At 34.8% G+C, this 133,635-nt stretch overlaps 13 protein-coding genes across 20 annotated transcripts; 4 read left to right on the forward strand and 9 right to left on the reverse strand.

Annotated features, from left to right (window-relative positions):
* The first annotated feature begins 1,604 nt into the window (after positions 1 to 1,604).
* Positions 1,605 to 6,487, forward strand: LOC104888515 (calcium-dependent protein kinase 24). Its single transcript, XM_010673523.4, has 8 exons — positions 1,605 to 2,156; positions 2,265 to 2,388; positions 2,867 to 3,010; positions 3,421 to 3,573; positions 3,837 to 3,952; positions 5,319 to 5,486; positions 5,723 to 5,962; positions 6,128 to 6,487. The coding sequence occupies exons 1-8, from the start codon at positions 1,605 to 1,607 to the stop codon at positions 6,266 to 6,268; spliced, it is 1,638 nt and encodes a 545-aa protein (XP_010671825.1). The 3' UTR covers positions 6,269 to 6,487.
* Positions 6,488 to 7,397: 910 nt separating this feature from the next.
* On the reverse strand, positions 7,398 to 7,981 carry LOC125495464 (uncharacterized mitochondrial protein AtMg00810-like). Its single transcript, XM_048640189.1, has 2 exons — positions 7,723 to 7,981; positions 7,398 to 7,678 (listed from the first exon to the last, which is right to left on the reverse strand). Exons 1-2 carry the CDS (start codon positions 7,979 to 7,981, stop codon positions 7,398 to 7,400), a joined length of 540 nt encoding a protein of 179 aa, XP_048496146.1.
* A 21,474-nt stretch (positions 7,982 to 29,455) lies between these two features.
* On the forward strand, positions 29,456 to 34,553 carry LOC104888516 (hypothetical protein). 2 transcript variants are annotated; one of them, XM_010673525.4, is made up of 8 exons: positions 29,456 to 29,831; positions 30,308 to 30,470; positions 30,630 to 30,692; positions 31,391 to 31,457; positions 31,595 to 31,695; positions 32,065 to 32,109; positions 33,007 to 33,483; positions 34,037 to 34,553. In XM_010673525.4, the coding sequence occupies exons 2-8, from the start codon at positions 30,336 to 30,338 to the stop codon at positions 34,205 to 34,207; spliced, it is 1,059 nt and encodes a 352-aa protein (XP_010671827.1). In that variant the 5' UTR covers positions 29,456 to 29,831; positions 30,308 to 30,335; the 3' UTR covers positions 34,208 to 34,553. The 2 variants fall into 2 exon arrangements, with proteins under 2 accessions (XP_010671827.1, XP_010671826.1); XM_010673524.3 differs by having other exon boundaries at positions 29,457 to 29,753.
* An 829-nt stretch (positions 34,554 to 35,382) lies between these two features.
* On the reverse strand, positions 35,383 to 89,393 carry LOC104888517 (gamma-secretase subunit APH1-like). Of its 2 annotated transcripts, XM_057393548.1 has the most exons (7): positions 89,381 to 89,393; positions 45,498 to 45,679; positions 41,855 to 42,010; positions 38,136 to 38,221; positions 36,894 to 37,019; positions 36,223 to 36,350; positions 35,383 to 35,956 (listed from the first exon to the last, which is right to left on the reverse strand). In XM_057393548.1, the coding sequence occupies exons 2-7, from the start codon at positions 45,608 to 45,610 to the stop codon at positions 35,813 to 35,815; spliced, it is 753 nt and encodes a 250-aa protein (XP_057249531.1). In that variant the 5' UTR covers positions 45,611 to 45,679; positions 89,381 to 89,393; the 3' UTR covers positions 35,383 to 35,812. The 2 variants fall into 2 exon arrangements, with proteins under 2 accessions (XP_057249531.1, XP_010671828.1); XM_010673526.4 differs by lacking the exon at positions 89,381 to 89,393 and having other exon boundaries at positions 45,498 to 45,823.
* Positions 48,196 to 56,875, reverse strand: LOC104888518 (N6-adenosine-methyltransferase non-catalytic subunit MTB). Its single transcript, XM_010673527.4, has 7 exons — positions 56,599 to 56,875; positions 53,615 to 56,284; positions 52,438 to 52,521; positions 51,896 to 52,000; positions 51,710 to 51,818; positions 50,273 to 50,424; positions 48,196 to 49,202 (listed from the first exon to the last, which is right to left on the reverse strand). The coding sequence occupies exons 2-7, from the start codon at positions 56,273 to 56,275 to the stop codon at positions 48,780 to 48,782; spliced, it is 3,534 nt and encodes a 1,177-aa protein (XP_010671829.2). The 5' UTR covers positions 56,276 to 56,284; positions 56,599 to 56,875; the 3' UTR covers positions 48,196 to 48,779.
* On the reverse strand, positions 61,004 to 64,083 carry LOC104887176 (uncharacterized). Its single transcript, XM_048640987.2, has 2 exons — positions 63,852 to 64,083; positions 61,004 to 61,983 (listed from the first exon to the last, which is right to left on the reverse strand). Exons 1-2 carry the CDS (start codon positions 64,009 to 64,011, stop codon positions 61,004 to 61,006), a joined length of 1,140 nt encoding a protein of 379 aa, XP_048496944.2. The 5' UTR covers positions 64,012 to 64,083.
* LOC104888519 (fanconi-associated nuclease 1 homolog) lies at positions 66,737 to 75,546 on the reverse strand. 4 transcript variants are annotated; one of them, XM_010673528.4, is made up of 15 exons: positions 75,115 to 75,546; positions 73,435 to 73,964; positions 73,242 to 73,346; positions 72,586 to 72,850; positions 72,421 to 72,483; positions 71,597 to 71,671; positions 71,373 to 71,488; positions 70,492 to 70,562; positions 70,319 to 70,406; positions 70,088 to 70,228; positions 69,790 to 70,016; positions 69,165 to 69,486; positions 68,822 to 69,055; positions 67,152 to 68,350; positions 66,737 to 67,065 (listed from the first exon to the last, which is right to left on the reverse strand). In XM_010673528.4, exons 1-14 carry the CDS (start codon positions 75,395 to 75,397, stop codon positions 67,907 to 67,909), a joined length of 2,964 nt encoding a protein of 987 aa, XP_010671830.2. In that variant the 5' UTR covers positions 75,398 to 75,546; the 3' UTR covers positions 66,737 to 67,065; positions 67,152 to 67,906. The 4 variants fall into 4 exon arrangements, with proteins under 4 accessions (XP_010671830.2, XP_010671832.2, XP_010671834.2 ...); XM_010673530.4 differs by having other exon boundaries at positions 69,165 to 69,438; positions 75,115 to 75,544; XM_010673532.4 differs by having other exon boundaries at positions 73,435 to 73,948; positions 75,115 to 75,258.
* LOC104888520 (sec-independent protein translocase protein TATB, chloroplastic) lies at positions 76,596 to 82,884 on the reverse strand. Its single transcript, XM_010673533.4, has 8 exons — positions 82,498 to 82,884; positions 82,254 to 82,375; positions 79,176 to 79,235; positions 78,927 to 79,089; positions 77,498 to 77,626; positions 77,360 to 77,425; positions 77,137 to 77,202; positions 76,596 to 77,019 (listed from the first exon to the last, which is right to left on the reverse strand). The coding sequence occupies exons 1-8, from the start codon at positions 82,733 to 82,735 to the stop codon at positions 76,958 to 76,960; spliced, it is 906 nt and encodes a 301-aa protein (XP_010671835.2). The 5' UTR covers positions 82,736 to 82,884; the 3' UTR covers positions 76,596 to 76,957.
* An 872-nt stretch (positions 89,394 to 90,265) lies between the features above and the next one.
* LOC104888521 (hypothetical protein) lies at positions 90,266 to 94,382 on the forward strand. Its single transcript, XM_010673534.3, has 2 exons — positions 90,266 to 90,729; positions 92,761 to 94,382. Exons 1-2 carry the CDS (start codon positions 90,634 to 90,636, stop codon positions 93,961 to 93,963), a joined length of 1,299 nt encoding a protein of 432 aa, XP_010671836.2. The 5' UTR covers positions 90,266 to 90,633; the 3' UTR covers positions 93,964 to 94,382.
* A 10,317-nt stretch (positions 94,383 to 104,699) lies between these two features.
* On the forward strand, positions 104,700 to 108,184 carry LOC104888523 (silicon efflux transporter LSI2). 3 transcript variants are annotated; one of them, XM_010673539.4, is made up of 4 exons: positions 104,700 to 104,840; positions 105,519 to 106,746; positions 106,903 to 107,092; positions 107,774 to 108,184. In XM_010673539.4, the coding sequence occupies exons 2-4, from the start codon at positions 105,598 to 105,600 to the stop codon at positions 108,037 to 108,039; spliced, it is 1,605 nt and encodes a 534-aa protein (XP_010671841.2). In that variant the 5' UTR covers positions 104,700 to 104,840; positions 105,519 to 105,597; the 3' UTR covers positions 108,040 to 108,184. The 3 variants fall into 3 exon arrangements, with proteins under 3 accessions (XP_010671841.2, XP_010671840.2, XP_048496945.1); XM_010673538.4 differs by lacking the exon at positions 104,700 to 104,840 and adding an exon at positions 104,852 to 104,982; XM_048640988.2 differs by lacking the exon at positions 104,700 to 104,840 and adding an exon at positions 104,989 to 105,409.
* On the reverse strand, positions 108,102 to 113,132 carry LOC104888522 (short-chain dehydrogenase TIC 32, chloroplastic). Its single transcript, XM_010673535.4, has 8 exons — positions 112,813 to 113,132; positions 111,777 to 112,008; positions 111,074 to 111,153; positions 110,681 to 110,834; positions 110,227 to 110,305; positions 109,527 to 109,611; positions 108,651 to 108,697; positions 108,102 to 108,511 (listed from the first exon to the last, which is right to left on the reverse strand). The coding sequence occupies exons 1-8, from the start codon at positions 112,916 to 112,918 to the stop codon at positions 108,353 to 108,355; spliced, it is 942 nt and encodes a 313-aa protein (XP_010671837.2). The 5' UTR covers positions 112,919 to 113,132; the 3' UTR covers positions 108,102 to 108,352.
* Positions 113,133 to 114,671: 1,539 nt separating this feature from the next.
* Positions 114,672 to 119,174, reverse strand: LOC104888525 (short-chain dehydrogenase TIC 32, chloroplastic). The gene is made up of 8 exons (XM_010673540.4): positions 118,925 to 119,174; positions 117,470 to 117,701; positions 117,116 to 117,195; positions 116,664 to 116,817; positions 116,312 to 116,390; positions 115,954 to 116,038; positions 115,755 to 115,801; positions 114,672 to 115,160 (listed from the first exon to the last, which is right to left on the reverse strand). The coding sequence occupies exons 1-8, from the start codon at positions 119,028 to 119,030 to the stop codon at positions 114,999 to 115,001; spliced, it is 945 nt and encodes a 314-aa protein (XP_010671842.2). The 5' UTR covers positions 119,031 to 119,174; the 3' UTR covers positions 114,672 to 114,998.
* Positions 119,175 to 125,559: 6,385 nt separating this feature from the next.
* Positions 125,560 to 131,803, reverse strand: LOC104888526 (ruBisCO large subunit-binding protein subunit beta, chloroplastic). Its single transcript, XM_010673541.3, has 15 exons — positions 131,649 to 131,803; positions 130,746 to 131,000; positions 130,534 to 130,659; positions 130,290 to 130,427; positions 130,103 to 130,198; positions 129,775 to 130,017; positions 129,439 to 129,673; positions 129,148 to 129,317; positions 128,960 to 129,037; positions 128,768 to 128,839; positions 128,535 to 128,639; positions 127,757 to 127,849; positions 126,912 to 127,004; positions 125,862 to 125,985; positions 125,560 to 125,778 (listed from the first exon to the last, which is right to left on the reverse strand). The coding sequence occupies exons 2-15, from the start codon at positions 130,977 to 130,979 to the stop codon at positions 125,765 to 125,767; spliced, it is 1,821 nt and encodes a 606-aa protein (XP_010671843.2). The 5' UTR covers positions 130,980 to 131,000; positions 131,649 to 131,803; the 3' UTR covers positions 125,560 to 125,764.
* Between the last annotated feature and the right edge of the window lie 1,832 nt (positions 131,804 to 133,635).

Here is a 133,635-nt window from a genome sequence, read left to right on the forward strand (position 1 = left end):
CAAGGTGATATATTCATCTTTCCTTTGGTATAAATTTAATAAGAATACATGTTTTCTCTTTTATTTGTTTTCTAGATAGACTTTACCTCGAGAGTTTTAAGTAATTACTCATGGATTTAACTGGATCGATATGAAGCGTAATTCTATTTGATCATGTAGTGTTAGGTTAAATAATAGTCCTCTGAGATAACACAGGCCACAAACTCGTTATTAGACTATGTTAAACGTGACTTTGCACAAATATTGAGAAATATAATTAATGAGACGGAATTATGCACTGATGGCATGTTAATATGTCGTCTTCAACTTTAAAAAAAAATGTATTTAGTAAACCCTAATTAGTCTATATCAGTTATTTAATAAAAATAAGTTTTGAAAAATAGCAATTTCAAATAGCAAATAGACTTGTAAATATGGAAAAAAAAAATAGTAAATCTCTATTTAATCAATAAAAATATTGACCTAAAAGATAGAGAAATACAATCTTTATTTTTTATTTGCAACACTTTTTTATTTTGGATGTTTTTAATTTGTTGCAAGATACCTTCTTTGGTATATGGATTAGTTCACTCTTTCTCTCCTTTCATGGACACCTTTTACATTTCTCTTGTATCTCTTCTAAATTATACGGATCTCCTAAAATACCATGCATCGCGATATATACAATTAAAAACGAAAGATATCATTTTGGTAGAAATGATTTTATTAACGAAAGGAAACATTACAAATTACAATCGGTCAAATAGAAATGGACAAATAATATTGTGGAATTAAAGGTGAATAAAAGAAAGTCAAAACCAAAAAAAAAAAAGAAAAAAATAAATAAAGAACTTACAAATCCAAGTACTATATATAAAGTTGAGTCAGTCCATTTACAAAAACAATCCATTAATAAGGTCATGGAATTCTGTAGAGACTACCAAAAAAATCATCAAATTTTGCTCCAATCTCACCCCCTATGAAGTACAGTAGTTAGCTAACAGATCAATATACTCCCTCCGTTTTAAAATATAAGACACACACGATGTTGGAGATAGCAACCTTTGATCGTTAATTACTCTAAGTTTATATTGATAGAAAAAAAATTTAAAAAAAAATTTACTATAGTATTTTTCAAGACGAATTCAATGGTATATATTTTTATAATTTTATTTATCATATTGTGAGAGATATTTATGATCAAAATATATTTTTATAAATTGTAAATGCCTTATATTTTGAAACAGAAAAAGTAACTAAGAAAAACAACTAGTATTACTCAAGTATTACCTATTGGCAAAACTAGGTAAACAGAAAAACTCTTCAAAGAACACTTAACCACTAACATAAAAATTTTCCTAATTGCACAAAATATTCTAAATCCAAACAAATAACCCCCCTAGAAAAAAGGGAGGCTTCTAGATGTCACCAATCATATCTCTTCCCCCCTTTTTTCTTTTTTCCTTCCAAAATTACACCATCCCAAATTTTCCTCAATTTCCTCTTCCTCTCCCTTTCCCCCCTTACACCAAAACACCCCCCTCCCAATGTCCCTTCCACATTAACACAAAACAAAAGGCCTCCTACAAAAAAATAGAGCCAAAAAAAAATCAACCTTCCCTACAATGGGAGGTTGCATGTCAACAATACCCCCAAATGTAGCACGAAACCTAAGAAAAAAAGGTGGGAAGAATGGCATGAACCGATCCTTATCCCTACCTGCTGATGAGGAGCATAGCAGCACGGTGGGGAGGAAATCGAGGTCGTCAACCTACCATTCGCGTTCAATCACCGTGTTGGTGGATCCAACCGTGAGGGACAATATAAAGCAAAAGTACAAGTTTGGAAAGGAGTTGGGAAGGGGGGAATTTGGTGTTACGTACCAATGCATGGAGCTTGAAACTGGGGAGAATTATGCATGCAAGACGATATCAAAGAGCAAACTTAGGACAGATATCGACATTGATGATGTTAGAAGGGAGGTTGAGATCATGAGACATTTGCCTAAACACTCTAATATTGTTACATTTAAAGAAGCTTATGAAGATAAGGATGCAGTTTATTTGGTCATGGAGTTATGTGAAGGTGGTGAACTTTTTGATAGGATTGTTTCTAGGGGACATTATTCTGAGAGAGCTGCTGCTCAAGTTGTTAAGACAATTTTGCAAGTTGTTAAGGTAATTAATCATATTATTGTTTTTGTCTAAGATTAATATTGATTTTTGATGAATTATCTAAATTCTAAATAATGTTTGTTTTCATCATGTTTACATGCATACATGTAGGTATGTCATGAACATGGAGTCATACATCGCGATCTCAAGCCTGAAAACTTCTTGTTTTCAAACAAAAATGAGAGTGCTTCCCTTAAAGCTATTGATTTTGGGCTCTCTATATTTTTCGAGCCAGGTATTTTTATAAGCTACTGGCCTAAAACAATATAGCACATGGAAGGTTTAAGATTAATTATCTACTAATAATTAATTCAACGCAAAATTGGCCTCAACCTCCTGAACTATATCTCGTGTGCACCCAACACCACCAACTATGGGGTTGATCGGAGTGCATTCCGTACCATAAATGAATTTGGAAGCCTAATATGTTACCGAAGATGATGGGTTTTTATGGTACAGACTGCACCCCACCCCGTAGTTGGTGGTACATACTGCACCCCACCTCTTAGTTGGTGGTACAGAATGCACCAAACCCCGACTCATAGTTGGTGGTGTTTAGGCTTTTAGTCATATTTGGTGGTGTTGAGTGTACTCAAGCTATAATTCATGATGTTGAGGCCAATTTATAGTTGGAAATTTTTTCCATTTTCCTTAATTTCGTTCTTTAATTTCTATTAATTAATGACTAAGCTAAAAGCGTGTATGGGTGTTAGGTCAGCGGTTTAGCGAAATAGTGGGAAGTCCATATTACATGGCCCCTGAAGTACTAAGAAGAGATTATGGACCTGAGATTGATGTTTGGAGTGCCGGTGTTATCCTTTACATCTTACTTTGTGGAGTCCCTCCTTTTTGGGCAGGTAATTAGTTCTATTAGACTTGTTGTAAGATGTAGAAACTCCACATAAATAGATTCATTCTCCATCTTCAATACTACAATTTGTAGATGGTGCACACATCCGTATGACAAGAAAGGTGCGCACATGTACATGGCTAACAAGTCAAATGTACATGAATGATAAGTCAAATGACACATGTACATGACTAACAAGTCAAATGAACATATGTACATCTCTATTAGTATATGTTGACTGGTATTGGTCTTTATGTTCATAACCTAGTGTTTGATGTTCATCGTGCGCACCTTCCCCACCATACAGATGTTTGCACCTACTAATTTGCACCAATACTAGCTAAATGACATTAATGGTTAATAAAATGAAGAAAACCATAGATTTGTGATAATTTGGTTCAGCTATTTGACATACAGAGACTGAAGAAGGAATAGCACAAGCAATAGTAAAAGGAGTAATAGATTTCGAACGAGATCCATGGCCAAGAGTATCTCCTCAAGCAAAGGATCTTGTAAAACATATGCTTCATCAAAATCCTTACAACCGTTTATCTGTTGAGGAAGTTCTAGGTAAAAGTCCTCCTGTCTCTTGTATTACATTATTAGAACAACCTTTTGATTAAATAACTTAATATCATATATATAAGTCATATTTTTTTTTTACTCTGTTTGTTCGGATTTAGTTGTCACATTACTAGTTCAAATTACAGTGTTGATATATGTGATCAATTTCGAATGGAGGGATCAAAATTGTAGGATTGTATCCACTTAATAACTTCATTTACTTATTAAGTGTTATGATGTATGGTTGTATTTCATGTTCTGCAATGAAGAGCACCCTTGGATGAAAAACGCCAACAACAATGCCGATATTCCATTAGGCCAAAATGTGAGGACGAGAATCAAGCAATTCTCTTTGATGAACAAATTCAAGAAGAAAGTCCTTAGAGTAAGTTTCTATAGACCTAGTTTGTACTAGTTCTGGTTTATCTCACTATGCTTAATTCTTATGAAAATCTATGTTAATAATGAGCAATATGTTAAAGAGGTACGGAGGTTTAGAAAGAGGCTCGATAAATCGCTAATAGTTAGATGTATCTAACACAAGTTTTCATGTATTAAATATTATTTTTGTATATTATAAATATTGTTTGTGTTCAGTATAACAAATAAGGGGAAAACAATACAAACAATATTTGACACATACACAAACAATATTTGTTACACATACAAAAACTTATGTCTAACACATATACCTGTTAGAGATTTATTATACTATCATTTAGAAAATAGAAAACATATACTTCTTCCTTGTTTTTCTTTTTTTATTCGTTTTGACTTTTGACATTATTCACCTACATGATTTTAACTATCTCTTACAATTTATACTGAAGGAAATATATAGACATGTGGCTCTTGTTAGATTCGTCTCAATGTATACTATCCAAATATCAACATTATGTAATTCTTTCTTCTTAATAGTTAATTATCGACAAGTGTGTGCCTAAAGGAAATGGGTTAACTAAAACAATTTAGGAAGAGACTTTACTAGATGATCGAACAGATAGATAAGCTAAGAAGAACTTCCATATGTGTAGGGGTGAAAATTCGATGTGTGGTTATTTGGATTAGGGCCTAATCCAATCCAATCCGATCCGAATAAAATTTGGATATCAATTTTTCAATCCGAATCCAAACCAATTAGTGTTTGGATCGGATCCAATCCAATCCGAATTGTCATACTCTAGATTGGATCCGATCCGAAAATTCGATTTTTAAAAAACTCTAGTGTTTCGATTAAATGAATTAAGCGCAACAACAACTTAGTAGATTTAGGAAATGAGGAATTAAGTGCACTTAGTGTTTTAGGGGAAGGGTTGAAGTGCTATGTGTATTGGATTATGGAGTAGGTTTTTTTTATAAAAAAAATCAGTTAAGCACTTAAGCCCAATTCAGATACATAATACAAGGCATATTACTATTTGATTATATTAGGTTTTTGGATCCGATCACCCTCAATCCAATCCGATCCAAAAATCCATTTTTAAAAAAAATCTCAATCCGAACACAATCCAAATCCCATCCGAATTACTAATTCTGATATGATTGGATTGGATTTTGGATTTTATCCGAATAACTTTCACCCCTACATATGTGGCTACATTGAATGGTTGATTAAACCAACCATCGTATGGATGGTTGATTACTTGATTTTAATAGATGGATGTGGCTAATAATTTCAATATAAATGAGTTATTTTTGATTTATGTGCATTAAATATATTCTTTTATAAGTATTATTATTCTTAATTGTAGGTTGTAGCAGACACTTTACCAGATGAACAGATAGATAAGCTAAGAAGAACTTTCCATATGATGGACACTGATAAGAATGGAAGCTTGTGCTTTGAAGAGCTCAAACAAGGCCTTCTTAAGCTTGGGCATGCCCTTCCTGATTCAGATGTTCAAATGATCCTAGATGCTGTAAGATTTACATCCAAGACATTATATATACAATATGTTCTTTTCAGTCAAAAATTACCTATTAGTTCGGAAATCTATAAATAAAAACACATCTTTAATTATAACGATGGAATTCTATAACCATAGAATTATAGTAAAAATAACATGTTAATTTATTATATTTATTATCATTTGTTACAACTCGTCAAATGAACCATCAACTCATCAAGGCTTATTGTTTATTCTCTAATTTGTAGGCGGACTTGGATGGGAATGGAACCTTAGACTGTGGAGAATTCCTTGCACTTTCAATCCACCTTCAAAAAATGGGTGATGATGAACATCTTCGACGTGCTTTCAAGTTCTTTGACAAAGACCAAAGTGGGTACATTGAGTTTGAGGAGTTAAAGGAGGAGTTGTTTTTAGACGATGTTCTTGATGGCACCAAAAGTGAACAAGTCATACGTGATATTCTTTTTGATGCAGACTTAGATAAGGTAATTAATAGAAAATCAATTATACTCCTAACCCTTCTTACTTATAATGCATGTACGCCTTCTGATTATAGTATAACAGTTACACCTAAGAATTCGTGTTATATCATAGAAGTTTTTGACGAAAATATCATAATATGCATGTAATATTGTGTTTGAAAAATGCAGGATGGTCGGATAGATTTCAACGAGTTCAAGGCAATGATGCACACTGGGATGGACTGGAAGATGTCTTCTCGTCAGTATTCAAAGGCCATGCTTAACAAGTTGAGCTTCAAGTTATTTAACCATTCTGGGCAATTAAAATGACGCTTCTTAGTTCTTTTCTTCTTTTGAGGATTTGTATCTTATATTTTGGGCTGCTCTTCTACCAAACAAGTTCATAAAAAAGAGGAAATAAAATTATTTAGTCGTAGGAAATTAGAGATGATAATAATCATACATATACATGAATTCAGCAAATATTCATCTAATCAACGTACCGTACCGCCACCAAAAGGAAACAAAACAAAACAAAAAAAAGGACAAACAAATCTTCTTGCTTGGCTGAATTTAAAATATATGAGGTACAAAAAGAAAAGGGATTGATGTTAAGATTTGGAATATTGGAGAACTCTCAATGTTCTTATTAATATATATATAATCTAATACCAGACATCTTATCAAATTAGATATCCTAACAATTTTACAGATCTCCATTATATAAGCCAAGGGGGAGTTATGGTGTCCCCCAACAATAAAATGTCTTTTATATCCTTAGCTAAATATATATACTTAATTGGATATTCAGATTTTGTACAATTATATTCTTTCCTAACTTAAAGATGGGTCAAATTTTTCAATAATAAACTAAATAAGCATTAACAAAGTAACTTGACATAATGAGAAAAATGGTTACTCAATAACAAAATTACAAATTTAATTTGATTACAAAACTTTACATCTAAATGTTTATCTCAATTTCTAAAAACTTTATAGATTACAGTAGTTTGTATAACAATAATTATAGATCACACTTTCATAATTATATTTTGATGAAATTTATTAAGAATAGACCTAAATAATCGACGCACGCATCGCGTGCATAGAAGACTAGTAGGAATATAATACAAGACTCCTAATAAACATAATACTCCAATACTCTACCTCAAGTTGGAGCATGAAGATCACAAATGCCTAACTTGCGTAGTAGAAAACCAAATTGGCGTTGTCCCAAAGCTTTGGTCAGGATATCTGCTAATTGATGTCTAGTAGAAATATAGGAGGTAGATAAGTGACCAGAAGTCAATTCATTGCGAACAAAATGACAATCTACCTCAATATGCTTCGTACGATCATGAAAAAGGGGATTCTTTGAAATAATAGTAGAATGACTATCTGAATACAAACACATAGGCTTAGGATACAAAATACTAAGAGAAGGCAACAAATACTTCAACTACTTTAGCTCACAAGTAGTAACAGCCATAGCCCTATACCCAGCCTCTGCAGATGAACGAGCTACGGTAGGTTGTTTCTTAGTCTTCCAGCAAGAGACAAGAAAACGACCCAAAAACACCAAATAACCTGTAACAGAACGCCGAGTCAACGAACAAGCAGCCCAATCATTGTCACAAAATGCAGTAAGTTGCATATTACCCAAAGGGCACAACACAATACCCCGGCCAGGGATTCCTCTTAGATAACGCAAAACACGAAGAGCAGCATCTAATGACAAAACTGTGGTGCAATAAGAAATTGAGACAGAGTATGAACAACATAACTTAACTCAGGACGAGTAACAGACAGATAGACCAGGCGACCAACTAGGCGCCTATATCTGTCAGGATGCGGATATGGCGACCCATCGGCGGAAGCGAAGCGATGATTCTGCTCCATAGGCATGTCAATGGGTTGACAACCTAATATGCCAGCTTCTGTTAATACATCCAATGCATGTTTGCGTTGTGACAAAAAAATATTTTCCTTGCTCCTAGCAACCTCAATGCCTAAGAAATCTTTCAATATACACAAATCCTTCATATGAAAACAAGAACTCAAATATTCCTTAAACCGAACAATAACATCACGGTTCGAGAACAGACTGTGCAATTCACGATTTGGGATGGTCCATGGGCTCAAAAATCTTAGCCCACACTTGTCTGTTATCGATTTTCACATTTCAGGGAGCGTTTCGTGGGCTTGGCGGGCTAGCGATTCGATATGAGAAACTTTTAAATGTTTTTTTTTTAAATTTTTGAATCATTGAAATTATTCATCATTGTTACATAAAATCTTTAAAATTAATTAAATAATATATATAATTATTAATATTATTGAATAATTTCATTATTTTTGAATTTGATTGAATTATAATATATGCAATTTGATTATACAATTTTATTAAAATATATATAATTTGGTTGAATAATTACTTGGGTTGGACTAATCCGGTTCATGGTCGGACTGGGCCGGTTTCATGGACACGACTGGATGATTTTAGTTTCGGGTTTTCATGGGTTAAAAAAATGCAGCCCACGATCCACCCACCAATTTCACGGTTCGAGGCGAGCTGGACTGGGCTTTTTGCGGGCTCAACCTACACGGCCCACAAAGTGGGCTGAGCTGGATTTACCCGTACTGTTGGCCATCTCTACATGTATAATATGTTCATGGTACACCTAGGGGTAGTTCTGTAATAATTTTTCCAAATGATTTATTTCTCTCTCTTCTTTCCTACTCGTCTTTTTCATTGTTGCTCTTACCTACTCATGTTCATTCCTAACAATTTATTTATCTATCTTCTTTCCTCTTTTTCTTCATTGTTTCTCTTCCTTCCAGAGTTCCAATTTGTTCTCTCATCCGTTGTTTTTCTCACCTCTAAATTTCTCTCTCTTCCATTGTTTTTCACTGTCGAATTTCTCTCTCCTCCATTGTTTTTCAATTTCAAATTTTTCTGCTACAGTGTTTCTCTCTCAACTCCAAATTTCTCATACATTGTTTTTCTCTCCTCCATATTTGCAACCTTCATTGAAATTAATGACTGACAAAGACAACATTTTGGTGTTTCGAATTTCATCAATGAAACAGAATGAATTTCATATTTGAGAGTCAACATTAGAGTTTTCAAAGATTTTCAAGAGCGAAATAAATAATTGATGATGAAAAAGATGATTTGAGAATCAATACTAGTTTTAGATTTCTCTTACTTCTGTTATTTCTTTTACCTCAAAATTTCTCTCTGCTCCGTTATTTATAGCCTCCAAACTTTTCTCTCCTTAGCTTCATGGTTTATCTCTCATTGTAGCTAATCAAATTGATGAATTGGGAAATATGTTTTGAGAAAGTTGAGTTTCATTAATGGCAAAACCAAATATCTATGTTTTAGAGTTCATATCCATGATCCATGGACCATGATGGATTTAGTTTCACATTTATTATCAATTTTGCAGTTTCAAAATAATTAAATACTTATACTCATTTGAGAAAATGAATGAAAAGGTTTGCTCATTTGGACAAAAGTGTGTGCTCATGTTTTCTCAAGTATTTGCTCATTTGAGCTAATGAGCAGAAGTGATTAGAAATGAGTAGTTGATTATTTGGTGAATTTAAATGAGTAATGAACACAAAAAAATAGTTAGTCTTAGGTATACCATGAGCGTGGTACACCTTGATTTACTATAAATTTTCTTGTATTTTTGTGGCTATTCTAAAATAGCTTTATATATGAGTAAAGGAAAGTTGAGATAAAACTATAAATACATCTGTCTTTCGTGGACCCGGTTCATGTTAGTGTGTACCGCGCCAAAAGCACATATCATGTCTTAACAATCCTCATTATTATTCAAATATTCACTATATCATGCCGAAACTCACTATATCATTTAAAAAAATAAAAACTACATCATTTCTAATTAATTATTAACCTGGTGCACACTAAGTTAGTGTGCACCTGGGTCTATTTAAGTTTTTTTAAGGTATAAAATTGTGTTGTCATAGATTGTTACTAGCTTTTTATGCACGCTATGCGTGTAGCGATATTTTGAGAATAACTATTACTTAGTAGTAAAATAAACCAAAAATGAAAGTTTTTATCTAATTTTACCTCCAGTTTGTGAATAAGAAAGATTGAAATACTTATAGGTATTATTTAAAAACACATTAATCAATAACTATAAGTAATGAAATTGCATCATTAGCTAATGTTTTTTGTCAAAGCTCTAAACAATCCCATGAACCATGCTAAAAAGAGACATAAATAATTCAATTATGTTTCTCTCTCTTCAATTCTTAGCTACTATCGCAAATTCCAAACCCATCTCTCAATTTCACGCAATTCTTTTTCCCTTTCTATTTAACTGAAACAATATACTGCCTCCGTTTCCTAAGATCTTCCTTGTTATTGTTCCTACAGATGCCAAGGAGGATCTACGGGTGTGGAGTGTGGGGTGGGTAAAGTTGGAGAGAGAAAGGGGTTAAGATAAATAAACAAATAAAAAGGGGTTAAAGTAGGAGAAAGAAAGGGAGTAAAATTGAATTAATAATGTAATGGTAGATCATATGATAGGGACATGAGAGAATAAAAAGGGGGAAAAAATTCCAAATAAGGAATAAAGTAAAAGAGGGAAGATCTTTTGGAAACGCACTTAAACGAAAAGAGAGAAGATCTTTAGGAAACCGAGGGAGTAGTTGTCACTTGTTCTCTCCTTTTTATCATTTTCCTCAAATTCCACTAAATCAAACCACACTCAATTTCTCCTGATTCTTAGCTAAACCTCTCAATCTCCGCTTCTATGGACTTCGAAGAGAAGCATTGAGTTTTCTTAGTGAGTTCTCGTAGCTCAGCTCCTAAGTCGCGGAGTTCACTCTCCTGAGACCTTTGCGGTCATGTCGATGCTCTTCATGTCGTTGATAAGGTATTTTTGAATATCGAGTTGATGGGCTGAAATTCGATTATGGCAAAAAAATTGATTTTAATATCGAGTTGATGGGATGAAATTCGATTATGGCAAAGAAGTTAATAAGCATTGAATCCCTCCGTTTCCTAAAGATCTTCCCTCTTTTCGTTTAAGTGTGTTTCCAAAAGATCTTCCCTCTTTTACTTTATTCCTTATTTGAAAATATTTTTCCCTTTTCTACCCTCTCATGTCCCTATCATATGGTCCACCATTACATTACTAATTCAATTTACTCCCTTTCTCTCTCCTACTTTGATCCCTTTTTATTTGTTTATTTATCTTAACCCCTTTCTCTCTCCTACTTTACCCACCCCCACCCTACACCCCACACAAATGGATCCTCCTTGGTATTTGTAGGAACAGTAACAAGGAAGATCTTTAGGAACTGGAGGTAGTATGAGCATAACTTCTCCATTTTTAGTCGTTTAGGACCCGTTCGTTATCGTTTTTTGTTTTCAGTTTTCAGTTTTTTTTTTGAAAACTGGAAACCAAAATAAGTGGTTTTCACTTTTCAGTTGCCAGTTATCAAAATCATCATGTTCCCAGTAAATTTGACTAATTTTTTATTCATTATAGGACATATATCATATGACTATAAAAATCAAAAAATAGAAAACCACAATAATACCGAACGTGCCCTTAGTTGTCATTAGTTATGTTATTGAAATGGTAGAAAAGTTAATACTTTTTATTATATGAGGTTAAGTAGAAATATATACTCGCTACTATATGTGATTAGACCTAGTTAATCATGTATTTGTTTTGCTTCTATATCTCTCTTTACATCCCCAAAAAAATATGTGATTGGACTTTATTAGCTTTGACAACACTAATTACTCCATAATTTATACCATTTCCATCTTTTCGTCTTTTAATAGACTTGTATTTCTAATATCGGTGCACTATTTCAAGTAAGGAAAATCCTCCAAATTTTTTTTAATATATAAAAAAAATAGTTATTTGAAATTTTGTTTGATTCATCTCATTACGTACATTACGAAAAACGATCTTTTATATTTTTTAACAATATATAATTAAAAATACTAATGATAGAAAATATACATTGAAAAACGTAAAAAGGATAAATAAAAAGTCTATTAGAAGGACATTTTCCCTATTAGAAACAGAGTATAATTAAAGCGCACTTACACCAATTAAATGAATTAATGCATAGCACCGAAATATAGGAAATAAAGATACACCAAAGAAATTGTAATAAAAAATAGTAATATATTATCAACAAATCATGGCCTTCACGTTTTGTTTTTTCTTTTGTGTAACATCTGCTTCCTAGATCATGGACTCCATGTTTTAATGCCCAACGGATGTTATCATGTTATGAGGCATATCAAGCTATCAACTTCCTTTTTCTTAAATACAAGATTTATTTCAGTTCAGTTCAACTCTGAACAATACTTTTACTCTCACATATTATTATATATCACTATTTATTATGTTATTTTTGTGGTTTCGTCTCTGCTTTCCATTATTATCGAGAATAAAGGATTAATAATGGGTTATTGTGGCTATTCAAGCGAAAGAGGGGAGACTCAATGTTTTAGTTGTTCTACTTTTGACTTTCACAATAATTTTTGGTTCGAGCTAAATTCGGGATGTATTATATTAAAGAAAATATTTTTTATAGATTAAATTTAAATGTTATAATCCACAAAATTCATATTTAATTCAAATTATTACAAAAAATTACTCCATATAATATAATTTGTGAGAAGATTATCAAAGAATTTTTAGTTAAATAGCTCTTCTGTAACAGAATTTCTTCTAATAGTCGCGAAATTTTTTAATGAGAGCGTGACACATGTATTTTAGTTTGAACAAATGTCATCTGTGTAATGTGTTATTGTATATGTCCCATTACAGAATTCGAACTATCAAATATTTGTACCTTTTCTTAATTGACAATTGAGGATATTAATAGCTAAAATTATGTGTTACTAATGTAAAAATTAGATTGAAATAAGAAGCATGATTAAAACAAATGGAGATAAGGATGGGCTAAAATCTTCCGTTTAGAAATAGTTGCACCATTTGCATAGTGTTTAATATTTACATTTTAGCCTTTGATTATCTTTGGTACCTTATATTTTAGGAAAAATATTTTCAAATGAGATGTTGTTAGATTCGTTTCAATGTATACTTTTTTTAATATTAAATTTTTATAATTTTTATTCATTGATAATTGAAGATATTAATGTTTGAAACCATGCATCGGCAAGCGTGAAAACATGAAACAGTGCAACTATTTCTAAACGGAGGAAGTATAAAACAGAGATATGATAAGGCATGGGGAGAGGGCGGCAGGGGTTAATTAAGTAACCTACATATACATGTATGATGTATATGGTGCTCTGAAGACAAACTAAAAATTTTGTTATTTAGATAATGACACTCATTAAGATATTAAGTAAGATCATTCTATCATCTTTAGTTTAATGTAAATACTAATTTAAGTTGACATAAAGTAGTAAAAAGATTACAATCCCTCTTTCTTTTGAAAATAATGTTTGTCCTTTCCCACTAACAAATTATCATATGTCTCCTGGATATTGTCCAACATTGCTGAAAGTTCTCATTGTTGACCTACTCAATATTCTGGAAATTGTTCTTTTTTGATTTGTTTATGGAAGCTGTTCCTTTTGGACTTTAATGGTAAAAGTGACACATACTATACTTTGATCATTTCTAAACTTTATATTATCAGATTATTAACAAGTCAATTAACTTTATTTCCTCAGAAACTGGAATTTTAGTGTATATAATCATAATGTAACTCTTGCTCAAACTTGAGTGTCCCTTCATTGTGGCTCCAAAAAAATGAAATTGTTTACCTACCACTTAAAACATCTAAAACCCACCCAAAAAAAAGTTTGAAAATTCATGAAATTATACTGTTTTTGAGCTGATGTAGCTCTATTTCACCTTATACTTGTTGATCATCCAGTATCATATATATCATTCAAAAAATATATATCCTATGATGCACTGATCATACAAAAATAAAATTTTGGTAGAAATGTTTATGTTTGAGTAAGGAAAAATCGCGAGTTTGATCGATGGTGGACTTGAAGGGATGCTAGTGCTACTGCTAGATGCTGTTGCTTGGTGATGGTATGTGTTGTTAGAAAACAAAAAATCAGGTTGTTTCTTTGTAGAAGTTGTTCTTTGTTTGTTTGTTTGAAAATTCCTTTCCTGTGAAGTTTCAATTCTGTTATTTCTGTTATTTAGTCAGCACAATCAGAAAAATTCCAAAAATAGTTTAGTTATGGTAGTTATTGAAAGAGCAGGGTCATTCTCTTCCTCAACTTCGTCGAGGAAGGAGAAGGAAAGTGGGAGTAATGAAGTCCTTAAGAAGAAACTGCTTCGAAAAATGAGCTCATCATCTTCCCCTTGTACTCCTTCTAAGAAGGAGAAACAAAGTGGAAGTTGTTTGAAGGACAATCATGAAGTTCTTAAAGGGAAGAAGCTAGCTGAAAGAGCAGACTCAATTTCTTCCCCTAGTTCACCTTGTATAAGAAAGGGAAAACAAAAGATGATGAGTACACAAAAAGATGTGAATAATGAGGTTCGTAAAGAGAGACCTGTTCGAAAGGCTAGCTCGTTGTCTTCTCCTTGTAATTCTTTTACAAAGAAGAGCAAGAGTAGTACAAGTTCTGAGAGAAACCAAAAGAGCAATACTATGATGAAGTCAAGAGTGAAGGAGTTAGCTCCTATTTGCAAAAAGCGAAAGGAAATTCTGAATTCGATAAAAGTAGAAGAGGATATTGATGTTTATCTAGATAAACAAATTGAGCAGGAAGGGAAGGAGAACGCGGATGATTGTTTGTGGTTGTCATCAGGAAGCATGTCTCCTCAAGAGTTTGGTCTCTTCATGAGCGCGCTTGATCCATGTCTTGATGAATGGGTGCTTTCTTTTCTTCCTAGATCATCAAGAACACCCAATGGAAAAACTACTAGTGCATCTGTATGTGAGGCGAAAAAATCAGAGGAAGCAGAGGAAGAGGAAGTTGTGCATGAGGTGAATGGATCCTCTCTTGAACGTTCTCAAAGCATTGAGTCTTCTTCATGTTCTTCTTCGATTGCTCTAAGCACCCACACAGATTCTTCCACTTTTTGGAATATGGATAGGACCGGTGTGTGGGTGTCTTTGATCAATGATGTCAATCAGACTGGGGAAGATTCCGAGTTCATTTCAAATGTGGAGTCACAATTAAAGGATTTGGAGTCAAACTTCCATGAGATTGATTGGGATTCTTATTCTTCTGATGTTGGAGTTTCTTCTTCTGCTAAATCAACACAAGAGAGTGCTTCTCAGAGTGAATGGTCTTCTGATCTTCTTTCTGACTCCATGGATTGGGAACTTGATTCTGATGATCCCATATTTTGGCCTTTAGGGGTGGATTGTGACTGGGATCATCAAGATTTGGATTCCTTTTCTGTTTCACCTCGTAAAGGCGTGTATAAGATAAGGTTAAATTCAAGAGAAGATGGTTGTGTTACTCCTGATTCTATCAGATTCCGGCTTCATGGTAGAAATGGGAAGCGAATCCTTTTCATGTCCGGTTTAAGTGCATCAAAGATCATCGAGTTTAAGAAGGGATGTCGAAAAAATGCTGCTGCTACTACTGCTGCTGCTGCTGCTACTACTGCAAGAGGGAAAAGGTTGTCGAAGATTGGTAAACGAGCTAGCCGTTATAAGAGAAGGGTGCCACCGATACTAGAGAATGATCTTGAAGGCATATCACCAAAAGAAACACCAAAAGAATCTTTAAAGACATGTAACAATTCTTTTGACATTGATCTGTCAGAATGTACTGATCATTGGGGTGATGAAATGGAGTCTGATGGTCCATTAGTTTGGCCTACTGATCAAAATACAGATTGGAATCTCACATGGGATTCTTTCGACATTTCACCTCGAAGAAACACACAAGTTACTACTAATCTCAGCTCTCCAAAGGGCGGATTTACAGTCTCAAGTTCTGTAAGACTGAAATTTCGTCCTAAAAACTTGAAATCCAAGGCAGTTTGTAACACAAAATCTGGTTTAGGCACATCAAAGAGTTCGAGTTCCATGTTCAAATCAAATAATGTTCTGTTTAAGCATGGAAGACAAGGGAAAAAGAACAAGGATTTGCCTTTAAAAGATGGTAAATCTATAAAAGAGTTCATAAGATTGGTATCTCTTATTGGTATGAACAAGATGTTTCCTGGGAATGAACAAACTTCAGAAGATCAACTCCCAATAGAGACATTATTAGGCCTTACCGAGTTCGATGGCCATGAAGGTGTTGATATGGAGTTTGAGGATGAGGATTTATCACTTGAGTAATGCAGCATGATTCATGCATGATGAGAGCTTGAAAATGCCTTGTTTTCACAGATAGCCAATGGAGTTTTGCAAAGCTCATGATCAATGGCTAGAGTTCTTGCTACCATATTTACAAATGTAATGTTGTTTGTTAATTGTTGCTTCAGTTCAACATATAGTAAGTGGATCAGAAAATGAAGAAAAAAAAAGAGTGACATTTTCAGATACCTATGTGCTAATTTTGATGTTGTATATCTTGAACTAAGTATTAATAAAATTTGGAAAATAGAAAAAGAAAAAAAAAGGTATTGATTGAGAAAACGAGCTTGTTTTGGATTTATTAAATGTCTTGCATGCTAAATTAAATAGTTGTGTGTGCCTTGGGCCATGAGCTATGGGGTTTTGCCTATAATTAGCTAGATCCTTTACTAATGGATTCAATATTTTTGTCCAAATGAGTTGATGTAAGTTTTCGTATGTGCCTAAGTATGTGCCTTGTATGTATTTGACTAGGTAAGGTACTTCCGTACCTGTATCAATGGCTAGATGCACAAGGACTCTTAAGTTTAATGGTATGACTTTTTATCTCTCACATAGGAGATCAAGGTTCAAATTTTGGTGGAAGCAAAAATTCAATATTGTTGGGGGGAGGGGGTTTGGGACTTATTGAGCCTCTGAGTGAGTAGCCTCTGCGAGAGCAGTCCAGAGGAATTTCGTTTTACCACGGGTTTTTGAAAGAGCTATATAGTATAGATCGAAATCTGATCTCCATAAAGCTCATATTAGTTATAAACAATTTTTTTTGTTCATATCATCAAACACAAGTAATATAATATAATAGAAAACATATACTTCATCAATCTATAAATGTTGTATACTGAAATAAAAAATATTAGGAAAATTTGCTCATGTACTTCTGAGTTTTGATATAATTCTCATATTACCCCTCACATTTAGAGAATTTCTCAAATACCCCTTAACTTTGACATTGAGCTCAGAATACATTAATATTGACGGAGTTCCAACCACGTTAGGTTTCTTTCTCTCTCTCGCTCCTCCCATCGTCTTTCATTGATGACTATCTAACGATGTCAAGGCTTCATCGATAGAAAGGTATTTTGAACATAAAGTCAAAGTTGAGGGTACCTAAGAAATTCTCCAAATGTGAGCGTCAATTTGTAAACTACAACAAAACTCAAGATATCCGAGGAAATTATCCAAATGTGAGTGTCAATTTGAGAATTACATCAAAACTCGAGGTATCTGAGGAAATTCTCCAAATATTATTGTGTTAGTAAAACTAATAACCAAATTATATATTGTTTTACTATACTACTTTTTAAAATCAATATTACTACTTCTATATTAATACTAGTTTTTTTTTTTTGTCCAGACGATGCCTCAGGTCGGTTACAATAAACAAATATGTTATTATTTTAAATTTCATATAATTTATTTTGCTACTTCTCGTGTTTTTTGTCTACTAAGAAATTGAAAATTTTACGTCACGACGTGATAAGTAAAAAAAATGAAAGTTTTAATTTGAGTTTGAAAACAATACCTTAAAAGGAATTGTGGTAAGAGAATATGACATCAGTATTCTCTTGTAAGTTACGTAATAAGAGTGTTAGAGATGTATATACTTGTTTAAGTCTTTTTAGCTTTTGAGTTAATTATAATTATTACAAGATTTCATCATATTTTATTTGAAGCATTAAACAACAAAGTGATAATGTAATGATGGTTAAACTCTTATTTTTCATTTCAAATGTCACGTGTTCAATATCTTGCACATACACATTTTTTTAAAAAAGTGAGAAGTACACATAGACATAAAACATTTACATTAGAAATTTGATGAGAGTGCCACGTAGCACATAGGCTTTCTTTCGCATGCCTTTTAATATATTTATATAGATACCACCAAAATTGATCCTATATGATTATATGAATTAGGCATTTTCCCAATTCCACTTATAATTAAAATAATTCATAGGTGAAACATGTTTACAATAATTTATTGTGTTATTGTGAACCCAAAATGGATATATCACACAAAAACTGAATATATATATATATATATAGGGTTGGGTTCTAGTGAGAACCCTCTTATGGTGAGAACCGTGAGAACTACTTAAAATGAGCAAAAACCTCCTAAAATGAGCAAAAAAAAAGTAACAAATGAGCAGAAACATAAAATGAGTAGAAAACATTAAGTTATCAAAAACGTAAAATGTACAATAATGTAAAAGAAGAAAAACATAAAATGAGCATAAAAAAGTTCAGTGAGAAAAAAAAAGTAAAATGAGCAAAACGTAAAATGAGAAAAAACATTGATAAATGAGCACAAAATTGTTAAATGAGCAAAATCATAAAATAAGTGAAATAAAAAATGAGCAAAAATGTTATGAAATGATCAAAATCTTCGTAAAATAAGGAAAAATGAGTGGTTCTCACGGTTCTCACCGTAAGGGTGGTTCTCATATGAACTTAAACATATATATATATATATATATATATATATATATATATATTATATATATATAATATATATATATATATATATATATATAATATATATATATATATATATATATATATATATATATATATATCATAAACTGATTATACAAAAGGTGATTATATCATATAAAAACTTACTATATTAAATATATACTGACTATACCATAAGATACTCGGTGCACAATAAATTATTGTAAAAGGAGTTCATTTGAATTTGTTTAAATAATTCAAACAAACTGATCATACTTTTCTTAACATTTTTTGCCACGTAAGGAAATAATGTGTATTCCCATTGGTGGGATTCTATAAAGTAGATAGTATTAGTCCGCAATTAGTATTAATAAGTTATGATACTTTTGATCCACCAAAGTCCAACCTACCCACCCCAGCTCGCAAGTGGTCATGACAAACTAGCAGGCAGGAAATCTCATCCCCAATCAAGCTTGTTTGACGGAGGTGGTGAGAAACTCATCTTGTGAGTTGTAATTTTGAAGTTACAAGTTTGAATTACTCTTTATTTGTGCTTGAGAGTAGAAATTCTTTTATATCCTCCAACTTTCAAGCGTTAACTTGTGTAATTGGGTTGGCTGACCTACGAGAGGTGTTGGTCTAGTAAGATCCTTTTTCTTACCAAGGGGTTTCCGGTATTGCTCCATTATACTCCATGTGCTTTTTTTATTTGTTACATTGTTGTTTTGGGAAATAATGAACCACTAATTTTGATCGATTATTTTAATTTTTTTTAAGTAAAAATATAGTCATATGTTGTCTTATTAGATCCGTCTCGATGTGTAGATTCATAATATCAAATTTATATGATTTTTACTTAAACGAAATAAGAGATATTAAAGATTATTTAACATTTTAAAAACTACACAACAACAATGTAGCAAATAAAAAAAATAAAAAAAAAAAGCAAAGGGAATATATTCCGTGAATAAGTTACAACCTTATAAAAAATGATTAAATACGGATTCAAATTATTTAATAAATAATAATTCCATCATCCTTTAATAATTACAACTAGTTTTTAGGGCCAGAGTCTCATACTATGCCCCGGATAATTATATCTTTCGTTTATTAATATTTTACTATAAAGTAATAACATCAAGTATCACTTAAGTTTAGTGGTTAAGTCATTAGTATATATGTTTGTGATCACGGATCAAATCTCATATAACGCGCTTTCTATTTTTTTAGTGTATGTGAATTACATGGAACAAAATACTCTAAGGGAAGGCGGCATGTGACATCATTCCTTGTTTATGATCACCTTTTAATATATTTGTGTAGATAGATGTCTTGACCAGTACATAATTTTAATAATTAATATTTTATTGTATCCATCTTATGAACTATAATTAATTATATATTATTTTCTTTTTTAATTGATAATTATCCATGTGACATAATGATGTATTGATGTGCACGCTTTATGACTCTATGTCTATGACGATTCATGAATATTATTTTGTATTTTGTTGATTCACTGTTTCTTAAGGGTGCGTTCTCTTCAATTTATTGGCCCTAAACTTATCTGAATTTATCTAAATTGAACTTATTGAACCTGAATTGAACTTATTGGAACTTATTAAACCTGACTGGACCTGATTCAACTTATTGGACCTGATTGAACCTGATCGGAACTTATTGGACCTGATTGGAACTTATTGACCTTATTGAAACTTATTAGACCTTATTGGCCCTGATTGAAACTTATTAAACCTTATTGGACCTGATTGAAACTTATTTAGACCTTATTAGACATAAAAATTGACCATTAATAACATAAATATAACCCCTAACGTAAATACTACTCCTCAAAATTTATTATGAAGTAATAATTATTAATATTCGTCCTTTAAAAAAATTATTATTATTAATTATCTCTTATGATAATTAATTTAACAAAAAAAATTTACTATTTATATATTTGCCCATATATAACTTTCACCACTAATATATCTAATAGTCATGTTTTGATTTTATAAAGCACTAGTAGAAAATCAAAAGTTGATTAACATTTATTGCTAACAAGTTAAAATTGGCACATATGAAGAATTATCACTCCACTTTCATTTACTTGAAGGTAGTAGAATGCACGAACTCCTTATTTAAAGACGAAATGTAAAATATTGTAATTATAATGATTATTATTGCTAATCTTAATTACTTGACCATGATTATAATATTATTTAATAATAATATAATCAACTCATAATAGTAATATGAATAATCAAATAATAGACAATAATACAAGTATAATACCATACATTGTGGTACTTTAATAAACAAATTCTAATAGTAACATAATCAGCTAGTAGTAATATGAATAATAAAATACTCCCTCCGTTTCCTAAAGATCTTCCCTCTTTCCGTTTAAGGGTGTTTCCAAAAGATCTTCCCACTTTTGTTTTATTCCTTATTTGGCAAAACAAATTTCCCTATTTACCCTCTCATGTCACTATCATATGGTCCACCATTATATTATTAATTCAATTTTACTCCCTTTCTCTCTCCTACTTTAACCCCTTTTATTTGTTTATTATCTTAACCCCTTTCTCTCTCCTACTTTACTCACACCATGCCCCACACAACTTGATTTTCCTTGGTATATGTAGGAACAGTAAGTGGGAAGATCTTTAGGAAACGGAGGGAGTAATAGACAATAACACAAATATTCAATAAAATAATAGACATTAATACAAGTATAATACTATATAATCATTGTGGTACTTTAATTAAAATTATAATAATAACATAATCAGCTAATAGTGATATGAAATTATGAATAATAAAATAATGATCAATAATACAAATGCTTATTGAACATTGACTATTTGGACCTTATTGGACCTGATTAGACCTGATTGGAACTTATTGGACCTTATTAGACCTGATTGGAACTTATTGCACCTGATTGGAACTTATTAGACCTTATTAGACCTGATTGGAACTTATTGGACCTTATTGCAACTTATCTGAACTTATTGGACCTGAAACTTAATTTTTTAAGTTGAGGAGAACACATCCTAAATTAGTAGTGTTGATCAGTGGTTTTTCATGAGTTGACATTGAAATTTTAATTTTTAGTTTTAATATTTTAAATTGGTAAAGTATACATGTGCTTCCTTTTTTTTATTTGTAAATAAAATTATTGTATGTAGATTCAATTATTTAACAATGTGTTCTTATACTAAATAATCATTAAATTAATAATATGTAACTAATTGATTAACTTTACAAATCAATAACATCAATATTGTACGATATTCATTGGATTACTGGTCGTATGTAAAAATTGACAATTATGGACGATTAGTATATTACACAATTTTATTATTTTGTATATTCTAGATTTAAGTGTTTATATTGAATTTAGAAAATAAATAATCCCTACCAGACCCTGAGTAGTCCTAGGAGAAATCCTCCCACTCAATAAATGATTCATGCATTACCGACCCAATCTTTATGTTATGAATCATAATCATGCCTCCCGGTCCTTATTCAAATGTTTTATTTACGGTTTTTTCATCATATATCCCTGACAATTTTTTTTTTGCACCGTATACCCTTTCAACTTTCCAAATTCATCATATACCCCTCACATTTCGAAAAATACATCGACTTACCCTTTTGACTAAAGGTGTTAGACTTCCGTTAGTCATTAACCCCTAATCCCCTCTAACCCTAATTAAATAACCTAAACTAAACCCTAACCCCCACTGCCACATCACCCCACCCCTTACCCCTACTGCCACATCACCCCTTCACCTTACCCACTGCCACATCACCCCCTCACCACCACCACCTCCTCACCACCACCCCCTCCCACTCCCCAGCAACCCCCCTCCCCACTCCCCTGACCCCCACCCTCACCCCACCGGATTTTCGCACCTGACCCTACCTCTACCCCCACCCTGACCGGATTTTCGCACCAACCCCACCGGATTTTCGCACATGACCCCTACTCCCACCCTGACCGGATTTTTGCCGACCCCACCCTACCGGATTCTCTGCTCTGAAACCGTTGCACAACCCCCACACCACCCTCGCAGCACCCCTAAATTACCGTACCACCCTCGCACCACTCCTAAAACCGTTGCACCTCCCCTAAAAATCCTTGCACCTCCCCTAAAAATCCTCGCACCACCCCGAAAACCCTTCGCACCACCCCGAAAACCTCGCACCATCATCGTACCTCCCTGAAAAACGTCACACCATCCCTGATAAAAGCCAGATTTCAGGCCGAAAGCAATTTTGCGAGGGAGGGGGGTGGGACTGCAGTGTAGGGTAACTGGAGTTGGGGGGTGGGAGTGGGACTGCAGTGGTGGGACTGCAGTGGGAGTGGGACTTGCTGCGGGGTGTCGGAAGGTAGAGGGGGTTGCGGTGTTGTGGGCGGCGGAAGGGGGAGGGCGCGCGCTATGGGTGGCGGGGGATTCGGGGGTGGTGGGGAGGGGGACTGTAGTGGTGGTGGTGGTGGTGGGGGTGGGGTGGGGGTGGGAATGGGGGATGGGGTTAGGGTTAGGGTATTAGGGATAGAGTATTAGGGTTAGGGTTAGATTTAGGGTTAGATTTAGGTTAGTTAAGTAGGATTAGAGGGTGATTAGGGGTTAATGACTAACGGAGTTTAACGCCGTTAGTCATTAAGGGTAACTGGATGTATTTTTTCAAAAGTGAGGGGTATATGGTGAATTTCAAAAAACGAAAGGGTATATGGTGCAAAAAAAAAATTTGTCAGGGGTATATGGTGAAAAAACCGTTTTATTTATTATATAATTTTAGAGTTTGATATATTTATTGTGGAAATATATGGCCCCAATAATAAATGTTCCAACATCCGCCACTACTTATAATATAAATCATATTTATTATTTTTTTTACAGAAATTAAGGAAAATGAAGTGTTTTATAATTTATATACATCGTTGTACTTGCTTAATGATTTTCCTTTTTATCAAAGAAAAAGTAAAACAACGCCTATTGAAGTTCATAAATTGAGCTAATTTTTTCAAACAATAAAAATAAATTAAATAAACAAAAATAATTAATAGGATCACAACAAAGTAAATAACCAAAGTAGAAGGATTTGAAGTTCGGCCAATTTTTCGGGACACTTAAAATAGTAGAAAACATGAACTAAATCATGGGATGAAGAGAGTCATGATATATAACTAGAGTACCTTTTTTAAGATAGATCTAATGATATAATTTAATTTATCATATTATAAGGAATTTTTGTGGTCAAAACAAAAGTTGAAGTTCCTTTTAAGGGTGGGGAAATTGGAGATTATTCTTGTAAGAAGTGAAACTCAATTCCAGGATATCCGTGAAGTGAGACTCAATCCCAGGATCTCCGTATCTTAGGATTCGAAGATGATGCCAATAAAGATCATTTATCAGGGGCGGCTTTTAGTATGTTCAACATGTTCCATGGAACAGAGTCCCTTAATTGTGAGGGCCCCAAAATAGAGAAAGTTCAAGTAATAAAAAGAAAAAGTTTATCTACTTATTTGGACTACTTTTTTTCATAATATGATTATGTGAAGTATAAATGAGCCATGACATTATTGAATTCTTCAAATACGAGATCGCACAGGGCCTCATTATAGTTCGAGACGGGCCTGTCATTTACCATATACTAGGGTGTAATATATGCATGATACACCCAAAACTAATTTTTATATTTGGAATACTCTTTTTTAGTACATTTTACTTATTTGCAAGATTTCAATGAACAATGAAAAAAAAATAGTTTTATATATATGATACCCACAATATATCCGAACTAGCCTTTATATGCACGCGATGCGTGCGTTAATTTCAAAATTTGTTATTCTATTAGATACTCCATTCGTACTTTATTTATGAATAAACTTAAATATGAAAAATTCAACAGTTAGATGAATTTAGATATAATAATTGGCTAATGTAAAAAAATAAAAAAGGTTGTGAGTGATTGTTAACATTAATTTTTTGTGAATGAATATTGAACAGAAAGAACAAAAATAATGAGTTGGCTTAACTGAATTAAAGAGTATCACAGGTAGTGAATGTTCAGACTTTTCATATGCACGTTATGTATGCCATCTTTTTTTATAAAGTATAAATATTTTGTCCATTTAATTTTTGATTGAAGTATTTGATGCATATACCATTTTAAACTTGTTTTAAATGGCAAGTTGGAATGAGAATTTTTAAATGATTTGCTTTTGTAATTTTTTCATTCCATTAATTAGATCATTAAGGATATTTTAGTCACTTTAAAAGAGGACACCACACCTCCTCCCTTAGCTTATATAATAGAGATATATGATATAATTTGTAATGCCAGTACACTACATCATCACATATTTGGCTATTGCTTATCACCAACAAAAAGAAATGGATAAGTAATAAATGGAAGAAAGTCATTATATTGTAATCTTGTTGCTTATGCACCCACCCAATTGTTAATCTTCATCTACATTACACGTATGCAATTATTGACACAATTTGGTAGACCCATGATGCCCATTAAGTCCAAACTGTCGGAGTCTAATCAATATGATGAAGGATTATAGGCTGTTTTTATGTTTAATTGATTTATTGTTCATCTTTATTTATATAAAAAAAAGTATGCGTTTTTATTGGAGTTATACTTTTTATTTAATACTCTGTTTAAAATGCAATGTTTGTCTTTTCGATGATTGGATTAAAATTATCAAATTTTGTAACTAAAAAAAGAGATAGTTGTATTACTCTTTTTGTTGCAATAATTTTTAAAATATTTTAGTTTATTAATATTTTTTCTAATGTTTTTATATTTCTTTATTGTATATTGTTTTAGTTTTATGATTAAACTAGTAATACACTGTAAGTTTGGACTTATGGTGTAACAACCCACATTTTTTTCTACAACAGCTTATGAGGAGAGATAGATCGAAATTCACAAATTTGTTCCCTACATTTCTCTCTCACATACTTCATCTTCATCGTCAACAAAAGTTCAATATACTAAATCTTTCGGGCCCCAATCTTCTTTACCATCTCCTGCATCATCGCCACAAACTCTTCACTAGATGCCCGTGCCAGCAAAATCATCGTCTGAGAATTCATCAGAATAACAATCCGATGGCGTGCTTTGAATCTTCATCCAGATTTTCAAGATTTGTTCTTGAAATCAAAGCATGTTTTCGAGATTTGTTTTTCAAATGGACTAAGATTGAAAGAAATTGAACTAGATTGATTTTCGAGATTTAAGTTATGTAATCGAACGAAATTGAATCTTCGACCACAAATGTGTAGTTTCTTAGTGTTGTCTTGCTGATGTTCCTCCACAAATTTCAGCGTCTTCTACAATTGTTGATATTCAAACTCATTCTCTATATGCAACTGGTTCCATAGGGGTGAGATTCCAGAGAACCTTAGTCATGCCTTCATTTGCCTGAAACTATTAAACAGTTTTGACCTATTAGTTTGTGTAATACGTTCTACAAGCTGGTCATGAAGATTCTGGTAACTTGTCTTAGACCGCTTATCCCTATATGGATCTCTGAAAACCAAAATAGTTTTAGTAAAGCGAGGGGTTCTGATATCAATCTTATAGTGACATATGAGATTTTTCATTCCATGAAGAGAAAAAGAAAAGAAGGGGAGGTTGGTTTGCCTTGAAAATCGACCTTGAGAAGGCATATGATCGAGTTGAGTGGAGTTTCATGAGAGAAAGTCTTATCAAGTGTAATCTAGATACGAACTCCATAAACTTCATCATGAACTCTGTCACTAAGGCATCCTCAACCATTCTTATCATGGTAGGAAAACAAACGTCTTTGTCATTATAGGGTTTTAAGACTAGGAGACACTATGTCCCCCTACCTGTTTAATATATGCTTGTAAGCTCTTTCTCCATCAATCTTGGATAGTTGTGAGCGAAAGGAATGGACCCCGTTTAGGGTAGGTAAGAAAAAGGTCTCCATCTATCATCTCTTATTTGCCGATGACTTGCTCCTATTTGGGAAGGTGGATGAGAGTACGACTTTTGTCGTACGTCAGACTCTTGCATCCTTCTACAAAGCCTCAGGGCGTAAAGTTAATGAATTGATCAAAAGCAAATTAATTTTCTCTCCCAATACATCAAGTGAGTTTTAATCCTTATTTCAAGAGACGATTAGTAATCAGGAGACGGATAACCTGGGATCTTATTTAGGCCTCCTATTACGCATAAGCACCTGAACAAGACCCAGGTCTAATTTTTGGTAGATAAAGTAAGAAATAAATTAGCAATGTGGCGTACGAAATTTCTCTCTAGAGCGAGGCGTTTATGTCTGATCCAATCTACGCTATCCATAATCTCAACCTATTATATGTAGGCCTCTCTCTCCCCCCTTCTTCTGTTCATAATGATTTGGACACAATTTGTAATACTTTCCTCTGGGGTGAGTCTTAAGAGGGAAAACACATTCATTTAGTTGGAAAGGATAATACTTTTGTCCCGAAGAATCGGGGAGGGTAGGGATTAGATCCCAGAAACTCATGAATCTTGCGTTTATGGCTAAGCTAGGGTGGAAAGTTTCTCAAGACTCTCCCAATCTGGATCAGGAGTGTATTATGGCTAAGTACATTCATAAGGATCATGCATGTAACTAAGTTCAGAAATGGTTCGACCAAATGGAGAAAAATTCGGGGAGGTTGGGAGAATCTTAGTGCTCATAGCACGTGGAGCTTGGGAAACGAGGGCAGTATTAGGTTCTGACTTGACAATTGGCTTAATATAGACCCGCTTAGAGATTTTGTGCAGGGGCCTCTTCTTTTGGGTGAAGACGAGGCCAAAGTGGACCAGATCGATGTAGATTGGGGACTCATGGGACTTAGATGGGCTATCCATTTCTTTACCCGAAAACTTCTTAGATAGGATTCTCAATATTCCCCCTTTGAAAAATTCGAGAGAAAATCTTCTTATTCCTGACTTTGTTACTTCTAAGGGATTTTCTCTTGCCCTGGCCTATGAAAGCCTTATCTCCAAACCTATAGTGGATACTAACTGGATTTGGAAAGGGAGAATGGAACCCAAGTTAATTAAAAAAATTCTTCTGGCTTCTTTGGTGGGACAGGATTCCCCATAAGGCACTTCTTGCTACTCGTCATATTACTCCTGATGCGTCCTGCCCCTGTTGTCAATTTCCCGTAGAAAATTCAGCCCATGTTATTAGAGACTACCCCTTTGCCTTAAGTGTTTGGAGTACCAGTCTGGCCAGTATGAGGATGGATCAAGAGCTCCTAAATTGGCTTAGAAGTAATCTTGAGCTGGACTTAGAGTTTCAGGATGTGGATTGGGGGGGGGGGGTCTTGTTCCCATATATTTGCCAAGAAATCTGGAAGGATAGAAATATATGTAGCTTTAATAATGTGAGACCTTCCATCCCCTCCAAACTTGATTTTAAACAAAGCATATGCTCTTGCCCTAGAAAGGAATCGTATCTTGAAGGGGAAAGTAAGCATGCTCGACAACCAAATTATACCTCGTTTTCGTCCTTCTCGAACCATTATCATTCACGTTGATGCATCCTTTTGTAACATTCTCCAGCCTATAAGTATATGGGGATGGTTAGAGATCACTTGGCAAATTGGACCCTTGGTTTTGAGAAATAAACATTTGCGTTGGATATCCTCATGTCAGAACTCATGGCCATATATGAAGGGTTATGTATTGTGTTATGTCATAAGTTTTTAGTTAGTACTATTTTTTTCTGATAGTTGTATTGCAGTTGATTTGATATGTGGCCTTGAGGGGTAATACTGATAAATATACAAGCGTCTTGTACCTTTGCAGAAAGTTTTGGAAGTAGGTCACTCAGGTTCAAATTTAGTATGGTAGCAGGGTGTACAACCAGGTGGCAGATGCTTTGGCAGAGCATAGTAGGACGACAAATTATTGTAGAAATATAGCTAGGACGTTTTCCATCCCCCTAGTTATTGTATAGATATTTTTATGAACAATTGCAAGAATATTTTTAATATGGTAATGTAAGATGGCTACGTTGTTCATAAAAAAAACTCATTCACCTTCTCGAGAACTCTCTTAGCGAAACCCTAACAATAGTGATAGTCATTCTAGCGCTACCTCCATATTTGTTTCTCCCCCTTTTATGAGAATCAGCTCGAAATTAAACGTTTAAAGATAAAAAAAATCTAATATAACTACTGTACCTTGTCATAATATGTACCGGAACATAATGTTATAATGTTATTACCAAATTCAATGTCAAAAAAAAAAATTATTACCAAATCTTCAAATCTATATTGAATAAACACCTACAGAAACGTATAATGTAGATTAAATACTATCTCATATTAAGACACCACAACTCTATAGAATCTTATCGATTTCATTACATAAATCAACCTATATCGCAAAGATTTACAAAAACTATATAAATGATATGAAGTACTAATAAATTAGTTCAACATTAACATCATACTCCAACCTACCTTGTAAAAACCAAATTTCATTAAACCTTAAAACTTCATACTTCTTCCATTTTATTTTAAATGTAACAAATGAATATTTTGTATCTCACAAATAATACTCATTTATTGAATTTAAGATAAAACAGAGGAAGTATATCAAATCGAAAAAAAGAAAGAAAAAAGTACTAGTTGTAATATTCCATGGATGAGCTCATGAGCACACGAGGAGCCTTGATATTCACTACTTGTATAATAACACAGGGGCAATTTGGGGGTTCCACAAACTATCTAGGAACTCTGAATCGAAGCTTCTCTCTGTCTCTCTCTTTCTCTCTCCTCCTTCTCCACTCTGTAGCTTTACCTTCTTCTACTCTTTTTTTTCGTTTTTTGCTTCTCCAAACTTTTTGACTTTCCATTAATTTCCTTTTTTCTTCCCCTTCTCTGGTCATACACGCGATCCCATTTCCATGAAATTACCCCACTTTACATTTGTTTTCTAAGTACAATTCCTTTTTTCTGATTGGAAGATTTGATCTTTTGTCAACTTTAGTTTACTGGTGTGTTCCTAACTCTGTATTGTACATATTTTCTGCTTCATATTGCTGTGCATTTTTTTCTGGGGTTGCTTTGAAAATGTAAGTAATAATAATGGAATTGTGAATCAGTTGTTGGGCAGTTGATATTTTGGCATAATTTCCATGTTTTGTGCTTGTAATTGCTTATGGGTTTTGTGTGATCTCATAAAAAAAATAAAATTGGGGGTGAATTCAGATTTGATGGAGATATCAATTTAGGGTTTTTTTTTTTTTTTTTTGCTTTGTGATTGTTCTGTACTTATGTCTAATTTCATGTATCTGCTTGTTTGCATTGTTGACTTTTTTTTTGTTTCCCTAATTTGTGGTGTTGGATGTGTTTTGTTTTGATGGGGTTTTGCTCAATTTCATGTACTTTTGTTTGTTTAGTATCATGTTAGAACTCTTAATAATCACAATTTGCTGTTAGTTGAGCTTAAAAATCAGTGCTTTTATTGTAATTATGATTAGGGTTTGTATTCTTATATATGCTACTAAGGGTTATAATATATAGACTTGACTTCTGCTTCTGTTTACAGAACGTTAAGGGTTTGAGGAGCAAGTATCATGCGTACCCCGTCATTGTTGGCTCAGTGTCTACCAGGATTGTTGCCTCGTGATCAAGGAAGTCATAGCATCTCTGCTGTTTCAGATAGAGATGCACATTTTACTCCGCCCGCTGTTGAGATTCTCCCATCAAAGGTAATTGTCATGGTCAATACCTTCTGAAGTAGTAGTTACTTTGTGAATCTTTTTGTTGCTTGCTTGAGGTTGTGATGGATTGTTGAAGAGTTACTAGGATGCATCTCTTTGGAAATGATTGGTTCGTGGCATTGTAACTCGCTTTTCGCATTTTCTCAGGTGGTACAAACTTCCAAGTCCGAAGGAGACAATGCAGATGGGCAAGGGCTCCATGTATTCAAGGTTTTTTCCTTGGGACTTTGTCATCAATGTTTATGTTTGTTGAATTTTGAATGTCGACAATGCGTAGATATCAAAATTTTGAATCATTTTATTGTATTGGCTATAGCTATACCATAGCATTACCCTATTATATTATTAACCCAATGTTGACTTCATGCTGCCTTATAAAGTTATAAAAGCTCACAGAAATGGGACTGGGTGAATCATGGTTTGATTTTGTCAGATGCAGACAGCATAGAGTTCATGTGATTTAATAGACGCCATAGTTGGCTAGACGCCTCGTTCTGAATGCAGATGATTATAGGATGTAGGGGGACACTAACATTCCAGTAGTGTAACTCATTGGAGAATTACACTACAGAGTAGGTCTGCTAATGCATGGCTTTAGAATATTATTATCTTCAATTTGAAGAGGGTATGTCTGCAGCTTTCAGAATTCCAAGTAAGATAGGTTATTGCTCTTCAGTATCTCTGGAGGACTGTGTGACTTCCATTTTGTTACAGGGAGAGCTTCTTTAGAAGGTGTTTCAGGTTTATGCTTTTCATCCTTTGGGGTTGGTAAAGGTTTTCTAAAGCTCTAATGTGATATTTTGTGGACCCAGTCTGGTCTTTGCTATAATTGAAACTTTCTCAGACTTATATATCCTAGAATATGAATCCTAGATCAATGAAACTGATCAGTTGATGGTGCGTTGCAGGGAAAGATTAATGTTGCAGATATAGTCGGCTTCAGTGGGCTTGAGACGATATGCTCAAAAACGGATGGTAGGTGATTTGGTGCTTGTCTTAAACTACTACTGCAATCTATTATTATGATTCTCATTCATATATGATCATTCAGTGAAAGGGTCAAGTTTATGAAAATTTTAGTATGTAATATGTATGATTAATTTCATGTGCAGTATCACTTAAATCTTGGGATAGTGCTATTGATCTTGTAAATGTCCTAAAACATGAGATCCGTGATGGACAATTAAGCTTCAGAGGCAAAAGGGTACTTGAGGTATGTGCATTATGGATTTATGATGTTTTATTGAACTTCTACTGCTGGTGATTTTTCTTTTTTTCCTCCAGTTGAGGTTTTGGGCAAGATCTTTTTTAGAATTAAAACTCTGAGAATCTTAAGTTAGCAACTAGCTAGTTTTTTTTTTTTGCTGATTCCCTTCTTACTACTTCACCATGTTAACTTAGATTATATTATTGCATCATATTTCATGTATGTTTAGGGAAACATTAAACATTTGGATCTTTTTGCCATACCTCTAAAAGTTTATTTCTTACCCTTCCATATTGGGAAAAAAGTTCCTTTACTTGTTTGGACAATTAAAACATCAACATATAAATTTGATTGATCTTTGTTTTGTTCTGGCAGCTTTCCTGCAGCTATGGGCTCCCTGGCATCTTTGCATGCTTGAAGGTATATTTGTATACTTATTGATACCCTAGAGCAATATCTTACTTCTTCAAATTGTTGCTCCTAAATTGCATGTGATTGTCCACCATTCATCAGTGTCTGTCTCCTGTTTATGCGATTGTAGCTTTCAACTATATAACCTGAATAAATTAGATCTATACCTTAATGATTTCAGAATAAGATTTTTTAAAAATATTTATCCTTATTTCTGATGTGTTTTCATTGAGTAATTCCACATGCTTTACCTTTAGAAAAGTTAATAGAAGCAATTCAGTGGAAGGTAATATGATCAACAATAGGATGTATAAACTATTAACAAACAGACATTCATAAAATAGATCATTTCCCTCTTCTCCTCTGATGTCGTACAGTGGGCAATCTGGGAGCCATGCTGGTTTCCTCTCCCCCTCGGGAGTGAAATTCAAGTATATTGGAATATTGCCACTTATTGGAATCCGTGACCAATATGTATGTATAATCTTCTCCACGCTCATACTTTTTGAGAGTAAACATTTGGATCCTCAGCTCTAAACCTCTTTCAGTGATCACTATCGTCATCACCTGGATCCCTTAGGAAATATACAGAAACCTGCTTAATTCTAGGAGAGCAGAGGAGAACGAGTAGAAAAAAAGACTTCGCTTAATAATTTGTCCATCAGCATTCTGAAAATGTTTGTCAAATTTGTATTATAATGGCGCTAAAATCAGTACATTTTTGGGTTGAAAACAATCACATTGATGAAAAACAAGGTATAGATAAAGTTCCCTTTTCTTTTAATCATTCCTTAAATCTAGTAAGTGTTTGGGGACAGAAAGATCGAGTTGTTGATCCATATCTGCAACCCTTATTTTCACATGAGAATATCTGCAACTCATCGATTTTCTTGTCACAAAATGCAGGGTGCTGGTACAGTGCATTTTCAAGACATAAATGCAGAAACTGTAAGATGTGCGACCATTCCGAATGTCCTAGCTAATCTGGAGCATGCTCGCGATAGGCAAAGCCGCCAACCTGAGGGCCCTGTGACTCCATCTAGGCAACCTTTGGCTCCATCTGTGCATTTCTATGCCGGGGACTGGGAAGAGCTACCCACAGTCTTATCTGTTGTGAGACCTGATGTTTGTGAAGCTACACCTGGATTCAGTTTGTGCTTTTCAGAAGACGACTTTAATGATGGATGTAGTAGCCAAGATGGCAGCATAACTGGACAAGAGCCTGCAGCAAAACCGAGGCGTTCAAGAAAGCTTTCTGGAAGCCGAGCTTGGGAAAGGGCTAGTGAGGCAGATCACGGTGAAGGGGGCTACGATGTTATTTTAATGACTGAGATCCCTTGCTCAGTAACCTCTCTGAAGAAACTTTATGCACTAATAAAAAAGGTCAGCCCCATATTTTTTCATTATGGATGCATATCTGTTTCATATATATATATATATATATATATATATATATATATATATATATATATATATATATATATATATATATTCCCTTTGTCCCAAATATATTGCCACAAATCATTTTGGCACAAATTTATTATAAAGTGGAAAGTAGAGAGAAAGAAGTGGATGGGCTAGGTGTAGTGCCCAACTGTGAAGAAAAAGTATGAGAAAAATCAACAAAACTGGTATGTGGCCAATAAATTGGGACAATCGAGAAAGGACATAATTGTGGCAATCAATTTGGGACGGAGAGGGCACATTAGAATTGGTTTGTTCACCAAATAGATAGCTCTAGGGTCATCTAAGACATGAGTTAGAGGCCCCAAAATTTTAGTATACAAAGAAGAGACTCACCTGCCCTCCCTCAGTCAACTTCTGCCGAAAGTGTTTTGGTTGAATTTGCTGCTTAAAATTTGCTCGCTTCTCTTACAACTTTCTTATCTATTTATGCTGGTTCTGGAAATGATTTTTACTGTTTTTGATCTACTAGTGCCTTCGGCCTCCATATGGAGTACTATACTTAGCAACAAAGAAGAATTATGTTGGCTTCAACAGTGGAGCTCGGCATTTGAGAAGTATAGTGGATGAAGAGAGCATTTTTGGAGTTCATTTAGTTAATGAGATAGCTGATAAAGAGATTTGGAAGTTCTTTCACAAATAAACACGCATTCGGCATTGCAACATGAAAGACCCAGAGTGATCTGAGCTACACCAAATTTCTCCAGTTGATTTAGGCGTTATAACATGTACTTCAAGTATCGTTTATTCATAATTTTGCGTAGCGATAAAGAAATATGAATTCCAAAGGTTAGTTGAGCTGATTACACATTGTAAGTTCCCTCCATCTAGATACCATTATCAGGTGTAAATAGATTTTGGCTGTGCAAGATAAAATTCTGAGCAGTTTTTATTTTTCGTGTAACATTTCATTTCTATGGCTTTTATTGTATGCTTTATTGCTGTAAATAGGTTAATTATGAGGTTATAAATCTGTTTTGTTTTCTGCTTTTTGTTGGTAAGATGACCAAGTGTTATGCGAAGGTAATAAATCTGTTATGTTATTCTTTTCAAATATTTGTTTTTGGTTGGTAACATGACCAGGTGTTATACGAAGGTCATGAGCTACTTTCACTAATTGAGAGCCATTAGTTAATACAAATTATGATTCTAGGTTCAAACAATTACAATGGTTATGATTTTATTGTAGCCATCGGATTTGTCTCAACATATACTTTTAAATATCCAAATTTTAATTGATTAGAGATATTAATGATTTACAATATACATTGGCATGTTAAGAGAAGTGTATCAAGAATTTTCAAATTGTAGCCCTTGAATTTGTCTCAATATATTTTTAATTATCCAATTTTAATTGATTAAAGATATTAATGATTTACAATATACATTGGCATGCTAAGAGAAGTGTGTCAAGGACTTTAAAATAAAAATAAAAAAATGCTTTTTTATCTTGACAATAGTATCATTGAGAGCCATTTTTCCTAAATTAATGGTAATGAAGATGTCAACCTTGAATTTCTAAGAACTGGAAATGTCAACACCCAAAAAAGAATAGCCAAACACAAAATTATAAGGCTTCGTCTTTTTGGACTAAGAGAAACTAAATTGAACTAAACTAAGAGAAACTGAACTGAATAGAGATTCTGAACTGAAATTAACTGAACTAAAATTAAGTCCAAAAAAACATGGCCTAAATTACTTTGACCATCATTCATCTAAAGTTTAAACCCCTTCTTTCCCTGGCCCTTCACAAAACTGTTTATTGGGGAGCTATATTTGTCTTTTCAACACCTAAAAAACAATATCAATGACTAGAAATTTAGAGACTAAAAAACAGTATCGCTTCATTGTAAACTCTGTGACAATGTCAGAAAAGTAGTTTCTCACAATCAGACGAAATTTTTTTCAGAAGAAATCTAGAGTTTAACATGACATTTACATGGTAATAGTACGAAGCATATGAAAATCTACAATCACAAAATTTACATTTTAACAGTAATTAGTTTAAGGCATACATCCTTAAGAAAATTTCTAATATAAAGTATAATCTGCACCGCTTCGCCTTTTCTTCCTGAACCTTGCATCCAACCTTGGTATCCCACCAAAAATTCGAGGTTGAGTTGCTTGAAAGAGGAAGGAATCGAAAGATACATTGCCAAACTTGTAGAAGCAAGTTTCGGTTAATCAAGGAACACTTGGGTACTGGGCAAAATTACATGGATGAGTAAGTTGGCACCAAAGATGACAGTTACTGCAAAGTGATCCCTGTACGCCGTTCATCTACTAATCTTCTCCACACCATCTTCCCACAATGCATCAATGTCAATGCAGCGACAAAATATAGCAAGGGAATGGAAATTATGCAGCCACCAGGAGCGAAATTAATGAGAGTCTGCAAAAGAAAAGTAGGGTTATTATTCTCTTATATTGAGATGAACTGCACACAAAGTCTCTGTTATCTTGAACCAGTCTAAACATTTTAAGTTAAACACAAGAAGGGGGTGTGATCTGACTTGTAGAACCAGCTGTAAATTAGTTTGATAAACTGAAATTGCATAGAATGATAGAAGTAAAACTACCAACAGAAAGTTCGTTCATAATATGTCTGTAAACGCAATAATATTACTGAAACATTTTTCAGAGTGTTCACGTGTATACCAGCATTCCAGCAATCAGATGAATTGTAGGAACAAAATACTGATCAAGTCTCTTCGATTCGGCATATCCGTTGAAGGCAATGACCATTGAGAAAGTATGAATGGTAACAAACGCAAGAGCTATAATTGCTGCCATGTACAAAGCAAAATTCACACCTTCAGAAAAAAATCGAGAGCAGTATCAAGAAAATCAGGGGACCTAATCATTTTTCTATTTATTACATAAAAAGTTAGTAGTCTGACTGAGGATGAAAAATTAACTTTCAAACCTGAAGATGTTGTAGACAAAAATCTTATGCTGTTTGGCAGTAAGAAATTATGTAAAGAATTTTTTTTAACAAGGTAAGTTGAAGACCCTTGCAATGGGGGGGGGGGGGGAGATATGGGGATCCCTCTTGCAAGGGGTGAAACTCGATCCCACATGTGGGATTAGAAGTGATGCCAACACTACTAGGCAGGCTACCACCTGCTGCTCAGTGATGTAAACATATATATGTTGAGGAAACCACTGTCACCTAAATCTTAGGTCAACACAGGATAATACCCACCCCCTAAATCCTTCCCAAAACCACCAAATATACATATGAAAATAAACTCCAAAGGGTACTACAGCAGGATTATGCATTCAAAACTATGGACAACTGGAGGATAATATATAAAGTTCGGGCTTACCAGATATAAGAAAGAAAGGCATCCATGTGCATCTATCAGCATAATAAGTTGCCGGTCCAAATGCAGGTGTCAAGAGGCTAAGGCAAAAAAACACAGCATGAGCCAAACCATGACCTAAGCCACCAGCTGCTTGCAATGGATTTGAAGAAAAAGCAGAGAAAACTGGATTAGAAAGGATTAGTCTGTTCACAAAAACCACAAGAGATACTGCATCATAATACTATCATGTAACGCAACCACTGAAACGAAAGTAACTATTGTTTAAACATGGAAACAACACGTTTTATTCCATCATGCACTTATATTTTATATATATCATCTGCTATGAATCAATGTTACGGAGAGGGGAATTTCGATAGTATAATTATTGTGAACTCCAGAATAAGATAGGTAGTCTGTTAGAGGCGAAGCACAATATTGATGAGTGTTTTGAGCTTGTAAGAGTTCATTGGGAGAGAATCAAGCCTCTTGAAAGCTTGAGTACCTTCACATTTTCTGTAATTTCCATGAATGATGCTTAAGCTATGCTGATTTATAGAATCATATCAGAAGAACAAATTGCCATAAGCGACCAAGGGAACAGACTCAAAAAACAATCAAAACATTTATTTGGGTGCTAGGAAATAAGTTCTTACACCACTAGTTATATGCTATTAGCAAAACTTAGCAGAATAATAGATCATACATATCAATGTCAAAGAAAGTTATATGAGTCAGGATCATCAGAAATAGACTAGCTACTTCTCCAAAATCAGTTTGGTGGAACATCTAGTGTTTATGTTCGCTCCCCTGGAGAAACCCTCCTTGCTTTCTTCTGAGAACCATTGGCCAGAATCCCCTTAACCTAAAGCAGGGTTTGGAACAGTTTCATATCAGGGGGCAGCTACTACCAACCTTCCAGCTCCCCCCCCCCCCTCTCCACACAAATAAAAAAGAAACAGGAAATAGATCAAAATAAAATCAAACCCAGAGAAGAAGACAACAAAAAGGAGGAGGGATGCTTTTAACATAAACAATCCACTTGTGAGAAAACATCACAAAAAAAAAAGTAGCTGCTAGAGGACCATGTACAACACAAAGATCACCAGAAATGTTGACAATAGTAACTTATATCAAAAACAAAATCCCACAACAATATTTATTAAAATCAAACTACTAAGACCCTGGAGACAAAAGCATGTTAGATAACCATATGAAAGTACGATCAAAATAAATCCGTATTCCGGAATTTTTTCTGCTTACCTAGAGCAATTTGCATCTTATCTGTCATAAACAAGCGAGGTTTCGAAAGCCTATCAGCAAATGCATCCAACATGCCCTCCAACCTCCTGCACAAGGTTACATGGAAGAAGATAAAATAAATGGAGACTAGTTGACAAAATAAAAGAAAACTTTAAGATATAGAATATAATGTTCATAATAAAGGACTAATAATCATGAGCTTTCCCAAAGTTATTCGTGTATACAGTTATGGATCTGTTAATATTTAAGTGTGTCCACTACAGAGACGATTCCAACGTATTTGTGGATAAATCAGAACGCACGAAACCTAAGTAGCATGAAAACAGAATGGCAATGCGAAAACAACATTCGTCGAAATCTACGAAACGTTGGAACACTTATAGAAGTACTAAAATTAAATCCATATGACCTACTGACTATTACACTATCCCCCCCCCCCCCCCCCGGCTCTCCCAAGTCCCAACTCCCAAGGCAGCCAATTAGCCATCATATAAATGTCAAAATCCAAACTTTTGAAAAAAGTTGGTGAAAAAAGCGAGTAACAAAAACATGTCTTGTTGTCCATAGCCCAAAGGCCCCAAACATCCAAACACATAGGCATAGGCATATTTGCATTAGACAAAAGAAAAATAATTAAGAGGCACAAATGTAAATGTAATGAACTAATATGGGTGAGGGTAATTTAGGTATTATCTTTATTATTAAACTTGGGGAATAAGCTAGGAAGTTTGTTAGGGGAAAAACTCTATATACAGAGATAATTAGAGAGAGAGAGAGAGAGAGGGGCATGCTGCTGGATATTGATGAGAGTTCGGGTGAGCTTTTAAGAGTTCATTTGTGAGCGAATAAAGCCTCTTGAAAGCTCGAATATCTTTACGTTATTGCTGTTTTCCAGTTATTCATCCATATCATACTTCATCTTCTTTGCTTGATTTCCATATTTTCTAGCTAAAATATGTCCTCAGCTGTGTCAGTTCATAGTAACAGACCACAAAGAGAGAGAACGGGAAGTTGAGGGACAAGAGGGGCGAGGGGGAGGGGGCCTCAATAGATGGGGTCGGGATAGGTTGGGGATGACAAGTTTTTTCCCTTTTTTTAGACATCGCACGTGAGGAGCACACACGTTCAGGAACATGTCTTCAGCAGTACTTTTCACTGTTTCAAGCAACCAAATCATTCTGATTGGATGGGTTTATGGGGACGTTTTGTGCTGATTTCCAGAAGCCAAAGCTTTTCCTATGTTGGGAACATTGAAACATGACCCTATCACTAAACCATTCTGGTTGGATGGCTTTATGGAGACGTTTCATGCTGATTTCCAGAAGTCAAAGCTTTTCCTATGTTGGGAACATTGAAAACTCTCTCTCTATTTATGTGCTTCATAGCATGAAAGTATCCTGACTGTGCGTATAATTGACAAGAGGACAGATAATTAGCTCATTGGCAGATCAAACACTTACTGAAAAAAAAATTCATGCTATTTTTTGCTAGGATCCCATAGGCTAATTATAAGCAGGAATAATCAGCTAATCACAAAACGAAAGAAATATCAGATGTTATATTACACGATGACAAACCAAGGAAATATAATGATAATTGATAAGTACGAATATTTCTACATACTAGCATAAAAGACATGGTCAAAGTTAGGACATGTATAGTGTAAAAGTCAAAACGTTGCGATAATAAAAGAACAGAAAGGATTCTATTATTTAGACTCTTTACACACTCACTCTGTTGGAGGGAAGAGAAGAGCAATGACATTGACATACTAGATGCACATAAAATACATATAAATTTTAACTTTCATCCTTGTTGCCATCATTTAAATAATATATATGCTAAATGGCAAGCAAGTTATGGAATGCCAACATAAAGCAACCTGCAGTCAGATGAAGACCAGAAATTTCTACTAAAAGCTACTTCTATTGAGATTCAGGTTGCAAGCCAAGCAAAATGGTAATGATTAATGGCATTATGCTAGCCACCAACTCCATACCCCCCCCCCCCCAAAAAAAAGAAAAAAAAGAAAAAGAAGGCTTTAACTCTCAGAAGATAAGATGTCAAGGGATGCACAGTGCGGATAATGAATGTTCTCTCTGAATTTTCACAATAATGATGTATACTACAGAAAGAAATCACATGACTCCTGTTTCATCCAGCAACATCTTCCTAACCAATATAGAGAAGCGTGATGAACTCAGTTCAAGAGCAACTGTGATGAACTCAGTTCACCACCTGAACCTGGCACGCAGAAGACACAGCACTAAGGATAACAACAGTAACAATGGATAATCAAAAATGAAATGACAGAAATAGAAGAAGATAACTGAGAGGAAGTTGATGATGTAAGAAAATACAATAGTTTGTGAGCTTTCGAGAAGCTCCCACTCTCCCTAACCAATTCCCTTTTACCATAATCTCATGCCCTGTACCTGAACCTTCTCTCCCCTTTTTATTCTAGAAGACTCAAAACCTTCTGTACAACAAAACTCTGCCAATAACTAACGTTTTCCACCACACATTCTTTCTGCCCTCTCTCCCTAGAAATGCTGATCTTCCCTTATGTTGTTATGCCTCTTTTAAGTGAGTAAATTAGGCCTTTTGAGCTGATGCATCACAAGAAGGCTCGCATCAAGACTAGTGACTAAGTCTTGAAAAATATAGCCAATGGTCACAAGAGTGTAGAATCAATAATATAGCAATCAAAATGCATTTAATCTTGATTTATTGCATTTACTTCCCATTTTACTCACAACCTTCATATCTTCTATGTTTAACACTTAACTTGCATAAACCATCTTGGCATCTTGTGATGAACTGACATCTTTAGGATAGATTAAAGAAGAAGATCAAGAAATAAAATGGACTTGATTGATGATTTTCTGAAAAACAGTAAAATAGAGATAGTGTTTACAAGCGTTCGAGAGGCTTGCTCTCTCCCAAAAGAGCTCTTAAAAGTTCACCCAATTACTACTCAATATTCAACATTCTCTCTCTCTCCATATTCTATTCTATTTATAGAGATATGTCCTCCCTAACTCCCTAACTTATTCTTCAAGCTACAATTAAAACTAACTAATTATATATTACCAAAAGTGCCCCTCTCCCTAGGCTAGTCTATTACACATCTTCCACATTGAAGTCCCTAAGGCGGAATTTAGGACACCCAGTGTCTCTTCTCAAAGAAGCTATAAATAATTATATAAAACCTGCTCTTTCAGTAAATCAGACCAAATTTATCAGATTGCATATGACGAGCTATCAAGTATCAACTAAGAAAACCTACAAATTTGACTTGGAAAGTCTAGTCATGGTTGCCTCCGAAGGAAACTAACACACTAAATCAATCGCTCTTTTTACCCTTGTTTCAAAGCACATAACGCAAAACATTAGCACAATATTATCCTTCAATTCTCTCTTAGCACAAAAACTTCTGTGACGTGTCTTTTCCTATGTACGCATTTGTTGGATGAAAAATTGGAAGATAGAACGAAGAAAAAGATATCAGCCAAAGGCTCATAGCTTTCAAAGGATCATTTTACATTCAAACATTAATACTATTAGAAATCTAGCCTTGCATAACACATATAACATTAAGAAATTATGCCTAATCATGTACAAGTATCATCAAGAGCAAAACTAGAACATAATAAAAGCTACACACAGAGTAGCCATGCGCAGGGAATTCTAAAACTACAGGCGATGGAGTTACATACTTGTAAGCTTTCCATAGAAGAATCCGGAGCCCTTCCTGAAAACAAACAGATGTAAAGACAAGAATTGCATATGGCCACCATGCTGTTGATTTGAAAGGAAGGAAACCCCTCCAAAGTCCTGAAAGTATAATCAAACTCACCAGCCATAGTAATGTACTGCAATTCATAGAGAAGGCAAGTGTGAGACAATAGTGCACACCTCATAAGTCTATACATAAAATTCAAAGCAATTAAGTAATTAGTGTACTGTCTTCTCTACCTTAGATTGTTTGCGAATGATCAGATCATAAATATTAACATCTAAAACTACTAGTGCTAACCATTAATTGTATAACAAGTAGAAATATTTGATAAAACACACTCCATAATCACCAGTGTACATAGAAGCACTCACAAATCACAATACATAAAAGATAGCTTTTCAAAAACCCAAACCATTGGGTATATATTTTGTGATTTCAGCAGAGATGGAAGACAAGTGTAACTTCCCCCAACACCGAAACAAACAAAGAGAACTCAAGCAGAAGAAGAAAAATGAGACCTAAAACATGGACGAAGGAATATTTACTACGGGAAAGAAGAGGATAGAAAATGGGAATGCTATGCTTCCACAGTTCCACTCAATCATGTTCTGATACAGTACCAGCAGATGTTACATTAGAAGGACAAAGAAGAACTTCAGATTTGAAGAAAAAACAAATGAGTGTCCTAGACTTGAAGTAACATTAGTACCAAACCAAGTCGATTAGTTTGGCTATATCTTCTCAGCTGCAGACTGCAGTAAAATGAAAACAACCAGTCTAGAACTGCCGTCTCTAATTAGCAGCAAGCTATTGCAAATGATAAGATCTATTGATATTATTTATTGAAAAGCTATTTCATCCTCTATATATACCATAATCTCGTGCATAAAATTGAGAGTTGAGACCTGTAATCAAGCATTAATCACAAATCCAAGTTTCACCATAACTTGCAAAAATATGCTTCTGGTTTTTATTTCTAAGAAACAAGTACAAGTTCCACCTAGAGTAGAAAGGTGCCAAGCTAAACCTAAGCAGAAACTGACACTTCCAGTTCCTGCATACTCTCTCCTTCTCAAATTACATACCTATTTTATCATCTTTGGATGTCTCAAAATACTTTACCCAATTCCTTCATTAGATTTGGACATCTCAACTATAATACATATTACCCACTATATCCCATCACACTACTTTTTCCCTCTTTTCTCTTACCCACTATCTTCAAACAGAACTAATGTTTCCCTTTCCTCAATATAATATATTCTAACAGCATACCTTATACTCCTTCCGATATCTTTGTGCCTAAAGCATATGGATATTATATTCTGAGATAGAGGCAGTAAAAATTAAATTATGATCAGAAAAATCTCCTCCAAGATCAATTTTAACGTTGTGTCAACCCCTTATAATTAAAGATCCACCATGATTTTAATAAAATAAATTTCATAATAGTTGTTACATTCTCATCCTCTCTCAACCACTCCATTTAAGGAGAGGAATTCTTGGAAATCTAATAATAATAATGTGTTTTTCCTATTAGCGAAAATGTGACAATTTTAAAACAATCCAAATATGTGCTGATTCTGGTCGGGGGGGGGGGGGGGGGGGACTTTGTGTGGTCAATTTGCTGAGTCTGGCAACATTTAGTTAGTTTGGATTGCACCTTGAGAACATAAAGTTGGAATTCTAGTATTCATGGACAGCAAACATCTCAAGATCAATCAAAAAACTGAAAAAGACAAAAGAATTTGAGGGAGGTGTAAATAGTAGGAAATTCTTCTCCTCACTATACAGCAAGGCAAAATCTAAGTAGTCAAAATTCAAAAGACAAGGATTACAATGGACTAATTTAAATGTCTCACTAAATTGTCCTGAACTCCTTTTCGATTTTGATGTAGTAGATTATTCGATTGCAGGGTGTAACAGAAACATCATCATTGCAATCAAAGCCAAAGAGCCTCTTCGCAACTGCATATATCTGATCCCCCCCCCCAACAATCACATCCCACCTTAGACAGGAGTCACTTCTAAACTTTGGTATAATGGTACAGTCAGCAATAAGGGTGATTATCTCCACGATAAATCTTCATGTTATTGAGAATCGAATCTGAAGCAGGCAAGCAGCTACTTAGCTATACCTAGGGCAGACTGTGCATGGTGCTCTTTCTGTAGATATCTTCCACATCAGTATTGAGTTTCTTCTTGTCCCCCCTATAAAAATGCTTAATAGGCTGTCTCATTCTGTCTCCAACTCTCTGGTTTCCCACTAAGCTAAAGATAGTAATGCCTACAGGAAAAAGAGCTCCAAGATCTCGGTCCTAGTTATTAGTCTGACCATAAGCAAACCAAAATACTTAAGCAGATGGACGGCTCTCAGATCAACCCAGACGGAATTCTCTGGACACAAGAGGTAGATAATGAAGCCTCAAAAAGAGACTATTTTAAATAGTAAAGTTTCTTCACACAAACATTACAATAACACCATATTACGAAAAACAAGCCATCTTTCTATAAGACTGTTCTCACCACTTGACATCTTAAACAATTGCTAGTTAGGAAAACTAATTTATCTTCTCTCCTTAACATAGGGCTGAATTAAGAAACTGAAAGCATCATACTTCTATGTTCAATCCCAAACACACATCGATTATCGCCATTTTATTATAAAACAATACAGAAATGAAAAACCACACCATTGCGTGCCACGAAAAAAGAATCTTCAGAATCTCTTGAGTTATCATCCAGCAAATGCCATGATAATAGATGAAAAAAAATACTCGCTTAGTAAAAAATTATGGTTAGATAATTTGTTTTGGGGTGTTCATAGAAAATCACCACTTTCCTCAAACAACTATGCTACTCAGACGCTTCGAATTACCGCCCTCATATCAAGACCGTAATATTCCAACATATTATAGAGTATAGACACCTAAAACACTTCATTTTGGGTTAAGAACCACTTTTCATGAAATTGCCATGGTCAGACACTTGGACAATTACCAACATTTAGCAGGAGCACCCGAGTTCGAGTAACATACCTAATCAGTAGTAGATTATGATTAAAAAAATACCCCCAAAAACCCTCACCTAGATTGAGGCACAGAATCCATTTTTTTTCTTTTCTATTAACAACTACGTTAAATGGATATGTATTCACATTATGTTCAGTCCCAAACTATGCAGCCAGCAACAAGACAATGTGACATTATTTTGTACAGAGGGACTATGAAGTATTTCAAACCATATTCAAAGTCTAATAATCAACACTTCAACAATAAAACTGCAATATAAGGTCCAGTCAAATACTTCCCTCCATTATACTTCACATACATATGAACATAATCAAGGCTGTAAAGTGTTAGCCATAAAATTCATTCTTACACCAGCAAGAAAACCTCTTTTAATTGCAAAATCCCAATCTAATCATACAACTGAGAAAACAATCACAAACAAAAACATGGGTACTTAAAATTTTGCAATATACATTGAAATTTAAAACTACCCAGTTAGAACTTGGAATATTGGTTCAATATAATTACATAATAACTGAAATGTAATGTAAAAGAAAGTTCCCAAAAGTGACCAAAAATGTTGAGAATTAAATAAGGGAAAATCATAACCTGGAAAGAACTGTGAGAATCAAGAAGGGTTTTTTGGCGATGACAGAGATGAAGAGAGATAATGAAGGACCTAATGCAATTAATGCATACCCAACTCCGGCTGCTACAGTCATCTTATTCTTCTTCTTCCTCTCTCTCTCTCCCCCTGTATCTCAGATGAAAGACTCAATTAAAAAGAGGTTTAAGGATTTCTTAACTATCTTCCTCATCAATTTCCTTATTTTGGAGTTTGGACTTCCTCTAGAAAATTTTCATCCTATTCTTGTTTTTGGTTAGATCATCAAAATTGTCGATTTTTTAAATCGATTTTTATGTAAGGAGAAATTGTTCAAATTTAGGAAATTTTTTAGAACTTAGTCACTTTTTACAAAATATTAATAGTTTTTATACAAAATTTATAATGATACGAGACCGAAGTACTAACTCTCTTTTAGAATAGATAAATAAATTACATTTTGTGATTTATACCTACTCAAAAATATAGTCAGATAGGATCTTGTTAGATTCGTTTGATATATATACTTTTACAAATATCAACTTGTTATTATTTTTACATTTTAGTGAATTAGAGATATTTATAGTTAAAGTTATGTGTTGACAAGCGTGTCGAGAGGAGAGTGTGTCAAGTATTAACCATGAATGAGTTGGAGAGACAAAGAGATGAAGAAGAGAAGAGGGAAAAAACTTTGTTAGTAAAACTAGGGGTGAGAATTAGTATGTTCGCGAATAATTCGGGATCGGCTCGGTCAAAACTGGACTCGTTGTGATTCGACTCAGATTCGGACTCGGCTCGAGATCTTAAAGAGTAGAGCCGAGCTAGTCAGAGTAATGGGTTTTAAAACACTATCCCAAGTGCACAGTGTATGTTAGCAGAGACTTAGCAATACATTTATATCTATATGGAGAGAATTTCTACATATTAATGTTTAATTAATTAACTATTTCAGAAAAGATGGTTGAATGAATAATAACTAATACTAAAGTAATCTAAATCAGATAAAAGATGCAAATAAAATAATTAAAAAACTAATGTATTTGATCGATCCACCATGCTTATACCAATTCAATTAATGCAATACAATTCAACAATATTTTGATTTAGGGACGAATAATAAGAGTATTTTGTTATCCTACGATCGGGTCTTAACACTATTAGATCAACATATGCAGTACAATCGCTATCATAATCAACTCTATCAATTGTAAGCATCTAAAGAGTACGATCTTTCAATTCTAACTCTGTTATCAGTTGTGTTGTATTGACCAAATATGATATTGATGGTCGTGAATTTGAAATGGATTGCACTACGATTGTTGACTGAATTTGAAATGGATTGCACTACGATTGTTGACTGCACAATATAAATTAAATTTAGAAGAAAAAAAACTCACATGCATCATACTAATTCACTTAACACAAATTCTTTAAAAAGACGGTCTCATATTAATCTTAACGTGAGACCTCCCAGCCCAAGAGATATATGTTTTTAAAAAACGTACCACTTCTTACAAATTCTTATGATAATATTTTGACGAAATAGTTAATATTTTTGGCGTTTTAGTTAAGTATTTTAACACAATAGTTTAGAGCTGATAATCTTTATTTAGACTTACATTAGTTTTTTAGTTAACATATCAAATACATTAGTTAGTGTTGTTCTATAATTAGTTAAGATCAACTAGAGCATCATTTAGTTTCTAATATAAATGAAGAAACAACTTTTTTACAAAGGAAAAATTATTTTAAATAAGTCAACTTTTGTGCGATCTTTCCATTTTAAGTCACTTTTTGATTATCCCTAATTGAGTTAGGCTTGTATGTCTATTTTTTTCTATTGAGTTTTAACCTGTTTGTGACTTTTTTATTAGGTTACTTATGATATGTGTTACAATGTCCATCTTTCTAAAACAGGCGAGGGTGGGGGTGGGATATTGTAACATATATATCATAAGTAACCTAACATCTTTAACCACTAATCCATTACAACTTCAATGCTTAATATTTCGAAGTAAAACATAATAAGTCTTATAATTATATGTAATTATAAAAATATATAGAAAAGTTGTTTGATCTCTAACCCTTTTATTAAATAATAATGATCAATTACTCAAATTTCATTGAAATTGTTATATTTATCTCTCAAATAGAAGTATTTTTTCGAACAATGACTTATCATGTCATAACGACAATTTTCAAATTTCACACTAGACAAAATATTACGAAAAGTTGATAGAATCAATTATAAAATTTATAAATATATTTGATAATTTTCTCTAATCTAGAGCATCACCCAGGCAAAATACTACTACCTCCGTTTCAATTTAATCTACACACTTTGACATTTTACACTATTTACAAATTTCACTTTGACCATCATTTGTGATTTATACGCGAATGAATATATAGTCATGTGGGATCTTGTTAAATTCATCATAACATGTATTTTATTAATATGTATTTTTTATAATTTTTACAAATACAAAACTAAAGATACATGTCCTTAAAGTTTTGCATTGGCATGCGTGAAAAGTGTAAGTGTGTAGATTAAATTGAAACGGAGGTAGTAATTATCAAATGAATTAACGTGTCTACCAAACAGAATAAACCAGTGTCATTCGTGTGGTGGTGGAACCATCACAATAGCCAAAATAAGTGGTGACCAAAGGAAAGAAAACATCAGGAGAGCAAACTTCCAAGTTCCAAGGCGAAAGTGCATCAATATATTACAATAACAACGCCGGGCCAAAATTGCATTTTTGTTACAATTGCTCATCTATAAATTAGTTACTGGAGGAATTCACATACAAATTAACTTGAGAAACTTGATTTGCACTTTAAGAGATTACAGCTAATAGCTCTTTGTTCTGATACTCATGAGAGTTGTGCCATCTCCATTCATGGTTCAGCTAGCAGCATCGATAACGAACGAGCCCACAGAAGAGCATGCAGCCAAAATATATAGGTACTCCGAATGAACCCACCTTTATAAAAGCCTCTCCAAATGCTCTCCTGCAGAATTATTTTCCTTTGCTCGATTCAACCATGCTTTCTCACTCTTGACATGAAATCATGCATGTAACTGTCTCAGAATCCAAGTTCACCAAATGATCACTTAAAAAATGCAAAACCCACTCCCTTCGAGAAATTGTCAACTCACGGATAATGACTGCTTCGTAACGTTGTTTTCAAACAAGTGAGCAATTGTTTTCACCTCCTTGATCGTGATGAAAAAGAATAAGAACTTGCTGTCGACAACTCTTTAAAGGTCAATCGGGATCTCGTTACATCATATTCATCATCCTTTGAGCTTCGAAATCAAGAAACTCCCCGTTTGCCGGCATCGGGTGCATGTTATAACCATACATGTCGAAAACATTCTCGTTCGGACCTTTGAAGCCCTCCATCTGCGGAGCCCAGGGCGCCGGATGATTAGAACTAGAAGCTTCCTGATTTAGGCTAAAACCCGGTGGGTTTTGAGGAGAATTTCCTGCGGCTCTTCTGTTGCTGGAATTTGCTGTTGTAAGAGAAATGGAATTTGACTGCTGTTGCTGCATTTGTTGCTGATTCTTCATAGGTGATTTGGGCCGTAGGGCCTCTATTTCAGGTGTTGTCTGGACAAGATGAGGTGCGTCTGGTGGTGGATTCCGACCTCCCCCACCCAACCAAACCTTCCCTTCCTTGTCAGAAAAGGTCTTCATATATGCCTGCAAAAAGAGCCCATATCTCAGCTCAATGTTTTGCATGATCAAAGATGATATATATACCTAAGTAGATAAATTTTCAATACCTACACACCTATAGAACTAGGATCTGGTCAAAGAACTCCTCAGTTCCCCCCCCCCCCCCAACCACAACCCCCACCAAAAAAAAAAAAAGAATTAAATTGTGAAAAAAGGGAACCCTATCGAAATTTGAGAGCCAAGATATGCAAAGCAAATGAGTTTGAAAACCTAATAACTCATATAGCTTAGAGCCCTTTAATACAAAAGCATATGCAGTTTAGTAGTTAGGAGTCAGGACCTAAAAAGCTGCCGACAAATCAAAATTACCTCACGCCTGAACTATGCAATTTCCAACAATTATCTGAAATTAAACGTAATAAGTTGAAACTTTTCAGGCATTTTCACACAATCACGCCTCATTAACCGAAGAAAAAATCAAAATATAACAAAAATACTCCATAGCCAGTCAGCCAGAACTGAAAAAAAAAAAACTTACAAACAAACACTTCACTTGACACTTGATGCGTTTATAATCAACACACAACTTTCGGATTCAATTTTACCAATGTGCTTCGTTTATGCATATTTGCGACCATGTTAATCAGAAAGTAGAAAAGAACGATAGAAACATAAAACGAATCAACCAGCACGAATTCCTGATCTAACAAACATCTTATCTCTAAGGAGGGAATTTGAATTATTGGCCCTTGTCTTCCTAATTTCCATGATATAATGAAGGTCCAAATTTACATAGGATGCAAAACAACTGAATGGCCACCATTCTTTCAAGTCTTTTAAATGTTCCAAAACAGGTAGATGATGCCCAACAAGATCCTGGAAATCAATAGGTCTTTAAGTGGAATTTGATAAACCTATTAGTCAAGCATCAAATGAAGCGCTTTCATTTCGTATAAATGAGCTGGCAACGCAATACCATTGCAGAGATTGGGAGAGCACGGATATCCTCTCACAACTCTCTTTTTTCTTTTTTTTTTTGGGGGGGGGGGGTTATATCCAAGATGAAATTCTACTTCAAAGTTCAAGCCCTTTACCTCAACATTGAAGTTTGATGAGGATAGTTCTTTTCCAACCGTCAGCCATCCTGACCGGATGTTGTGGTCTTCGCCAAAAAGCTCGATCCTCCTACGACCAAGAGCAAAATGCTCGATGATCCGGTACATTTCATCAGGCTTGGCCGTGGAACCTACACAGAAATTGGTGACCAGATCCCTGTTAATCTTATTGTAAGACTAAATCACAAGAAAGATGGAAGCGACTCTTAACCAAGCAGCTATGATGCAAATGCCAACACACATAAACAAACATATCCTCTTGTGGACAAAAGCAAGTCCAAAATCCTACAAAATCCAGCAAGCCTTGCAAGTTGCAACTATTTAAAATCTTATTACAAGGCAAGAAAAATCATTAGTTTGTTATCATTATAAATTAGATTTCACGTATTGTTAACTTGAAAATTAGCTTAATTTCACATTTAGTAACTATTTCTTTGTTGACCTCATATATCGGAGGCTTAAGGGTGCATTCTCTTCACCTTGATTTTGCTCAACTTTATAGAATCGAACTTACCCTAACTTATGGAGCTTATTAGAGCTTATATTGTTACTCATCAGAATTTATTGGAACTTACACGAAGTTCTTAGACCTGAAGCTTATTCTTTTTAAGTGAAGCAAATGCACCCTAAATAGTTTAATAGTAAAGAATATTTATCTGTTCCACAAATAACTACTCACACATTTGTAGACGCAAAATTTAAGGCAAAAGGGGAGAGTATATTTTTGAATCCACATGTTTTGCATACTATTTATAAGGAGGTGAAAAGAAGATACTGAAACAAAGCAAAGTGGGTAATTTTTATGGAACGCACAATAATCAAAAGTGGAGGGAGTAATTTTACGTGTCAAATAAATGTTCCCCATTCAAATGGTGCTATGAGAAAGCAACACAATATTATGGAGTTATATAAGTATAATTTTTGAGTGCGATAAGAGTGATATATATATATAGGGTTGGGTTCTAGTGAGAACCCTCTTATGGTGGCGAGAACCACGGTTCCAAGCATATTACTTATTGATAGAATCTGGTTGGAAAATCAATTTAAAGTGCATTTGCACAAGATGTCAAGCGTAAATTTATTTTGAATCATAAATAAAAGCATTTTCTTTTTAAGAATAAATGGTTAGATCACATGTCAAATTAACTAATTGAGAAATATAGTGTGCGCATGCGTGTGCACGGAAGCGTATATAATTTGCATACTTAACTTATAGTTAAACAATACCATAAAAAGCATGTGGCATATTCTTACTTATTACTATTAACTAACAAATCCTTCAGCTCACTAACATATGCATTATCCGTCAATGCTGGACTAGCCTCAACATACTGCACATTTCCCAACTAAATTCCAGGGACTCGGAAAGGGAAAAAGAAACATCACAAAAATAAAGCATGCCATAAAAACACATACCATAAGGAGGTTCCTCCGCAATAATGACATCAGTATCTATATTGGCATGGATTATATGTCCATCAGTACTGCGACGAACAGTTCCCTTGATTCCCATTAGACAGTGTTCCTTCATATAATTTACAGCACAGTTTCAGGAGACGAGACAGTTCCATTACAACGATATCTAAATGCGATTTGACTAACCTTAGAATGCTGAAATAATGTATGAGAATCATGTCGCAAAGCAGGAGTCGCAGTGTTTTTGTTTGTCTTCACCCAGCATATATCTTCACACCTCCTGAATCCCCACTGGTTATAAGAATGGAATAAGGAAATGAGAGAATCAATTATTAGTGATTGGGTATATTCATTACTTATAATTCAGACATGCGAAAGAAGAGGAACGCAACAACTTGGATTAACAAAAATTCAAACTTAAGCAATCGGCCTAATCACCCCTCCCCTATAATCCCAAAAATACTACTTCCTCTGTTCCATAATAAGTGAAACATAGGAATTGGGCACAAGATTTAATAAACATCACTTTCAAAAGCCAAAAAGTCATAAATACCCTTTAAATTATCAAAAGGAGGAGAGAAAAAGCAAACCACACAAATTTGTGATGGGTACTATTGTTATTTTGTCACTTTCTTTTTTTCATTTAAGGTATGTTTCAATTATTTTGAAACGTTCTAAAATAGTAAGTGTTTCACTTATTATGGAACGGGGGAAGTATATACTATTACCTTCTTTAGACATTGTCGCCCTTGCTCAAGACCAACGCCGTCACCGACCCAAAGAAATATAAAAGACGGTGTGTCTGCTATTGCCTGCATACCATAGATACAGATTTCAAAATCAGGGCCAACAAACAAACAGGCCTTCAAAGTGTTCTAGTGGCAGTCAACAAATCTGATCAGGACAGAGATACAACACACACCTCCATCCAAAACAATGGTCACATATACTATTACGTGATGAGTTAATATGTCACTTTTCCCAAAATAGAATTCCATCAGTTCCTTATTATTTGCTCACTTAAATCTTCTTGTTCCATGTTGTTTGTCATTTATTAATCAATGCACTAATACATGTAAGTTTAACATATCAAAATTATATACATACCTCCATTTTTTAGAGTTTACCATTTTCACATTATTCACATACTCCACTTCAACCATCTTGTACAATTTATAAACATAGTCATGTGGGATCTTGTTAGATTAATCTCAATATATATTATTTTTAAAAGCATCAACTGTTTATAATTATTACTTGTACTTAATTAAGATATTAATCTTCAAAGTTGCGTGTTAGCAAAACAGAAATAGTAAAACAAAAAACAAAACGGAGAAACTTGTTCGTTTTAAGTCTCAATGCAACAAAAATAATAACTTACAATGTGTACATGACCTTAAATGCCTATTTGATAAGAGGTAATAAAATGTGGCAATAGTAATGAAGATTAGTGTAAACTTGGAAGAAAAACATCTTGCCAATGTCGTAAGTGATAAAACCATAAACAAGAGATTTCCTTAAATAAATTTTCAATGCCACTCAAATGCGAGCTTCCAAAGTAGTGATGGACGGTAATATAATGTATGATAAACAAAGAAGTTTTGGGGGTGAAGAAGCATAACTAAATCAATTTACATGGAAATATCCTCATAAATAAGATCCAAATTTTATTATCATGGCTGCTAGTTATTACGTTCTACAAAACGGGCATAAAAGTAATACTTTGGAACAAAGGGAGGAATGATTTATAATACTACTTCACAAGTGGCCCCTAATTAGATTGAATGATGGAAAGAGTTTTACAATGGTGCAACAACTATAAAGGGTCTTTTACTAAAACTGTAACATATCTATAATTATTATCCAATGAGAAAATACGACAACAATATGCTGAGGAAAGATTACCTCAATTTTCAGATTCATTATCTCTTCAAATGTCCAGTACTCCATGTGGTCAGTCACACCAGGTGCTCGATGAACATATTCCTCCCAAGGTGGGTCAACAAGAATAACATCAAACTTGGTCCCGAAAAACTCTGCCGACAGCACAAACTCCCGAAGGTCACATTTATGATACATAGGAGGTGTAGCTGCTTTCGCAACAATCTCATCCTTCTTTTGTATTAGCTCTCGAAGCTTCGGATAATCCTCAACATTAGTTAGTTCCAGCTCTCGTATGAAATTTTGGGGCCGCAATCCGGTGTCAACAAAATTCTGAGAGTAATCATTTTGTTCTCCTCTAGATGGCGCCTTACCAGGAGGCCCACCACTTTTGGGAGGAACCCAACCACCAGAGCTTTTATCATTCAAATTTCCTCGATTAACAGGCATAATGGCATTAAATCCTGGGCCAGATGCACTTGAGGGCACTCCTCTTCCTTGGCCTGGCTGATTGAAAAACAAGCCTGGATTTGGAGGAGCCCCCATGTTTGGTGGAAATCGCTGTCCAGGCCCAGGAGGAAGGGAGGAAACACCAGGGGAGACAGGCAACATGCTCATATCAACGCCCCGGCCTCCAGGCCAAACAACCGGAGGAGAAAATGGTGAAACAAAAATGCCAGGGGGAACAGGAGGACCAGGACCAGGACCAGGAGATAAACCAGGGTTCATTGATTGCATTGGACCAGGTGGTGGCATACCAAGATGTCCAAAAGGAGACCCCATCAGGGGAACTGGTATATTGACCTGCTGGTTGTCTCTTCCAGGCGGCCTAATTCTACCTCCTCTACCCGGCCTATTGCCTTTAGGACCCTGTTGAATTATCCTACCAAAGTTATTTGACTCTTGATTGTTAGGAGGCTGTGAGCCACCAGCGGAACTTTGGCTAACAGATCGGGAAGACAAAGAACCCTGCTGACCCCTCTGTCTCCCTCCCCTACCATCAGCATCATCCCTCCATGCATTTTGATCTTGTAAAGAAGCAGATTCATCTATATACTTTACACTCGAGTCATCGACAGTTGCTCCATTCACATCAGCCCTATGCAAATCATCTTGTGTACGTCCCCAATCATCATGTTTATTTGGCTTTGGATCATGTAGTGGAACAGCTTCTGTTCTCCTAGTAAAACCAGATCCAGGATCATCTCTTCCATAATCAAGAGGCTTCGGTTGTATCTCTATAACATCATAGTTTTCAGTCGAAATTCCAAAATTTGATGAGGCCTTGACAGCTTCACTCCTCCCATCTTTTCTATTTCCAGTTCGACCTAGACCCCTGTCATTATCCATCCTATCACGACCACGTCTGGGAAAGTCACGATCATGAACTAATTCCATATCCCTCTCATTACCAAGCTGCTGCCTTCTTTTCCAACTTTCCCTTGAGCCTTCCCTTTCTCTATTCCTATCGCTCCAACTATTTTCCCTTGTTTTTGCTCTATCATCTCTAAAACCGTCCTTCTCTACATCTTTGCGCTTTAAACTGCTACCTCTTTCATATTCCATCTCCGAGTTCTCCAACTCATGGCGATGCCTCCCACTCCTCTCAGGGCTTCCCGACCGTCGGGAATGCCCAACTTCTCTTGCATTTTTGTCCCTAATCCAGGGACTGACATCTTCTTCCAGATTAGTTGACCTATCCCGATTATCTACAGCTTCACGAGCAGAAGATTTCAGTTCTTTATGCCTATCAGTTTTCTCCTTGCCAATTTTATCTTCACGAGTTCCAGAACTAGCTTTACCATCCTCTTCTACAGCATCTGATCTTCTGCTCTTGGACCTATCTGAATCAATTCTCTTTTCCTCCCTGCTGTAGGATTTACCCTTGTCGCTGGTTATTTCCAACACTTTCTCTCTTCCTTCACCAGCATCAAGTCTGGTAGATGTGCTTCTTTCACGAGCGGCTTCATTTTTGGATTCAGACATTGTACCACCTCTTGGCTCAGATTTTCCCGTGAGAATAGTATCCTCGGCTTTTGTGGAAGTATCGGAGTCATCCCATCTTCTCCTGTTCTTTACCTCCTCTGTAAAAGCAGGGCCCTTATCTCGACTGGTTTCCCTCCTTTCTGAATGATAAGAATCTTTTTCCAGAGCCTTGTCATCCTCCACATCACGAGCTCTTTCATCCCTGCTTCTACTACTCCTATGAGAGGGTTCATGGTCAGAGAATTTAGAAGTCGATTTCCTTAACGTGTTCCTCTCATTATCATCACTTCTAATATGGCTTCTCGTTACAGACTTATCCCCCCCATCAAGCCTGTTTTCTAAATCTCCATCCTGATACCAGTTGCTCAGTTTTTCCAAAGCACTGACCTCCTGCTTCTTCCTTGCTGGCTTAGAGCCTGAATCCTTCTTCGCATCATACTCACCTTCATCTATATCCCCTCTAGTTGATCCAGCTGACGTCCGTCTACTCTCATTTCTGTCACCGCTCTTCCTCCTTCCACTACCATCCCATCCGTCGACTTCTTCTCCATTACTAGATCTTCTTGATTTGCTTAACCTATGCCTCCTCCTTCCATTGCCCTCCAATTCGTCTTCATCACCAGTCATCTCTCTCTTCCCATCCACACTATCCTCTATTTCCTTCTTTCCATGATTTCGACTTCTCTCAGGTGAATCCATCACAAGATTCTACGCGTAATTTAAACACTTGATTAAGCAAAATTATAGTAGATAAAATAATTTGTAACTTCTCCTTAAATAAGCCGAATGTATTACTAGGATTAAAGTAAAGTTAGTTTCCCACTTTCCCCTCTTTCATCATTGCCATTAATCACACTAAGCTTATCCATGAAATCTTAACTTTTTTAATTGCTGCTCGCATATTAGTGAATAAGATTAAATTGATTCTTACTCAAATATGTAATGTAACGTATTGCTAAACTGCAAATTTTCAATCTAAAAACATACAATATATACTAAAATTAGTGCTAAACAAACCTTACCTTCAATTCTTTGAAATTGTCGAAAAAATTCTTCAATTTCTTTCCTTTGAAACTAACTTGAATTGATGCTGGAAGTACAAAATTGGAAATCGAACTTTTTAGATAGAGAAGAAAACTAAAATCAAATCTGTAATCTGTAATGTGTAGAGAGAGAGATGAATTTCCCTTGTAATTGCAGCAAACTCTACGAATTGTAATTTGGAGAGTTAGGGTTACAAACGAGGGCCTCTCTGATTTTGATTTTTTTTTTCTCTATTTCTTCCCTCTAAAATAAAACTGTGGAGTAAACTAACAAAGTGTTGTATTATAGAGAGATTTTAAGCAAGATTGGGGAGTAAGCTCTTGTTGTTGTGTTATTTATTTTCTCCCGCGAAGTGCGGTACATATAGTGCCGGGTAAATAATTCACCCGGTGATACATCATATCACTGCACAACTGCAGTGTAGTGTCTAATCATGGGCGGCGCCGTTTTATCCGTTCACTGTTTACATAGAATATTACAACACTCCCCCTTGAACGGATCTTAAGAATTACGGGGTGACAACTGCCTCATTAAAAACTTTACATTTGAAAAACCCTAACGGGATAAAAACAAATATAAAGGAAAAAGAGTACAGTTGGGGTTTGATATGCCTTTATGCTTTTCTGCCTCGTTAAAACCTTGCCAAGAAAAACCCTATAGGATAAAAACTTGGACGAAGGAAAAAGAGTACAGAACATATAGGGCTCCCCCTCAATTTAACATATATCTCGGAGGCGACGTAGACCAGTTAGGTGTACAAGCTCTTGGAATTGCTTTGCTGGCAATGCCTTTGTGAGTAGGTCGGCTAAATTGTCGCATGATTGAACTTGTGTGACATTAATTGTTCCTTCCTTCTCCAAGTCGTGAGTGGAAAAGAATTTAGGATCGATATGCTTTGTTCTGTCACCTTTGATATAGCCTTCCTTAATTTGTGCAATGCAAGCAGTATTATCTTCATGGATTTTAGTTGGACCTTCTTGTGTCTCTTTGATACCACTTTCCTTGAGTATGTGATGGGTCAAAGATCTTAACCATACACATTCTCTACCAACTTCATAAAGTGCGATTAATTCAGCTTGATTTGATGAAGTAGCTGTTAGAGTATGTTTTGTTGACTTCCAAGAGATTGCTGTATTTCCATGGCTAAAAATATAACCTGTTTGCGATTTTGCCTTGACTGGATCTGACAAGTAACCTGCGTCGGCATATCCCACAAGGGTAGGATTTCCGTCTCGTGGATAGAATAATCCCATATCCGTTGTCCCGCGTATATAGCGGAGTAAGTGTTTCACTCCACTCCAGTGCCTGTTTGTAGGTTCGGAGCTGTATCTAGCTAATAATTGACCGAGAATGCAATGTCTGGTCTAGTCTTGATGGCTAAGTACATTAAGGCTCCAATGGCACTTAGATATGGTACTTCGGGACCGAGTATATCCTCACCTTCTTTCTTAGGGCGGAAAGGATCTTCATCAATTTTTAAGCGACGAACAACCATAGGTGAACTCAGCTGTGATTTGTCCATATAAAACCTTTTTAGCACTTTCTCGGCATAATTGGATTGGTGAACAAGGATTCCATCCTTTAGGTGTTCAATTTGTAGTCCAAGACAAAATTTAGTCTTTCCAAGATCTTTCATCTCGAATTCCTTCATCATGCATTTAGCGGTTTCTTCAATTTCATCGGGTGTCCCGATGATATTTAGGTCATCAACATATACTGCAATTATAACAAATCCATTTTTGGTTTGTTTGATGAAGACACATGGACAAATTTGGTCGTTCTTATAGCCTCGATTCATGAGGTATTCACTAAGACGGTTGTACCACATCCCTTCCAGATTGTTTTAAACCGTAAAGTGATTTTTTCAATTTTATGGAATGTAGTTCCGAGGTTTTGACCTCAAGGATTCAGGTAGTTCAAGCCTTCTGGGACTCTCATTGGATATCAGTGTCAAGTTACCCATAGAGATATGCTGTCACGCCATCCATAAGGCGCATTTGTAGTCCTTTGCATGCAGATAGACTTATAAGGAATCTTAGTGTCGTGGCATCTACCACTGGAGAGTATGTTTTCTCAGTCAATTCCAGGTCTCTGGGAGAAACCTTGGGCTACAAGTCTGCCTTGTATCGTACGATTTCATTTTTCTCGTTTCGTTTTCGCACGAAGACCCATTTATATCCAACGGGTTTTATTCCCTTTGGGGTCTGGGCTATAGGGCCAAACACTTCTCGTTTTTTAAGATTTCAATTCTACCTGAATGGCCTCTTTCCATTTAGGCCAATCACTCCTTCGTCGACATTCATCCACGATCTTGGTTCGGTGTCCTCGATATCAGTGGTGATTTCTGTGGCTATTGAATATGCAAATATTTCATCAATGGGGTTTTTACCCTATTCCATTGCTTTCTAGAATGGACAAAATTTATTGAAATTTCGTGATTGTCGACGCTAGCATTTTCATGCTCCCCCTCAGATGTAGCATCTGATCTTTGAGTTCATTTTGGGGTTTATGAGTTTCGTCATTTGAAAATTGTTCCACTTTAGAAGAATCATCAGTTTTCTCATTATTTATTTATATTCTTCTAGACTTTCGGTTTCAAATCTTTGGCTCCGAGTGGTCTTCCACGCCTTTTGCGTGTTGCAGATTCATTTGCAAGTGGATTTTCCGTTATTTCTCTTGGGATTTCGACCCTTGCAGGAGCATTCACAGCGGGTATATGTGATTTTATCACTCCTTTTGAATCAGTGAATGCATCTGGCAATTGATTGGCAATGTTTTGCAAGTGTATAATTTTCTGAACTTCCTGCTCACACATATTTGATCTTTGATCAATATATGATAAATTTTGGCATTCCATGATATTTCATTCCAACATGGGCCTGCTTTCTCCCCCTAAGGTTGGGAAAATTGTCTCATCAAAGTGACAATCGACGAACCGAGCGGTGAAAAGATCACAATTGACAGTTCTAGATATCTTATGATGGTTGGTGATTCAAATCCAACATAGATTCCCAACCTTCTTTGTGGGCCCATCTTAGTACGTTTTGGTGGTGCTATATGAGCGTAGACTGCACACACCAAAAATTCGTAGGTGAGCAAGCTTGGTTCCTTTCCAACCACTAACTGTAGTGGGGATAGATCATGCTTGGTGCTCGGCCTTAGTCTCAGTAAAGCCGCAACATGTAGTATGGCGTGTCCCCATGTAGAGGATGGGAGTTTTGATTTCATGAGTAATGGCCTCGCAACTAATTGTAGTCGCTTTATGAATGCTTCCGCTAGGCCGTTTTGTGTGTGAACATGGGCTACTGATGTTCGTCACGTCTATCCCAATGACATACAATAGTCATTAAAAGTGCGGGATGTGAATTCTCCGGCATTATCAAGCCGAATTTTCTTATGGGATAGTCTGGGAATTGAGCCCTTAGACGCGTAATTGTGCTAGCAGTTTTGCAAAAGCAACATTCCTTCGTTGATAGGAGACTAACGTGAGACCAACGTGTTGATGCGTCTATCAACACCAAAAGTATCTGAATGGTCCACATGATGGGTGTATTGGCCCGCAAATATCTCCTTGGATTCTTTCTAGGAATGCAAGATTTTCACCTTCAAGTTTATTTTTAGAAGGTCTTATGATTAATTTGCCAAGGGAACAAGCCTTACAATTATGCTCATTTGAGTTTGGGGTCCGTATGTTTTTCAACGGATGCCCATTTGAGCTTTGGACGATTTTCGTCATCATGCTTGTTCCTGGGTGACCCAAGCGATCATGCCATAGAGTAAATATTGCTTGGTTGTCTTCCTTATGGTGGGACACCAAATTTGTTTCGACTGATATAAGTAAAATACAGTCCAGAGGAGTATGATGGCATCCTTTCAAGGATTATTTTCTTGCCATCGTCACATTTCGTGAGATACATGTACTCCTTCCCGTTTTCGTTAACGGTTTCCACATGGTAACCATTTGTGCGTAGATCTTTGAAACTCAATAGATTTCTTTGAGTTTTACCTGAATACAATGCGTTGTTTATAGTGACGTGTGTTCCTTTTGGTAACACTATCACGCCTTTCCTGACCCTCAACCATCTTTGCAGTGCCTGCAATGGTGTTGAGGTCGTTTTCTTGGCTTGAGGTGAGTGAAGTATGACTTGTTACTCAGGATGGTATGTGTAGTGGCACTATCAATCAGGCATTGTTGGGCGCCTTTGTTTGTCATTATCTTCATTCAAATATAAATTTGTCAAAATCTAAAAAATTTATTCATTGAAAAGAAGTACATTACATGAAATGTTTAAAAGAGACATCAAATAAAACAAGTGTACATGAAGTAGAGTGATACAACAACATAAAACAACATCAGAGGTTGATCTAGGGGGAATAAGAGGGCTAGGCATTGGAAATATCTTCCACGAGGTAGTCAGCTACATCGAGGTCCGGGAGTGGACTAGTTTCAGTGACGAAATTTGTTTCGCCACGTCTCCCTTGACCCTTAGTAGAGGCCACATATAGATCCACAAGATGTTTGGCTGTGCGACATTCATTTGCCCAATGCCCTTGAATGCCACATTTAAAGCATTCTCTTTGTTCTTTGTTGGGAGTTTCTTCCTCCGCGTCCTCTATTTGGGCGCCAGTTTTGGCGTCCTCGTCCTCTTCCTCTGCCACTTCCATTGTTATTTCTTCCTCCATTACCCCTATTGTTGAATTGGCCATTCCAGTTTGAGTTACCTCCCCGCTTATTCCAGCGCTTGCCACCTCTAGTGGCATTTGTTTCAACTGCCGCTGCGCTGGTACCTGCTGGCCTTTGATTATGAATTGAGAGCAGGATTTGATTGTTCTGTTCTGCGACCAAAAGGATGCAATTAGGTCGCAGAACTTTTGGCAACGCCTTTCACGATATTGTTCTTGCTGAACAACATTATTGGCATGCATAGTGGAGAGAGTTTTCTCAATTATGGCTCGTTCAGACACAGGTTCTCCACACAGCTTTAGCTGTGAGGTGATGCGAAGTACCGCAGAATTGTACTCGCGTACTGATGCAAAGTCCTGGAACCTGAGTACTGACCATTCATGTTGGGCCCTTGGAGCGATAATTCTTTGCAAATGCTCAAATCTATCCTTTAGGTTATCCCATAATTCTTTGGGATCTTCCACAAGGATGTATTCAGACTTGAGTTCTTCATGTATATGGTGTTTGAGATACACCAATGCTTTCGCTTGCTCCAAGGGGGTAGGGGCACCATCTTCGACAATGGTGTGGTCAAGGCTAAGTGACTTTAGGTAAGCTTTTGCATCCACCCTCCATTCTAGGTATCTTTGGCATGAGGCTTCAAGGATCTCAAAGTCTCGGTTTGCAAGTCTAGCCATTTCTGAGTTCATGTGATATTTTAAAAGTATTAGTAGAAAATTAATATATAAAGTTCCGAAAGAAAATCACACTGGGATGTAAGCCTAGGTCCGAGAATCCTTAACCGTTCAAGAGGTTAAGGGTTCGAAACATGATAATAACACGAAAGGTGAACAATAAATATATATAAAAAGGCTACATTTTTTTTTGTTTAACCAGAATTTGACTATTATGTCTAAAAATAAACCACGTGTGTTAATAGCATATTAATAGAAAATTTACATAATTAAGCATTATAATTGCGTTTTACAATATGCAAAAACAGAATTACAATAATTCCTACTAAAACTGTTATAAGTATCATTCCCCAGTAGAACATGACCTTCAACTGTCTGAAAGATTCTAGAAGATCGGTGTGTCTTTGAGGACGGCGGTTTCCGGCATTGTACATGGTGGCCGAAAATAGTGGAGATGAAATTTGTGAAGTTTTATGAGAGAGAAAATTTTATGGGGTAGAAGTGAGTGAGGGAGGCGGACGAGAAAATGAGAAGGGTTAAAATCCCTTTTATAGTGGTGTAAAAACACTAATCACATTTAACAGGTAAAATATATACTAATGAGTTATACGTAAATTTTGACAAAAACCAAAAGAGAAATAGAGTATATGTAATACTTTACAAAAAAATGTTTGTGCCTACAATACATATTTCTAACACAAGACTCTTCTATCATAGATAAGATTTTGTTTGATGCTTTATCTAAGCTATAATATAAATTTTAGTACTTAGCTCACATTAAAAAGAAAAAGAAAAGAAGGAGCTACAATTCATATTAGACGAAGATGTAATAACATACTGACAAGATTCTTTCATGTAGCTGCCCATGTACTAAAAAGCAAGTGAAATGGCTGCTTTGTAAATGACGCCAAAAAAAAAACATACTGACAAGATGTATTGGAACTATCATATACAACTTGCAACAAAACTTCAGAATATGAAACATAAAATTTAATGCCCACTTGATTGCTAGATGACAAAATTTCAAGTTAGCATGGGAGAAGTTGCTGACAAGCATTAACAAGGCACAAGTCATCAGGTTGATGTGTCATCACATTTGCATTGGAACTAGTAGTTTTGCAATTTATAGGAAATCTGAAGGTAGATACTACTTATAATCTGTTGAAAGAAACGGTGCAAAGAAGATCTAGCTACTTCTTTCACCATTTCTTTCAATGCTTTCTCCCCCCTTTTTTTTTTCACAGTTAAAAAAAAATACAAGACATAAATATCAAACAAGAAAAAAATAGCAGGTAGCTCCACCATTATAGCTATTTTCCGGCCAAAAATTCATCCTCTTTGTAGTGTAAGCCGTCCATCCAGGCGGCGGAGTCCGTCCATTTAGGCGGCAAGTTTAACATAATAGCCCGTCCATATAGCCCGTCCATATAGGCGGCTTTAAATGCAAGGTCTTTGCCCTCCATGAAGGTGGCGCGACTTGCTTGGTGGCGGCCGAGCCGATACCGCCAGTTAATTGCTTTGCCGTCGCTTGTTGTTGACGGAAGGACCCTCATCGTCCCTACTCCTTTTATTATTATTATTAGGAGTTTGCCGGATTTCAGTTGGTGGTTCCGGAGGAGGGTTATCATTGAGGTTAGGGACGGTGGTTTGTCGGCGTTCACCGACGTGGCTATTAACGTTAGTATTATGGCGTTGGGGTGTACTACCAACTCCTCGTGCCGGGTTTGTGGTGCAAGGTACACTATTTTTATTACGTTCTATGATAAAATATATACTACAAAGAGATACATTGTTTAGAATAGTATTGATCCCATTACACTGGTGATCCATAATTTTTTTTGAAAAAAGATTAGTAGCAATTGAGAAGAACTACCTTTGGATAGTAGAGCGAAATCGTGCTGATAACGTGTTGTATTATAGAGAGATTTTAAGCAAGATTGGGGAGTAAGCTCTTGTTGTTGTGTTATCCATTTTCTCCCGCGAAGTGCGGTACATATAGTGCCGGGTAAATAATTCACCCGGTGATACATCATATCACTGCAGAACTGCAGTGTAGTGTCTAATCATGGGCGGCGCCGTTTTATCTGTTCACTGTTTACATAGAATATTACATCACAAAGTATTTTCATGAAAATTTAGTCTTTACTTCTAATTTCCCTCCCAAGTCCCAACTCTTTAACTAAGGGTTTGTTCTCTTCGACATAAAACAGCTAAACTGAACTGAACTGAACTTATTGGAGCTGAACTGAACTGAATTTATTGGAGCTGAACTGAACTGAATTGAATTGAATTGAATTGAATTAAATTGAATTAAATTCAATGTAATAAATATATAAATAATAATTTAAACAATAATAATATGAATATTAAATAATAATTATAATGATAAGTAATAATAATCAATAATAAATTGTATTTTGTTAAATGATACATATAAATAAATAATATTAATAATCATAAATTATTATTAATAATAATAATTAATGATAATAATGATAATTAATATTATTTTTATATTATTGTATTAATATATTAATACTTGATGATGATATTAATAACAATAATATCTAAGAAGTAAATTAATATTACTATTTTAATAATTAGATTTAATAATATAAAAATATTTAGTAATAAAAATAATGATTGGGTTGGACAGTGAAAATTACATCATAAACCAGTCTTGATGCAATTTGTGCTAAAAAAAGTGGGTTTATTTGTGCTTTGACCTAAACCATATTCCTCCTCCTAATAATAGTAATAATAATGAGTAAAGCTATAATAAACAAAATAATATATAGAAACAACAACAACAATAATAATAATAATACTTAATAGTAATGATATATATTTAAATAATAATAATGATGATAATGATAATAATAATAATAATAATAATAATAATAATAATAGTAATAATAATAATAATAATAATAATAATAAGAGTAAGAGTAATTAGTAAAATAAATTCTACCAACATAATAATAATATTTAACAAAATGGTTATAAAAGAGTTGAGCTGAACCGAACTGAACTGAACTTATTGGAGCTGAATTGAACTGAACTGAACTGAACTGAATTGAAAATAAGCTGGGGAGAACAGGCCCTAAGTATTGATTTTTTTTTATATAAATATTTTGCAAAATATTTTTTCCTAAATTTCAAATTTGGATTGTTTTTAATAGGTAGCTACAATACTTCATAGTTTCATTTGTTGTCGCATCAACTTTTTAAGCAATATCATTGTCTAGCTACAAGGTATGTAGTGATAAGCTACAACATATTGTTACTTGTATGGTCCCTATTCTCAAATGTCAATTAGTATTTTCAACTTATTTTTTTATTTAATCATAATTAGAAAGAAAACAAAAGAAATTGTGTTTCATTCTTGATGGAGATGCATTCACCAATCATATCATATTGCCATTCTGAAGTCAAGCGACTAGCTTAGTGGAGCAGGTTTTACTCTCAAGCACGTATCAATTATTTTGCTCCAATGGTTAAGCAACTTGCTTACTACTTTCAAGTACTGTAATTAGGATCGAAATTACAGCCATTGGACTGTTTCAAGGATCGCCTTCCCAAAAATTAGTTTAAGCTCAAATCGCACTTTTTCAAGTTAGATTGGATCAAGCTGGCGGACAAAGTGGGTCATAATTAGCTCTAGTGAAATTAGAGCTGATTAACTCCAACACGGCCTGCGGGCTTGGCCCAGCCCGATTTTTTGGGCGGGTTTGGTCTAGAAAAATTTGGTCCGCGATCGAGCCCGATCCAATTCGATTTTTTTTGCTTTGGGTCGGGCTTTGGGAAAACCAAAAATGATTTTTTAGTCTATTTTTTTGGCCCGGTCCGATTTTGGCTCGAAAAGTCCGCTCATTTTCGCCCAAAATAATGGGCTTTGGGCACAAAATTTTACCCCGAATTTTAGCTCGACCTGACTTATGGGTAATTTTTTTAGGCGCGACCCGATCCGATCCATGATCACCTCTGAGTGAAATATAAGAAAGATGAACTAATTTATTAATTGGTGATCAAGTTTTTTGAGCAACTATTATGTATGCTCTTTTGGCCGTATAATATGACTTTGACCATGACCTAAACCACAAACGATCAACCTAGCTTTCTACAAGGAAAATATTTGAGAGAGTAACATTTTTTTCTCGTGGTAAGTGAAACAATGCATTTGAAAGGAGAGCTTAAATTTACCTCCCATATTTGTCATAATTTTCATAAGCCTGAAAATAGAATTGTGACGATCGATAATTTAATAATAGCTTTAAACTAGAATTTAATTAGACGACTTTGGATCGTCATTTTTAGATTAAAACTCAAATTTGCATACGTGTACTTCACATTTATTTTTGGTGTGAAAATAATAAAAAAAAAAAATTCCACACCTGAGATAAGGAGATCTTTATAGTAAACCCGGGTGTACCATGCTCATGGTACACCCAAGTCTATTTTCGCCAAATGAACAAAATGGGAAATGAGCAAATGAGCAAATGAGCAAAATGAGCAAATGATCAAATGAGCAAATGAGTAAAATGAGTAGATGAGTAAGTATTTCTACTCATTTAAGAAAATGAGCAAAACTTGAATGAGCACAAATACTCATTTAAGAAAAGGAGCAAACTTGAATGAGCACAAATACTCATTTAAGAAAATGAGCAAACTTGTATGAGCACAAATTATGTTAATGAACACTGTTGCACACCACCACCACCATGAATAAGCTACTTTCTCTCTCCTCAACAACTAGTATTCTAATAACATGCAAATCAAATTATCAATATAGGAAGAAAAAGAGAAAATTACAATCTCATATTCATCAAATCCTATAACTTGCAACTTGTGAAACAATTTCGAATCATTTGGAAACACCTAAAATTTCATAATACACACAAAACTCCATTATCAATCTCTTGAGTCTTGACAAAAACAAATAAAATTACAACAATCAACTTAAAGACAAATTCATTTGAGTTATTTCTGAACTGAAATTGACAGCGAATCAAGCAATTCATTCCCATTTTGTTCAACTCTTTTGCTCTCAAATTTTCTCCATTGGTTGATTGCAAAAGTGCATATCACTGAAACCACAAAATCACATAATCACCATTAAAACACAATTAACTTAACCTAATCTAGAGAGAGAATGACAAAAAAGGATGAATACCTCCGGCAGCCATGAAAGACAGATCTGGAAACCTCTCCGGCGAGCGTATCGGCCTTTTTATTGATCTTTCGCAAACTTCAGATCTGGAAATTGAAGTTTTGTTTCGAAATTTCAGATGTGGAAGTTTTGATTTCGTGATTCCGACGAGAAAGAAGAGCGAGAAAGAAACCGCCATCGTTTTCGCCAGAAGAAGACGACTCCTTATTAACGGAAATGAACAGCAACAAAGCTGGAAAAAATGGCAGTGAAGCACGCGGAAGAGGAGGAGGTTGAGGAGAGAGAGTACTTGAAATTACCAGCGTGTCCTTAGAGTTCCAATTAATTACGAAAATACCTGGGTGTACCATGAGCATGGTACACCCGGGTGTACCATGAGTGGACTCCTGAGATAACTCAAGTCACTGGTGAAACATCTAATATTACAATTTTTCGGGTAAATCACACCTAATACAAGCACTAATAGGTGGTACCATCAAGCATATATAACATGTGTGCAAAATTGCAACTGAGCTAATTTCTACAATATATTTACAAAATTCCTTACCATGCCAAAAAGTTTTACTGATTGGGTAAAAAATGGCAATGTAACATCGTCAAGAATGTGGATTAATAATACAGGTATGATATGACGTGAAGTGTTGCCCAGGATCAAATATAAATATTCTGCTTAGAATTGGCAGAATCAGAAGTTGCAACTTGCAACAAAGCGCAAAGGCGTCCATTTGTTTGATCACAAAACCCAGTTACAGCAACTATCATGTAACTGCTGGAGGGTTTACTTTGCAAACCTCGGCAGTGAAACCACAATCCATCAAAGTAAGCAACCATGCTCGCTGCTGTTCAGAGAGTCGATCTTTAGGGCCTTTGACTTCAACAAGTTTCGCTTCACCACTGTAGTCTCCATGAAAGCGCCATAACAGCAGATCAGGCATGCCACTAGACCAACTCCTGTAATCCTGAGCCAAAAGCCGGCAAAGATTTGCTAGGCAAGGCCCACCAATGCATGTAACAGCAGCACGAAGCTCAGAAAGAGAATGTCTTTCCCAATTAACACCCCTGCAAAGAGTTCCCAAATGTAACTCCCACGACATTATGAGGATAGCCTCAGCCATACCATCATGGATCTTCTGCAAGTGAGGTTCGATAATACTCTTTCTGGCAACATAGAAATAATCACTGTCCATGTCCAAAGGTGCATTCTGCAAATGAAAGTTTCCGATCAAGTGCCTGAATACTTCCAGACTATGTTTGTCAAAATTCGCTAGAAGTGTGAGACACGGTCACACGGGTATTTATCAAATGTCAAAGTGTTAGAAAAGACTCTTATTAAAAAAAAATGGTATTGTTTGGTCGAAAAGGAATGTATAAGTGGGCATGTCCATGTCGGAGTGATAAGTATCTGACACAGGTACTTAAGGTGAAATAAGAGTCGGAATAAAATATCTTACCCAGGCTCAAGTACTTGTAGCTGATACGAGTTCATGTCCAAAGTGTCTCACTTGGTTAATTTATCAAAAAAATTGATGATTTTGGCCCAGTGTTAAAGTGTCCAGACCATACCCATGCCGGAGTGTAGTGGATCCGACACGGATAGTTTAGATAAAATTATGAGTCCGATTAACATAGCTTCCAGGTACAAATAAAAGCAAGAATCTGCAAGGTTTTAGTACCTGAAATCTGGTGCGGAAGGTATTTGGTATATCTAAAAATATACTATCCCACATAAGAAGACCATAGATGGTTAGCCATATGCCACTTTCTGAATGAACACCCTGCCAACCACCCCCTTCTCCTGCATAGAATTGTAGAGCAAGCTCTTCTACTCCACATTGCTCATCATCTTGGCCATAAAATCTGCTCTTCATCCCTACTTTGCCATTTAATGGTCTCCCTTGTATATGAACCTATGTTTACAAACAATGCTTGTAGTAAAACTGCTAGAATATGATTTTTGTGAAGCTTCTTTAGTGTTATGCAAATGAACAAGAACTATTAGAATCTCCACGAAGTTACCTCTTTAATCTTCATTTTGACAGAAGCAGCAAAACTAGGGGATTTCCAACGCCTTGGTGGCTTACCCAAGCGTATGACCCGCCTTCGCAATGCCATTCTTGAACCAGCACGGACCCAGGGGTCTAATACTCCATCTTCTGCAACAGAGAGACTATCTTCAATATAGCCAACGTGCTCTAAATCAACTGACAATCTTAACGTCCAGTACCCTCTTCTTCCATCAGAAGTAAAAGTATTCAGCAACAGCTTCAATAATTTTATTGCATCCTGGTATCTATAAATAAAGTGTATTTCAGCTACAAGTTCAAAAGCTAACCGTATTCTAAAAGCACAGAAAACAACATTGACATAAATATTGTATATATTGGACAAGAAACGTAAAAGCTACAAACATGCAGAAGAAAATCCCTGCGGCTTGCACTAGGCTATAGACAAAAGGGTAAGACAGAAAATTAATAAAATAAAAAAGTGATAAATTCATGAATGACAGTCTTCTTCATCCTTCAACAGGTCAAATACAACAGATGAGAGCAGCCTATGATGTGTAAATTGCCTCCTTTCTAACATATGTGTGATGTATACATAACTTTTACTGTAGGAAACAGCTGAAAATTCGAATATATACCTACGTTCCTGTTCATGGAAGGAAACACCAAGTAAGACTACTTTAGAATTAACCCAAGCTGCTGAAAAGCACTGAAGAAACGGAGCCTCTGACTCCAAAGGCACTGATTGTTTTTTCAGTTCAACATAGCTTGACAATTGAGATTTGGCTCTCTCTATACACTGTAGCACCATTTTTGAGTTGCCTTCATCCAGGGATTGGTCCATAATTTGCGCAACTTCAATTGCCTGCACTAACAAAACACTGGTTGGAAAAGGAAACTCGGATGAAGTTTCTATTGGCGTAGACAAGTACTAACCTCTTCATAAGCAAGCAAGTCACTTCTGGCAGAGAATATTGGTTGGGTAATCGTACATTTGTACTCTGGATACTTAAGTATTTGCAAGTCAGCTAGAAGGAAAGCAGACAAGTCCTGCTCTCCATCGAGGAAGAATAATCTCTACATAAAGCAATTGCAATATTTAGGATGAATGATGATGCCATAAGAAAGAAAGAAAAAAGAGTACAACTATCATGTCTTAGTCATCACCTGAACACGCCACAAAAGAGATTCGGCAAATGGTGAAATTCGAACACATGTTGCTGTTCTGTCAAGAACTAGACTTGGCAGGAGTCGGCTGTATAGTTACCATGTAGACACTCTTAAAGCATGTAAGCAATGAATAACCAATATAATCTTTTATAACAGAAAATTCATCATACCAAAGTCCATCTTTATATGAAGAATAGAGTGATGCAATGAGTTCCTTCTTCCTCAAGCCACGTTTGGAATCCTAAAGTCCAATGGAAAAACAACTATCACAAACATCATTATATTGTCCAGCTGCAAGAACAACCAGAATCCCAATTTTTAATTTCTGCAAATACCGTAAGATTTTAATGATCTGAAGCTACTAAGGGTTTTTATAGTTATCAAGTTTGATATCTTCCGTTGAGTACCAAATGATTCCAGTTTCTAGTTTCTACCTTCAGTTATGAATGATCTCTGGCTTGGTAACATAATTAGCCTCTCTGTGCACTAACAATCAACCATCCTTTTTTAAAGTAGAATACAATAAAGCTTGAATTGCCTTGTCTCAACACAAAAACCTAAAGAGTAGTCCATGATGTTCAGCAACCAACGAATACTACCCGCAAGGATCAACAGGAGTCTTGCAAACAATCAGATGAGTTGACCACCTTTTTTTCCAAGAAAGATAAAAATGCAAGTCTAACTAGAAATCCAATAATTCTAACCTAACCATGAACAAATATCACACAACTCTGCACTGAAAATTTCGAAATATGAAAGTATTGCATCTAGGCATGCATGTTTAACCCGTATCTGTCCACACAGAATATCTTTTACTATGCAGTCATCAGAGATCAAATTACTTTAGGAGCATCCATCATGAAATCATCCAAGCTACAGAAAGCTCCATTCAACATGCTCCAACATCTGCACCTTGCCTCCATACTTAATGAGATTATTAACATCTACAACATCATGCTCAATGAGATTATTAATATCTATACCATCATGCTTAATGAGATCATTAATATTTATACCATCAGGGATCAAAGAAGGGAAAGAAAGTGCAGACCTTAAGTGTTTGCAAGATCTCGCACAGCTCACTCACTGTAAGCATGTTAAGAATTTCTTCCAGATCGTTGTCATTTACCTCACTCTTATAGCCAAAAGAACAGATATAAGACGCTTCTGTTGGATAATATCATACAAAGATCAACATTCATCTATTAAGCTTGCTATCTAGTACTAGCAAGATAAAGTACATTGCAAAAACTAAAAGCTGCAATGAAATTTTACCCGAGAGCTCACTAACTGCTTGTTTGTAATCCAGTATTTCAGGATATGAAAAACTAGATATGCGAAACCATGGTCCTGAAAGAAAATTTATTTGTTAAGAATTTCCATAGGAAAAAGAAGCATGCGGAATGCAAAACATTCCCTGCATGTCTTCAAGTTTGTTATATAGGCATCAGAAATTATATAAGCCACGAGCGTGACATGAAATTTGAACAAAACAGTTAATTCTTTTTCAATATTTATCAGTATATGCAGGTAAGAGACTAGTTGCACCAAAAACGAAAATAGCAACAAAAATTTGCATAAATCCCCATAGTTCTAGAGAGCAAGTATACCCAGAGATAATAAAAGAAAAACTCCATCGCAATTAATTTCAGCATGTTTTTAAAAGAATCTCTCTTAATCTTGGCAATCCTCAACCCACACTATAAAGCCAAAGGAGCAAACACCATATAGTAATGTAGCGCAGCTATAATAGCTGAGAAATACTAAGACAGCACTAGATCACAGCAAGAAAAACAGTCATATCTGTTTGCTTCACAAGAGGTTGCATCTTTACATGTATACATGGCCACCCTGATTCCAAAGCCAACATCCATAGTATTCAAAGGTGAGTTATGCATGTGGGCAGATATGTTATACCAAACAATACAGAAGCAATCTCATGACAGAGGAAAGGGGTAACTTTATTTTTCTTGAGGAAATAACATATGCATAAAGAAGCAAAAAACTCCACTAAATTGAAGGCCTACAAACACAATAAAGCCATTTCCTATGGTGAAGAAAACTAGAAATTTGAAAGTTTGATAACATGTATGGAGAACCTTTTCTTGTGTAGAGTCGAACAAAGAGCCTTTGGCTGTCATCTGACATTGAGTTGAATGATTCTGGTAACAGTGAACTGTATTATTTATAACAATCCAGCAACACAAATAAGCCATAAATGTTATACACGAAAGCTAAGTTGAGAAGCAAAAAAGATAAACTACCTAAGAAAAACTTCTCAGCATCCGTGAAAAGATCAGTGTTGCTCGTTAAAGCCTCTTCAATTACAACTCGGAAATTCTGCTGGTACTTTATGGGGGTTGGTGGACAATTCTTACCAGACTTAATCAAATGTAAGATATTCAAGCATAGAGACTTCAACATAGGAATGTCATCCTTCGCCACTTCATTACAGGATGGTGATTTAAGGCACATCATCTTGATGGGTACAATATCCACGGGATTTTCCGGGACTGAAATGATGACTCCCTGTGGTAAAATTCCTCATTTGAAATAACAAGCACGGAAGCTAACAATTACACACTAGGAGCTAAGGAAAAATGAAGGATGCTGGCAACAGTAGAACTGGCAAACACTTCGATTTAAAATGGCTATTCTTGCAAAAAATAATAGGCCCTGAAAAGTTTGTGCACAATGCTATCAATTTCTTAATCTTTAATTATCAGCAGTAACCAATTAGAGTATGTTTTTCTTTGCAAATCTCCTATCTTTGCTATTTTCCTTGGTAAGATCATGCAATACAGGACTTCAAGCCAATGTCCATTATAAACAAGAACAACAATGAGGAGTAATCTACAGATAGAATCATAATACATAATAATTGATAAAGATGTTTTAAAACAATACTGTCACAAAATACCTCAAAAATTAGCTTATATTTGTCAATCAAAGGGGACAGATGCTGAGCCAATTGTCGAGGAAGAAAGCCGAGGACTCTTCCATTGCCAGAATCTGGAGAAACAGCCTGGCCCCGTTGGAACACATATTGTCTATAACAGGATCAGCAAGAAATCAAGTTTTTTTTAAAAAAAAATGAGATAATCAGGTCAAACCTTGACGGCATTGGGATCTTTAATGTTGGTAGGGTCTCTGAGAAAACTGATGCTAGCTCCAGAAACAACTTCTGCTGCATTAACATACCTACGACCCACAATGTAAGTCTCAAGAGCCATCGAAGATAACTCTCTGAGAATTCCTTCCACATCATAGTTTGGGGCCTCACATCCAAAGGGCCCTGAGGAAGCATCAACCAACTCATTTACATTATCATCAATACGATTCTTCTCCATAAGATTGTCTTCAGGTTGTGTGGTTGTATCTAAACCTAACGATGATTTCAATGAGGCTCCATCAGGAGGTCTAGTCATTTCACATTGACTTTTAGCAGAAGTTACATCATTAGTGCTAATGTTGGACAGCTGTAGACAATTATTCTGCATAGGTTCACTATCGTGAATTACAGTAGTGTCTGCATGAACTCCCTCAGTTGCGCACTTATTAAGTTTAGGTTTCGAACAAAAGCTGAACTGAAGAAGAGTTCGTTGACTCAGCTTGCGCTTGGTCCCTCTGACAAGACACAAATCTGAGAAGGCATCATTTTGACATCAGAAAAAACATTTAAAACAAATCTAGGCCAAGTGAAGTACTGGGAGAATGAAAGTTATTTAGAACAAAAATGATGCTTCAAAAAAAGGAAAAACTTTAACTTATAGCTGATGCCTGATATCCCCGGACAAAGCTACACTCTTAACATGTTCTCTAGCAGAGCACATGATACCACTATTTTCTTACCAATGAGTGGTGTGTATATTAGATTTCAAACTATATCAAACAAATTAGTGCTTCTTGTAGACAAAGAACAAGTTCAAACAACATTGAAAAGTTGTCTAACTTTGCGCGGAGGTGGTAGAGTAACTGAAGCATAGTCAAGCTTGTTATAGCAACAAGCCCGAAAATGCTACGTGGATCTACATTAGTACACCTCACCAATCATTAGGGTTATTACACTCATTAGTTTTCCGATTTCGAAGGAAAATGACAAGTGAGAAAGTTTTCCACTTGTAATCTCTATTGTTTTGATCATAAAAATGGAGACCACCACTTGAAAACCTTACACTAATTAGTTGTACCTCCGGTCTTTATTAATTTACCCTTTTTCTTTTTTGGGATGTCCCTTATTAGTTTACCCATTTCTTTTGTTTTTGCTTTTGGAATGTGACCACTAACTTTCCATCACACATACATTCAACTTTAATATAAAATAATAGTTTCTCTTTTTTTCTTTGTCCCACAACATTGTTTTTCCTAAAACTTTGTCAAAAGAAACGGATAAACTAATAAAAACAGGAGGGAGTAATATATCATGAACCCGACAACCTCGACAGAAGTTGTATGCCATTGAAGTCGTTCACAACATGCCAATCACATTGAACACAAACTTTTCTCATCTTCACTGATATTTCACTTCCACATTCAAACTCCAAAAACCAAATAAAATAGGAAAAAGACATTATAAATTATGAGATTATACCAGTCAAAACAAAAAACAAAAAACAAAAAAATATGAAATTGTAAAATAATATCGGGAACAACATCTTTAATCTAAAACAACCAAATAATTCACTCAATATAAACAAGCAATTTTCTTATCATCCTAGCTACAAATCAAATCATTTCATTAAATATGAAAAAAGGAGATAATTTCACAAATTTCAATCTAGAATTAGACTCACCAATATGTGAATTAACTGAGTGATCATCACCGCGAATCTGATTACTACAAACAGGACAAATAACGAAATTATTCTCAGAAATAACAACTTCCGAATTGTCGTCGACTAACTTGGATTCCGCCATTGGAATTGCAGAATCCTCGATTGATAATTTGTGATTTCCATCTTCGAGAGAAGTCGACAATGTTGGAGAAGATGAGGCGGAGATGATACGAGAGAGGTTGGGAAGAAATCTTCTTCGTTTTCCGATGATTCTTCTTAAACTTTCTCTTCCTCTTAGCATATTTTTCCAGAAATTGGGATATAATTTGCGTAACAGCGTTTGAGAATTTAGCCCTAATTTTTAGTAGAGTAGCTTTGAAGTTCTCAATTTATTCAAAATGGGTAAAGTGTTGAGGACGCTTTTTTTATATCCTACTCCCGCCATTTTTAAGGGGACTTTGACCGTTTGTTTACAAATTCCAATATTTACTTGTAAATTTTCTTCGAGTTTTCCCACTAATGATACTTTTGTTCATATGAAGTGTCATGATCATTTATACTTAACCCATTTTGTAGATGCTATCTAATTTAGTTGGTAAAGTTTTATAGAAGTGGTATTCGAGATTTGAGATTGAATCTCGTCTATATCATTGCACTTAGTTGCTTGTTTACAAAAAAAAACAAATACCTTCTTTTTTTATTAGATGCAATATTTTACTTGACTTAGACCTTTATGATGACTTATTTTTCTTATATAACTTGAAAATTTAGGGGAATACAACCCTTTAATTGATAAGTTAATCACATACAAACATTTATTAGGTCATATCATGAGCACTTATTCCCAAACAAGAGTTATAGGACATGGTTTTTTTTTATTTTTGCAAGGATTAAAACCCTGTTCTTTTACACTGAGAGAATTTGATGTAACTTGAATTGAACTGAATGAAACTGAGGCTCCGTTTGGTAGGGCGTAAAATATTTTCAGTGTAAAATGATTTTCATGGAAAACAATTTACAATGGAAAACACAATTCCAAATTTAGTTTTCCGTTGTTTGGTTCGATGTAAAAAAAATGATGAAATGAAAGGAAAATGAAAGGGAAAGTAAGGAGGTAGTGAGAGGAGTGTACAAGAGAAAGAAGGAAAATAGTTTTCCCTTCATTTTGAAAGGAAAATGGTTTTCCATCCTTGGGAGAGTAATTTTACCCCAAGGGAAAATAGTTTTACACTCTTTTGCCAACCAAACAATGTAAAACTGAAAATAGAGGAAAATAGTTTTCCGGGAAAACGTTTTACGCCCTACCAAACGGAGCCTGAGAGAAACTAAACTGCGGAGAAAAAACTAAACTAAACTTAACTGAAAAAATGTCCAAAAGAACAGGTTCTAACTTTTCCTTGTCTCTAATTTCTCTACACTTATTGCTCCAGATACGTAGGACATAGACCGTTCACCATAGTTACACTTCTCCAAATACTCAAACAATCTGCTAAAAAGAATCCAATGAACCACCAGATTTCGTACATAGCTAACTTCGAGCACAAAGAATATCGTACTAATACAACAAACAGACTTCTACACAGTGAATGGCTTTTCAATACAACATATTCAAGTATCTAACCCTGATTGATGCAGCAAAATGAGAGCATCTTTAATATTATAAGGCTCAAGAAGGTCAAAAATTTGGTTAAAACATAATCAACTTCTCTAATGAATGCACAGCATCCAGCAGGATGACAATATATCATCACAGCATACAAGCAAACAGATGTTAGATCTCCCATTGTTTCCCCTCTGATGCATATGTCAGCTTGATGATCTCTATGTATATTGTGCGATTTAAGCAATCCCAAGGAATAGCTCATGACTCACTCTCAGGTTTTTCGACCGAAGTTGCTGCAGTTGCCATTTCTTGAACAGCAGCTAAAAATTGGATCAATAAAGCATCAGCACAATTCCTTAATCTTTCTAATTTTCCCTTTTTTCTAAAAGGGGGGAGGGGGAGATTGGTAGGAAAGAATAAAATATGGGTATACAAACCTTGAGGCGGACTCTCAGGTTCAATTGTGTTTTCTGATGAAGATGACACAACATCCTGCTGTACAGCTGCAGATTTGTCAACAAAGCGTCAGTCTGTTCTCCCCATCACCATTTCTTTCTTCGTTTTTTCTTTTTTTTTTTGTGTGTGTGTGTGTGGGGGGGGGAGACAACAGGAAAGTGATGATTTCACCTATTCAAGGAGTAAAAGTTGGAAAGAACAAACCTTGAGTCTGACTCTCAGGTTCAATCTGGGCTTCTGGTGGAGAGGACATGACGCCTTGCTGTAAAGCTGCAGATAGATATAGTCAATTAATAATCCGTTGTGATTTATTTGGGAGGTAGGAAGTGGGAAACTATAAACCTTCAGGCTGATTCTCAGGTTCAGCCTGGCTTTCTGAGGGAGACATGAGTTCCTGCTGTGCTTTTAGTTGCTCCTCTGTGATCTTTAAGTAATCCTCACTAGAATACGCTTTGTTAGACAGAGAACCATCTGCAGAGAAACAGAGAGGCATGGGAGTCCAACAAATGAAGAACTTCCAGTAAACTATTAATTTTTTTCCTTCTCTTTTTCATATAATAAAATATGGACGATTTATATTGGATGAACGATTATGATCTGTATCAAAATACTGATATTGACTTGTCCAAGAGGATGGTGAATGCAAATGCATGGTCATTCTTTCTTGATGCAGCTGTCAGTAGTTTTGTCATTGTCTCATTCAGCATTCATGCTACAGGTATTAGAAGTGCATATTTCTCCATATCTAGAAAGGTAACAAATGAGCCGTCTCCATTCTGTTTAAGCAACAAAATTTTGACCATGACTTAACTGCTGAGGACACAATGCTGCCTGGCTAGAGGGGGGGGGGGGGACAAATCAATCCCCATTTCTTGCATCATGATAACATACTTCTAGGCAGTGTCTGGTATGTGGTTGGATAGAAAACAATATCAACGGAAAAACATTGATAGGAGAAAACGTACTTCTATATTATCCTTTGCTTGGTTCCTTGCAAAAAAGTTGGAGCCAAAAGCAAAATAGAACTGGAGGGGAGAAGATGGTCGGGAGGAGAGAAAGGAAGGAAAGGAATGATATGAGGAGGAAAACGGGCTCCATTCTTGGGAAATTTTTCCACCTTTTACAAACCAAACTAAGGGAAATGGGAAAACCACAATTCCAGAAAAATGTTATTCTCCAAACCACTCTCTTAAGGTCATTTATTACATGAATGCCACAATAGTACTAGTTTCAAAAGGTTAAGCAGCATAAGTTTGTAAGATTAATTAACCATGTAGGTGAACTACCCTATCCTTACCTCATAAAATGGAAGATGTATTTAACGTCTACATTAATGCTTCTCAAGACAGCTTTATCGATGGTCCACGGATAACAATCATACCGTTTCCCGCGTTTAAGGGATCACGCTTGGCATCTTCCAAAATCTCATCAAGTGTTTAGAAATAAAATATCACAATAGCTAACTAGCTATTGAAGATTAAGGGATGAGAATTGGATCCTTCTCCACAGTATCGAGTGTTCCATTTAGCTACTTTTGTGATGATCCCAAACATCAAGAGGTAAATGACAAATTTATAGTTGATCCATGAAGACACTTTTTACTAGTAACAACAAAACATGCAAATTTATGACAAACAAATGCATAACTGAATTAAATTGTAACAAGAAAACTATATTCAGCTTTAACAACTAGAATGCTTGGTGCTTTAGATTTATTATTGTATAATTAATTAGCATTCCAAAGTTTCCACAAACAAGCCAGTAAACTAACTTGGGTCAGCCATAGGCACAGTTTGTGACTCCTCTGAGGTGGGAGTAGATGAATTTGAAGTGAAATTTGCTTTGTTTGATTCAGACGTATATTTTGGTTGTCTTGGATCATCATCGAGACCAATCTCCCGCTCCAGAGTGCTTTTGAATTCCCTAGAAACATCCTACATTGAAAGAGCAACAAGATGAAATCCACTTCACATTCAGGAGACAGCGTCAAAACCTTTACAATAATAGATTCAAAAGGAACCTGAAGCTCTCTAATGGTAGGCTGAAAAGCACGCAAGGTTTTACCCAGATTTCGGGCAACCTGCATTCACCATGATACAATGTCAAAATTCACAAAAAATAAACCAATGAACAGTAAAGGTATGCATGTAGAAGCACATATAAACATCTTGGTACAGTAACAAAAAGTTTAAGAGTTAAACTACGCACAAATGTCATGTACTTTCCCTGCCCTACCAAAATTGTTTGTTACTTCATCTATAAAAAAAAAATAAAAAATGTAACACCGTTTATTGATCTATATTGTCAGATGCCTTTTCTTCTATACCCTTCCTAGTTGTGTGCCATTGAGAGATATGTGATATAACAACATTATTAAAGCTTTATCCAAAGAACGGGGGTCGACCTTATGAACCAAGAGTATAGTTACAATGATCATCCACAAATACACACTTCTTCTATTCGCTTCTATTGAGTGCTATATGCTCATGTCATTTTTCTCATACCCTATTTAACTCCTATTCAAATCATATTTGGCCTCCTGCGACTTCTTGTTAAAATTCCATAATCCAAAATCCTCATCTTGCTTAACAATGCATTTTTTTGGTCGCACATGCACAAAGCAATATATCGGTTTTACCTGATTATCTTGTCCTCAATAACTGCAAATTCAACCTTTCTTCGGTTACCTCATTATGAATTCTACCCCTTAGGACGTTCCTGCACACCCATCTTTTTAATACGATCCTTCTTGACCTATTAAATAGCGCTGGTCTAATAAACGTCCATAATTTTTCCTTTAACATTAGAGGTACACCGGAGTCGCACAATAACCCAGTTGATACTCCCATTTCAGCCACATACACTTAATCACATGAGCCACATCTTGGTTAATCTCTTCATTACTCTGAAAATTGCACCCATAGGTACTTTAAAAAAACTCAATTAGGGGCACTTGCTTACAATTTAGTGTCTTTACATTCTCGCATGGATCCTATGAATACAATATTGGCACTCTATATACTGAGAATTACTCCTACATGAACTAAACCCTCTACAGTCGACACCTCCATAGCTCCGGTATCATTCACAAACAATATACCCAGGGTATCTCATCTTGGATAGATATACTGACTACTGAGAATTACTCCTACATGACCTAATACCTCTAAAATCCAACACCTCCATAGCTCCAATATTGTTCACAAACAATATACCCAGGGTATCTCATCTTGGATAGACCATGTTAATTCATCTAATGCTGTTGTAAAGAGGGAATTACTTGATGCAATCCATAGTAGCGTAGTGTAATCCTAATAGTGAAATCCTCCAATACTCCTCCATGTCTTCCACATTTTCCACCTTCGAGATAAATGTTCTTAACTAGGTCGACATAGTTATGTAGTATACTCTTCTTTGTCGTTTCCCATCAAAAGAAATCTCTATGTACCTCGTCATAAGACTTCTTTAAGTCAATGAAAACCATATGTAATCCTTATCCACTCCCAGGAGTATTCCGTCATTTTCCTCATAAGGTGAATGACTTCTACAGTGAGTCGTTCTGACATATATAAACCCAAAATGGTCCTCCGAGCTTGAACATTTCCTCAATCTATATTCTATCACTTATCTCCCCCAACTTCATTGTATGGCACATAAGCTTATCCCACGACAATATGAGCAAGTCTTGTGCATCTCCTTTGTTCTTACGAATAGGTATTGCAAAGGAGACACTGCACACCCAGTCTATCTAATATAACTAGTTTCCGACATCCCTGTTTTATCAACCATACTTGTGTGGTTCTGCAGATTACAGCTTTTCCACCTCAAATTACAAGTTACAGCAAAAGTTCCAACACTGCAGACTCTCAAACCAAGAGAAATTTATTTCCTTTCCTTCACTATACGAGTCTATATAAGAGACTGATTCAAGTCTTTCAGGCATTACTAGGGACACATAAAACTTGTAAAGGTAAAAGAGATTGCAACCCACAAGCTCCTGCAGAACCCAGTGGGAGGGCCAGTTGAAGAGGGGGTGGAGGTCATTTGAGTAAGAGACTACCATTCTACCAAAGTAGATCATGGTTCATCTTTACGGCAGGCCACCAGCTCGGAACCTCAGCGCACACTAAGTCCTTGCTGAAAAGCAAGATGCCCACAGAAATATGTGACACTGAAACTAAATGCAGTAATAATATCCTTATCCCCATGTTAAGAGCATATAACAATCTAGAACTCACAAGAACTCTATCATTACATATTACAGGTCAAAATCATTAAAACGCTAGGCTAAACTAGAAATACAGCATAAAATGAGAAATTAAATCTACTCTAGATAAATCTCAGCTGGTTTGGATTAAGGCTGTCATATGCCATAAATATGAACCTCCAGCACCCTGGCGTTGTTGTTGTAAGGGGAAAAAATCTACGTCCAAACCTTTAAAAGCTAAATTTGACCGATGGCAAACATCTGGAACCCCTTACATCCAAGTAGTAGCTAGTGCCTAGTAGCTACTGGCTGATATCCACAATGAATCATGCATATAAAAAAAAGTCTCCCCAGCATATTTTACCGACCAGCAAGTTTTTCGATTATGTATTCCTCTTCCAAACTCTGCCTTTAGCAGTGTTTATTCTCTATTTCTCTACTAAAGATTTACCACTTCCCATAGGCCATATCCTGTTAATTGCTAAATACTAACCTCCTTCAAAAAAAATTCTTCAACTCCACTTGGGAGTAGTTTAGACTAATAACCAAAATTCCCAAGTTTCTCCACTTTTCTAGTAACTCGAACAATAACAAGAACCAATTTCCTACTCAATCAGCATAATCAAACAAACACCCACTTCACCCTATACAATAAAAGTTAAAACCAATCATTCTTAGCATCAGTGATTGAAGTAAGGTACCAAAAGAGAATGTGACCAAATCACATGACCCAACAGAAACAAGTAAACTACTGCCAAAAATTAACAGAATTGAAGAGAAATTTAGATAGCTAAAAGAAGTACAAACTCCTGATTTAGTCGTCACATTACTAGTTCAAATTACACAATCGAATCACATGACTATTAATTCGGGATAGAGGGAGTAACTAACCTCAGCAAGTCCCTTAGGGCCAAAAACCAATAAAGCTACAACACCAATTACCAAAGCTTCAGGAGCTCCAACTCCAAACAATGAAGCATAAACAACCTTCCCTCTACATTTTGCTGTCTTTCCTACAACACACAATTAAGTTTCAATTCCAACTGATTGAGATCAAATCATATATACATTCACATCAAAAACAGCTCAAATCAATAGAATTACAAATAACTGAAATCTAGCGGAGATAATTTACCTAATTTTTGAGGTTTTGCTGAAATTGAGATACCCATGTTTTTCAAACCATTCCAAGGAGTAAAATTGCACAAACCCATTTGAGAAAACCGTGAAAAGCTTGGTAATTTGAGGGTTTTGAGGCATGAATTTGTAGAAGATGAAGAACAGTAACAAATAGGGAGAGAATACATGGTTGTTTTAATATTTCCAATGGATGAAAATCCAGAAAATGAGAGAGTACAAAGTGTTGAAGCCATCAAAGTTGTAAGTTTTGGGTGTTGTTGAGTTAAATAATTTGTGGTTCACTCACTCAAAGCTTCGATTTTCATGGATTATTTGGTGATGGGGTACTGGACATTTGGTGAAAGAGGGAAGAGAGGAAAAAATAGTCAAAAGTCAACACACTCAATACTACTCGTGGTACACATGCTTATGATTTTGGGCTGGACTGTTCATGGATCCATGAAAAGTACAAGTTTTGGGGATTCCTATACACATAGGAGATCTTAGTTTTTTTTTAGTAGGGGAGATCATTAGTTTGAAAACCAATTTATGTTAGACTACTAATCTGTAGGATACACTAGTTTAAATGTTGGGTATAAGACTAAATAGAGGATTTGAACCCTGGGTGATACGCTGGAATTCGGGATGGTACTCCATTGAGCTACTACATCTCCCTCACATAGTAGATCTTAGTTGCTCTATATCGTAACTTTTGTATTAATTGTCCTAGTAATGAAATTGTTGTTATTTGGATTAGTTATCAAAATAAATTTAAAAATCAATTAATGTCGGTTAAACTTTAAAGTAACTTTGAATAAGTAAAATAACAACAAAAAAAAAATGAACTATATTTAATTACATACCTTCAACTCTAAATCTAGTTGATTTAGTTTTCACCAAACACGTTAAAATGTTACTTCACTAAGCATTATGTTATTAATCTAGGGAGGATCTTCCACGGGATAGTCGGAGTTTGGCTTTGAATTATAGATTAAGGACACTTGTATTAAACAAGAGGAAGATGTTTGGAGTTTCAAACCTTGGCCCCTGAGTGTTTATAGTGCTGGTATCATGCTTCAATTCTTTTTTTCTCTTTTTTATGGTTTGATAAATCTCTAACGATTAGATGTATCTAACATAAATTTTCGTGTAACAAATATTGTTTGTGTATTATTTGTGTATGTAAAAATATTGTTTGTATTTCGTATAACAAATAAGGGAAAAAAAACACAAACAACATTTGTTATGTACACAAATAATATTTATTACACGAAAATTTGTATCTCACATATCTACCTGTTAAATGTTTATCATCTTTTTCTTTTTTTCCTACTTTTTCTTTGTTGCTCAAACTTGTTCTGTGTTCCAACCATACTTGGCCCTGGCCCAACCTCGTCCCTCTCCCAGTACCCCTCTTTATACTCTGGGCTTACAACCCAAATTAGTGTGACCGCCCAAATTTCAATATCAAATGGCATTCCAACTTTTTTGGCGCATAACAAGTGTAATACAATACAACTATATTTAGTTAACCTTATTTTCCTGATGATGATGTGATTTTATTTTTTCTATTATGAATTGAATTTATTTTTCATTCATTTGATAGTATATAAACTTATTTTTCAACCTGATCTGGTCCGAATTTATGGTTCAATATTTTTGGGCTCCTAGAAACAAAATCAATTATCTACTCTTATTATTTTTTATTTGGTTCAACCCCTCCTTTATATATTACTGTCACATCACTTAGTGACAATAAGCTCCCCTAATTTGTTACATTTCTTTTTCTTCCCTCTCAAGTAACAAAATTCATTGATTGGTGATAATGATAATTAACTTTCACTTAGGAACCAAACATCCAACAAAAAGTTAACAATTTTTTTTGTTATCATCTCCTCCTTGTTTGATTCTGATCCTTCTCATTTCATAATTTGAACCTAACAAACACTAAAATTACTTATTATGATCTAATCTCATCTAAATTTTAAAAATTATTTTGTTATTGGATCTAATTATCTCATTTTAAATAAGAAATAAGGTACTATAAAAAGAAAGGTCAACTAATTAAACATAATAGCCCCAGTCTAGAATGATTCGGATAATGTCGATACATATGAGCGATCAATTCATACATATGAGCCTAGTGTTATTGGCATCACCTCCGATCCCAAATGTCAAAAGATCGAGTCTCACCCCTTGCAAGGAGGGATCTACAATTTTCCCCCTTTCTTGCAAGGGACTTCATCTTACCTTTAAAAAAAAAATCATACACCATGTACAAGTTAGGGTGGACTGATCTAATAAAATCCTCGCACAATAGCCTGTAATTGTATTGTACCATATTTAAATATTAAGGACGGATTTTTCACCTTATACCCCCGACAAATTTTTTTTATTCACCATATACCCTTGATGTTTTCAAAATTCACCGTATACCCCTTAATCTCTTGATAATTCGCCATGTGCCCTTAATAATTCACGATTATCAATTTTTTTGATCATCGACCCTTGATTTCATTACTAAACCTTATTTAATCCCTATTTCACTCATTTACCCTAACATATTAGCATTGAAACAACACCTCAGTCCAAAAGAGAAGGAAAAGAGTTACGGAGGAAAGTAGCTAAAAGGGGTCATTTGTGGTGTTCAATTAAGGCTAACGACTCAAATAGGGGTTAGTTAGGATTTTGTAACGAAATTAGGGGTTAATGATCAAAAAAGTTGATAATCGTTAATCATTAAGGGCATATGGTGAATTATTAAGAAATTGAGGGACATACGATGAATTTTGAAAACATCGAGGGTATATGGTAAATAAAAAAAATTTGTCGAAAATATATAGTGAAAAATCCGTATTAAGGATAATCAAATGATAATTACAATGCTGATCAACAACTCCAATGATGTACATTGTTTTTTTTCCTGAAAGGATGAGTACGTAATGAGCATGAATCCTCAATTGATGCAGGTGTCTAGCTTGCTTCTTATACAATTAGTCACATACTCACGTAAGAAGCTAAGGTTGATGTAGCTGTTTATAGTTGATATACAATGTATTAAGTTATAAGTAGTATAGTGTCCATATAATGGACCAACCACTCCACCTACTAGCTCTAACATGTGGTATGCTGGTTAAGCCTTTATCATGTAGGACCATATATTATATAAACATAATATATATATGCTCACTATCTTAGCTCAACCCATTCTAATGAAAGCTCCAGCTACTCAAATATCCCACCAGCCATCTATAGTGGGTATCCCCTCCAATTAATGGACCTTTTTTTTTGGTTAACATGATAGCAACTTCTACCTTTCTATTATTATTCACCTATATATACATATATATACTCCATAATGTAAATGTATGTATATATATAGGAGAGTATACATCACCATCTTTTCTTTTTTTTTCTTTTGCTTTCTTAAAAGGTTTCCTTTTTGTTACGTGGGGTTGGATCTATCTACCAATTACCAAAGTGAATTAATCATTTAACTTTAGAACTTTTAAAGAATCAAAGTAACCCCCACCCCTTTAGCTCCATTTTTTTTTTTCCTCAAAAATTTGATACTTCCACTGTAGTTTATATATTTTGGTTGCTAATATTTAATTTAGCACATTTATAACAAAGTTTTAATCATCAATATTTTATTTGTTGATCAGTAAAAAAAATTTAAAAAACAATATACTAAAAAAATGTAGATATTTATTAAGCATCTTATTATTACTATCACCCTTCATTCATCTTCGTTGCTAAAAAGTTGTTTAATGTATTAGTAAAAGAATATGATGATCAAAGATAATAAATAAATAGCTTTGAAAGTCACAATATATATTATAATTAATTAAAAAACGCAGATAGTATATCGATTTAATTTGAGCTTATCCAAATTAATTGAATAGGTCAAATAAGCGAGCTTAACATTGCTATGAAAATATTAAGCTAATAAGTAAGCTGAAATCTCTTATAAAAAAAGGGGTAAAGTTGGAGATTATTCTTGTAAGGAATGAGACGGTTTTGAAATCGAAAGATGATATCGATCAATACCATTAAACTAACATAATATGAAAGTCATAAGAAAATAACTGAGAGAATTTCTTCTTACCTATTTGAAAAAAAGAACATACGAGTATCCCTCGAAGGAAAGTAGAGAGAGAAAGAAAAAGGGGAGGAATAGTAGGGGCATGTTGGGATATCATTATCAGTGGTTTGTGGACAAGATAATAGGAGAGATGGGAGTGAATGGAGATGAAATATTAATATTAAAACTTATTATATATTATAATTTTATTATTATTAAAGAGATGAAATACAATTATATATTGATTAATGATGAGAGAGGGAGAAGTGAGAAGTAGGGCGTGTCATTATCTTTTTTGTAGTTTACCAAAAAACTTAGCAAACAAGTGGGATGCACACGTGCATGTCTCGACCTAAAAGGCAACGATACCATACTACATGTCTACATTACTACGCGCTACGAGTAAAGGCCAAAGCTACGACGAAACAAATTAATTAGAGAATAGAGATGTCCTTTAATCCCATACAATACAACAGGATCCACGATCTTAATTAGATGATCTTAATCCCATACACATATACATGTCTTTATGCTTTAGTTTATCTTCATGACGAAGAGTATTAACTGCTCTCTCTGTTTCATAATATAATACTCATTTCTTATTTTTTACGCGAATTAAGAAAAATAGAACGAGTGTTGGCTTTCTTAAAAAAATGTATTTAATGAAGTGCTTTTTTAATACTTTTGTATTGAAATTAAGTCTTTACTTTCTTTTTCCTTTAAACAAAATCAAAAGATAATAAATATTCCTTGGAATTATATATGTAAAGCAATAAATGGGGTCACATGCTTTGAGAGAAAAGTATGGGTATTTTGAAAAGTTTATGTAGAAAGTGAGGATAATTTAGTCCAAACAAATTGATAACAAAGAAAATAGACACAACATTTTGGGAAACGAAAGAAAGAAATGTGAGCACTATATTATCGGACGGAGGGAGCTAGTATTAATCCTTCCGTTTCATAACGTAGTGTTTACTTTTTTTTTTGAGTGTCCTAAAATATTGTACCTAATTTGTTTTTATCAATTTGTTTGGACTAAATTATCTTCAATATTTTGCACAAACGATCCAAAATACCCCTAGATGTATGCTCTCATTTATTGTTTTTACACCATTTCAAGAGATATTTATTGCTTTGTTGTTTTGTTGAAGGAAAAAGAAAATAAAGAAGTAGCTTCAAAACAAAAGTACCGATTAAATACTTCATTTAATAATTTTTGTGGATAATTTTATTACTTCTTCCATTATCCTTAATTCTCATGAAAAAAAAAACAAGCAATATAAGACGAAAGGAGTAATAAGGATGTCATCATGTATTTTTGGTTTTGTGGTAAATGAGCTTTTCTTATGATTTGAGGTCATAGTTGAAATAAAATATTACTAGGAAGGATTTCAATATCTTTTCCCTCCCTACTTTCTATACTTGGACTTTTGTTTCGAGGGAAAAAGTAGATAATATCATTACTCAAGGGATAAAGTGTCCATCAAAACATAAGGAGCATCATCTCATATATAGTGGTTCTCCCAAGTTTGTTCAACTCTAAAAGGAAAAATTCTAGCAAGATGATAAGCCACATAGTTACCATCTCGCCTAACATATATATGAGAAAAACTAATCGAATCGAAACTATCTAGAACACAACTCAATAACATCTCCTAAAACTTATTTGTTAACAAGATTAACAACAACTAAAAGTTATTTGTTAATCTTGAACACTACCTTATCAAACATTCGTAATTTTCTTAAGTAACATTTTGATCTTGTATGTCCAATAGCTATATATCCGCTAACTAAATCGCTAATGCCAAACACGACCATAATCTCTTTTCTTTTGAAGTGATATATATAATCCATCTTTTACTAGATAATCCTATATTTTCGGGTACATATAGAGTTACACTCAGATGTCATAGGCTTATAGGCTTATAGCAATTCATCCTCGCTTCATTCATAGGAATTGTACACCAAAATTAGGCGCAATTGTACTGTGTACTATTCACTGCCCATCCCAGAAAAATGTCTATAAATCCAATAAATAAAAAGTTAGAAATGTACCTTCCAACATAAATGTGGAACCATGAATCATAAATGAATGTAGAATGATACAGATGAGATGAATGAGCAGTGAAAGACTGAAAGTGGTAATGAATGAGAGTCACGGAAAGTCACGTGCTCTCCGCCGTAATAATACAACTTCTATTACACATACATACAGATGATACAGTACAGCAAATCACGAGTTCCTTGCATCTGCAGCTGCAGCTGCATCACCCTGGGCCTTAGAACGTTCCGTTGGTTATAAGGTTACATTAGGGTGAATCACTGAATTGTAATATTGTACATTTGTACAAAACTACCAATTGTATTACCCTTTTTTGCCATAATAAGGCCGCAGACAAAACGGCTTTTCTTTCTCCACCTCATTCCTTTCTAACGGCATGTGTTTTTTTGGGATGGGAACAAGGACTCCTGAAATCTAAAGTAAAAAACTCGTATGAACCTGGTGCATATTAATAAGTGTGCATTATCACACACAAACACACTATATCGAAATCCAAGTCTTACTCTATTTTTCAGTTTTTTTAACCCGTTATAGAAGATTAGGATTGTATTGTGAGTTTCGATATAGTGGGTTTGTGTGTAGTATAGTGTGTTTCTATATGCTATAATGTATTTATTTGTGATAGTGTTTCTTTGTGCTATAGTGTGTTTATGATATAGTGTATTTGCTTGTGATATAGTACGTTTCTGTGTATTATAGTTAATTGTACAATTGAATTTGTTATAGAAGATTAGACAATATTGTCAGTTTCGATACAGTGTGTTTGTATGTGGTATAGTGTATTATTTTGTGCTATAGTGTTTTTTTTTTTTGCAAGAGTTATAGTGTTTCTTTGTGTTATAGTGTATTTGTTTGTGATATAGTGTATTTGTTTATGATATAATGAGTTTATGTGTATTATAATAGTGTGTGTCTTAATTCACGTGCATGAACTTGATGCAAACTAATTTTCACCCTAGGGGATACCACCACCCTTTTGGGCAGTGGTAAGTCCCCTTTTCTCCTTTTGTTACTAGTTTTTTATACTTATGTTTCTAATAAATTTCAAACTCTTTTTAATGGAGAGTTTTTCTACCCATATATTGGGTATTATCTCTCTCCATGTGAAAGTATGGAGACTTTGTTTTTGGATTTTTGTATAATTCAAGATGTTGATTTGTTGATCGAAATTTGTGCGGGGATGTCAAAACATCATTTACAATCACTTGAATTAAATTCAATTTCTACTTTAAAAACTACAAAAGATCAACAGACCCCCTTGTAGAAGACTACATCATCAGACAGCGATGTAAAAGACGAGGGTTTTCAGAAGGGTTAGATCTACTCAACGATAGTCGTTTTGTCATATTAGAATTGTATTTACTTCATTTTGATATGTATTTGTTTAGTTTCTATTTCTATTGTAGATGTCATATGAGTTTGAATCAATAAATAAATGTTAATTTTTTTAAAAAAAAAATCATTTTGTCTTTGTTCATTTAATTTCAGTATAGTTTCTCTCAATCCAAAAGAACATAACCTTAATACGATAAAGGGGCATAATAGTAATTACAAATATGCTTCCGTGTAATCCGTTATCGGCGCACAACCAAAACATAAGAGAATAATAACAGCAAGCAGCTCATGTATTCTTCTATCTATAAAATGAATAAACAAATACAAAAATGCTTCGCTATTTTTTTCCTCTTAAAATAATTCCACGAATCATTTTGTTTTACTCTCATTTCTTTATACTACACATATAATAGAGAGAGAAAATAAAAAACACGAAAGAGATGAAATCAAGTTCTAATTCTGATGCTTCTTTAGAATAATCTCGTTGATCTTCTCTTAAATTTTGTGAATTTATTCGGAAAAATTCACTGCTTTTTTCTTGATCGCCGGCGATTGAATTTGTAATAATAGATCTCGATATTCGAAACTATTTTGGCTGTAATAAAAATCTTCAAGCGGTTTTCCGGCAAAAAAAGCGGTTTTCCGGTGGAAATAAGCGGTTTTCCGATGATATGATGGCAAGAGTGAATAATAGCGTGGACACTGTAAACGCTGCTGCAGCGGCGATTGTCACCGCTGACAGTCGTGTACAACCTGTTTCAGTTCAGGTAATTTTACAAGTATTTAATTTCATTAATAAATTGCATTTTTTTTCTGTTTTATGGTACTAATTTTGCTAAATTAGTGTTTATCTTATCCATAAGCAATAAATACATGTCTTACAAAATTAGGAATTTTCGTAAAAATACGCTTTTTTTCGGCGTTGTAAATTCTCAACAATTGAATTATTGCTTCAATCATAAAATAAATGAAAAAAAAACTTGATTTTTGTTTTTTTTTTGCTGTAAATTTTTTTTTTTTTATGTATTGCTGAGATTCAGGTATTCTTCTATGAATAGATTTTTTTTTTTTTTTTTGCAAAGCACCTGAAAGTTGAGAATTTGCTTTTACTATGACGGTTGAATTAAGTATGATTAGGTACTTGAAGGTTGAAATCTAGTAACTTTATTAATTACTAGGCTTTTCTGGAAGTGAAAAAGGTGTAAAATTCCTTTTGATTGCTAAATTATGCTGCTTTTGAGCTTGTGTAATTTCATGAAAAGGTTTGTGTGGGGTTTGGAGAGAGAAAGTTGCTAAGATGGCTATAAGTTTCCTCGGGTGAAGAGATGATTAAAGAAGTCTCCCATAACTTTTAAGTATAATTATGTTTAGTTAAGTTGAGTAATTTAGGTTGGTAGATGTCAAAAATGTGAAACTTCAATAGGAAGTGTGGACTTTTTTTTTATAAAAATGGTTTATTAATTGTTTATGAGAAAGCTAGCTTGTTTTGGAATTTGACAGAGTTTATACTGTTATGTATATCATGTTTATGAGTTGTGCAAGCTAAGACTCCAGCAACTATGTTGTTGTATGAGCATGATTGGAACGGAAGCGAGTTGAATACTAAGATATGTATTAGTAGTCCAGTACCATGTCCACATGACAGGGCCGTCTCATAAAATGAAGGGCCCTGTGCTAAAATGAATTATAAAGATTAAATTTTTTTGTGAATGGAAGAAACAGAAGAGTTATAAATGGAGCTTTTTTGGAGAATAGGAAAAGAAGAAGAAAAATAGCAAATAGAATTAATCTCTTTAAATTTGTAATTAGATTTAGGTTTTCTTTTATTTTTTTCTTTAGGCGTACAACTAATAGAATTGGATCCTTATATTTCGGAGGCCCTGTGCAGTTGCTCACCCTGCACATGGCCTTAGCCGCCTATGCTACATGATTTGGAGACTTTGAATGCGAATAATTGTTTACTTAGGCGTTGTAACTTGTGACGCACAAGATTGTGAATCACGGAACTTATGCTGGATGATTATTTGTGGATAGAGAGAGTAGTAAGTTTGAATTGTGATCGAAAATATTATTTGGACTTGGTAGCTCGACACGTAGTAGGAACTAGGAAGGCCTAGATGGGTTTCATGCTTGTACTTGCTAATATGTTTGTAGGTCGGTTTTTTTTCTCTTTTTATATTGACATTTCAATTCTGAACATGAAATATACTTGGACACCCTGAAGTAGACTAATATAGAGGAAGTCCTACATCTTAATACCGAGAACTCATTTACTTTACTGGATTCCCCTCCCCTTTTATTTGATGTTTGAAGCATGCAAGGAGATTTAAGCTATTGAGTATCATAGAGGGTATTGCTGCACACTGCACTTTTATAAACATTGGGGGTATGCTGTATCAACAGTATTATCAGTGGGGGTATGGGATGATTATATAGAAGGTTTTGCAGATGCTTCTGTTCAATAGGTCTTATATCGTTTACTGGCAGTACAGAACTGTTAAATTTGTGGGTTTGATCAAGATAGGATTGATTTGCTCTTAATTTTGTTGAATTATGTTTCAGATGTAGTTCATCTTCCTCTCTTGTCTATGTGTCAATAGGTCTTATATTGGTTGCTCTTGATAACAATTTCATAACTGACGCTGGGATATTGTATTTTCCTTTTTATAACAAGTTGATACTCAGAGCCCGTATTCCTCCTCTGCTAGTATCTGATATTGCACCATGCGCTATTGTAATCTTACATTTCTAGACATGAACTACATAACTCTAATTACAATTTTGGTTAATAATTACAGAAGAGAAGATGGGGAAGCTGTTGGAATCTGTATTGGTGCTTTGGGTCTCTCAAAACCAGCAAGAGGATTAGCCATTCCGCTCTTGCCCCTGAACCCACTGTTGCAGAGAGTACAAGGGCTGTTGTCGACAACCCAAACCCTTCAACCTCCATAGTACTGCCATTTATTGCACCTCCATCCTCACCTACTTCCATTCTGCAATCAGATCCACCGACTGCAACTCACTCACCTGGTGGATTGCTTACCTTAACTCCTCTTTCTGTAAATGCTTTTTACTCTGCTGGGCAGGCTCATATTTTCACCATTGGTCCCTATGCTCATGAGACTCAGCTAGTCTCGCCCCCTGTGTTTTCTGCCTTTACAACCGAGCCATCCACTGCTGCTGTGACTCCCCCTCCTGAACCTGTGCAGTTCACCACTCCGTCATCACCTGAAGTGCCATTTGCTCAATTGCTCACTTCATCACTTAATCGTTCAAGGAGGAACAGTGGGACCAATCATAAACTTGCACTCTCTTGCTACGAAGTCCATCATCTCATATCTCCTGGCTCAGCAAATTCAGCATCTGGCGCATCTTCTCCTTACCTTGATAGGCGCCCAGTCCTTGAGTTCCGCATGGTAGATGCTTCCAAGTTGTTTGACTCGAAGAAATTTACTACTCGTAAATGGGGTTCAAGACTAGGATCCGGATCTCTAACCCCAGATGGTGCAGGATATGTGCCATATGATAGTATACCACTGGAGAACCAAATCTCAGAGGTGGCATCACTTGCTAACTCAGAAACTGGATCTCCAATTGCGGAGGCTCTGGTAGATCACAGAGTCTCGTTTGAGCTTTGCCGGGAAGACATTCCAGCTTCTTTTGACAACACAGTGGTGGAAGGTAAGCAAGAAACAAAGGACCAATACACAAGACATAATAATATGTTCTCCCACAAAGTTGAAAATTGTTTCCTGTGTACTGAAGAGGTCTTAAGCGAAAGCCACGAGACAACTTCAGGTGTAACGAGAGATTGTCAACACAAGAAATCTTCTGTCTCCCTTGGATCAGTCAAAGAATTCAATTTTGACAGTAGCAACAGAGAAAACAGTAGTGAGTCACACCTTAGCACAGAATGGTGGGCTGATGAGAAGGTTGCGAAAGACATTGGGCCTCAAAAGAACTGGACTTTCTTTCCATTGCTTCAGCCAGGAGTCAGCTGACAATCGCTCTTTGGAATGGTTCATAACCTTTCCGGTGCCTTTTCCAATTAGCACTGAATATACAATCCCAGACATTCAAGCAACAGAATTGATACAAATCAGATGTTTATATGAAGATGTGATCTTCTGCAGCCTGAACAGATGCTGATAATGTTGCCCTGATCAATCAATGGATAATGCATTAGCACAATGTTTCTCGGGTGTGAGATTAGGTTGGTGCCCTTTTGGTATTACAATCACTTCCTAGTTCCTACTTTGTTTATTCTCCTAATGACATACATGAAATAGGATTTTGTTGTTAGATTGACTTTATAAATGTATTTAATCTCTTATAATCATTCACTGAGAATGATCATAACTTTGTTGTATCCAAATTGCATAGCTTGTCTCTACTACCTACTGCTACCTGTATTTTGTCATGCTTTCCTCATTATCATTATTACATCCTTCATCAGCATAATGAAACACATATAGTATACACACACTTTGAGTTTCTTATACAATACAAGAATGCATATTATGGGGTATGATTATGAATGTGGATTCATGGATGAAAGGTAGAAAATATTACAGTCAATGTTTGGCAAACAACTATTGATTGTTGCCTCTTGTTTTAAAAGTTTTGTTTGACTAATTGGTAGCATTAGCTATTTGTATTAGCTGTTTAACCCGAGGGTAGTAATATCTATTTACCCACATAATTTATAAGCACGATCAGTCAATCACCGACTTTTGGGTGATTTAGGTGAAAATCGCCAAGATTAAAGTGATGCATTCAATTTATGTAAAAAAATTCTTTTGGTAATGTAAAACATCTTTGTTGTTGTTTGATTACCCGTTACAGAAAAAAGCAAATTGTGGAACAAGGTGTTTATTACTTAAGCAAAGAATGATTAGAATTTAGAGCAGAAACCCAAAGTATGTGATGTTAAAAGAGGATTAGTTAGATTTAAACTGCAGTTTGCACAGAAAATGAAGGCTTTACAAGATATGGATGAAGAGTTTTTGTCTGATTATTAGTACCTTTTTTATGCTGTCTGGAATCTGTACCACTGATGCCTAGGTTCTTCCTACTTAACAGGCTGTACTCTGAAAGAGAATAAAAGTTTAGCTGGCCCATCTTTTATAACTTTTCAACTGACTGCGGATGACGAACATACAGGTGCCATTGTGCCAAATCTTTTAAATAGATCATGGCAATCTTTTGTTAAAATTTTTGTTCTCATAAGTTGTGAAAGTAAACTTCGGATATATTGAGGAGAAAAAGGGTCCTGCTAGATTTTTTTTTCTTCTGACAGCAGCGGAACAGGAAGTAGTTCTGAACTTCTATTCATTATCTTGAAAGTACTTAAAATCGCTCCAACAGTCCAACTACAATGTAAATGTATCATTATATTCTTGGCTGCTTTTACAACTCTCTCCACCACCACCTAAAATCACTAATCACCAATCGTTTCCTCCAATCCACCGACGACAACTATGTCTTTCGACGACGTAAATTTTTTCCCGACAAGGTTATTTCTTTTTAACGAATTTCATGGGGCTAACGTGTGGCCTGGACGTTGTGTCCATGGATACAACATCCAGGCCAGGGACACAATGTCCAAGCCACACGTTGTGCCCCATGGATCGAATTCATTAAAAAGAATTTACCTCGTTGGAATTTTTTGTGCTGGTCGGAATTTTGTGTTCGTCGGTGCTGATGGTGAAGATCAGAGAGAATACGAATTAGAGGAGGAGTTGGGGTAAAAAAATCAAAAAAAAATATAGTAAGGGTATAATGGTACTTTTAAAGGGGAGTTTGGGCGATCTTAAGTAATTTGGATGCGATGTTTAACCATGCCTGAAGTAGTTCTCATTTGGAGCTTTCACCATTTTACAATTACTGTTATTCCTCATTTGTAGTTTTCCAAATGAATAATAAGTAAGAAAATAGCCTTATGTATACCATGATCATGGTACATTCAACCACCTAGGTTTATGATAAAAATTAAACAAGGTGTACTATGTGCATGAATGCATTCATACACCAAACAATTTTTTATGCATTTTTTATTTGCAGCTCTTTCTATTATGCAAATTTCGCATATGCGGAGATTTATAAGTGAGCAATGAGCAAAAAAATAGCCTTGGGTGTTCATGCACATGATACACCTGAATGTATAATAAAAGTCATAGTATATTATTGTTACAAATTAGTAATTGCTAAGGGTTGATAGGAGTTACGTAAAAAGGTTTTGAATGAATTAATGATGGTAATTGTTAGCATTTGGTGGACGTGAGAAGTAGACGAGACAGACAATAATAGATTCATAAAATTAGATCTCACCGACGAAAGTATGAATCCATAAAATCAATTTTACATGTTTGTTAGTTTTTTCAACAAATACGTTTGCAAGTTAACAAAAGAGAAAAATTAATGTAGAGTTCACATTCCACAATTCACAAAGCATTTTTCAGAAATTCTATTAACCAAAACTTTCCTATCACAAATTCACTAGTAAGGTATACCAGATAATATCTCCAATAAACATTATAAAATAACTAAATAATATTTTATCAAACTAATTATTATTAAAAACATTATTTTCGCTTTTTATTAATCTTAAAACCTCCCTATCTTTTCATGTTTTTTTTTAGAGATTGGTAAGATGAATAATCTTTGGACTGTCCTTGCATAGAGGCTCAATCTACAGGCCCAAATACTTAGAAGGAGCGAGAATGATAAGAGGAATCTTCCTCCAAGTATTCCTCACTTAGTAAAATTCGAACCCCTAAACTTTAGGTCATGAGGTGAAATTCTTTTTAGATGAGCCAAGTCAAAATTGGTCCCAATTGTTCCATGATTTTCTCACTGTTTCTATCCTCATTTGTCCAGAAGTTTTTGTGTCAGATCCAGTGAAGGAGTGGAGGCCTGCACCGATATATAACCACATATGTGGAAACACAAGGCCAGGAGACAGTAGCCCAAGGGAATCAACAATATACAATTCCAGATTGAGCCAAAGAAGAGTCAGGGAATCAATTGATTCCTTTCCTGCCTATTCAACTCTTGTTGATTGAACATATGGCATAAATCACAGATGTATTAAAGTTGGAAAACTCAGATCATTATGAGCAATATGCTCATGTTTAAACTTCAGCATAATTTGTTCATTATGTACAATATGGTCATGTTTAATACTCAGATCATTATATGCAATGCCTCATGTGGCATTATTTGCTTATAAAATCAAAGATGTCTTGGCCTACTGGGTAAGATTGAAGTGTTGTGAGTGATAGGTTACATGTTCGAATCCTCCTCCCCTTCTTTGTACTGCCTTCGTGGCTCGTATGAATTAAAAAAATATATATATTCACGTATATAGTATCTATTATAACATTACTTTCACATTATTATATTAGTATGTTATTCTTTTGTCTTGAATAACTTATAAAAAGTATTGCAAGTGTGGAACATGTTCTTTTATCAAAGGATACTTTATCTCCTCCATATTAATTGCAATATTTATTTTTATCGATTTTTCCAACCTTTCCACCTAGTGCAAAGGTTAAGGATTTATCTATTAAATAAATTAATTAACTAAAATAGAATATCGATCCTCCCTATAATTATGCTAAATAGGTAGTTTTCTTATTAGTATACAGTTCGTCTTGCAAGAGACCGCCTAACTATAAGTTATAATTAGGCAGGCCCAGGCCCAATACCATTTACCTATAGCAGTCCATTAGCGCACCATCCATAAACCCAACCAAAAACAAAAATAAATAAAACTGTAAACGCCATTGATGCGTTTCAAAACCTCAAACTGCAAGCTCTCTCTTCTCTCTCTTCATTTCAGCTTGGTTTTTGCCCAAAAATTGCTCATAAACACTCGAAAACTCACCAAATTTCATCCTCTTTGTTGTTTGTTGAAGAACACCCAAATTTCAGCTGGGTTTTTGCCCAAAAAACGCTCAAAAACGCTCCAAATTTCAGAGAAATTTCAATCTCTTTGTTGTTTGTTAAAGAAGACCCAAAATTCAGTTGGATAATTGTTTCGAAAAGTTTAGTAAGCAATTTCGAGTTGATTTTTGATTTAAATTCAGTTTGTAGCTTAGATTCTTCAATAATTTGCATATGTGTGTTAAATTTGAGCAAACTTAGGGTTTTGTTTGGTGGAAAATCACTTATAGAGTAAAATTTGAACTTAAATTCAGCTTTTTTTTTTTGAGGGGACTTAAATTCAGCTTAATTTGGTGGAAAATCAGCTTAAATTCAGTTTGTATCTTAGATTCTTCAATCTCTCAAATTATCTTTCTTGTTTGTTTATTTCCATCAATGTGTAACTTAATTGTTGTGGAAATACAGTAGATGATGTAGTTGGGGAGTGGAAAATTGCAAATGTTCATATGAGTTGCTTACTGGAGCATTTGACATATAATTGTTGAGTAACAAGTGTGCTATTGCAAAACATCAGAATTATTGCACTTCATACTGCATCTTAATGGCAAGAACAACATTCTCAAACTTCATGTTGCCCACAGCTGACTAGTTTGTGCACTACTTGACAATTAAAATGCACATGGGAGCTAAATATATGTAGGTCTGGTGTAGCAAAAATGTGGAAGAATTTTTATTTGAAATGGCAGACTATTATGTTTTTGATGTTGTCTTATGTCTGGTTTTATGTTTTAAATTCCTATTCACTATAAATTATTATATCATTGCTGATTTAATACTAAGTTAGTTACATTTTAAGTACTTCTTTTTCATATATGAAAATTACATACTACAAACTTGATTTCACGAATTTCAATCATTTGAGGATTATTTAGATACATTAGTAGCTACTATAACTTGATTAGTGACCACTTTAAGTCATTTAACCTAAACTTGGTTGGTGATCAGTTTTGCGGTAAGTTTTTGTCTATTTATTATCACTTTAATTAATTCAGTATCCAAACTTGATTGTTGATTAGTTTCTTATTATCATTTCTTAGACTCTTTTATAATATATGGACACTAATAAGACTACAAATGAAACTAAAACTATTACATGCATTAAGTATCCACTTTAATTAAATTAGAAACCAGTTTAGGTTTATTTGTGACCACTTTAACTCAATTCTCCATCTGTTAAGTGAGAAGTTTAAAATTCAATTACTTACTGCTTTCCTAATTCTTCTATAAGGCTAAACAAGTTCTCATTGCAACATACTGCTCTCCTAATGAATTGTCATTTGGATTCTTGTTATTTGAAAGATGCTTAATTTTTCGGCAATTTATTTCATTAAGTAACTAGTTTACTTTCTTATGTGACCACTTTAAGTTCATTGGGAGCCCCTTTATTATTTTTTTGTAAGCATTTTAAATCATTTGGTTTTCACTTTAAATGAATTTGCTGTATAATCTGATTTAACTTGGGTATGCTTGGCTCCACGACATACCACAACCACAAAAACAACAACCTCAAATTCCCACCAAGCAAGCAGATGAAGCTAATCAAACGTTTTGCAGGAGATCGAAAAGACACCAACACGTACCGAACACAACCATTGTAGTTTTGCAAAAGCTGCGAAAACCATCTCCACTGAAGCAAAACTCTCCTGTGAAGGAATCCGGACCATTGTAGTAGAACTTTATGGAATTAGTAGAAGTACAAACAAAACAATTACCACCGGTTTGTTATATGCAATATTATGCTAGAGTGGTACTGAACTTTGTGTTCTATTTACAAGTTATGTTAATTAATAATTTTATGTATTAAGTCACTGTTATATGTCAATTAGAGACCATAATATGCCAATTAGTCACTATTTTATGTTGACTTTAGATTTCTTCAAATTAGAGACTACTATAATCCATTTGATGCTTGTTAAAATTAGTCACCTATTCATTTGCTAATTACTTTAATTTAGACTCATATTGAATGTCACTACTGACAAAATTAACAAAATATTGAAAAAATAGAAACCTTGCATATTTCAATAAATAACTACTTTAATTCATTAAAGGACTAATTTAAATTTAGGCCTAAATTAAGTTTGACTCCAAATCAATTTTACAACTAAACAGTTCAAGTTAGTGAAAAATATTGTTGAACAACTAATAAAATTGTAATTAGTTACTAGTTTAACATTTTGAAACTAAATGAATCCATTATAGGACTACTATAAATAATTTAAAAAACACAAAGCTGAACATCTAATATTTCAATAAAGTGACTATTTAAATTCATTTGGTACCTAATTTAAGCTAATTGGTGCCCACTTTAATATATTTACTGAATATTTAAGAAATTAAACGACAAAATACATAATATTAATGGAGAAACTTCAATTGTGAAATGGTACTTTGTTATTGTCATCTATAACTAAAGTTACAAAATGACCATTCTATAATATATAAGATCCAAATATTCAAATCTTCTTTTGAGTTTTAATTCAAAATGTCACCACTTAAAACTTGTAAGTGACTAACTTAATATAATAAGTCACCACTTTCAAAATTGACATTATAAGCTTATGAAATTTACCTTTTTAAGTTCTAAAGTCAGAACTTGACCAATTTAATGTAATAAGTTATCAATAATATAAGATACCATGACTACAAAGTCATTATAATAATTGATATGAAAATTGACCATAACAAACTAATATCATTAAATAGAATGTAATTCTCATAATGAAATATTCATAGCAAAATTAAAGGATATTATTCAGATAATTATAATATTAAAGAATACTATTAAGGTGTATGGAACACCATTTACATAAAATGAACACCAATATGAGTCAAAACCAAAATAATCCATTTGGTGACTAATTTAATCTATTTTATAACCACTATAAGTCATTTGGTGACCACTATAGATAATGAGAGAATCACCCGAGTTGTGAAGGATAGAAGTTAAGATAATCTTGCAGGGGGAGGTAAGAACCAGATTCCTTTGGTGCATTGGAAGCAGCATTAAGAGAATTCTCGTTTCCTTTGTCGACCTTCTTGCTCCTTATCTTGTTCTCTAATTGGTTGCTCAATTGGTTTTTTTAGTGTTTCTCTGAGCATTTATTTTGGACGGTCTAGATGGTGACTTCCTTCTTTCTTGTATTTTTTTTTTGCTTTTGATGCAAATTTCCTTCATTATCATCCTTCTTCTTCATATCAACAAGTTTATCCGCTATAGTTTGTATACTTTTACGGAACTTCCACGTGCTTTTGTTCTTTTGTCACAAATGGTGAGATAAGTTACAAATCTTAGTCCCTTATGCAAAACACTGATTAACACATGGATATTTGAACTGCATAACCAATTATAAAGTGATAGAATATACAAAGCACCACAAATAACAAATAACACAAGATATATATCAAGCGACACACAAGATGCTTATTAGATGACTATTATCCATCCATAGGGGGTCAAGGTGTTACATTAAGAATATCAATATTCAATAATAAAAATGAAATATGATAACATAATAAGGAACCTACTGCAAACATACTCAAAAGAAAGAAGCAACAATCAAAAGTCACCAGTATCAAGCAAATAGTGACCAACATAAAATAAAAAGTGACCGATATAACAAACACTACAAGAAAGTCTACGCACATACCAAATACAATCACATCAGTTGAAATAATAGTGCATTATGAAGAAATTGAATCATCTGTCTTTATTTCATCATGCGCAACATTGAATGAGCATTGTACAAAACCTTCATATATTGAATCTATCTACAAAACAACAAACACTAACACACAATTGCTCCATTTTCGCATTTCTGTAAGGATTTTAAAAAAGAAGCCGAAATTCGACATGAATTGCAGAGAATTTGGAGTGCAGGTCCAAATTTTCAGTAAAATGAACAAAAAAAATTATAAATTGAAAATTTGTATCTCTTATAAGTCTCTACTTAATGGTTCCAAAAACTTGATGCAATACAAAATACATACACAATACAGAAAATTAAATGGAAATAATGTTGACCTCAAAATTACACTACTGTTACAAGTTCACAGAAAATTGGAAAGTTCAATCAAATCATCAGCTTTAAAAAGCACAAAGCTGAAAGATAATTCACCTGAGAGGAAACATCGTCTGGAAAAGTGAGAAAACTGACGGACGGAGTAGCGGAAGAAACGAAAGAGCTGTCGGCGAGGAAACGAAAGGAATTTTCGACCTTATCGCCGAAGAAAATTGCGGCAAAGAGAAAAAAAAACTGCGTACGGAATTTTCTGACGGCATATCGTCGAAAGTTGAAGATCCGAGAGAGAAAATCGTCGACGACGAAAAGTGGAGAAAATGAGATCTGAATGTTTTGGTGGAGAGAGAAAAGGAGTGAGAGTCATCAATGGTGATGGCAAGGCAAGAGAGATACTTAGTGATGTTCATTCTTAGGTAGATATTAAAGTGCTGACATGGCAAAAGGAGTATAAATGTGGGCTGTAGGAGGGGTGTGGGTTGTGTCTAATTTAATGTGGGCTTGGGCTGCCTAATTTAAATGTTATAATTAGGCAGTCTTTGTGAATAATTTGTGATTAGTATATATTTTATCTTTTCTTTTAATCAAATTGTTATAGCCTAAATAATGAACGATTCTCCTTGAGACACGTGAAACCATCAGGAGCGTCCAGGTGTCCCCTCCAAAGGGTTCGAAAGAGGCTAAAAACTCTAAATTTTACTAAAAGGATGGTAAAACGACCACCTTTTGGCCTGCCAGAATATTCATGCCCAAATTCCAGAAAACAGCGGCTCGTGATTGGTTGGTGTTTACTACCCAATTATTGCATGCCACGTGTCGAAGTTTGATTGTCTAACCAATTAGGTGCCCCATTTTAGGGTAACCTCAAATGACAGCATTCAAGACCCCAACACTATAAATAGCCCATCAAAATCAGGATAAAAAGTAGCTTTTTTGAACAGTGCACATACTCTGCAGAAATTCTCTCACTTTCTCTCTCTACTTTCCTTTACACTCCTGATATCTGACTTAAGCTTCTGAGGGGAGAACCACCACCTACACTTCCCGGGGTGGTCCCTTCTTTTGTAGGTTTAGGAACGAAGCTCAGGTTCGGGTTATGAGATTCAGACATCGTTGCACAAGTATCCATTGAAGAATAGCTTGAAAGATATGAGTCTACTTGCCGGTCAATACGGTTGTTCAATGTCGGATATCGGATCGCAATATCAGATCCGAAGTTTTTGGATCGGATCACCGGATTTTCGAATCGGGCCGTTGACTTTTTTGGAAAATTCCGATCCATATCTGATCTGGAAACCCGAATTTTTTTCGGATATCCGATCCAAAATCTTAAAATCAGATCAGATATCCGGAATTTCAGATCGACAGATTTTCGGATCGGATATTTTTGAACAGCCCTAACTGTCAAGTACCCCATAACACAAACTAACATTGTCATTACTCATTAATATATATTACTATATTAGCATAATTGTAGGGAGGATATTCTATTTTAGTTAATCAATTTATTTAACAGATAAGTCTTAACCTTTGCACTAAGTGCAAAGGTTAGAGAAACCGTTATTTTATTTGAAAGTTTCATATTAGTTGCAACATTGCATATCTAATGAGTTATTATGTATATAATGTTATACTTCTATATATCTTTATTCTCGTATTATATACTAGCATTATATGCATGTGATGCGTGCGACAATATATTACTTAAGAGTGTATGTTTATGGTGAATATATTTATTTGAAAGGAATGTTAATGGTGAATATTGATGAGAGTTGTGATTTTTTATTTGCATTACTCTAGTTTAAAGAGTAATGTTTTCCAAAAAGGACTATTTCGAGGTAGAATATGTTATCTTGTACTTCTTTTAAACAATGATCTAGGTTATATTTTTTTTATTATTTAAAAACACATATTTTTTATTTATAGGTTTGTTAATGCATGTTATTTGAAATTATTATTGCAATTGAGAGTTTAGATAGTAAGGATCTCTGTAAATCTTTACTTTTATAATTGTTTGAAAATTGATTTAGTTATCAGTTTATATTTTTCAATTGTGAGTTTCCTCTTTTTACACATTTTTTGTACTTCTTTTTGGTAATGTATTGGTAATGTAGAACTTTTCTTATTATCCATATTGTAAATGAAGAAAGAATTAAGAAACTCTTTTCTTTATTATTTGTTGTGAGATGAGTATGTAAGTCTTTTCAAAGTGGACACCATAGCTTCCCCTTTACTTATATAATAAAAATGAGTCATATCTTTTATCTAAATTTATACCCCTCATCTTCACATTCCTTTAAGAGTGTGTCAACCATTTGACATTATACTGCCTCCTACATTCGCTTGTTTTATTTTCTTTTGCACAGTTTTAGAAACGCTTTTAATTTTATTGCGATGCCTCTTATTCCTGTCGAAAAATGTAACTTTGACATTATGAATTTGCTACACATCAAGACGAATCTAATAAGACGGCATTCCACATATGACTACATTTTTACTTATAATTCTTTTTTTAACCGGATACTTATAAAGAAATCAATCAATCAAAGTTTATGACTCCAAATAGAAAATATTGAAAGTAAATATCGACAAAGGGAGTATATTGCAATTAAAAAGTACGTTTTTCAACTATACATGTACATCATGCTTTGTCATACTAAGGATCAGAATTAGCGTAATTAATTGGACGTGCACCTTCCAAACTCCCACCTTATGACAACGATTCGATTCTCACCCCTTATTCCCAAATCTCCCCCTTGTGCAAGAGTCATCTTGCCTTACAAAAATTGCTGTCATACGTGTAACTGTGTAAGATTTAATATCCGCCTCTCCCCTCTATGGCCTGCCCCACCACAAGCCATCACATGCAGGAGTAGGATATTCACTTCTTTCTTTATTCACCGGAAGAAAAGGTAAGGTCCAGTTGAAATTATCTTCATAAATCATAAAATGCTGATTAACCCCTTTTCATGATCGTGCACATCTTAATAATATAGTCATTTGACCTTTACTGGTCCCAGAAACCTTAGTTAGTCCATGGCTGCTTTCTTACAGGTAAAATATCAGTGATAATTCCTGCTTTTTATACATTCTTCCTTTCGCTTTTAAAAAAAATACAATTTTTTGATCTGGGTATTAATGGGTTTTTCAAATTTGAGCTAGAAAACTCTCTATTAGTAATTTTGATCAATTCAATTATTATATTTATCTTAGTGTAACAATGCTATTTAGGAGTGAAGAAGTGTTAAATTGTCAATCTTTTGTTGTTTGTATGACTGATTTTGCAGTCCCTACTAAGCACTGTTAAAAAATATTGATGATTGTCTAAGTTGCTTGTCTCGAGTTGTGCTCTATTTCTTATTGTATGAAAGAACTTTTTATTGCATGTAATGGCAAAATTGGAAGAACATTGTATATTACTTAATGTGGAAAAACCAAACAAACAGTCTTTGTTCCTCAGATTTAGGAACTTGGAGTTATGGTATGTCACAACAATTTTATTAATTAGTTTAATAAGTGAATCTTTTTCTGAATGTGTGCTCTCATTGTATTTAATTAGTTTAATATGTGTAATATCTTTTATGTAATAGGTTATGACTTATGATCATCATGCTTTGAACATTTGGGTATAAAAGAAATTACCTTGTTAGATCAGCAAAGGTAGCAAAAATGGCTATGGCTCCTACAGTCAAGGTGATTTTAGGGTCAATTGCCTTTGCAGTCTTTTGGGTATTAGCAGTTTTCCCTGCTGTCCCATTTTTACCAATTGGAAGAACAGCAGGAACACTCCTGGGAGCTATGCTGATGGTACTTTTTCGCGTCATAACTCCGGAACAAGCATATGATGCAATTGATCTTCCGATACTTGGTCTTCTCTTTGGCACTATGGTAGTTAGTGTTTATCTTGAAAGAGCTGATATGTTCAAATACTTGGGTAACTTATTATCATGGAAAAGTAAAGGAGCCAAAGATTTGATACTGAGAATCTGCCTGATTTCTGCTCTTTCTAGTGCTTTGTTTACAAATGATACCTCTTGTGTTGTTTTAACTGAGTTTGTCTTGAAGATTGCTAGGCAACACAATCTTCCCCCTCACCCTTTTTTACTAGCTCTTGCTTCTAGTGCAAATATTGGTTCTTCAGCAACACCTATTGGAAACCCACAAAATCTTGTTATAGCAGTCCTAAGTAAAATTTCATTCGGGAAGTTCTTAGTGGGACTTCTCCCAGCTATGCTCGTGGGTGTTTTTGCAAACGCATTGATCATAATAGCCATGTATTGGAAAGTATTGTCAACTCATAAGGATGAGGAAGATGCCACTTCCCAGGTTGTGGAAGAGGAATATACTTCTCATCGGTTTTCACCTGCAACAATGTCACATAATTCTCCTTCCAATTCTTTCGTAATGGAAACTCATAGTTCTCCTGGTTCTAGAGGAAATTCAGATTGTATAGAGAGTTTAAGAAATCGTGTTAATTCATTGGAAAATGAAATTCAGAGACTTGACTCTTGTAGAATTTCAGATGCATCAAAAGACATGGTGGTAGATGAATCTGTTCAGGAAAAGGAAGAAACTGGGATTCCTGAGAGAGTTGAAACAGTGAAGGGAGGATTTACCACACAGTTGAAGCTATTCTTAGCTGGAAAAGAAGTTAGTGAAAAGTGGAAGCATGCCCTTTGGAAGATATGTGTTTATCTTGTTACCATAGGCATGTTAGTTGCTCTGCTATTTGGTTTAGATATGTCATGGACTGCGATCACTGCTGCACTAGCTCTTGTAGTTCTGGATTTCAAGGATGCTCGCCCCTCGCTAGAGAAGGTAACCAACTGGTTTCCAGTCAGCCTTTGGTCAGACCAATTTAATTTTTACCTATTTTGCTTTACAATTAACTAATACCTGGTCATTCTATCAAACCATATGATACAAGAATTTGCCGTTTTCCAATCCTTGATCTGTTTCTATCCTCTCAATCAGGTCTCATATTCACTTCTGATATTCTTTTGTGGAATGTTCATTACGGTTGATGGATTCAATAAGACAGGCATCCCAAGTAAAGTGTGGGACATTATGGAGCCGTATTCACAAGTTGATCGTGCTGGTGGAATAGCAATTCTTGCGCTTGTCATTCTTGTCCTTTCAAACTTGGTGTCAAATGTTCCAACTGGTATGGATTCTGCTGCCATTCTTGTTTCAAATCTTTTGTCTCATTACATGAAGGCAGTCATCAGACAGGATTTCTTGGGTTACCTATATATAATTTTACAAGTCTCTCTTAAGTTGGAGGTTTCATATCATTCATCTTATACAAGTTAATCCTTTTAGCTTGAGCCTCACCAGCCTGTGCTTAAATTTAGCAGTGATATTGCCGTCGATAATATTAGTGGAGATTTCACTTTGAAATGTCGGAAAATATGTTGATAACAACCATACATCATACCCTTAAATTCCCCTTTTAAATAATGTCATATTATTAAGTTCGTTTCTAAATTTCACTTCAGAATAATTTTACAGTGCAGTTGCTAAATTTGCCCAATTTCCCCTTCATGTATGGTTACCCGATGCTATGGAGGGTCCTACTCCTATTTCAGCTCTCATACATGCTGCTACCACGGTAGAAGCGGGTATTTGTCTACTAGTTGCTCGACTCCTGCCTCTTTTCCAGAGTTCAACATCGAAAATGCCTTAATAGAGAAAATATTACGTTAACATCACTAGTAAATTGAATTTGCTTATCTATGTTATTTTCTTCTGAGCTGTATATTATGTTATGATGGCTATCCTAGCTCAGGACTTGGTTCATAGCACGATGTTATTATTATTATTAAGCACGCTATGTTGTTTACAGTTCTATTGCTGGGAGGACAAGTAGCTGCATCTGCAGCAGCTATTTCTGCATCAGAAGAAAGAAAAGCATGGCTGATCTTAGCTTGGGTGAGTACCGTGTCTGGAAACTTGTCACTCTTAGGATCTGCAGCCAACTTAATCGTGTGCGAACAGGCTCGCCAGGCTCAGTATATGTCATACAATCTTACATTCTGGAGACACCTTAAATTTGGAGTTCCATCCGCACTTATTGTCACTGCTATTGGCTTGATTCTAATAAGAGGTTGATAAGCTAATATCTTTGTTCATTAATTTTGGTGTACAGTGTATTCTTCTATTATACAGCAGAATTTAATTCATACATATCCCTGTAATTGAATCATATGGTGATTGATATTTTCGATTCGATATTGATACAATTTTTATTTATACAGCAGAATTTTATACAAATCAATTAAAGCAAAGCTCAATCCCTTCCTAACAGTTCTTTGTCAAAAATTTCCTCCCTCTATTCCCCTCTCCTTTGAAGCACCAAATTTCGAGCTGAATATGGCTATACAAGTCTGGCACTTCGGACAAGAAAATAATACTGCAAAGGAATTCACTTGACAAGACCTGAGCTGAATTCCCACAATTTTCTGGCTAAATCAGCATCGTTACTCTGTGGGCTTGCTTTGGCTATATCACAGTCAACAAAGTATTTGCCGCGAATCCCTTGCACATTTGGATGCAATGCTACATAACACATTGTTGCTGCGCCCTGTGGCATGAACCAGTAATTGTATCTTTACTCATCAACCGCATAAAAATTTGCCAACTAGTAGTTCCTTTGCATATATTCAGCCTGTCCTATCTCCTAATTAGCCTACAATAAAGAATATAAAAAGTTCAGCATTTACCTGTTGGACATTTTTGACAATACATCGACCAACAAGATTAACCAGACCTGCAGCGGATCAAGAAAACAAAAAGGAGCAAAATACATCATATGTTATTCTTTTTAGATTGCAGCAATCAACACATTATGGACAGAAACACAATATATCACGGTTTGGAGGGGGAGAACACAAGAGAGTACAAAGACGATGATCTACAGCTCAATTATGCAGAGAATATCCTTTGTCCTGTGCAATACTAACAGAGAGGTAGTGTCTCTACCAGACTCTCGTTGAAAATGAGGCATTCGTACCTACTCTCATAAGATTGTAGCATACCCATTGTGTACTTACACCACATTTGGTATCCGGTTAACTAGTGGTAATAAAATTAGATGTGATGTCGTAAATAAAGTCTCATTCCAATATCCATGGTAATGAACTTTCATCCACAAATATGTGCTTTCGTACACATATCCATTACCACTCAATTCCACCTGTTTTGGTAATGCAAATTTATGAATAAAAAGAGGTATTTCAGGCTGGACACATGTTCCATAGAAATTGGGATGAGATTCTTTTTCCACACATACCTCTCAATTAATTACCATTACCACCACCTATTACTCCGAACCAAACAACCGTTACCACCACCTATTACTCCACTCCCTACCAAACAAACCGTTTAAGAAAAAGGAAAGAGATATATATGGTCCCCCCCCCCCCCCTCAATTTGTAAGTTGCAACAGCGCTAGCATCATAAGAGTCATACAACGATTTAAAGAGGAAGACAATGGAACTTAGAATATTATGGCGTCAATGAATACTCAGCAAACTTTGACTTAGCAAGTTACTAAGTTTCATACAACTTCAGTCATCAAAGGTATTGTAATCTGTCACCTCTAAAAAGGCTGTGATGGCGAAATATATCAGTGTCAACAACTCCTGGGTGAACCGAATTAGCTGTTATCTCCACCCCGTCTTCCTGCACGACAAATTACTGTTAAGCAAAAGACTTCACCATACATTACTACAATAATCTCACTCTGATAGCACCTCTAACTGCAGCGTAGAAGAACAACTCATATCTTGACATTATATCAAGATAATGTCAGCCATACTCAAGACATCTTCAAAGTGCTAAGGATTAACTTAGCTTGGAAACCATTAATGGCAGAAAATAAGGGAGAAGAAGAGCATTTAATCGATAAACAGTGAAAATAGCAATGGTAAATGATATTCAAGCTTTGAAGAGGCTTGATTCTCCCAATTGAATCTTAAAAAGTTCATCCAATATTCTTCTCAATATTCAACATGTCTTTTACATTCTAAGTTGCTCTATATTTCTTTTCCCTAACAAACAATCTAAGTTATTCCCCAAGTAAACTAAAGAAGATACTAGCTAAATTACCCTTCCCCCTAAAATATCAGTTCTTAGCACAAAGGTGTATGATAATTAGCTAGAAAATGTCAAGTTTTACAGGCATTCTCATTACATATCATAAGCACTCTCGCTGTGTCCAACCATATCTAGAAAATATATCTAAGAGGAGGGCTGTAGATACAAGTATGTTTTACATGTTTATCAACAAGCACACACCTCTAAATGTCTTGCGAGTTCATTAGCATGCAAAACATTTGCAAGCTTCGATTGACCATAGGCAGACAGACTGTTGTACCTGTGGTTGATCACAACAAAAAAATTCAGAGAGAAGTTTCTTAGCGAAAACCAGCGAAAGAACCTCACTTATATTCTTGTGGCAACTCCGTATTTAAGCTCACTAGTTCATCTCTCCTAAATAGCACTCAGCAATGCTAGCTAGTAGATTTGATTCTTTTATTTATAAACAATAGAAAAAAAAAATGCCAGCAACAACAATCATTCAGCAAATTCCAACTTTTTCCATAAATCTAATATGCCAGTATATGTACATGTGCAGAAGTGTCTAAGGTATGAATTAGTCTTTGAAATATGCACCAAACTTAAAACTTCAGAAACTTAAAGGATTTGGAGGTGGCATTGAAGCATTCCTGATGAAACATAATATTATTACCCTGTGGGATCATTGATTTTTCCAAACCGAATTCCTTCAGGATATGATAGCTGGTGACGTCGTGATGATACATTCACAATCCTTCCTTCTCTATTACTCTCATGTACAGTCTTTTTCATTGTCTCGAGCAATAAATTTGTTAGAAGAAAGTGGCCTAAAAGAGGGAGAGATTGTAGATTACGGATAATGTAGATATTACTGAAATTGGAAGTAAGTTAAATATAAGAAGAATTTCTCATTAAATTATGTGAATTGTGAAACTGAGAGAAGAAGATAAAGATAGTATTCAAAAGCCATATGCACCAACATACACCAATAGTCATATAATACTCGCAGAAGCCAGAAGGTAAAAGCAAATGATAATCGATTAGATAAGCAAAATCACCATCTTACCTAAATGGTTGATTGCAAATTGTAGCTCAATCTTGTCCTTGGAAAGCATGAAAGGGGTAGCCATTATGCCTGCATTATTACTTGCAAAAGGGGAAAACAGAACAAGAACCAGGTTTTCATAATTGCAAGGGCGGTTTTCCAATAGAAAAGCACAATTGAAACAAAGAGAAGCTTCAAGTGTATCATCTAGTACTCTAACTATACACTGATGAGTGTGTGTAAGGTAAGAAACATGAATCTTATCTATTTAAAGTATGATATCAGCAGAAGAGCACAGATTCCTAAGATTATATGTTGCATCAGTTAGGCAGTGAAACCCTGAGCTCTGCCTATCTGCATAAACACGTGTTCAATATCCTACGATAAACGGATTTTAGTAGGACGCTTAGATTTGCATTTCAACATACTCCAAAATTCAATCTGCAGATCTAGAACTAGAAGTTCCTCTGAGAATTGAGATGTATCTATCAAAAGCAGTTCATAAAATTAAGTACAGTTTCCATCCCTTTTATTTTACTGTCGAACAAATCTACTTGCTTCTCCTAGTAATTGAAATTTATACCAACAGATTTGGTTATATGAACAAGTGAGATGATTAGGAGGAATGAACGAATGAAAGATGACAATGTAGCCATTCATGAAAAGGAAGTATATGCTGGGACATCATGCCATGTCCTTGAGTCGTATCATCAATGGAGCTTACATGAGTATATTCAGTGGAAGGCCTGAAGACGTAAATTCTGAAGCAAATTTCCTTACAGAAGCCATAGAGCTGAGATCTAGCTCCATAGCATCAACTTTTGCAGATGGGATATCGCTACTTATTTTCTCTTTCATCTCCCTGGCTGCAGCCATATTCCTCACCCCCATAACGACATGAACACCACGTAATGCAAGCACACGAGCTGTTTCAGCTCCAATGCCACTTGTTGCTCCTGAAAACCAAAAAATGTAAGGAAATTAGAAAGAACAAGCTCATATCAGACCAAAAAAGTATCAAAATTTAACAACAAATTCAATAATACCCACAACAAACCAAACCATTTATAATCTACAGAAGGTATCATGTGATTTCAGACAGAGTGTATCAAGATTTCACTCCTATATTCATTGGAATTCACTACGAAGGACGGACACGGACCCTTAGCCTGTTCAGTAAGCGATTAGAGGCTTAAATTTTTTTTAACTGCAATACGGGATGGGAGCTTACTAGCTGAGTTATCTCGATTTTCGTCCTAGAACTCTTTATGAATGATAGTTTCCTCCATCCATAATAACAAACGAAATTAAATAGGATTCGACTTTGGGTTCATTCAGCAGAATTTTTAACTCTCTGCCACACTTTGAGCTGATAATTATGCAACATACTCAATAATCACTCATAGTGTGTTGTTACACATATTTCTTTTTGGCATGTAATTTCATCAAATTATTGCATATAACAAGTTTTTTGAGAAAATTCTAATATTTACAAGCTGCAAACTTGATATTTCAGCACTTCTTACACCAATTATATTGAAGAAAAATCCAAAACTTCAATCAACTCATTAAACCATAATATTCACCAACAGTTTCATAAACTTAAAAAAAAAAAGACAGAAAACACAACATTATTAGATTGAAGATAAAGCTCAAATTATCCTAAAACCCAACATTAATTGTTGTTAGGGCATTTTATATTTTTGTACAATCACATATAAAAGTTAATATAATAAAAGAGAGGGAATAATTTGATGAACCTGTGACAATGGCTGTAAGACCATTGCCATTAATTCCCTCTGTAACTTCTTCAGCTGTTGAGTATCCTGAAAATCCTGATGACCCTTTTCTGTTTAAGAACCACATTTTCCCTCTTCTTTCTCTCTCTCTTTTGACGGACAGAATTTGGCTCGAGAAAATGGGTCAAAGTTCATAAAATATTATCAACATTGAAGATCTTATTTCCTAATTATAATCTGGGTTTAGGTCTTTCTATACTTGAAAAGGTCAGTGCAAGTTAAGCTCAATTATCAACTCGGGATTAAGCAGGTTAGCCGTTAAGCCCCTTATTTTGGTTATAGCTTCTCCCATCATAAGTATCACCACAAAGTAGAAATAATCTATTCCTAATACAATATAATAGGTAAGTTTTAACAAATAAATCAAGTTGAAAATTATTTGAAAACGCACACGGCACAACTAAGGATGGAAATGGGTGATGGATGATCCATCACCCGCTTAACCCGGTATTTTAAATGGATGGAAAGTGGGTGGTAGGTGAGAATTTTTTCATTCGTCACCCGATCCATCACCCGTTCAACATCCAACTCATTACCCAATTATTAAATTTTACGTGTAAATTACTTATATGGTATGTGTTTGATATAATTATTTTATATTATGTCACTAATTTCTTTTAAAAATATACTAAATATCATCACCCGTTTAGCACTCGACCCACCCGTTTCACCCGATGGATGATGGATGGATGGATGTGTGTGGAGTAAACAATTGCGGGTGGTGTATGCGGGTGATGTTCCACCCGCCCCGAATCCGATCCATTTCTCCCTAGGCACAACTTTAAGAAGTTTGTAAAACAAACTTTACACGTGTTGTCGTGCTGCCTACCACATTCGAGGGGACGACGCTTTTGGAAACTAGGGTTTAGTCGCCCTCCAAATCCACGTCAGTCCGCACCTCGAGCCGATCAGCGAACCCCTACCACTTCCCTCCCTACAATTTCAAGCATTAAAATGTAGCATGAAGAACTAAAGAAAGCAACAAAAGCATGAAATGCCTAACGTACGTCAACTTTCCCTATCGTTATCTAATTATGCTGCACTTATAGCTTGTTTGATAGTTCAAAGAATATTATCGAAACAAATACTGTAACATTTATATTTCAAAAAATATAAAAAAAAAAACTAAAATTCATAAATTTTCATCTTTATCATTTTGATTTTAATTGGTTTTACTTCTATTTTTTTTTTCAAAAATACTAAGTAGTTGATGATTATTAATTAGTCATCGAAAATTATTATGTATGGTGTAATAGAAATCTCTAATTACTAAGTTATAATTCAAAAAGTTAATTATTATTAAGTAAAGTAATTGGGTTTTCCCCATTAGTATTATGCTGCAATAAATTTATTCACGTTATTCATTAGTCATTTTTTACTTTCTTACTCCTTAAACTTTTGTCTCATTTATTTTTTGGGTGAAAGAGGAAGCTTTTGTCTCATTATTGCCTAACATAGATTAATTCAAAGGCTAGAATCTCTATTTTTAATTACCATAGTTTTATATAAAATAGTAAAATCTTACCCATCTTTAAGTTGCAATGATTTCTTTCCTAATTCCAAATATAAAAGAATTTTAAAAAATGAAGGTACTAGGTAGTATATACTAACTTAAATATCTTATGTGTGAATCAAGTTCGAGTCATAAAATGTTTTCCTCTAATAATTTGTAAAAGTAAAGTTTTATTGATGTTTTAGTTATAACGAGATATTATTATAAGTTTATGACCTAGCTATTTCAAAACTCTTTATATAAGATTCAATTCCATGACTAATGTCATGGTAAAGGTGGTAAGGTAGCAATCAGAAACCAACCAAGCTATTATGAAATCTTGTTCGAGTTATATAACTTTTTCACAAGTTACACAGGACTATGTATGCAAGCTCGATACATAGCTACATATAATAGTTTGAGTTTCTCCCTTGAGAGAGGAGTAGCCTAAACATTTCTCTGTACATAACAAGATAAAGGTTAAATAAAAAGTAATCACACCATAGAACATAATTTCTGAGAATTCAAAGCACTGCAAACTAAAGTTTACAGATCAACTAGTTTGTTGAAGCTCCAATAATGACCTTACTTTTTACTCTCTTTTTTGTTTGTTAGAACTGATATATTGTATATCGAGTGTAGCTAAGAAACACCATTAAGTATTGATCAATTTCATGCTAAAGTCCCACAATTTTTGGGCCAAGGTAGCATCTTGAGCTTGTGAAGTAGGCTTGGCTAGGTTGCAATCATTGAAATATTCACCACTTACGCCCTTCACTTGTGGATGCATAGCAACGTAACAAGTTGTTGCAGCTCCCTGCAGTTATAACCCGAAAATTAGAAGAGGTGTTATTTCTTTTTTCTTTGGGGTTGGGGGGAGTTGATATAAAACTTAATCTTGCAAAATATATCAAATAAGACATAATACAATCACAAATATAACAATTGGGTCAAATGAAGTCGACTTTGGGTTTGCTTTAGGCTCGATTCAAAGATTGTTAGCTCTAGTGAGAATTGGTTAAGGTCACGGCTAGCACTACGAAACCAGATTGAGAATTTCAGTGGTGATAACATTAACATTTCTTGTATAAATCAGCGAACTAATACTCCTTTAATTCCCAAATAATACGCTACCTACATGTCTACTATAGGTCGTTCGAAGATGATTTCACTTTCTAAATATAGTAAATTAACTTTGGTCTTTCCATAAAACCCTTAACTATTAAACAAAGTCTAGTGTGGTGGAGATGTAACTTCTAAATAGTGAGGAATGATAACAAAGGTATTTTAACTTAATTTCTTTAAGATTTAGGATTAAGGGAGTAAATTAAATAATACCAGTTGTCACAGTTAGTAGGAGTATGGAATCATGTTTTCATGCAAATTCACTGTAAGTACTCGTTTTTCTTACCTGTGGAATACTTTTTAAGACATATTTCCCAAGCTTACGAGTCACACCTGCCAAATCGTATCAAACATCATAATGGTGAATATATAAAGTGAGATCATCAGCATTAAAAAGAACCCAATAACCAGGCAACCCCCCTAAAATCTGAATAAGGTAATTTCTATCACAGTTAAAACGGAGAAGTGCCATTAAACAGACATACCGTCTATCCAGCCATTATAGCGGAAAAGATTTGTATTAATTGCCCCGGGATGAAGAGAATTTGCAGTTATATCAGCCCCTTCATCCTGATCAAGAAACGGATTAACCACCTTAGATTACTTCATATAAATATTACAACAGATATCAGCAAATTAAAACAACTTCATAACTGGTAGATCTCTTAAGGCAGCCAAAACAGAAGATCCCACTTCTTATTGTGTTACAAGATCAAATCATCGAATCGAATAACCCGTCTCTCTTCCCCCCACAAATGAAAACAGAAAGATGAGACCGATGATTGAAAGAATGAAGATGTTTATTATGGAATACCTTTTTAAAGATAAAGGTCAAAGCAGTACCTTCAATCGTTTGGTTAGCTCATTAGCATGCAAGACATTAGCAAGCTTCGATTGACCATATGCACGCCAACTGCTGTACCTGTACATTAAATAATGTTAACACGAAAGAAAATGATCAAATTTATCTTTTGCAACTAAAATTCCCTATTTCATAGTTATGTATTCTTCTCGTATTAAAGATAAGCTAAATATTTAAACCTCCTAGGCTCCCAGACCCTACTCAAAGGACATATGGTTTATGTTTTGGGGGTTTGTAACTTGTAAGTTGTAACTGTAGTTGTCACAATTTCACATATTAAGGATAAACTGACGAATGATCTTAACAAGCCACAGTCTAGATTTGTCATATTACCCTGATGGATCATTGAGTTTGTCAAAGCGAATTCCTTCAGAATATGCAAAGCGGTGAGCCTCTGATGAGACGTTAACAATTCTTCCCTCTCTACCGCTTTCCCGAGCTGTTCTCTTCATTGTGTCCAAAAGTAGATGTGTCAAAAGAAAGTGACCTATAAAAAGACATAAGAAGGTTCAGGGGATGTCTTATATAATTTGCAACACGGCTCCTGAAAAGAGTTTCTAATTATACTTATTTCTCTGACAAGTATATGATAGACATCAGCAACAAAAAAGATAGCAGGATGAAACATAATCAGGAAAGCATAATTGGTCGTCTTTCCGAAGAAAACAACAGCAAATCAGATAGCTTAAAGGAGTCATTAAGTGTTGCATATGTTGAATCTAATAAACCCAATGATATTTCTCAGTCAAAGAAAGACATATGTCATAGTTTTGGCTCCAACTTACCCAAGTGATTTGTTGCAAACTGGAGCTCCATATTGTCTTTAGAGAGTATGAATGGGGTGGCCATTACTCCTGCATTGTTACTTACAATGATGAAAGTCAGGTAAGAGTCAGTACTGCAGTACTGGACAACTGATAAAGCACAGAGAATATAGATGAACGAATTTGTAACTGATAAAAGGCACGGCAGTACTGGACAACTCCAACATGCTCATATAGGGGACAAGGGAATGCAAGGAGATCGAGGGTGAGAGAAAGGATGATAGCTCAATCCTATAGATGTGTCAGTTATAACTTTATAAGCTCATAATAAAACCATAATTAATGGAGATCTATAAGTTAACAAGAGCTTCTTACATGAGAAGGTTAAGTGGACGCTTTGAGGAACTGTACTCCGATGCAAATTTTCTAACAGATGCCATTGAACTCAAATCTAACTCCATAGCATCAATCCTAGCATTGGGAAGTTCCTGAACTATTTTATCCTTGACTTCTCTGCCTGCAACCATATTCCTAACACCCATGACAACATGTACACCGCGTAATGCAAGAACACGTGAAGTTTCTGCACCAATTCCGCTTGATGCTCCTGCTCAGTAGTTGAAGCAAGTAAAAACACCAGATATGAACTTGTTGTAGCTACATTAACTTGTATGTAGGAAAGAAAAAAAATACAGTTCAAACACCATTGATCACATATCAACTTTCTTCATATGTTTATCAACTGCCAATAGAAAATCTTACTAGAAGTGAACTGATGGAAGTGCAAAGTCAACATTCGCAAGCAAGACAGGATAAGAGAAACCCTGTCCTTTCCGCTGCGACTCACTTCTAATTAGATAGCCACAAAAATCTAATTCTCTCAACACAAAAGAAGTAGCAAGACAAAAATAAGTAGTTGGGCTTCCAGAATGCTAAATTAAACCAAAGATAATTTGTTATAATCCCTCTAATTCTTAAAAGTTTTTTCTACTTACCGTTTGTCTGTTCCATAAAGTTCTTCCTACTTTTACTTTATTCTTCAGTCGACATATATATTTCTTCCCTTTTCACCCTACCTTACCTCCCTTGTTGAACCCACATTATCCAACACCCTCACACAAACACATTTTCTCCCCTATCAAAACAAACAAAAGAGACATATTCACACGCGCGCGCGCGCACACACACACATTCCCTACCTTGTCTTGTTTCCGTTGCTACAGTTTTTTCTATAAATGGCATCACATTATAAACTTTCTTGCTTCAAATATTATGGAACTTAGATGACATGACAAGTACATAGGGTTAGTCATGAAATTTGATGACAATCATAATGTCTTGAACGATTATATCGACTGAATTGGATATCTAACTTCCGCAATTAGAAAAAGACAACTAAGGATTAAGCTACTCTTACCTTCCCACAAGGTTTGATCTTTGCAACAGATTGATCACTACAAAAGATCCTAAATTTGGTAATACCAAAACATCCCACTATAACAAATTCAAGTCTTATATTTTTGTTTTGATACATATGATATCAAATTGAATCCATCATTGAACAATAAATAGTACTACTACTTTACAAGTATACAACTAGAACAGAAATAAAAACTGAAACAATTCCTGAAATAGTATAAATTCAATCAACACATAACATTTAAGGCTTGAAACATCTAACTTAACAAGAATCAAAAATACCCATCCATCCTACCCAATTTATAATTATTTTGTCAGAATTACAAAATCTTAATGCATGCAAAACAAAAGAAAGTAGAGTGAAAAATAGAAAAAAAGACATAAAATTTGGTAGAAATTATAGTAAAAGACCTGTGACGATGGCAGTGAGACCAGTACCATCAATTCCATTAGTAACTTCTTCAGCTGTTGAAGACCCAGAAAACCCAGATGCCCCTTTTTTCCCAAACAACCACATTTTCTCTCTCTTTTTTTTTTTTTGGGTGAACAAGAAAATTCTCTATTTCTTTGTCTTTGTCCTTTAGCACTGAGGCAGATGACATAAAAATGTCATATTACTGGATAAATCACCAATCACCTCAATATTTGTTAAAGTGTGTTTGTTAGAGTGGAATTTTCAGAAAATTTAATTATTGTAGTCCCATAAACCCATAATCCTACTCCTACCTAAAGATCGTTTGTGGCGTCACAATGCGCTATGGCTCCTTGGTTTCTTTTCTAATTGTTGGTTTCTTTAATTCCACGAGTTTATAATGTTATGTAATTTCTGAATTACTTATAATTTTATTGATCTTTAATATTCTACTTTGATTATTAATATATCTAATTAATTACAAAAAGTTGATACTTTCTCCATTTTGTTTTAGATACAAAGAAATATTTTATATCTCACAAATTATACCTCTTTCTTGCATCTAAAACGAAATAGAGGAAGTATTCAATATCAAAACATCTGAAATACTATACTTAATGACATTTGTACCAATTTAAGACATGTATGTATGAGCCCGTCAAAAAAAAAGACATGTATGTATGAGCTTATGGAGACAAACTTATCAGTTTATGGCGCAAACTACCTTACTTAGTATAGATTTATACTTTTCAAAATGTGATTTTAAGAGTCGAGAAAACACTTGCTTGGCATCGTGAGCCTGTATTGAGTGAACGTGGTCCAAACTAATATTATTGTGGACCAAAGTCATCCATTGACTCATATGACATAGCGATCTGTTTTTTATATATAATATAATAACTTTTTGAAATTTTAAGTTACATTAATACTTTCTCTGTTTCTTTTTAAGTGCAACACTTTAATTTTTACACTATTCACTCCACCACTTTGACCGCACTTTTTATCAATAATATCTTGGCCCATTGGTTAAGATTGAAGTGTTGTGCTTTGTGAACGACAAGAATCCTTCTCCACTTCTTTGTACTTTGTACTCCCCACATGGCTCATATGGATTAAAAAAAAACTTTGACCGTACTTTTGACTAATATATATAAACGAAAATGATCATATAAAATGTTGTTGGATTTGCTTCAATGAGTATCTTCATAATGTTAACTTTTTATAACTTTTGCAAATACATAATTAGAGATACTAATGGTCAAAGTTGTGTATTATTGACAAGCATTAAAGTCAAACTGTTGCACTTATTTACAAACGTAAGTTAGTATATTATTATCTTATATTAGTTTGTCATTATGAAATTTTCAATTTATAACATAGTAACCTTTTTTCTTACATAGTCACTCTTTACAATTGACACCTACTCCTCTAATATATATATGTGTGTGTGTGCGCGCGTGCTTGTGTATGTTTTGACAAAGTGATCCTTTTTTCATAAATCACATGTACTGATATTAGGTCCATATTAAATTAGTGAACCACGTCCATATAAGTTTTTTAGCCATTCCATTACCTTGCGGCTTGCGTTAATACACAGGCCATCTTTGAAAGATCACATATGTATACATCATTGCCACCAATACCACCGAACCTCGCCTTTGTTCTGTTTTATAATCTGAATATACAAAAAGTCTTGCTACATGATAAATGTAATCATTTGATTTATTTTAGAGAGAATTGATGGGAATAATCCCACCTTTGGACAGTATTCTTAAAACAATCAAATCTTTGAGTTAACTCAATAAAATACCATTTCTTGTCTTATCTTCTTAAAATGGACCTTCACTTGTTCGTGACCTACAATTGTAAGCTAATGACACACGTGGTCAACGACCGTTATGCAAGTGAATTTTTGCCCGTTATAATCAACTAAAATCCCTAATTTTCTTCAACTCCCTTTAATCTCCTTATTCTCCCTTTCACTTTACCCTTGAAAAATTTCACCAAGAAATCCATTATGGTTGGTGGTGCAATTTCAGGTTCATCTTCAACAATTCAGGGAGAAGTTCAGAAATTCCCAATCCAAAGTTGAAGATGAAAAGTCGCCATTAGGGGTGAAAGTTATTCGTATAAAATTCAAATTCCAATCCAATCCAATTCGAATTAGTAATTCGAATCGAATTCGAACTGTATTCGAATTGAGTTTTTTGGGGGGAAAAGATGGACTTTTGGATCAGAACGGGTTGGATTGAGGGTAATTGGATCCAAAAATCCAATATAATTGAATACCAATACACCTTGTATAATCTATTTGGATTGGGATAAGAAAAGCCTAGTCCATAGCCCAATAAAGGTATCACTTCAACCCTTCTCCTAAAACCCTAACAACACTTAATTTCTCATTTCTAAATCCACTAGGATACTGCTGTGTTTAATTTATTTCATCGAAAAACCAGATTTTTTTTTAAAAAAAAAATGGATTTTCAAATCGGATCTAATCTAGAGTATGAAAATTCATATTGGATTGGATCGGATTCAAACTCTTATCGGTTTGGATTCGGATTAGAAAAATGAAATCCAAATTTTGTTCGGATCGGATTGGATTAGTCCCTAATTCAAATCGTACACCGAACATTCACCCCTAGTTTGAGGCTGTTGTAAGGACGTGTAAGAAAGGCCCTAATGGTGGGAAGAAATTCCTTTGTTGCTCTTTTTGGCGAGTATGTTTAAATATTTTTTTTAGTTAAATTTTGTGCTGTAATTTTAGGGTTCCTTGTTAATTTTATCTTGATGCGGTAATTTGGTTCCCTTAATGTAGGAGGATGATTGTCGTTCTTTCATGTGGGAGTCCAAATTCATGTATACTAATCTCTCCAGTGAGATTGGATTTTTGCATTTCAAGCTTCTAGAAAATGACACAATCATTACTGAGCTAGAATTTAAGAAGATGTTGAGAAGTTGAAGAAACTGAAGCTACTAAAAGAGTTCATGGAAGTGGAGTTGCAGCAGTTGAAGAATGATCATTTTGAGATAAATGTTGGGATGACTAGATTAGGTGGGAATGTTAAGAGTATTTCAATGGCAATAATTGTATCTTGGATTTTACTAGGCATCATTGTTTTCATATTGAAGTAACTAGTGCTAATCTGTAGTTTAGTTATTAGTATGTGGGATATGTTGTAACATTATCCTCTAAGGTATATTTTCAGGAGAACTTGCTATTTTGCTTAATAGGTAATAATATGAGTTTTAATTGTCATATCTAAAGTTTGAAGCAAATCACATATGTTTGCAATACATTCCACAAAAGAAATGTTGACCAAGTATTGTCTTACAAAAGTAAACTGATATTACTTTTCCTAAAAACTAACTTTAGCAACAGTAATAACTCAAGAACTAGAGTGTTAGGTTGAAGGTTGAGGTTGAAGCTTGACTTCCTTGTTGGTGAATAGTGCCAATGAATGAGCTTTGGTTGAGTACTCTTAGTCCTCCTGATTTGCTAGACACCTGAAATTGGAATAATTTTACACAATGAGTATTATTAAATCAAAGCAATTTAAAGTACATCACAACTAGGCATGTGGAAGAAATGAATTTATATTTGTCATTGGAGTTTCCTTATCGTTGAACATAACCCCAAGACATGAGGTGCATGTGAGATCTGAAGACATTGTAAGTAATTGTACAAATGAAGACAACAAAACAAAATATAACATGATTCTTACCCTTGTACTTGAAGATCTGCCACCACCTTTACCTCTTGTGCCACTTTTGTCCTCGGATGTAGTAGTCTCTCCTCCTCTTGTGCCACCTCTGCTCCTTGAAGTGTTGGCCCATCCTCTTATACCACCTCTGCCACTTAAAGTGTTAGCCTAACCTCTTGAACCCTTTCCTCCTATACTCATCCTACCATCTCTACCTAATCTGGTTGGTTCTGTTGTGGAGGTACGATGTGCAACTTCATCGAGACCCTGGTTGAAGTGTTGACCAACTATTAAAGGTCTCAACTATGTTATTTGTGATTGAATCACACGTAGTGTCAAATTTCATAAAGGCCCTACAAAATACTTTAGGGTTGTAACTCTTAAAACCTAAAGCTTATTCAAAATAATTGAAACCCCTCAATAACTTGAACTCTGCTTGCCTTTTCATCTCATCATCTGAAATATCTAAAAGGTCTTGCTTCATAATTCAAATCCCATAAAAATGAAATATATCAACTTTCAAGCACTGCCACTCTGTTAGTGCTTAAGCAAGACCACACTAATCACTACTTTTTCTATCTTTTTAGTTGACTCGTTTCCCTTGGACATACATACCAATACAGTAATTTAAACATTTATACCTCTAATTAACTATCAATAAGCAAAAATTACAAAAAATTGATATTATAAAAATATACATTGAGACGAATCTAACAAAATTACGCATGACTATATTTTTTCTAATTAAGTATAAATCACAAAAAAATTATCAAAGTTATACATGCAAAAAATTTCAAAAGTCAAAACAAATCATCTAAAAAAAGGAAGTATGTGATTACAACTCCAGTAAACTTGCATTACATGCCCAATACATCAATTGGCAAGCTTGGACCTCTCCCCGTCTGTTAAAGTTGCTCTAGGAAGATTTATTGGCAAGACAAGTAATTCAATACTTGGATGATCTGACAAAATTGGTGAGTCTTGAATAGGCTACCATAGAGTTTGTTAGAGCATGACCACTTATCCCCAAAAAAACATGTTATTAGTTATTCTCTCCGTTTCCTAAATTCCTTATTAATGTTTTTACAGATATCAAGGAGGATTCATTTGTGTGGGATGTGGGGTGTGGGGTGGGTAAAGTAGGAGAGAGAAAGGAATTATAATATATAAATAAATAAAAAGGAGTTAAAGTAGGCAAAAATTATTAAAAAAGATGGTCTAATTATAATATAAAAGTAGACCTAGTCACGAAATGGATTAAGTTAGTTACAAAAAAATTAACCTAGTTGCTATTAGGCTTATTCTCTTTTTAATATTGGGCTTATCATTGCCTAATTTTAATTAAAAAGTAGGCGGTCTCTTACAAGACAAACTCTAAAGTAGGAGAAAGAAAGGGAGTAAAATTGAATTAATAATGTAATGAATATGATAGGGACATGAGAAGGTAAAAAGGGAAAATAAAATTCAAATAAGGAATAAAATAAAAGAGGGAAGATCTTTTGAAAACGCATTTAAACGAAAAGAGGAAAGATCTTTAGGAAACAGAGAAAGTATCACTCTATCTCATCAACTTCTTCTCTCATATTACAGAAGTTGATCATGTTTTATGACCCATTTCGACAAATGTACCCCTCGTGACCCCCCAAAAAGAACATCATCGTTATCTCTCCTAATTTTTCCTATACCCTATCCCATTTTCACTCTCCTACTTTATAGTTTTTACTATACTCCATCCCATTTTCTCTCTCCTACATTATATCATTATTTATAAATTTTGATATTTATAATATCACACAAAATTATAAATAAATTATTTTGTATATTTTACAATCCTAAATAAATTCATTACAGTAATTAATTATGATTAAAAAAAATCTTCAAGAATAAAAGCTTCAAAAGATAATTATTCATGTACGTCTAACATAGAGAAAAAATTATTATTTTCAGAAATGTGTCAAGATATAGCAATATAAACATCTATTTATAAATCTCAAAAAGATAGGACCACCGACGAAAATTATATTTTTAAAAATTTATATTTTTAATATTACGAAATTTGAATAACAAAAAGTAACGTTTCTGACATATTATCACATGTCCAAAAAATGATTGACTTAAATAATAGGATGACCAACCATAATTTGAATCACAGGATAACTAATTATAAATTGACTCATAACATGACCCAAATAAAAACATTATAAAACCATAAATACAACACAATTTTCTTTAGCAAAGTTCAATAATCAATTCTATGCTAAAAAAACCATGAATGGTAATGCTCTCATTAGCAAATAAAGGCAAATTTTTTTTTTACTTTGAATGTATTTCATCCCTCCTCCCTTTGAAATTGTTGGGTACAAAATTTTGTGCTAAAAAAACAAGGACTTGAAAATCAAAAGGAGTTGGATTCCTCAGATGAAATTGTTAAAATGAATTCGCTTCGAAAATTAAGGTTGTTTTAAGATATTTCGATACTTTGTCGGTCTCATCAGCCTATTAAAGTCAAATAAGGTCAGGTATCAAAGAAGTTTAGTAAGTTCAGAGAAGTTTAGAAAATTCAAAATAATTTCTATAAGAACCAATAAATTCTCGTTACATCTAAAGTGTTTAGGCTAAGTTTTGGTAAAGCTTCAGACAAGTTACTGAATACTTTCTATGTTTCAAGATAATTATACAGTTTGATTTTTCACATTTGCCAAAATGCTTTCTTAAACGTTTATATTTCTAGTTACGTATAAGTAAAAATTATAAAAAATTGATATTTAAAATCCTTGTATTAAATCGATTTGATAAGATCCCACTTAATTATATTTTTTTTTATATAATAGTAAAAAAAAACGTGTCAAAGTTGATTCATGAATAGTGACCAAATGCTAAATGGTGCATAAACAAAGGAAGTATTAAGTTAAAAGGAATAAGCTTAGAGCTAAAAATAAAACATTAAGCATAGATTTATTTCACTCGCCAATGATCTCAAAGTTCCCGCAAGTTTACAACTAAATTACAAGTTCGGTAAGCAATTCTTCTGCAAAAAATTCACTGTCTGCTTGAGGCTCTCTAACATTGATTTACAAACTAAAATCCTAGCTTCATTCACCCCTTTCAATCTCCTCCAAACTATTCAAACTGCATCTAGTAACCGAATCCTGCAACAGAAAACACAATATCATACACATACTTCCCGTCTTTAGTGTTTACAACATGAACTGCTCGCGACAATATTACTTACCGGAGTTATCCATGGGGTTTCCAGCAGGCATAGGCTCAGCTTCTTTGATCTCAACAACTACACAATCGGACATCAAAAATGTTTTCGCTACCGAAGACGCATGCTCAAGACAACATCTCACAACCTGATTAAAAAGATAAATCGTAAGTTAACCATCAACCCAGGACACAGTTTGCCGCTATCACCTAAAATACACACAAAAGTCGCTCGCCCAGGATTTCATTGGATCACCATTTTAACCACATATATCGAGCATCTCTCATGCACACCTCTGATTGGACTCAGAACAACAATGTAGAATCAAGGTCAAACACATGTACTTCCCCACGAGCATCAGCACTCAGCGCAAGCATATATTTAATAAGAGTGAAAAATTACAATTTACTGCGCTGGCCCCAAATGTTTGCTTCATTTGCATCTTACACGCATTTAAGGAGGGAGAAAAGTAGAGAGGGAGAGAAGTGGATAATTGGACAAAAACCCAGTCTTCAGAGAAAAGTAGAGGAAAAATTAAACCATATATTTCCTCCGTGTTTTTATTCTTGCTACATAGAGAAAGTGGGGGGTTTTTAAGAAAGGTAGAGAGAGAAAGTAGGGGACCACCACTTTTTGAATAAAAAACCATTTGTTAAGGAAAAAGTATGAGTATTTTAAAAGAGAAGGTGGGGGACCACCAACTTTTTAATAGTATTTTAAGATTTTTATTGTGAGAAGGAATCAATTTATGGTATGTAGCATCTATTATGACATTTCCATTTAAGGAAAATGTAGCATCTATAAAAAAACGGTGGAAGTATTAGTGTAGAGAAAAACATTTGAAGCTGGCTAAAAAGGAAGATGGAGAAGCTGTCAGCACAAGGGAACTGCATGCCTGGATGGATGCTCGTATGCAAGAAATGAAGGGGTGAAATGTGTTAGCGGAGGAACGCTAAGTGAGCCGGGCGCAATTCATAAGGAGTTGTACTCAGAAATAGACAGCAGTCCAAAGCAATGACAGACTTTTTTGAGGAAATTACTCATCGAATAAGGCGGCAAAATTGACCAACTTACCTTGGTGGGATCGATAATTCCTGCAGACATCAAGTCTTCATATTGTCCAGTGGCAGCGTTATATCCATATCTTGTATTGTCATTTGACAGCACCTATAGCAAAGGACAAAAGGGAACACTTAGAAACTGAATACAATGCTTATACTTGTCAGTTGTCTAGATAAAACAGTCACTGCCTAGTACCCAGTAGGACGAGACACAACCAAACATCCCTAGGACCCAACACGGATTGGTGTTGAACAGTACTTGAACCTTCTGGTTCAAAATCTTTGTCTCAACATAAACAGTAAACAAAAGGTAAATGGCGGTTTTCTAAGGTTTTATGCACATAATCTCACCTAATCACAGCCTCACAGAACTGAAGTAGGAAAAATGCCATGATATCAGAGATGACAAGAGCCACATTCCTCACACAATTCAAAATTTATAGCTTTTTTGGTGCACAAAAACGTCTAGCGACAGGCTCACAGCATTGAAGCAGGAAAAATGCCACAATATCAGAGATGATGACTGCCACCTTCCTCCCACAATTCGAGATTTCTAACTTGTTACGTCCAATAAGCACCTTCCATATTATTTGGTAGACATCGTACGAAAGACATGTTTAGTAGCCCCCCTACTGAGGGGATTTATAGCTTACAGCAATCATACAACAGTGTCAAATTTTCTTGTAAATTCATTGTTATTGTTCATACTTCATTTCTTTCTTAATAAATGCATCAACTTGATCACAAATGACTTCAATTACATAGAGGATCCTAAATAATATAGCAAGTACGACCCATGCAGTACTTTTTCAAAGCGTTTGTGACGATTGGCTATGGAATAACAAATGAATGCTATACCTTTTCACTGACTACACTTCCATTCACACCGGCATTCTTGGCAATCAACTTCAAGGGATAGCTGAGTGCTCTCTTAACAATATCTGCTCCAACCTACAAGGCAAACCCAGGTTACAAACTTTCATAAGAATACAAAAAACCAGGTAAGTACCATAAAGAAGACAATCCATAACATCACCAGCTCCAAAAAGAAAGTCAAGAAGCAGCTGTTTGGATCTTTTGGAAACCCGATTCATCAAGAAAACAAGCCGAGAGGCACATTTCTTAATATCAAAAGAGTATTAGAGTACAAGTTAAGTTCTATTGTTTGAATAGACTGAGAAACAATTCTAGCTTTCCTTTCATCTTGAGTGAGAATTGCTTGACATATACTAAGTTTGAGCTTAAACAAACACAGTCCTACTCCTATATGCTTTTTATCCCTTCAAAATAAGCATGATCTAATGTTGTGGACAAGACCAACTGACACCAAAATCCAAGCTTCTACAATCATACACTGTTTCTACAAATTCCCCAAAAATTGATTTGTTAAACCCATCATAGATACAGTCAACTTCAATTTTTTCCCAAGAAAAAACTATATTCCCCTTCATCCCTTCTGACGATGGTGCCAACTGCCACAAATACTCCGCAAACCACAGAAGGTCACTGCTGGTAACTCAATGATTGTATGACATCAATAGACACCCAGCTATAGCAGCCCAACCCCAGTATCCAATCCCAAAGAACAGAAGAAAATATCCGCCATTGGAGACAGTGCCACTTAAAAAATTCAAACCTTTTCCTCGACATTTTCAAGTTGATCCTTAATAGCATCCACTTTAGATGAAAGCCGAAGTAGAGTGCATCCACCGCCAACAACAATTCCTTCTTCAACAGCTGCCTGAAATACCATAAGATAAATAGATGTTACGCAATCTTAAATGCCAATTCATCCAAGCCTAGCCTTCTTTTCACGGGATGCATCAAAATAAAAATATTAGCTTTCTTAATAGAAAACTAATATGATACCTTTGTGGCATTAAGAGCATCTTCTACTCTCAGCTTCTTTTCCTTTAGCTCTGTTTCAGTTTGGGCTCCAACCTGACTCAGCAAAGAGAACAGGTTATACGTAAAAAAAGCTCAACATATATTGCACGCTATGTAATTGTGCATCCTATCTAATACATAGAATATGATGAGAGGAAAAGGGAGACAACATACCTGAATCACAGCTACTCCACCAGAAAGTTTTGCAATTCTCTCATTAAGCTTTTCCTTTTCATACTCTTGCTCAGCAACCTGCACCAACATGAGTGAAAATCATAAAACAGCACTCACAAAGAAACCAGGTCATTGATAAAAAAATTAACACTGTTACATTCCAAGGAGAAAAAAAGTAGAATCTTCACCTCAATTTGATTCTTTATTTGTCCAACCCGCTTACTCACGGCTTCTTGGGTGCTTCCATCACCAACAATTGTGGATGAATCCTTTGTAAGAACTATTTTAGCAGCATGACCTAAAACCTCCTTGCCAGCCTTGTCTAATGAAAGCCCAACCTCTTCCCTGATAACAGTTCCTGCAATAAATCAAAATAATTTAGAGATTCAGCCAGGATAAAGAAAACCAAGAGAAAAATAACAACAAACGGAAACAAATAATGTATTTTAAGAATGAACATAATGTAACCGATTACTTACCCCCTGTAAGTATAGCAATGTCATCAAGATACTGGCTCTTACGTTCACCAAATCCAGGAGCCTTAAGTGCAGCGATTTTCAGAGACCCTCTCAATCGGTTCACAACAAGAGTAGCTAAAGCTTCCTGTTCAATATCTTCTGCAATTATCAGCACAGGGTATCCTCCCCTGATGGCATCCTCCAAGATGTTGACCAGATCCCTCGCATTGGTAATCTTCTTGTCAACTAGAAGCAACTGTGATACCAATTTATACATGGAATAAAAAAGTCAATCCAAATCACATCAGATGTAAGACAACTCTAGTCTTGCTAGTACTTGTGAAGTGCATTGCATACCTTGCAATTTTCGTACTCCACAGTCATTTTCTCAGCATCAGTTACAAAGTAAGGTGAAATATAACCACGGTCAAACTGCATCCCTTCAACAACATATAGACTATTCTCCGCGCTTTTTCCTTCTTCAAGAGTCACAACACCTTTCCTTCCAACTTTTCTCATTGCTTCAGCAATCATATTACCGACTTCATGGTTGTTGCCAGCACTGACAGCTGCTACATCAGCTAGTTCACTGTCTTCAACCTACAAAAATAATACATAATTATAGTAACTACAAATCCAAAATTGCTTGCAAATTCAAGAAGAGTAAAATGCATCATGATATTACCTCTTTAGACATCGACTTAAGCTCAGATACTAGAGCTTTTACAGTCTTTTCGATACCTCGGGTGATCAGAACAGGGTTTGCACCCGCTGCTACAACCTAACAAAAAAATGGCTCATAGTTGGTTAGTAAGGTATAAGTGCTGTTATTCAAACTAAGTGACAGTTATAAAGCGTCTTCTTTAACATACCTTAACGCCCTCAGCGATCAGCCCTTGTGCAAGGACAACAGATGTAGTTGTTCCATCTCCTGCCAAATCATTAGTCTTGGCAGCCGCTTGTCTCACTAACTTCGCCCCAATATTTTCTACTGGGTCCTCCAACTCAACCTTCAAATTACCAAGATAACACATGACATATCTAATAAATTATCCATTACTGAAAGCATGACAAGTTGTTGAAGTAATTAGAGAAGAAAAGAAGAAAATCCTATACCTCTCTTGCAACGGTGACACCATCATTAACAATCTTTGGGGAACCAAATTTGCTCTCTAAAACAACATTCCGTCCCTTGGGACCGAGCGTAACCCCTACTAAGTCAGCAAGCTTGTTCACCCCATTCTGTACAGCAGGGTTAGTAAAATAGGGAAATCAGACACTTAACCTTATAGAATAGCAATACCACCATAACTACTTATTAGACTCACTTGCAGCCTCTTAATAGCAGAGCCATCTTTGTTAAAATACAACTCCTTAGCCATGGCATTGACCTTCGCCGAACGCGACTTCCTCAAAACAACATTCGGTCGTCTACTAAGAGCACTAGAAGACGACACAGACGCTAACGAGGATAACTTGTCAGCACAAGTTAGTGATTTCTTATCCATTACACGGGCACCCGGTGCAGCCATTGCAGACATGCTAGTGAATGTTGATGCCATTTTATTCACAAATCAAAATGCCTACCACCAAACAAACCAACCCACAAAACATCATTACAAGTACCACATCCATTCAACAAGTAACATTTCATCATGAATTAATGCAACAATACATAGACTTCCTCCATTTCAATATACAATAAAATCTTCGCTCATATTTGTTGCCAAGAATTCATTTGCAACTCAATGTATTTGTAACTCTTTGAAAGTCAACTAACAAGAAAATCTTCATAATAAATCGTTTCCGTCACAAATAACACAATAACATAACCACGTAACTCATGTTACACCACGATATAAAGCTTTATTAAAGTACCTCACATCATTAACAGATTTGAAATTCGATAACATAATGACACCAAACAACTACTTCCTCCGTTTGAATTAAAGTGTGACACTTTTAAAATTACGAACTCCTAGACAAATAACGAGAGATAGAGATAGAGAAAAATTATTACTCGTGTCGCAAATAAATTGAACTTTCTAAAATAAAAAGTGTCAACTAAATTGAAACGGAAGAAGTATTCTTAAGCTTAATAACTGATAAAATTAGGGTTTAAGATATATCTAAACTAAAGTTACAACTTTCAAATTTGTAATTAGAAAAACTTTGAGGAGGAGAAGACAATGTAATACAAGGAAATGGAGGAGAGAGAAAGAAAAACTTACAATGGTGATAGGAATGGAAAACGCAGAGGATGTGAGAGACGGCTGATAATGAGATAGACTGAGAGAGTGGGTGAGAAGTGAGAGACGGAGTTAAGCTAAGGTTTTTTTTAGTTTTTGACGGAGTGGGAAAGAATCATCTAGGTTTCTCCAGAATTTGGGTTTTTTTTTTTTTTACTTGTTTTGGGCTTGGCTTTTTTATTCTTGGGCTATTTTTGTTGTATTATAATAAAGATGGGTGTTGTCGAGAATTTTTTAGAAGATGGATTAACCAGGTTCGACATGATCCGATACTGACCCGTTTGATTTAGAACGGTTTTTGTATTTTTTATGTACGGACTATATATTCACATTCACTCTCCTTTTCTCTCTCTAAAACCCTAGCCTCCCTTACCCCTTCTTCATCAATTAGGGGGCTGCCATGGATGTTTTCATCCATGGTAAGCCCCTTTTTCCCTTTTATTTTCAGTTTTTAGTTCATTTTCTTGTTTTGTTCAATAAATTAGTATCTCTTTATGACATTTTCTCAAACCCTTTTATAAGGTTTTTAGTTTCTGTTTTGGAAATCTCCTTCTCCTCTATGGGAGTTGTGAGTACGGTTCTTTTGTTTTTAGGTATGAGAAATTATTCTCATTGGTTGAAGTTTGAGATTCAACCTGAAGAATTAGGGTTTCACAACTTCTGTAAAATTATGGAAGACTATTGGAGTACGTTCATCCCAAAATTTCCGCATCTGCAGATCGTATGTCGAACCAGAGCAAACTCACATATTGCATTGCTTCAGATGAAGATTTTTATTAAGGCAAATTAAGTCAAATCTCTTTTCTTTCTTTCAAAAAAAAAATGTACGGACTATATAGTTTGACATTATTCATTTGGTTTTGATCGGTTTTTATTATTATGCGAGAAAAACTATAGTTATGTTAAATCTTGTTAGATTTGTTTTAATGTATGTTTTTAGAATATTGAGTTTTATGAATCTTATTTATTGATAGTTAGAGATAAAAATGGTTAAAATTTTGTATTAATGATTGTAAAAGTCAAATTATATGGTTAAAAACAAGGAAACAAAGGTGGTATCTTTTAGTAACAACCTTACATTCCATTTTTTTTATTTGGAAAAAAAAACTAAGACAGAAAATCCTAACTGGGAGGCTAGTCTAAAACATCCTTACGGATGATACGAGAAAAATCCAAGCAACAAGAAGGAAATTGATACAGTAAGTTGGGAACCTTTGGCCCTTGTGAGCTATGGAATCAGTTGTCCGGTTCGCACCCCTGAAATAGTGAGCAATAGAAATTCTGTTAAACTTAGTGAGATCCAAACCTATATCAACAATCAAAGCGTTAATAGACCAAAGAGGTTTCCAATTCTTTGGAATCGAATTGATAACATTAATGTTATCTCCTTCAATGGAAACATTCTTCAAATTGAAAGAGAAAGTTGCTTTAACAACTTCTCTAAGACTCCAAGCTTCAGCTTGAATGATAGAGTAGTCAAAAAGCAAAGAGTTACAACCAACAACCACATCACCCTTATGATACGACCTTCCATTCCATATTCGTGCTAAGATCTTTTATTGCATACAAATTGATGTTTGTTTTTTGTTTTTTTTTGGTACATAATGAAAGACAGGACGTCCTTCTCTTAAGGGAGACTCCTAACGAATAAAGAATAACTAATTTATTTAACAAAGGTTCTTAGATATATCCATGTCAACCGAAGCAGCAGAACTATTGTGACATTTTTTTTATAGTAGCTTCCCGAAAAATATAATTAATGGTGTAGAATCTAAACTGACGAAGTAGCTGTCGAATGTCATTAATTAGGGTTTGGATAGTCCAAGGGTAAGTGTAATGCCCTTGCAACACTCTTATAACTACTTGATTATCTCCTTCAATATATAAATCTTGAATATGTTGCTGAATGGCAAGTATCAGTCCATTTATTGGCAAGTATCAGTCCATTTCTTAATCCTCGGACTTCAGT

The sequence above is a fragment of the Beta vulgaris genome, chromosome 3 (genome assembly GCF_026745355.1).
Source record: "Beta vulgaris subsp. vulgaris cultivar EL10 chromosome 3, EL10.2, whole genome shotgun sequence".
Lineage (NCBI taxonomy): Eukaryota > Viridiplantae > Streptophyta > Magnoliopsida > Caryophyllales > Amaranthaceae > Beta > Beta vulgaris.

Bases quoted from the DNA above. Each gene is read 5' to 3' on its own strand.
- LOC104887176 (XM_048640987.2), bottom strand. From the start codon at position 64,011: ATGATGTATCACCGGGTGAATTATTTACCCGGCACTATATGTACCGCA. The intron at 61,984-63,851 runs GTAGTTCTTCTC...ACATGAACTCAG, and splicing joins TTTCGCTCTACTATCCAAAG to AAATGGCTAGACTTGCAAAC.
- LOC104888520 (XM_010673533.4), bottom strand. From the start codon at position 82,735: ATGGCTTCAACACTTTGTACTCTCTCATTTTCTGGATTTTCATCCATT. The intron at 82,376-82,497 runs GTAAATTATCTC...TGTGTGTTGTAG, and splicing joins AGCAAAACCTCAAAAATTAG to GAAAGACAGCAAAATGTAGA. The intron at 77,020-77,136 runs GTTTGTATACCC...TCCAATTTTTAG, and splicing joins ACCTGAGAGTCCGCCTCAAG to CTGCTGTTCAAGAAATGGCA.
- LOC104888523 (XM_010673539.4), top strand. From the start codon at position 105,598: ATGGCTATGGCTCCTACAGTCAAGGTGATTTTAGGGTCAATTGCCTTT. The intron at 106,747-106,902 runs GTAACCAACTGG...CCTCTCAATCAG, and splicing joins CTCGCCCCTCGCTAGAGAAG to GTCTCATATTCACTTCTGAT. The intron at 107,093-107,773 runs GTATGGATTCTG...TGTTGTTTACAG, and splicing joins GGTGTCAAATGTTCCAACTG to TTCTATTGCTGGGAGGACAA.
- LOC104888516 (XM_010673525.4), top strand. From the start codon at position 30,336: ATGCGTACCCCGTCATTGTTGGCTCAGTGTCTACCAGGATTGTTGCCT. The intron at 30,471-30,629 runs GTAATTGTCATG...GCATTTTCTCAG, and splicing joins TTGAGATTCTCCCATCAAAG to GTGGTACAAACTTCCAAGTC. The intron at 32,110-33,006 runs GTATATTTGTAT...CACAAAATGCAG, and splicing joins GCATCTTTGCATGCTTGAAG to GGTGCTGGTACAGTGCATTT.
- LOC104888525 (XM_010673540.4), bottom strand. From the start codon at position 119,030: ATGTGGTTGTTTGGGAAAAAAGGGGCATCTGGGTTTTCTGGGTCTTCA. The intron at 116,818-117,115 runs GTAAGTTGGAGC...GTCTTTTTATAG, and splicing joins GTTTGCAACAAATCACTTGG to GTCACTTTCTTTTGACACAT. The intron at 116,039-116,311 runs GTACTGCTTTGA...TTTCTTGATCAG, and splicing joins AGCTAACCAAACGATTGAAG to GATGAAGGGGCTGATATAAC.
- LOC104888519 (XM_010673528.4), bottom strand. From the start codon at position 75,397: ATGCTAAGAGGAAGAGAAAGTTTAAGAAGAATCATCGGAAAACGAAGA. The intron at 69,487-69,789 runs GTATATATTCGA...CTGTGCTTTTAG, and splicing joins TTCCATGAACAGGAACGTAG to AATACGGTTAGCTTTTGAAC. The intron at 68,351-68,821 runs GTACTAAAACCT...TTTCATTTGCAG, and splicing joins CCTTCCGCACCAGATTTCAG to AATGCACCTTTGGACATGGA.
- LOC125495464 (XM_048640189.1), bottom strand. From the start codon at position 7,981: ATGAAGGATTTGTGTATATTGAAAGATTTCTTAGGCATTGAGGTTGCT. The intron at 7,679-7,722 runs GTTATGTTGTTC...ATTGCACCACAG, and splicing joins TGTTACTCGTCCTGAGTTAA to TTTTGTCATTAGATGCTGCT.
- LOC104888521 (XM_010673534.3), top strand. From the start codon at position 90,634: ATGATGGCAAGAGTGAATAATAGCGTGGACACTGTAAACGCTGCTGCA. The intron at 90,730-92,760 runs GTAATTTTACAA...TAATAATTACAG, and splicing joins TACAACCTGTTTCAGTTCAG to AAGAGAAGATGGGGAAGCTG.
- LOC104888522 (XM_010673535.4), bottom strand. From the start codon at position 112,918: ATGTGGTTCTTAAACAGAAAAGGGTCATCAGGATTTTCAGGATACTCA. The intron at 109,612-110,226 runs GTGTGTGCTTGT...TTTGTCGTGCAG, and splicing joins AACTCGCAAGACATTTAGAG to GAAGACGGGGTGGAGATAAC. The intron at 108,512-108,650 runs GTAAATGCTGAA...TTCATGCCACAG, and splicing joins TTGTCAAAAATGTCCAACAG to GGCGCAGCAACAATGTGTTA.
- LOC104888526 (XM_010673541.3), bottom strand. From the start codon at position 130,979: ATGGCATCAACATTCACTAGCATGTCTGCAATGGCTGCACCGGGTGCC. The intron at 130,018-130,102 runs GTAATATCATGA...TTATTTTTGTAG, and splicing joins TTAAGTCGATGTCTAAAGAG to GTTGAAGACAGTGAACTAGC. The intron at 127,850-128,534 runs GTTTGAATTTTT...TTTGCCTTGTAG, and splicing joins TTGAAAATGTCGAGGAAAAG to GTTGGAGCAGATATTGTTAA.
- LOC104888515 (XM_010673523.4), top strand. From the start codon at position 1,605: ATGGGAGGTTGCATGTCAACAATACCCCCAAATGTAGCACGAAACCTA. The intron at 2,389-2,866 runs GTATTTTTATAA...TATGGGTGTTAG, and splicing joins CTCTATATTTTTCGAGCCAG to GTCAGCGGTTTAGCGAAATA. The intron at 5,487-5,722 runs GTAAGATTTACA...TCTAATTTGTAG, and splicing joins TTCAAATGATCCTAGATGCT to GCGGACTTGGATGGGAATGG.
- LOC104888517 (XM_057393548.1), bottom strand. From the start codon at position 45,610: ATGACTGTAGCAGCCGGAGTTGGGTATGCATTAATTGCATTAGGTCCT. The intron at 38,222-41,854 runs GTATGTAACTCC...AACCTTGTGCAG, and splicing joins CTTCTATGGAAAGCTTACAA to GAGGTTGGAGGGCATGTTGG. The intron at 36,351-36,893 runs GTAAGCCCGAAC...TGTACATGGCAG, and splicing joins GCCTTTCTTTCTTATATCTG to CAATTATAGCTCTTGCGTTT.
- LOC104888518 (XM_010673527.4), bottom strand. From the start codon at position 56,275: ATGGATTCACCTGAGAGAAGTCGAAATCATGGAAAGAAGGAAATAGAG. The intron at 50,425-51,709 runs GTATGTGTTTTT...ATTTCTGTGTAG, and splicing joins TGCGGAGGAACCTCCTTATG to GTTCCACGGCCAAGCCTGAT. The intron at 49,203-50,272 runs GTAAAGGGCTTG...CTCTTTTTGCAG, and splicing joins CATCAAACTTCAATGTTGAG to GCATATATGAAGACCTTTTC.